Below are 121,896 nucleotides of genomic sequence, written 5' to 3' on the forward strand. Positions count from 1 at the left end.
AGAGAGAAGTCTAAAAACATGTCTCTGTTTCATCGTGGTGAAGAGTGACCTGATCGTAAAAGCGACTCTCGATTTACTGGTTGATCTACGTCCCCACCCTCACCTCTGGTCACGAGCTTTGGCTGGTGACCGAAAGAATGAGATTGTGGATGCAAGCAGCGGATATGAGCTCACTCTGAAGGGCGGTTGGCCTCTCCCTTAGTGATAGGGTGAAGAGGTCAGCCATCAGGATGGGTGGCTGGCTCCTTCACATTGAAAGGAGCCAGTTGTTGAGGTGATTCGGGCTTCTGACTAGGATGCCTACTGGGCACCTCCTAAGTCAGGTGGTCTGGGCATGTCCCACCAGGAGGAGGACATGCTGTAGAGATTATATCTCTCGACTGGCCTGGAAACACCTTGATGTTACCTGGGCAAGCTATAGGCGACTATAAAAAAAAAAAGCTATAAAAAACGATACGTAAATCGCTCCGTGTGCTCTGCTGAAATAAGAATCTGCCTCCTTGTTACCTGCTTTGACCTGTTTGTGACAATCATCTTGTGTTATGCCATCATCACACTGTTATCCACTGGACTTTTTTTTATTTTAGGCCAACTCATTACCACAGTGAGTAGTACCACGGGGTCAGGGGTGGAGGGGCGATTTTTGAATGTATACTGGTAAAAAACACATTTGTTGGGATGTTAGAGACTGGAACTCTCTACTGTGCAGTTTTTGTTGTTTGCTTTTCTAAAGTTGTGATCATGTAGTGTTAAAGTTTCATTAATGTTTGCTGGTTTTATTGTAAGTTGATGACATGAGAGTGGATATTAAATAGCATTAAATGAATAAAAATAAATGAACTGTTTTGTCTTTCATGTTATATTCCTTTAAGACAACAAACAAACATATTTTAAGAGACTGTGATAGTAACAATTTTTGCAAAAAAATGAGAGCTAACCGATATGGACAACAAATACAAGTCTTGTGCACATTACACCTACAGGAGCTGTTCAGCTACGGAAATACCACAAAGCTCCAGGTGCAGTTTTTTACTGATGGTGTTTGCTGATGATAATGAGAGAAGAGGTGTGGAAGTCTGCAGTCACTGAGTCAGTAATGTTAGTCGCTGTTATGCGCTGTGGCCTCAGCAAACTTCATGTGACCCGGGTGCGAGATGTACATTAAATGAAACGATGGTGGTCTGCCTCTCCCCACCGCAGGGAAAAGGGTAACACCACCTGGGTCTGGGTGCAGTTCCCCCCTCCAGGGGCAAGGGTACCTAGACCCGGTTTGTAGAGTACGCTTGGGGAGTGTGATCGTGTGTACAGCGTCTCTTTATGTCTGTCTCCACGTTGGTTGAGTGTGGAGTGAGTGCATATGACAGCATGGGGGAGGGGGGGAATGGATGTTTGTGTCTGTGTGTGCCTGTATGTCTGTGTCTATATGTCAGGTTGGGTATCAGACGCCACCTCTCTGGGGACACCTCAGGCCCTCCAAGGTTTGGAGGCCTATCTCCGCCCACCACCACTTCCCCTGCCAGTGGCGGACTCCCTCAGACATCGGTGCGTTGGTGGTTCTTTGTGTCTGGGGGTGGGCGTCCAGGTACACACCGGCTCACTCCTTGGCGGCCGCTTATCGGGGCCTGGAGCCTAGGGCTCGCTTGGGCCCCTTCGGAGGTGGGGTGCCCCCGGCCTGGGGCTCGGTCACTCAGGCACAGCTGGGGGCCGGCGGAGCTCATGGGCGCGTCACTGCAACTCCCCCTGACTTCTGCTCCGCGGCTGCTGAGTGAGCCCTCATCTGGGACTCTCCTCAGCTCTTACTGGAACAGTGGCGCGGCTGCCCCTCTGTTGGTCTTCCTTGGTCTCTTGTGTTCTGGGGGCCTCTGGATGTCTGGAGTTTTGATCTCCTCCATACCTGCTTCACACCCTGGAGGACGGGGCAGTGGCCCCCCCACACACTCCCTAGCAGATCATTACATGGAGAAACCTTTGGAATGCAAGCGCGCTGATCCACACAGGTATGCACACGGGTGTTCACTGCTCGTAGACCCAAATTACACCTTTCTTGGCTGCTACTTCGAAGCACATCTGTCCTGCGTGCTGCACAACAACATTGAATATTTAGTATTTACTGCTGTTTACACTTAGCTAGATTAATGCGATGGTGTTGTGTTTAGTATGTTGCTTTGTTTTTTTTCTGCTTGTTTTCTATTCTTCTCTCAACAGGTGATCCAGGAGATTTTTATTTTTTTTCTCCCCCCCTTTCTCACTGTCCCTCTCCCCTTCTGTTTTTCCTTTCCTTCCTCTTTCTTTCTCCCTTTCCTATCCCTCACTCATGTCTGTCCCGTCTGTAACATCTGAAAATAAAATATAATAAATAATAAAAACAAAGATCGACCAAATGGACCAATACGGCAATGCCACGATGATCCATTTGGCAAAGTAAATCCATTGGGTATCCTTGTTGGTCTTCAGACAACAATTCTGATGGCTAAAGAACCAAATGGGACAGGCAAAAAAAAAAAAAAAAAAAAAAAAAGAATCGATTAAGCTAGGTGGCTAATATGTATAGCCATGTAAATGTGTTAATAATGTCGGTTTAAATGCTTTCCCATGATTATTTTCATGTTGGCTGGAAATAAAATACTTTTATATAAAATAAAATACCCCTTGTTATTAGTGCAGATTACTGCAACTTCTGCATGACAGGCGTGTCTGTTACACGCTTTGTTGTGATATCGGGTGTAGGCAGTGATTAAGATGCTAGTTGTGTTCAATACATTCCAATTTTATTTATATAGTGCCAAATCACAACAATAGTTGCCTCAAGGTGCTTTTTATTTTAAAGTAAAGACCCTGCAACCCCGCTGTGAGCAAGCATTTGGCGACAGTGAGAGGGAAGAACTCCCTTTTAACAGGAAGAGCCAGAGATGAATAAAAACAAATGATTTCATGCAAATGTATTTGTGTGGTCACACTTTGTCCAGTCTGCAAACTAGACAGAAAACAGAACAAACGTATCAATATTGAAGAAGAAAAAAAAAAAAAAGAAAAAAAAATGAAACGATGGTGACCATGCACGTTTTATCTTTGCTTTTAACTTAATATGCTTTTAGCCATAGAACCAACAACCCTTGAACCTGTACGTGTAAAAGGAAACATTCTTGTAAACCACAGAAAACATCAGAGGAAGTGGTTTGATACTGAAGGGTGGTGGCTAATTTTGTGTGTTTGAGATGAATTACTACCTGCAAAGAGATTTTGAACTCTAATGAGACTACCTATTGTAATGAGATATATAAATAAAGTATATACGTACTGTGTAGTATAAACCACAGGAATAGTGAACTGACTAAAGGGATAAATTTCGTAACATAAAAAAGGGCAGATTTTTAGAGTAGAATACAAAAGAGTAGAATATGAGTAGAGTATAAATTATCTCAAAAAAGAAGTATTAAAAAAACTCTTGTCTTAGCCCCAGTGGGTCTGTGATATGAAGGGAAACTAAGCAGGTTTTTATTTTTGTACAAAATTATCTCTGAGATTACAGTTAGCTGAAGCTGTTGATGTAAGCTATCATTTCCCAATAAGCAAAACCAGCTACTCTTTTAGTTTAGTTAAAAACAGCTTTTAAAACTAGAGGTCTTAAATCTGCAAACCTGGATCACTAAAATGGTCCAAACCTGCAGTTTCTCTCTCTCTTTTTAAATCAAATGTGCAATCGAATGATCCCAGGAGTGACATTTTACAAAACATTAAGTGTCTGAATCATCCCAACACTGAATTCTTGTTTTGGTCATGAAAAAATATTCAATTTAGTTACATTTTTTGTAAATGCACTTTAAATTGTAATGCACACATAATAAGACACTGGAACTGATTTTAATGTATCTTTAAATGGCTCATTAGTTGTTTACAGAACATAATTGTACTTTTTTAGACACTGAAAGGATTTGCCAGTAATTGACAAAATCTTAAATATGTGAAATGATTTTTCATGCTGCCCATAAAAACATGTAAAACGTATCTAAAGTATGAAAAAGAAAGTCGATATAATAAATGCTACTGCCACAACTGTTGGACATGACTGCCAGGCTGTCACAGCTTTCCAGTTCAACCAGGGAAATTTTCACCAACTCATTCACCCTGACGCACACAGCATTTATTTCCTGTTTACTGGCAATCAAAAGAAGTAAGTTACACAGAGGGAGGAGCTGTGTTTAAGGAAAAAAATTAAAAAGGACAGACAGGAAGGTGGGGCAAGAAAGTTTAAAATCACATACGGGTGAAATTCAAGAAACAACCCTGGAGAGTCTCAGACAAACCAGTGAAAGCAAACAAGCCGAGGATACATCAGACTCTTAAAGAAGCATCAGCACGCAGCACGGTGATGTTACTGCTACTACTCATCTTCTCACTGACAGGTAAAAAGATAACTAACACTTGTTAATACAACAGACTACTGAATGTTACATTACAATACATATGCTGCTGGTGATTATGTGTTTTGGAATGGTTTAAGCTTTTTATTTTTATTTTTATTTTTTTTTCAATTTCTTACTTTTTAAGTCTGTTCATATATTTTAAAAATGGCAAAAAGGTTTTTACAACTCAATCAAACAATCACATTTTAATCATATATAATATATAAATAGAAAAACTAAAATTGTGCTCATGCACTTTAATAAAATATACCATCTTAAAAATGTTAACATTAATTATGTGCACCATTTTTTTTCTTTTACATAACACATCTTCACCTTGTTTATTAAAGCTTTTAGGAAGTAAAACGTCTGATTGGATAATCTCGGGTCGTACCATCTGAACATAGCACCCTGAGTCTATCGCTACAACAAACACTGAATTTAAATAGTTACATGGATGAGACATCATGAACCAGGCAACAAATCAAAAACAGGTCTTAGTGTACAAATATCTTTGTGGTATAAGAAGTGCTAAAAATTGTATTTCTCTCATACATTTCAAGAAAAAACATGCGTGCATGAAATTAATGTTGACTTTGACTACGTGGCTGCAGCTCCAGATTCTTACAAAGAGATTTTTTTCATTTTCAGGTTGTGAATCTGAAGTGAGAGCATGTCACCATCGATGGGCTGAAATCACCTGCAAATATCCTGAAACAAATAACATATATCAGTACACTGATGTAGTTCTTTCCAATGGAACACCTGTACAAACCTCTAAGAAGGACGTGTGGGAAGAAAATGGCAGATTTTGCCTCTACCATGATACAAAAAATAAAAATCTCAAGGTTGCAATAAAACATGTTAAAGAGCGAGAGTTTGGGAAGTACAGGTGCAGGTTTTTTCAAAGATCGAACTCATCTGACATACAGGAAGGAAAACTGGAGACTGGTAAGAAATATCATCATCATCACCATCATCCTTGTGTCAGACACCAGACGAGGCACACACAGGAAATCAGAATATTTGATTAAAAAAATCGATACAGAATAAAACAGGAGTTTCGGAAACACTGGGAACTTTTTTTCTGGCTCATGAGCAGTCCTGAGCTGCAGTACGAACTTTTCTAAAACATTTCCACAGTTAGTGAGTCCCCATCTATTCAAAGTAATGGAGCCAAGGACATTTCAAAAAGTCACCTGAACATAAAAGAAACTTGACAAGTCCTTAAAATAAACTGCTTTAATTCTCTGATTTGTTTACAGAGCATATAAACTGCCCGCGAACATATCTCAGCGTGTACAGAACAGCGAACAGCACCATCACATGTGATTATCCAGATGTTTACGAGTCCCACATAAAGTTCTTCTGTAAAAAGAACCGTTTTACCTGTGAGGACATTTTATCAACGTCAAAAGGGACGTTTACTCTCACAGGCAGCAGCCGTGCCTTTAACATTTCCATCAGTCATGTGACCTCACAGGATGCTGGTGATTACTGGTGTGGAGTGGAATCAAATGATGGAAGTTACAGATTATCACACACACAAATACACCTGAAAGTTATAGGTGAGTATTCCACATGTTCAGTATCACAGGTTTAAATGATAAAAGCTGGCTGATAAGCTGAAGGCAAATATTTGTCTTTTTGTCTTCAGATATTGAACCTTTGCCATCAACTATTGGGCAGAACTTCACTTACCAGTGTAAGTACAACCGGGATGCCTCCTCATGTATAAAATTCATCTGCAAAGGAGAAGATTCAACTGTATGCAAACAGCTAGTAACCACCACAGAGCCTGACGTGAACCAGAGATTTATAATGAAAGAGAACAACGGGAGTATCACCATTACAGTGAGAGAAGTAACAGCAAACGATAGTGGGATATACTGGTGTGGAGCAAGAGTCCCTCACAAACACAATCAAACACATGACGACTTCTTTGATGGGTTTAATTTGACTCTAGGTAAGTTGTGCTGTTTGTTGTGTGGGTGACTGTCAAGATCAACCTATCAAAGAAAATATATGTCACTTTTTAAGACATTTGCTCGTAGTCAGTCAGAAATCAAAAGGAAATGTGAGGTAACACAGACTGTTTTCTCCTGGACTATAAGTGGAATATTTGGGCTATGCTACAAACATAATTAACAGCAATAGCAGTGTAATATTTTGTGATATAACAACATCACGTCTTTAGTTTCCCTAGTGCACATAAGAATGGATAGAAATTAAGAAAGGCTTTAAGGTACTGGTTAAAAAACTTGACCCAGGATACAACATCATAAATAAAAGTTTCTTTTAAATTTTACTGTGTGACAGTCCTGTGCAGGCTTAACCTGTAGAGTTACAAGGTTTAGTAACAAAATACCAGCATTTTAAATGTTACACTTAAGCTAGGACACTTTTGTCTTTGCATTTGTCTTATGTTGCATCACCACATAAGTCCTCCTTTCCCAATATTGTGTCATCAGTGATAGCAAATCCTTGGGAAAAGTGAAAAATGCCCTAATTATATTTGCCCTAATATGCAGCCTGCAAGCTGCAAGCAGATGATGAAATTTCCCCTTTTCTCTAACATATCATCAGAAATATCCCAAATTTCCTTAAAATATGACATCATTTTAAAAGGTTGATCTCCCACCCCTACTAACTTATACTTAAAAGTGCAGTCAAGACCTCTAGTTAATTATTTAACATCAATATTATCGATAATGATCTACACCAGAAACTGTGTATTAAAAACATACATTGGTTTCTAGACTTTTGAAGTCTGACTGATAAGGTTTTGGGTGCCACCATGTTCCATACACTGTAACAATGAAACACACAGAAACACATCTGCTTATTAGACTGCTAATGCTAGCATTCTATTACCTGCATGGTGTGCACCACATAGCAGGCTGTACAAATCTGTTCAGTCACGCACACCTCAAATGCTACTGAAAGGTCTGGATCAGAACTACTGAAAGTCAGGTCAAGGGATTAATTAATAGGTGCATTATTTGCATCGGTTACAAAGTCTGCAAAAGTATATTCTGCAAAAGCACTTGACAAAGTTAACTCTATGAATGTAATAACCTCTGAGGCTGTTGCTATTTATGCTTCAGTCTTCCTGCACCACCTTCACCACCTGCAGAGGTGTGACGTGAATATTTACAGGTTTATCTTGATGAACATTCATTTTCCTATATATATTTAATATGAAGGGGAAATCTCAGAACACAATACTTTTTAGAAAAACTTTTCCCTCACAGTGCAGTCTTCTTCAAGGAAACCATATAACACGTTCACAGCGTCAGTGTTTTCACCTGGGAGGGCACTAGTCCTAGAGTCCATCAGCCTTAAACATCTTTACTTAGCACAGTTTAATCTGCACGATATCTGAAACTCTCTGTAACTAGCTTTACTGCAACAGAAGAATTTAGTTTAGAGATGTTATTATAATGTCTAGTGTCTGTACTGCTGAACCTTTGACGATATGTTGCTGTGCAGGATGTGAAAAATGATTTCAAAATATTTCTGTCTCAAAACAAACAAAAAACCCCAAACAGATTCTCATCGTTTGATCTTTTTCTTAAAGGAATAAGACTTAATATTCAAAATTGTGTGTTTTGCATATTAACGTCAGTTGTTTCAGTTATATAAGACATACGACTTTCTGAACACTCTCCTTTTCTTCAAGGTCTGAACCAAGGAAGTATTCTCCATCCACATGAGAATAAGAATTTTGGTGAGAGTGTACATTTACTATCTCGCAGAAAACAAACAGACATTTTCACGACATCCTCGGACAGTGTTGTGTGATGATTGCATGTGAATCAGTTTCCAGTCATCCTGACTCTATTTGTTTTTTCTGAGGCAGTCGTCGTGTTGACCGTCTGTATGGCTTTTCTGCTGCCAGTGCTGCTGATGGTTGTGATAGTTTTGATCCTTATTTACAAACGTAAGTTCATTTATCACTTACCTTCATTTTTACACCTATATCTAATCATACATCTGGCAGAAAGTTGCCGTGAGCAGGGGGGCAGACAGGTGAGATTTTCAGATCTAAGATGTCAAGACGGAGTGAGCAGCAGAAGGCGGTGGTTAGTTTCTAGCAGGTAAAAAGTTGGCGAGAAGGACCAGTGACAGAGGAGGCCGAACAGCACTACAGTGGTACTAACAATCTGGCGGAAAGTGAAGGTCTCAGCCGGTCCTTAAATACTGACAGGTTATTACTAGAGATGAGCCGTAGTTGAGGGAAGCTGGATGTGAGAATCGGAGCTTCCGGAGTGCATTGTGGAAAAATATGCCAAACAGCAACACACACACTGGATCCTGACAGATGTCAAATGAAGAGCTAGTTAAGTCTCAGTTCAGTCATGTGTCGAAATGAATCTACGTTGTTCTGTTTCTTTTCGATTTCTCAGGCCTTTCATCTTCAAAGGATACAGGAAGTGAAGCAACAGCACAGTATATCAAAGAGGTGAGTGAATGGTGCTCTATGTGTGACTGTGGCAGTGTGCTATGATCCATGCAATCACAGGGAGGTTTCTGATGCAGTACCATATACTTGGCTGCCAGCAACCACATGCCAACCAATCAGTCAATGCATATTTTTTTTCTAAAGACCTGTGGTTGCCAGGGGGGTCACTGACACCTCTCTAGTCCACTGTGTCCAGGGAATAAGCAGTTTCCTGGCAACTGCCAGCACCAACAGCAACCAGTCAGAGAATACACATGAAAGTAGAGTCACTGCCACATCATCACTCGCCAGTCTCTAGACCTGTGCGGCCGAGGCCTGACCTTATAGTACCTGCTAACACTGACTGATTGAAAGCTCTCCCAAGTAAAAAAAAATAGTGAACTGATTTAATGGATGCATGATTAATAATCCCTGGTTTAGCTTTTTTGGCCATTTTCATATCATTTTATTTGCCAGCGTTCTGAACTAAGCATTGCTTAACAGTTTTAGCAACACCAATTTGAATTTCAAGATGTACAGGTAATGATTGATGGTAAACCTCATCAGATCAAATATAAACAGTTCAAACTGTATTTTCTTCTCCTCTTTCTGGAAAGGACAATATCTATGAAGAAATAGAGGAGCATTTCCAGAGTCCAGGCTCAGAATATGCCACAAACACAGTTTATCTCACCGTCGATCATCCTACAAACCATCCTGCCTCACTCCATTACTCCACCATCAACTTTCCGATCAGCTCTGACATAGCTGCTGCTGAGACACTGATCCTCACACCCAGCTCATCGGCCTGCAAATATTCGACTGTGAAGCACAGCACGAGTCTGACTACGTCGACTGCCACACACCCACCCAGACCTCCACAGGAGCCTCTCTACTCAAAAGTCAACAAGTTGAAGCCAAGACAGAAATAAGGTCTGTGAAGAAATATGAAATACATTGACTGATTTATGTCAAATCGTATATAGTAATTAAAAAAAACAAAGAGGTGCAAAACAAGTGTATCAAAATGTTGGCAACATGCTCCCAAACTGAAAAGGAAGTGCGCTGACGTAGAGCTTGACATGTTTTGAAACCAGTCTGATAAGATGAAACTTGCGGTGTTCTGTTGCGTAGATAAATTCTGTCTACATTTCCTTCCTTGAGGTGTTTTTGGTTACAAAATATGAATTTGCTTGCATACGTTTCTTGTTTGTCCTTGTGCTTTCATGAATGCTGGTCTAGTGATAGGATTCACACAATACTGTAATATTTTTATGGTCACAGTTCCCACATTTCTTAGTGGAATCTTGTGATATTTGGAAATGATAAAAATAGGTTAAATCCAAGATTTGGAAGGAAATCTATTTTCAAATCAAACTGGAAATGTCTTTAATCTCTTGACGTGGTTATGTGAAGTCCATATTCAGCAAAAAAGCCTTGATCATGTTCATGTTGCAGTAAGTCAGAGTAAGCCTTTACCTCAAACTGAATTAAATAAAAATTACAGAAAAGTTTATTTAAATACACATAGCAGCATCATTTTTAATAAAATGACATCAGGATGCTGAGCCTCCACTGGTTTAAATCTGCACTCTCCATCATTCTCCCTTTTAGACTCTCAGTGATGCGATCCACCCCTGTCAACCTCAAACCCACCTCAGCTGGAGCCATCCAAACCTCAGTCTACATCCTCACCACCACCACCTGGACTCTGGTGGGTCCTGTCCTAAAACTGCTGGGATTGTGTTCTGCCATGATGAGCTGCTGGAGTCTGACTGCCAAATACAATCATTTCTCTATGTCAGTAAATCATGTTCTTTTAAGTGAACTCTCCTTATTGAAACACTTTTGAGACACATCCCTGGTGTCCTTTTAACAACCCCACAGACTGCAGTGATGGGAATAACGGCGTTACTTTTTTCAAGCAGCTGCGCGCGCTCCCGCGGACGGTAATCACGATCACTGTCTAACACAACACCTGGAGCTCAGGGGGCAAAACAATCACATGAGTGCTGCTGTTTGACTGAGGAAGAATAAAGTAGTCGTGGTAAGCCAATCACATGACCACTTCAAGACAAAGCAACAAGGTGACATATACCAGTTTATAAACTGTGTTGATAGGCCGCGTAAAACCAGAGTCGTGATAAAAAATATATACGCGGCGTTTTTTCCTCAATAGTTTCGTCACATTTACTGTCTAAGGACAGCGCAGCGAGACCTCTCTGCTTATGAGCAAAAAAACAAACAAAAAAACCCAAAGTTTTAGGAGTGACGCGAGAGAGAGAGAGAGAGAGAGAGAGTTTTGAGATGTGAGAGATTTGAGAGATTAGCGTGTTTGGAGTGTGTAGTTAATGTGTTGTCTTGTGTAGTTAGTGTGTAGTGTTGTGGATAGTTTTGTGTTGTGTGTCAGAACAATGAGGCGACTGCTGTCTCCAGGTAGAAACAGGAATGATAGATCTGCAGGTATCAGGCTGTGATGTTCTCCTTTATACTGGACAGAAATTATTTTTTTGGAGAGGCACAAATAATTTGTGTGACATCTTATTGAATGTAGAACAGCTGATTGTTGTGTAAATAGTTTGAAATGGTTATTTAAAAAATCAAGGTAAAAGGTAAATGGCTGCAAATAATTTTGTTGTTTGCAAAACTTGTACATAGGATTTTAAAATTGACCATTTATATTTGCATTTAAAGTTATGAAATATGATTCAATAAACATGTTTGTGGTTGTTACAGTAAAAAATATAAGTTTTTCTACTCTGTTTTTATGTTTTTTGTCTGACTTTAGATCAATTGTGTTAATACAGTCTGTCAAAATGAAAACATGACTGTAAATTCAGACACGTGAGGTTGTGCTGAGTAGAATGATACCAAACAAGACAAAGTAAATAGTTTTTAAAGGTGAAATGTGGAGGAAACATCAAAAGTAGTTAAAAATGGCCAATTATACCCTGGAACCCAGAGGGTTAAACATTTTTAAGTACCGCAATAGTTACTTTTCAGGGAATTAGTTACTTTTAGAATATTGTAACTCAGTTACTAACTCAGTTACTTTTTGAAGAAGTAACTAGTAACTATAATTAATTACTTTTTCAAAGTAACTTGCCCAACACTGACAGACTGTACATATGAACAATTCACAAACGATTTCAGCATTTGTCTTCTAAGTCACTTGTGCCAATGTTGAATGATTTGCATTTTACAGGGATCACAGAAAAACCTCAGCTAGAGGTTCAGATTACTTGGTATGTTTTACTGGGGAGAATGAGACAGATGTGCTGTGGGTGCTACTTTTTACAACATCTGAGGTTAGTTTAACACAACAAGATCACTGTTTAGAGCAAAAATTAATTACTTAAAAACACTGTCTTTGTTTAACTGGTGATATTTCCATGCATAAGGTTGATGGGGAAGTGGCAGCAGGCACGTTTAGACAAAGCAGTGAGAAAATGTTCTTGTCTCATTTTTCCCATCATATTGTTCTCACTCCAGTGTTATTTGAGGGTCGCCAACCTTGCAGCTAAAGCATACAGTGTACATTATCTGTACTGAGATGGAGTGAAGTCCAGTCCACTAATGCCACCTGCAGTAAAGAGCAATTATCTAGAACCAGATTAACTTCCGACACATCTTTACTTGGCTTACTGATCAGATTTTAAATCCCATTTCATGTACAATACATCTGAAACTTTGAACACTTTTCTGTTCCTGCTTCTTGTAAATAAACTATTACCTAAATAAAATGTTGTTGTGTATTTATATTGAGCTGACACCAATGAGAAAACGCATGTCTGTTTATACACCTTGAGCTTTAGAAATCATCACTCCTATCATTTGGTTCTTAGTTCTTACTTGGTGGTACAAGCAAGAACTAACCCAACTAACATCAACTGTACCAACCTGATTCAAACCTGTTTTTAATATCTATAATCAAACAAAATGATATATAAATGACATATATAAGTATGATGGGCTGTCTGGACCAAAAATGCCAGGGCTGGTTTGTTTTTTTGCCATGTCGGAGTTGCACAGCAGTTGCACAGCAGTTGCACAGCAATCAGCAGTTAAATTAACATGTCATTTGTCGATCTAGACGGAAAAAAGTTCTTCAAAATTAGTTTGAAAATTTCATGAACGATGCAAGCTGGTAGATTGGGAAACCAGCAGAACCATCATAGATACATTTATATTAATCATACGTACAATTCATCATAATATTAATATCACTACAGCTTTACTACTACTATATTTATAGTATAGTAGTATAGTTGCAGACTTTTATTCCCCCCATAAAGTTAGCTTAGTACTGTCAAACAGGAGCCGCCTTTATATGTTGAAATCCATGAAGCTCAGTTTATATTACTGAACTGTGCAAACAAAAGAAACCCGTCTCCTTCTAACTGATAAAAGCAGTTTTCTATAATACCTACAAACTGCTATTTTTGTCACGCAGTTTCAAGACTTCCTGTTAATCAAAGCGTGATATGATTCTCCACCACACACGCCATTTATTTCCTGTTTACCACCAATTAGAGGAAGCAACATACAAAGCGGAAGGAGCTGTTTAAGACAAAAAAAAATGGACAGATTGAAAAGTGGGGCAGGAAGATTTTAGGTAACTTAAAACCGAAATTAATGAAAGATCACTGTAGACCAACAGACTGAGGAGGGAAAAAGACATCAGGAAACAAACCGCAGATAAATAATTCAGACTTCAAGATCTTAAACAAACATCCAAAACCAGATAATGAAGTTTCTGCTGCTACTCGTCCTCTCAATAACAACAGGTACAAACATTCATTTGCTAACACATTAACACTCAGAGTGTATCTGAATGTATAATATTATATATAACAAACATATTTTTGATGTGGTGTAATCTTTTTTAAGACCGCTTAACACTAAAGGGATGCAAACTGTATGTAGAAACAGTCTGACAGTGAACCTGAAGGAAATCCAGCTGCAAATAATAAAATACTCAAACTCACAAACTGAACAATAATTTTGAAAAGACACTGTACAATATTTTAATTTACTTAAAAATTTGCTGTCACATACACACAGTTGTGATAATCATAAACACACAATTAATGATGAATTTAAACATTTACATGTGGTGCAGGGACAATTCTTAATATGTGCAAATTTTATAAAAATCATTATGTTAAACATATCACTGTGGTGCAAATATATTATTTCTGTGGGATAAGAAATACTAGATAATGCCTTTCATTCTTCTTCATCACTTCATCTACTATCTAGTAAAAATCTAGTAATTTCTGTGACACAAATGTCTATCTTTAGTTTTTTTTTATGTGAAAAAAATGGGTTCACAGTAAAAGAAAACAATCTCTGCATTAACAAACCATTTCTGATTTATAATTATAGGACGTACATTTTTCTGTCACTTTTTTATTATTATTATTAATTATTTCTTACAATATAAGCTCAAATATTTGTGCTGACAGCATTTCTTTATTAGGTCCAGAAAAACTGAGACGTGCTGGACTGGAAGGGCATTTTCACTTATGTCTGAACCATGAAATGATTACCAGAATATTTTTTTTAACTGGAGCATTTATTAAACTTTCTGACAATTGAAGAAATACTTTAATTTGTATATTTGCTAATTCTGGCATTTTTTTCTGTTTATTACTTAAAAATGTATTATGCACATTTTTTTGTTTTTGATTTTTCAAGAGGACTCACACTGATGATATAGAAGTCACAAAATCTCACATATCAAACGTGAGACACTATAGAGGTTAAGATCAAACCGGACTGCGTGTGGCTGACAGTGTAAAATGAGAATGAGATTCCTTTTGCAGAATATGATGTAATATAACTGTCTCTTTGATTTGCAGGTTGTGAGGTCAGCTTTGGAATGAAAGCATGTCACCAAGGATGGTTTCAAGACACCTGCAAATATCCTGAAATAAATAAATCACATCAAGACAATGACATAGTCGATTCCAATGAAACAACCATTCAAAGCTCTGAGAAAGATGTGTGGGAAACTGAAGGCAGATTTTACCATGATACAAATAGGAAAAATCACCAGGCAGCCATTAAAGACCTTAAAGATAAGTGTAAATTAAACCGAAGATCAAACTCGACTGACAGAAAAGACGAGGAACCAGAACCTGGTAAGAAATGTAGCACATCTATCATTATTATTATTATTAGTAGTAGTAGTATTAGTATTATTATTATAAAAATGAACTGGATCATGAGAGACCTAAGAGATCTATTCCCCATGTATTTCAAATCATTGCCAAAAGACTTAGGAAAATTAATTTGAACATGAAAGAAACATTCCAAGTCCTCATAAGATGACAAATATTTGATTTCACTGTTTTGTTTACAGAGCTTGAGAGCTGCCAACGAACACTGAATCTCATTTTGTACAAGAAAACATGTGACTCTCCTGGAGATGATTACATGTCTGGGTTCACGTTTTTCTGCAGAAAGAACAATTTCACCTGTGAAGATATTTTATTAAAAAATCATCCTCAAAAGTCGAAAGGATTAATTATTCTCACCAGCCATGGCTTTAGCGCCTCTATCAGTCATGTGTCCCGATGGGATACTGGTGTCTACTGGTGCGCAGTGGTATCAAATAAGGGAAGATTTTCACTCAAACAAGTAAAAATTAACCTCTTAACCCCAGCGCCCCTATGTGAGTATTACGCATTTTCAGCTTCTGAGTTTCAAATACACAAAAACAAGTCTCAAATATATCATGTTTTTCTTTTTTTCTATTTTCTACTCCTATAGATGCAATAAAGAAATCAGCCACTGTTGGACAGAACTTCACCTACTGGTGTAAATACAAACAGGATATCTCCTCACTTAAAAAATTTTTCTGTAAGGGAGACGAGCCATCTATATGTAAGCCTCTCATAAACAACATAAACAGGTTTTCTATGAATGATAACCATAGAAAGAATAACCTTACTATAACAATGAGAGAAATAACATTAGATGACAGTGGGACATACTGGTGTGGAGCAGAAAGACCCGACAACCAAACAAGCAACGTTTTCTTTGGCAGATTGTTCCTGACTGTAGGTGAGTCACGATTTTTATATTATTTCAAATTATAATAATTCCGTAAGGACTATCAACAAAATGAGTCACTTTGAGATGTACAGTAAACCACAAAAGGAGTTCCATGACAGGAATTCTTAAAACGTATTTAAACTTAGTTTCTAACGTAAAAAGCTAAAGTTTGCCCAAACATGAAAGATGGATGTCTCCACTGACCTGTCATCTGTTTCTTTCTAAACTTTTTAAAAGTCTGAATGTTTGGATTTTGGACACCGTCAGGTTGTTTTTTGGAACCAGAGGTGATCATACTTACATAATATGATGGAGTGCAAAATTATTAGTTAATTCTAGCAAGCTGCAATTTTGAACTATATGACTGCAACACACAAATATCTGTTCATCAATGCTGAGAAGGACTATAATGCTATAAATGTACTAATGAAATAGCGCAAATGTGGATGATCTGCACCACACAAAAGGTGCTGCAGTCACAGCAGCTGCTAACTGTGAGAAATCCAATTATTATTTTAAAAAGAGTTACCCGCATACAGCTGATGTGAAGAAAGGGATTTTTAGTAGCAGCCGTCCCTGTTTTAAGACCGGATGTACAGTTGTACATTTCCCGTAACTTTATTTTGCAGTCAGCTGCTACTGTGAAGACGGACTCCAAAATCATGTCCAAAATACAAAGAGCAGAAGGTGGGAACAATCACCATTGCTGTGTCATAAAAAATCTAATGATCAATTTTGATGTTTGAAGAGTGTGCAATCGATTGTTTGTTTACACCACTCAACAAAAGCAGAACTGCATTACAGAATCAGAAGACACATCGTCCACATTCAGAAGCACATCTCTGTATAGTGACAGTTATTATGATTTAAACAGGCAAATGTTCAGTATTCAAGCTAAAGGTGAACAATAGTCAAACCAGATGTTTCCCCCGTTATGTCGATATCAGCTAGTCAAGTACACACCTACACAGCATGTTAACAAACCGTGAAAAAAAGCCACACAAAAAATGAACGATTGCTGGTAAAGGGTTTTACACATTAGTATTTACAAAGGGTATGTTGTGACTTACCTTCAAAATTACAGCGGTCCTTCACTATAACATGGTTCACCTTTTGCGGCCTCGCTATTTCGCTGATTTTTATTAGTGCACTTTTGCATTTTTATTTTTTTTACAGTGCATTGTGTTCTGCTTCCTAATCAGTTGTAGATCATTGTCGATCTCCTCCGTGCCGTCTCTCCTGTACAGAATCGCTACATCGATCGCTAGCAGTGTGACTCTGAAGTGCAATACTGTATGTTTGTAAGTTTCCCCCCAATAAACACAATGCCGACGAAACGTTTTTCAAAGGCACCTGCGGTAGCATCCAAAAGGCAGAGGAAGCGCAAAAAGTTGGACTTCTGATTCATTAGTGTTGAATTCTCTCGCAGCTGCTCTATTCCCATGCTCTGGACCTGAAAACTGGGTTTGATCTTTGGTTTCATTCAATAATACTGGACTTATCTTTCTACAAAGGTTTGAACCTTGAGAGAAATGTAAATTGCTGTTGATTCATCCATTTGGTTGACTTGTTTTGGGAAACCTGACTGTAAACAAGGCATGAATATCGCACTGGAAACAAAGCGCTATACAGTTTTCCCACCGGAAGCAGCATATGCTAAGGTGCACATAGTCTATTAGAGGAACTATAGATTGTGTTAGTTCCACATTGGCATCATTTATTATCCCCAAAGTTTGCTGCTTGATCAACACACTTAGTCTTGATTTTAAACCACATGGTCGTTCTCTAAGTGGAGTGACTGAAATAAATAATTGTTTGTTCTCACTACGAACATGATAAACTGATTTCCAACCAAGACCCATTCCTGTAAAAAGTCAGTTCTGTTATCATAACTCTAACAGCAACACAGCTCAGCAGTAGCATGTACAGCTGCTGCTGTTTTTGTTTTCATTTCCTGCACCTCCTGTAACCCACAGAAATGCAATAGCAGGAAATTATCAGCCACAACTGAAATCGCTGACATCGCTTCAGTTTTGAAATTCTTTTTTTAAATCTTTGTCTTCTGTCATTTAAAATGTAGTTTAAATTAACCTCATCAAGTTCACATTTTTCAGGGTAATGCAACACTGACAACGACACTTCCTATTCATAAAACATTGTCTATTTTTTCAGCGACACTGGTTTGACACAGTGTAGTTTGCGGACTTCTTCAGTGGTTTTCATTACATTGTAGGCTCCCTGATAGTCAACAATTTCCAAGATATTGGGTTTTCTTTCTTTTGTTTTTAATTTAAGGTGATTCTTTAAGTGGCTCCATGGTGCAATACTTTACAAATGCATCTAAAACACAAAAGATTCTCAGTTCATGAGTGGGAGGAGACACAAACTGCAGGGTTACATCAGCAAGGGTGTCTGGTATAATAACTCAAGACATGCCAAATCAAATATCTGAAATGTATTTAAAAGTTGTTTTTTTAAAGTTTTAAAAGCAAAAAAAATGTTTAGCAGTAGAACTCAATGATATAGGTTTTTATTTCATATGTTTCACTTAAAGAAAAGAAAAGGCTTTAATGACGAGGACTGTCTCTTGTTGTTCAAGGCGAGTCTTTCATGCAAAATTTCAGGGTACAACATAAAAGCACACAAACTGTCACAAAGCATCTTTGTACTGAGTTGAGCAAAAGCTTTTTTAGCATTATAAATCACCGTGCGTTTTAATAGTCATTCATGTTGCTGTACCTAGAGTGCTGTGTGGAAGTCTGAGGTAACACACACACACACAACTTTTTTGTAACTATTGTGTAAACCTCAGAAAAAAGCAATCAGGATCATTAATCAAGCTGGATTTAGAGACCACACTAATGTTCTACTTTTAAAGACTAAAATCATGAAGTTCATGGAATTCATAAAATATAAAACTGCCAAATTATATACATGTATAATTATGATATGTTATGTTATGTTACTCTGTTATGTACAGAGGATGTTGTTTTCCACAGAGAATAACCTGGGGCGAAATCTGAAGACTTAATGTTAACAGTTAAAACCTGTTGTGTTTCCATTTGTGGAGTAAAACTGTGGAACATTGGGTTTTTTTTATTTTAAAACCTGCTTTTAGAAAAAGAAGAAATTAATGAAATTGATGACTGATAGTATACATTATTATGCAAATTCATATCAGATTCCTATCTAGCGTTATATTTATACATAGATTTTTCATTTCTTTTTCCTCTTATTTTGTGTGTGGGGTGAGTGTTCTACGGCTAAAATGTACACCGTACTGAGGGGAAGTGGGGGTAATGATGAATATCAAATCAAATTAAATCACTTTTAGTGTCACATCACATGTGCAGGTACACTGGTACAGTACATGTGAGTGAAATTCTTGTGTGCGAGCTTCACAAGCAACAGAGGTGTGCAAAAATACAATAACATAAGAACAAGCAAAATATAAGAATGGCTAAATCTGAGAGTTATATGAATAAATATATGTACAATATAAGACTGTATATGCCTTACTGAATGTGTATACTAAATATGTATATTTACGTGTCTGTATATGTGTGTGTGTGTGTGTGTGTGTGTGTGTGTGTGTGTGTGTGTGTGTGTGTGTGTGTGTGTGTGTGTGTGTGTGTGTGTTTAATTTTACAAATTAAATAGAGTAAACAATAAAATAAAATATACAAAATACACAGAGGTTGGTAGTAGGATATTGAGCAAAACAAGTGGCATTAATGTACAGTATGGAGTGCATAATGTTGAAGTTCCAGTAGTGAAGGCGAGGTGTCTATGAAGTGTTCAGCAGTCTGATTGCCTGATGGAAAAAGCTTTCTCTCAGTCTGCTGGTTCGGGATCGGATACTGAATATGGTGAATTGATAGCGTGTTCAACATCGGGTAGGAAGTATGTACATACATGTTGTCTGTGAAGGTTCTCAGTCATCCAGGTCATCGTAGTCAAAGGAGCTTGCAAAGAAAAGCGTCTGGACTTCTTTAAGTTACTTGAAGACGTTTCACCTCTCATCCGAGAAGCTTCTTCAGTTCTAAGGTCAAATGGTGGGGAGTCCCAGATTTAAACCTAGTGGGAGTAACCCCCCACAGAGGGACAAAAGGACCCCCTGATGATCCTCTAATCGCCTGAGCCAAGGTGTGGAATTGGGTGTGGGCCCCAATCAGCCAGAGTTTCGGGTGGGTTCATTGTGAAACCTGGCCCCACCTTATCATGCGAATTCCTGAGATCAGATGACCCAGGATGTGAGTGGGCGTTAAGGCGTCTGGGAAGGGATCTCAAAACTGGATTATAGATGGCAGAGAGTTGGTGTCGTAAACCCCGCCTCTGTTCAAAGATGGTCGCTCACAGTGGACATAGATGCTTCTTTCACTCCTCTTTCAAACCATCTGTCCTCTCTGTCCAAAATGTGAACATTGGCATCTTCGAAAGAGTGACCTTTATCCTTAAGATGCAGATGGACTGCTGAGTCTTGTCCTGTGGAGGTGGCTCTTCTATGTTGTGCCATGCGCTTGTGAAGTGGCTGTTTGGTCTCTCCAATGTAGAGGTCTGGGCATTCCTCGCTGCACTGTACAGCATACACCACATTGTTAAGTCTGTGTTTTGGCGTTTTATCTTTCGGGTGAACCAGTTTTTTTGCTGCTCAGACAAAAAACTGGTGAAGATGAAGTCCAGATGCTTTTCTTTGCAAGCTCCTTTGACTACATACATGTTCCTACTCCATAATTGAGTGGGTATTTGATGCCCTTTATATTTTGTTTATTTTGTGTTAGTAAGTGTATACATTTGTCATGAGCAAGATAGCCCCTGTTTGTTTACTTTTCATGTTGTGCTAGTGTCTTTGCTACACTTTTGTCCAGCGCACTTCGCATTTATGATCTCCATGCGTTATTGGCAATCAAATCTGCTATGGATAATTTTCAGAGTCAACGAAACAAGGTTGTTTTCCCACCGCCGCTTGAGCGCGGCGCAGCACCCGGTTTACCTCCATTCTTGCTGGTCAGCTCTTTTTTGCTTCCAAGGCCTCATCGGAGGAAGCAGAGAACTTGGTCTTCAGGGGCTTTACTCTTGGGCTGCTGCTGGTAAGATACGCCAGAAACTTGTTGGAGCTGGATTAATCCCCACGACTCCCTGTGTTTACCATCCGGGCTGTCACCTGAAAGCATGGAAAGCCACGGCTCATTGCAGTAGGAAACCTGATTTGCTGTGTGGCTTACCACATTGTGCGGACTCTACCCCTGTCCCGGTGGGATGCAAAAAGTGAATTGATGCCCGCTCAATTGCCAACAAGTCTTATATTTTAAATGACTTGTTCTGTGCAAAGAAGCTTGACTTCATGTTTATGAGACGTGGCAACGTGAGAATGAAGTCTCACGTCTTTTAGAGCTTTGTCCCGCAGACTGTTCATTTCTCTGTGCACCTCTGATATCTGGACGAGGAGGTGGAACAGCTGTAATTTTTAAAAAGACATTTTTATGCCAGATGATCTCTTTGAGCTGTTACAATTCTTTCGAGATGATCATGATAAAAATTGGAAGAGATTAGCCCCTCTACGGTATCTTAATTTATCGTCCACCTGGGTCTGCTGCAGCTTTTCTTTCAGACTTGCAAGAACTTTTAACTTCCACTATTAAACTGGTCATGGTCATCATTGTTTGAGACTTCAACATTCATGCAGAGGACTCATCAAATAGTACAACTAAGGAATTCCTGAGCATCATGCACTCTTTTAATTTTGTTCAGCATGTATCAGCCCCTACTCACACTGCATGGCATACTCTGGACTTGGTCTTCACTTATGGCATTTCCCTTGACCAGTTGGATTTAAATGACGTCGTTTTTAGCGATCATAAGACAGTCTCTTTTGATGTATCTGTCAACTCAGAGTCTCTTCCACAAGGGTTTATTAGGCGCAGGCGTTTTATTGATGACTTTTATTTCTAAATGTTCTTCCTTTTTTGATTTTAAGACTTCTTTTGACGATGTTGAGCTCCATATTAACTCTTTTAATGAACACTATCTTGCCATTCTCCATCAGGTTGCTCCTTTTGAAACTAGGCATTGTTCTGTTCGGTCCCGTACACCCTGGTTAAATAATCAATCTTGTGGTCTTCGACGCTCCTGTCAGAAAGCAGAGCGTCTCTGGAAGTTCACTGGTCTGGTTGTCCATCGTGAGCAATTCAAAGATCTTCTTCACTTATAAAACGAGTCTGTGAAAAAGGCTAGATCCTCTTATTTCAATAATCTTATAAATCGTCATAAGAATAACTCAAGAATTCTATTTGATACCATCAACAGTATTGTTTCTCCTCCAACTCAGCATGCTCAGTTACTTTCTGATTAAGATTGTAATACTTTTCTCCATCACTTTGTAAATAAGGTGATGGACTTGAGATCCAAAATCTCCTAAAGTGCCTCCCCTTATGAAGATGCCCCTCGGTGTCCTGGGTCATGTACTTCCTTTTCTCCAATCACACTTAATGATTTAATTACAGTGATAGGTAAAATGAAATCCTCACCATTACTTCCCTTTGTCCTGTCTGGGACTCTCAGCAGCATTGGTCCCACATTGCTATCCGTCATCAACAGCACACTGAGGCAAGGTTGTGTTCCATCCTATTTTAAACATGCTGAGGTAACTCCTCTATTGAAAAAACAGCTCTACTAGTAATTACCAGCCTATTTCAAAATTGCCATTTTTAAGCAAATTACTGTAAAGAAATGTAGAAAATCTGTTCAGGTCCTTAGTATGCAGATTATAGATTGCTGACCCTTTTCAGTCTGGCTTTCAAAAGCATCACTCCACTGAGACGGCTCTCTTAAGGGTCTATAATGATTTATTAATGGCTTCTGATGCAGGGGATTGTTCTGTGATCATTTTGCTTGACCTCAGTGCAGCCTTTGATACCATCCATCCATCCATTCGCTTCCACTTATCCTTGTCAGGGCGCTGGAGCCTATCCCAGCTGTCATAGGGCGAGAGGCGGGGTACACTCTGGACAGTTCGCATGTCTGTCGCAGTGCTAACACACAGGGATAGACAATCATTCGCACTCACATTCGCTCCTGCATTTTCACCTATAGGCAATTTAGATTTTTCAATTAACCTATCCCCACAAAGTGCATGTCTTTGGACTGTGGGAGGAAGCCGGAGTACCCGGGGAGAACCCACGCTGTGAGGTAACAGTGCTAACCACCATGCTGCCTTTGATACCATTGACCATAAAATTCTACTTAACAAGTTGAAGGTTTTGGCTGGCCTATCTGGATCTGCCTGGTTTTCTTCCTAATTATCAGATAGGACCTTTTCTGTTAGGACTGACAGGTTTACCTCTAACATCACCCCCCTAACCTGTGGGGTTCCACAGGGTTCAGTTTTGGGTCTATTATGATTTTCTTTTTATATTCTTCCTTTAGCTGGCATAATTCAATCTTATTATGTCTATGCCGATGACATTCAGCTGCATATGTCCTTTAAGCCTCACCAGCTGGGTAGGCTGTCCACCTTAGTCCAGTGTTTAACTCAAATCTCTGATTGGCTTTCTAACAATTACCTTATTTTAAACAAAAATAAAACAGAGACCATGACTGTAGCTCCTTAAGAACTACAGTCTAAAATCAGTCAAGTTATTGCCTCTTTCTTTCCTTCTGCCAAGTCAAATATTCGAAATCTTGGAGTAAGCTTTGATTCTTCTCTGGACCTCCTTCCTGCTTCTTTCATTTAAGGAACATTTCTAAACTCCAACATATGGGTTCCTCAGCTGAATTATAAAACATTGTTCATGTATTTGTGTCATCGTGTTTAGATTATTGTAGCGCCCTGTTTACCAGCTTGGACAAATCATCTCTTTCTCGCCTCTAAGCTATACAAAATGCAGCGGCCAGGCTACTACCATGCTCTAGCAAGCGTGCTCACATTACCCCCATTTTATATTATTTACATTGGCTCCAAATAGATTTTAGAATTCGTTTTAAAATTCTTGTTTTAACATAGAGCACTAAATGGCCATGCCCCAGATTATTTATCCAAGCTTCTTATAAAAGCACACAGCCCCACTCCCCCCCATCATCCTGACTGACACCCCCATCACCTCTGTGGACTCATTCCGCTTCCTGGGTACCACCATCACCCAGGACCTGAAGTGGGAGCCCACCATCACCTCCGTCATCAAGAAAGCCCAGCAGAGGATGTACTTCCTGAGGCAGCTGAAGAAATTCAACCTGCCAACACGGACGATGATGCAGTTCTACACTGCAATCATCGAGTCCATCCTCACCTCCTCCATCACCGTGTGGTACGCTGGAGCCACTATCAGGGACAAACAGAGACTGCAGCGTGTTGTGCGCTCTGCTGAGAAGGTGATTGGCTGCAGACTCCCATCTCTGCAGGACCTGTACACCTCCAGGACATTGCGGCGTGCAGCCCGGATCTCAGCTGACCCTTCTCACCCTGGACACAGTCTGTTTGACCTGCTCCCCTCAGGTAGGAGGCTCCGGTCCATTCGCACCAGAACCTCTCGCCATAAGAACAGTTTCTTCCCCTCTGCTGTTGGACACATGAACAATAACCATATGACTGTTCCCGCCACTAACACATGACCCTACGCTGTGTCACTGCATCATTCCATGTTTGGCACTGATCACCACCTGCACTCATGTATATATCTTTCTACGTAACACTCTTAATTCTTATTCTCATGTATATATCTCATGTATATCTCATGCATATATCTTTCTACGTAGCACTTTTAATTCTTATTCTTACTTTTATTTTTTCATGTCTATTTAAGCGCAACTTATGACACTATGTTTGCACTGAAGCACCGCAGCAATTTCCTGATGTTGTAAACCTGCTCAACATTTGGCAATAAACCCCTTTCTGATTCTGATTCTGATTCTGAAAATACACCACTGCCTGTTGTCTTTGGTTCCAGGCTCAGAGTTTGTTGGTTGTTCCCCGAACACGACTGAACATTGCATATGCATTTATATTTGATTTGTTTGTCTTATATGAAGAAAATAAAACGTTTTTCCTCATGAACAGATGCAAACACAGCACCTGATGCAGCTTCTAAAAGTCATGGTAAGAGATTACACTTAATGTTTTAATTCTTGGTTGTCACTACGAACATGATAAACTGAGTTCCAACCAAGACCCATTCCATGCATTTAATGTTTTAAAACTGTTGCTGAACACGAGTGAGGTGAAGATGTTCACGAGGTTTAAAAAGAACAGTTTCATTTAAATTTCTCTACAGTCTCAAATAAAATTACACAAGCGTCCACAGTCTGGGAGATAAAGCCATGCTGACTTTTTGTTTGCCTTCATTTCCTCAGATGTAGTGATTGTTGTGATCGTCTGTGTCACTTTGCTGCTGCTGCTGCTGCTGGTGTTTGTGATCGTCTTGATCCTTATCTACAAACGTAAGTACATTTTATTATTCATTTGTGGAGCACAGAACGACCATCACTTCCTTCCCTGTGTTTTGTACATATGATGTCTAAAATCCCACAGCAGACAGGATGATGTTAGCAGCTTCTATTCATTTTTATTTGCTTTTTGAAATTGATATTTTAATATGTAAATACTACATTATCAATGAAACTCTTACAGTTCTTTCTTTAAATGTCATGGAGCTGGTGGAAGAAATTGAATTTATTTTTATGAGATTTGTAGAAATTTGATCAATTTGCACTATTTCTTTTCTGTTTGGCAGGAATTTCAAAATTACAAAACACAGGAAATGAAGCAGCTGTGCAGAATATAAAAGAGGTGAGTAACTTAGGCTGTGTCATGTGTCATGTCTGTTCACTGTATTGCATTGTAATGTATTAGTATTATTAATGTAATGCCTCAGAAGTCAGATGGTTGAGCTGGGAGTGACTCCTCAGTTGAGCTTGTTACAGTAACAATAACTAAGCATTAAGTTGGAAAAGCAGAGATATGAAGGATTTTTCTCTCTTTAGAAAAGGTAGAACCTTTAATTCATCAGTGCTTGCTGTTTTTGTTTGAAAACACAGCTGCAGCGGACTCACATCCAGAGCCTGGATAAAGCTCTTAAACATGTCTTACAGTTTTACTACTATTTACATTCACAGCTGTGGAGTGTTAAGTCAGGCTTGGTGGGACTGCTATATCTTTATGAACTGGAAGTCTGACTTGAGCCAGTTCAAGATACCTGATTTAAAATGGAACACAAGTCAGAGTTGTCACAGATCTAACTATAAAATCTATATGGATGAATTGTAAAAAGTCAGAATCAGGATAACTATTCTTTTATTGTCATTAAACATCAGATGTTCAACGAAATTAGAAGCAACTCCCAGCTGCAGCATTTTGAATAGATAACAATAAAAACACAACCTATGGGTATTGCACTTGTCACACTTGTTGCTGGAGTGAGCAGGTCAGTCTGTAGCGTAGAGGGTGTAGAGCAGTGGGCTCAGCACACACACTCGTGGGGAGCCACTGCTCAGTGCACAACTGGAGGAGAGGCGGGGACCTCCATAGAGCTGTCATACTTGGAGAAACTATACAGTGAGACCAAAACCACTTTTTGTTCAGGCGTTTTAATCCTGTATTGTTGATCATTATAATGTGGTAGTTTATGGAGATTACCTTGCTTTTGGGTTAAGGTGCAGGTGGAGAGAAGCTCAAGTTTCTGGCACTTTTGGGTGGGGATTTTTCAGCTGGGTTGCTTCTTGCTTTCATGTGATGAAGCCCATTTTACCAATGAAAATGTGTTTGTTAGAGGAAACCAGTTTCTTAATGATCTTGTGTGAATATGCTCAAGAAATTATGACCTAACCATTGCCAGATCAGTGCATCAATGTTAAGTTGTAGCCAGCTGGCTAACTGGATCTTGCTTGATAATGTTATCACAAGAAAAGTCACAATTGAAATGAGTTGGCCAGGAATTTTATTTGCGCTTTGCATGGAAAAGGCTTCCTGTTAGATCAAATATAAACTGTTCAACGGTGTGTTTTCATTCTTTCCTGCAGGAGAATATCTATGAAGAGTTCCAGGAGCACCTTGAGTATCCAGACTCAGAAACTGCAACAAACACAGTTTATCTCACTGTGAATCCCCCAAACCAGCCTGACTCACTGCATTACTCTACCATCAACTTTCAAAGCAGGTCTAACAGAGCTGGTGGTGAGACACCGACTGTCAAACCCAGCTCCTCTGCCTACAAATATTCTGCTGTGATGTTCAGCAAACATCCGACCAACTCATCTGTTAATCAGCTACACAGACCTACAGAGGAGTCTTTGTACTCCAGAGTCAAAAGGACTGGAAAAAACTAAAACGGGAATTATAGTTCATTTCTCTTGTTAGAAATGTATAAATTACAGAACCTGCATGGCCAAGAATTCAGGTCATTACATCTGTGTTAAATCACTCAACTAATGTGAGGACTTGCGATCTTTTTACACTGATCCATACTGAGCTCTTAGATATCAACTGGTAGAGTCCCAGCGATACAAGGCACACTTGATGCTGCTTTGTTTGAACAGGCGTTCCCGCTGACCAGCCTGTTTGGACTTTGGGATTAGACTTGTTCAAGTTTAAACCCATCATGGGTTGGCTCAGGCAGCCTGGGCTGGGGTGTAGACGTGTGTTTCAGCTAACTAACATTAGCAAAAGTCAAATTCAGGTTACTGTAAATATTATTTAAGCAATGATTTAAAAAATCCTAAACAGTCCTGATTTTTATCTTTCGATCACTCAATGTCATCTATCTGGAAAAGTGCACACATTACTCTGCTGTACAACCACAGTGTAATTCTTGATATCAACAAAAATCAAAAATTATTTCTATAGCACATAATAATGCAACAAAGTTGATCAAAGTGCTTTGCAGTTGGTCAGACCAATAGTATAAGACAGTTAGAATAAAAACAGTCAAGAAGGAGGGCGAGAAAACAATATGGGTAAACAGCATAACTAGCCACGAAATTACCAACTAGTTTGAATTAAAAGCCAGACTAAAACAAGAAGTTTTAAGATGCAATTTAAATGACTGGATGGAGTCGAAGGAACAAATATAAGGAGCGAGGTTATTCTAGAGTCAGGGTGCTACGATAGCAAAGGCCTGATCACCTCTGGACTTCAGACGAGACCTCGGTTGCGTCAGGAGCATCTGATTGGAAGATCTTAGTGCTCTATTAGGAATATACAAATGGAGGAGTTCAGACAGATAGCTGGGAGCCAAATTGTTTAGAATTTAAAAGGTAAGCAAGATAATTTTGAAATTGATACGATCTTCAACAGGGAGCCAGTGTAAGTTGACTAAAACTAGTATGATTTGACAGCTGCGTTTTGAACTAACTGGAGCCGGTGAAGAGAAGAGAAGAATATGGGCGGCCCGAGTAGAGGGAATTTCTTCCCTACCTTCCCTTTTTCAATTAGAACTCTCAGTGGCTCCTTTCATGGAGGAGGAGTGGCTCTACTTCAAGCCCCTGCTGAGTGGTCCTCACTTTATCTCACTTATCTCATTTCTATCACTTTTATCCACAATCACATTCTTTCATTTAGTGACTGAAAAAAATTATAATCAGTTATTTCTGTACCTTAATAATAATCATATCCTCTCACAGCATAAACTTGGTTTTCAGATTGAAATACTTCCCAACTAATGCTCTCTTAAAATCCCGTGTTCTCTGCCGATCATGGTCATCTTAAAGTGGTGATAGTTGTAGGTCTGACAAAAGCTTTTGACTTGGTTCATTCTTCTTTCTTTCTTTTTTTTTTTTTTTGATCTTTAGCCATCAGAATTGTTGTTTGAAGGCCAAGAAAGATGCCAAGCGGCTTTACTTTACCAACTGGATCATCATGGCCTTGCCATATTGGTCCATTTGATTGACCTTTATTATAATCATGTATTTATTTTATTTGGTTTTCGGATGTTACAGACAGGACAGACATGACTGGGGGAAAGGACAGAGAGAAAGAATGAATGAAAGAGAGGGAGAGAAAGAAAAATAGAGCGGGGAGAAGAGACGGTGAGAAAGGGGGGAAGAAAAAAAAGGAAAAACAAACACAACACCTGGATCACCTGTATGGAGATTAAAAAAACAGAAGAGAAAACAAACAAGAAAGAGCAACATAATAAATACAAGTTCATTCTTCTTTCTTTAGATGAGCTTAGTGTTATTGGTCTTTCCCAGCATGCACTGATGTGGTTTCAGTCTTCTCTTTCTCTTATTGCGCTTCACCAGAGATGATCATTGTTTTCATTCAACATTAAATAAAGATTGTCTTCATTTTCTTAATATTGTATATATATATATATATATATATATATATATATATATATATATTGATATATATTGATATATATATATTGATATGCAGATTTCTGTTAGGCTGTTCTTTTTACTATGTTTTACAGACTCTGTCATCTTACAGACTTACATCTTCACCTTGGTTTAAGACATAAGTTTGTGATATACCACTCGTACCAATTCATCATTAAATGTAGTGACTTTGACTTGATTTTCTTAACTTGATTGTCTAAAACAATTTTTTTGTTCCTTCTGTTTCAAGTCGTGCTCTAAAATGTTCCGTTGAGATCCTCATTAAGGTCTCTTTTGTACTGACAGAAGTTTGTGAAAAACCTTTATGTTTTAGGTTCCTGCTGATTGGAATTTGTCACCTTTAATCTTTTTGTCTTTAGCAGCTGAATCAGTTGTTGTTGTTCTGAATTAGTTATATATGACCTGCCTTTGTTCTTTTATGTGTTCTGTATTGTTCTGTACAAATGTTTGTTTAGACGTTGAGGAGTTCATCCCATTAAAATGAATTTGAAGGAAAGAGCTTAAAAATTAATTCCTGGTTGCTTCAAAAGTTTCTGAGCAGAAATCTGCCCTTGATCATGACAGGGTTGAAGCTTCATCGATTGCTGTTTATTTTAAATCGTGTTTATATTTATGTCAAGCTCCATTTGTGTATTTTTTTAAAGACAAAAGAGATCATAATTTTTTTAAGATGTTCAAATTTTATTAGGCAGAGGAGGTGTCCTTAAAGAATGAATCTGTAGTTATATGTAGTTTTGTGGACTGTATAATAAAGCAAGTTTCAGGTAGCCGTGATATCTGTCCATCGTTCAGTTTCATTTAACATCAATCATCAGTTCAAGTAATCAAATGAAGTCCAGGAGTCAACTCTGAGCATGAAAGAGTGTCGTTGGCAGTACATGACAAACAATTATAAAACTTGGACAGGTGAGCTGTCAACAGAGTGATATATTTTAGAAAAAAAAATCTATATATACCAAGAGGTTAGACACATAAATGCAGACTTCACAACCAAAGCAGCAGTATGTAAGAGTAGTGCTGTGCAGTTATATAGCATTTATAATAGCTCCTTGAATAATTGTTAGGGTCTGCAGTGAGCAGTGTTGGGAAGGTTACTTTTAAAATGTATTCCGTTACAGATTACAGAATACATGCCCCAAAATGTATTCTGTAACGTATTCCGTTACGTTACTCAATGAGAGTAACGTATTCTGAATACTTTGGATTACTTAATATATTATCATGCTTTTTACAACAACGTGAATGTACTATTGCTGTGTGATTTATTACTGAAGGTCCGCGACTCCGAACTGTAGTAAAGGGACCTCTGTCTAATACGGCGGGGTCCCTGTCGGCTCGTAGCCAAAAACTAGCTTTACTTTGTTGTGTGGGTCAACTTTTCTTGCGAGAGACAGAGAGAGGCGTTGAAAGGCTGCTCCAACGGAACTTATTGTTTTCGGAGGAAAACACGAACACGGTGTACAGTCGAGTCTTAATAGCTTACTTATGTTACGAGATCGATCAACTTTAGACCAGACAACAAACGACAGAGGCTCCGGAAAAGTGCAATCAAACGATGAGTTTTATTGTCACAGGAGAACACATCAACATATGTCTTCTAATCAAAATACATGTTGTGAATACTTATAAAGCAGTGGGGTACACGCCCCCCCATGGCGTCAATGACAGATTAAAATAGGTTCCAGACATTAGTCACAGTTACTCGTACATCTTGTACATCTTTTAATAGCTATAAGCAGACATAGAACTTCTCTTTTCTATAACACCTTCCATACAAGGTAATAATCTTAAGCCCTCGGGGTCTCTGAGGCTAATTATTGACTCTGCTCATCTGTTACCAAGTAGAATAAAATGCAACAGGTTTGCAACAAGAAGCTGGAAACCTTGGGGCCTCTGCTCAGGCCTATTCCTAGATTATATGTATTATATGTACTGTAAGCATGCATTGCAGTTATCCTTCTATGTTCTAGTTTCCCCTCAGCATGTATCATCTGGACACTCTCACCAGTGAAGCTTAAAACCTTCTAGAATGGAACATCAACTCTTAACCAAGCACATTTATGCATTGTGTATAAAATGAACTCAACCTGTAAAAATAGAAAGGTCAATGTGATGACAGACATATTCAATGCAATATAAACCCCGTAGGAAATATTACTGATAAATGATACTGTAAAACAAGTTATTAATACATTCTTCATAAGGCAGATTATATGGTAGCAATAAAAGAATCTCTGAATCCCAACACTTACAACTGGGCTCGTCAGGCACTCTTCTTGGCTGCAGTGGTTATTATTATATTTACATGCTTCCAGCTCCCGTTTTTCCTCGATGAGGACTCGTACCTTTCCACTCCCCTTTTTCTCCCTCCTCGCGCTCACAGACCCATAACGTGTATGGCAGTCCATTCTCCCTGCAACACGGACTACAGTCAAAGGATCTTGCAAAGAAAAGCGTCTGGACTTCTTTAAGTTGCTTGAAGACGTTTCACCTCTCATCCGAGAAGCTTCTTCAGTTCTAAGGCCAAATGGTGGAGAATCCCAGATATAAACCTAGTGGGAGTATCCCCCCACAGAGGGACAAAAGGACCCCCTGATGATCCTCTAATCGCCTGAGCCAAGGTGTGAAACTGGGTGTGGGTCCCAATCAGCCAGAGTTTCGGGTGAGTTCGTTGTGAAACCTGGCCCCACCTTATCATGCGAATTCCTGAGGTCAGATGGCCCAGGATGTGAGTGGGCGATAAGGCGTCAGGGAAGGGATCTCAAAACTGGATTATAGATGGCAGAGAGTTGGTGTCGTAAACCACTGCCTCTGTTCAAAGATGGTCGCTCACAGTGGACATAGATGGCTTCTTTCACTCCTCTTTCAAACCATCTGTCCTCTCTGTCCAAAATGTGAACATTGGCATCCTCGAAAGAGTGTCCTTTATCCTTAAGATGCAGATGGACTGCTGAGTCTTGTCCTGTGGAGGTGGCTCTTCTGTGAAGTGGCTGTTTGGTCTCTCCAATGTAGAGGTCTGGGCATTCCTCGCTGCACTGTGCAGCATACACCACATTGTTAAGTCTGTGTTTTGGCATTTTGTCTTTCGGGTGAACCAGTTTTTGTCTGAGCATGTTGCTGGGTCTGAAATGCACCGGGATGTCATGCTTGGAGAAAACTCTCCTGAGTTTTTCTGATACACTGGCTACATAGGGGATGACATGTTGTTACGTCTGTCTTTCTTGACATCCCGGTGCATTTCAGTCTGTCTCGAGCAGCCCGCTGGAAAGGTGTATTTTCGAGCAGGCGTCAAATATGAAACAGGGGCGCCACCTGGTGGACAAATAAAAAAATTACAACTCTAAGGCCCCTAGTTCAAAATGAAACTGAAAGTGGAAACATGACGATTACATTAGCGGTAATTATTTTGCAGTGAAAAATAGCGTTTATAATGGGTTTCAATGGGACACACATCGACCACTTGGCACAATAGTGTAAGTTTATCTGTAGCTTAGCCACTGAAGCTAATTTAAGGAAGTCAGACTGAAATTTTAAAATTAAATGTAACCGAACTTTTTTTTGGAAAATCTGGCTATATTCCATTCAACACAGTGCAAATGGCTTGGATACGAAGAACACAAAAGCCACAAAAAGGTCCCAAGACAATCTACGGGTATTATCCTCACAAAAACATGAAAAAGATCTGGATACTTCATTATGTATTTAATGACACATTAAGCACAGAGTGTGGTTAAAAATGAACCGAGTCTCCTGCCCTTAAAACCTAAAATGTCAGAGTTTCAGTCTGCAGTGTAAAGAGATTCATTTACTTATAACTGATTCCATTCCTAGTTTTTATTATAGAACTATTAAGTTATTTCTGATGTTCAGTCACATGCTTCTACCAAACTGCCCTTTTCACACCCAAACGAGCCACTTATTTCCTGTTTAATGCAAAAAGTTGTGTTTGTGTTTGTCAGAGGGGGCGGTGGTGTATGGGCCATTAGAGGAAGAGGGAGGGGTGGTTAGAATGGTAGGAGTGAAAAATTTTTGGCCACAAAAACTGAAAATCAGCAAACAAAACTGCCGAGCAACAGACTGGAGACACAAACTGAAGACAAACAACGAAGACATAAAGCTTCAAAACCAGTATAATGAAGTTACTGCTCCTACTCATCCTCTCTCTGACCACAGGTAATACGATTACTAACAATTGCTTACAGTGATAACAGACTTGAATATTAATTATTATATTACTGATATATAACGTTTTTTTCAACACATTTTGTTCTAGTTTGTTTTAGTTCTAGTTTGACCTTTTTTAATCTGTTCGTATAAAAACTATGTGTAAAATTCTACGGTAATACAAAAATCATCTATGATTACACAAAGCTCGAGGCTCACAAACTCAAAAAAGGCTTGTAAGCATAGCAGCTTATTTTCTTTCATTTTCAGGTCGTGAATCTGAAGTGAGAGCATGTCACCATCGATGGGCTGAAATCACCTGCAAATATCCTGAAACAAATAACATATATCAGTACATTGATGTAGTTCTTTCCAGTGGAACACCTGTACAAAGCTTTAAGAAGGACGTGTGGGAAGAAAATGGTAGATTTTGCCTCTACCATGATACAAAAAATAAAAATCTCAAGGTTGCAATAAAACATGTTAAAGAGCAAGAGTTTGGGAAGTACAGGTGCAGGTTTTTCCAAAGATCGAACTCATCTGACATACAGGAAGGAAAACTGGAGACCGGTAAGAAATCTGACATCTGTTCAAATAATAATAATAATAATTATATATTAATCAATTTCCATAATCTGCAAGTCCTCATCGATTTAAAGTCACTGCCTATGGAGCTAAATTTTAAATACTTTAATTCTCTGATTTGTTTACAGAGCATGTAAACTGCCCGCGAACATTTCTCAGCGTGTACAGAACAGCTAACAGCACCATCACATGTGATTATCCAGATGTTTACGCGTCCCACATAAAGTTCTTCTGTAAAAAGAAACGTTTTACCTGTGAGGACATTTTATCAACGTCAAAAGGGAAGTTTACTCTCACAGGCAGCAGCCGTGCCTTGAACATTTCCATCAGTCATGCGACCTCACAGGATGCTGGTGATTACTGGTGTGGAGTGGAATCAAATGATGGAAGTTACAGATTATCACACACACAAGTAAACCTGAAAGTTATAGGTGAGTATTCCACATGTTCAGTATCTGAGGTTTAAATGATAAAAGCTGGCTGATAAGCTGAAGGCAAATATTTGTCTTTTTGTCTTCAGATATTGAACCTTTGACATCAACTATTGGACAGAACTTCACTTACCAGTGTAAGTACAACCGGGATGCCTCCTCATGTATAAAATTCATCTGCAAAGGAGAAGATTCAACTGTATGCAAACAGCTAGTAACCACCACAGAGCCTGACGTGAACCAGAGGTTTATAATGAAAGAGAACAGCGGGAGTATCACCATTACAGTGAGAGAAGTAACAGCAAACGATAGTGGGATATACTGGTGTGGAGCAAGAGTCCCTCACAAAGACAATCAAACACATGACGACTTCTTTGATGGATTTAATTTGACTCTAGGTAAGTTGCTTGTACAATTTATCACTAATTCTTAACATGTTTCTGTTCTATTGAGTTTCATAGAACTCTTACAAAATAATGTTAGCAATAATATTTGATTTATCTCTTGCATTAGGTAAACATCTTTTATGTTTCACTTGTGCAAGAGATGGTTTTAATTAGTATCTTAAAAATACAGAAAAGAAGTGACAAAGCTGGATGAAGACGTTCACACAGTTTATAAAAACATAAAGAAAAAGCTTTAACAGTGAGGACTGTGGTTTTTCTCAGAAACAGGTCCTCTTTTTTTTTTTTTATTTTTTTATTCTTTTTTACCAGGGACCAAATCACCTGCTCGAAGATCATCAGACAGAGATGAATGTGTTTAATGAGTCTTTATTTATTTGTGTTCACATTCAAATCACATACCAAAAAATACAAATTAGATTTTAAACCATGTTTGAACACATTAACAATGCATTTTCCATTTGTTATTATAGAGCTTTTGCCTGTAACAGAAACAGGTCTTCTAACCACAGCAACCACCCCAGCTCCTCAGAGTTCTGGTGAGAGACTTTATTTAATTTATTTAATATCTTAAATCTGCTATGAAGGCAAGTGCTGAAGCTGGATTAAGATGTTCACACTGTTTATGAAAACGTAGAAATAAACTGATGATGTGAAAGTCTTAAAACTTTCAAAAGGTTTATCTTTCCTATGTTCTTCAGCACCGGCAGTTGAACAATAATGTCATGCTGAATAATTTTCTGGTCTAAATTTCTGTGATGTAGTGATGACCTTGATCCTATGTGTGGCTGTGTTGCAGCTGATGTTTGCAATCATTTTATTCCTTATCTATAAACGTGAGTACATTCATTTTCATTTCTCAAAAATAAGACAATATTGAGATTCTTCCATATTTTGCAAAGATAACATCTAAAAATCCACAGCAGACAGAGTGACATTAGCAGAGTCCCCAAATTCTCCATCCTATGACTTATGAATACAAGTTATGATTATCTTTTCAAATTTCTTGTTAAATCAGATTAAATCAAAATAGAAAATGGTTCAGTGATAATGATCAGTGCAACTCTGGCAGTTCTTTGCTGGACAGTTTTTCAGAAGCAGCCAGTGGAGGCTGCTGCATATCAGTTTAGTGAAATGTGTTTATTTTTTTCTTTTCACTTTGCAGGAGTCTCACATTTAAAAAATGCTGAAAATGGAGCTGGAGCATCGTATGTCAAACAGGTAGGTGCATGTGTCTGATATGAAGTATAGTTAATGCAGCAATGTTTTGATACAACCATTAGTTAACTTTTTCATGTATTAGTCAATTTTTATACTGAGGAGAGAGCAGCAACATAGGTACAAAAAACAATGATGTGGTGGATTTGGATGAGAGGGGAGAGTTATCATAGTGAGTAAGCTGAATCCATGAAAGGATGCACTATATGGATTTCAGTCACCCAAATGAAACCACAAACTTTCTAGTCTTTTAGTAAAACCATATAATTTTTCAGACAATCAACAAAAAGCTCTCCAAAAGCACAAAAGAAATCAAGAAATCCAGTTCATTACCTCTTAACTAGTAGAGAATAAACCTCCTCATCAGCCTATCCAGTATGATAGGTATGAGTATTCATCCATCACCTCTGTGGATTTGTCATCCTGAGAGAAACCACTCAATGAGGGTTTATTATGGTGATGTTGCTAAGCCTCACTGTTTAATGAGTATTGTTGAGAGTAGAGGCAGCAATGTTGTACCAAGTGATCGAAAATAACTATGTAGCGCTATTTCACATAAAAGATTGCACTCATAAATGCAGCAATTTATAAACAACCAATTAGTTAAAACAAAAGTAGTTTCCACACAATGAGGAAGTAACGTTGATTACATTTTAGGGACATAATTTTATTATTGACTCTCCTCATCAGGCCAGCTATTAATCTTTAACTGCATGGACATTATTTAAGCTCGTATCCAAAAAACAGAAATAATGTTGACATATTGCTCAACATGTCTTGCAGCCTGTCTGAAGAGATTAAATTTGTAGCATTCTGTAGAAAACCACTGCCTATGTTTCCTCTGCTGAGAGGTTTGTGGCTTTGTAATCCATCAGATAAAACTCCAGCGACATTTTACATCAAGATGTTCTGAGTCTTGCTTTCATTTTGCTTGTCTGAACTAGATTCAAGGTACTTGGTTAGTACTGTTGTCTCACCAGTGGAGATTCTAGAGTCTGTTGTAGCTCAAGCAAATATTAACAGGGGGCACCTCGATCCAGTGTTTGTCACCATTATGTTTTAAATCCGACACCAACAACAAGCACAGACCAAATTCAAATTTTATTTGTCACATACACAGTACAACATGTAGTGAAATGCTTGTGTATGAGCTGTGGACAGGCAGCAGACGTAGCCACGCCATTCCAGGGCTTGGTTTTAGCATGGGGGGTGTCTAGCCAGGAGATCCTTACTGGATAACCAGTTGCTGGTTTTTTCTACTATCAGCTTGAAAAAACACAGCAATTAGTGCATGTAGTAGGTGTTAAAGGTACCACGCTGCAGTGTTTTGAATCACATCTATCTCAAAGACTCCAATTTGTGCATGTAAATGGAGAGTCCTCTTCACACACTAAGGTCAATTATGAAGTTCCGCAGGGTTTTGTTCTGGTACCATTTCTGCTACATTATACATGTGTCTGTTAGGCAGTATCATTAGAGGGCATAGTATACATTTTCACTGTATACACACCAATTAGTAACTGCAGGCATGTCTTAAAGTCCGGGATGGCCTCTAATTTTCTGCTTCTAAATTCAGATAAAACTGACGTTATTTTACTCGGCCCTGAAAATCTTAGAAATATGGTATCTAAGCAGATTCTTACCCTGGATGGCATTACCTTGGCCTCCAGTAACGCTGTGAGGAATCGTGCAGTTGGTCTTGACCAATAAATGTCCTTCAACGCACATATTAAACAAATATGTAAGACTGCTTTCTTCCATTTGTGCAACATCTCTACAGTTAGAAATATCCTGTCTCAGAGTGATGCTGAAAAACTAGTTCATGCATTTATTACTTCCAGGCTGGACGACTGTAATTCATTATTACCAGGATGTCCTGAAACCCTGAAAAGCCTTCAGCTAATCCAAAATGCTGCAGCAAAAGAGTCCTGACAGGGACTAGAAAGACAGAGCAGATTTCCTCTTCATTGGCTTCCTGTTAAATCCATAGTCAAATTCAAAATCCTGCTCCTCACATACAAGGTCTAGAGTAATCAGGCCCCATCTTATCTTAACGAAGTTATAGTACCATATCACCCCATTAGAGCACTTAGCTCTCTGACTGCGGGCTTGCTTGTTGTTCCCAATCCTTCAGTTTTCAGGCCCCTGTTCTGTGGAACCAGCTTTGGATTTGGGAGACAGACACCCGCTCTGTGTAGGCTTAAAACTTTCCTTTGTGCTAAAGCATATAGTTAGGGCTGGATCAGGCGATCCTGAATCCTCCTTAAGTCATGCTGAGGTAGGATTCACCCCCAGCATGTTGCAGCAGATGGCCCCGCCCCTCCCTGAGCCTGTTAAAAGGGAGTTTTTCCTTCTCACTGTTTCAAAAGCATTTGCTCATGTGATTGTTTAATTTTTTCTCTCTTTTCTTGTATTACAATATGCTTTTTATTCTGCTTTTTATTGTAGGATAATGGCAACAACAAATACCTTGAGGTAGCTGTTTTTACACACACACACACACACACACACACACACACACATACACACACAGACAGACAGACAGACAGACAGACAGACAGACAGACAGACAGATAGATAGATAGATAGATAGATAGATAGATAGATAGATAGATAGATAGATAGATAGATAGATAGATAGATAGATAGATAGATAGATAGATAGATAGATAGATAGATGCTATTCTACTACAGATGACAAAATTTAGGTACTGTTTCATCATAGAAGATTGAATGTCATGAACCTTTAGCCATGCTAAAAGAGGAATATGTTAAGTTAAATTCAAATTTCCTTTCTTTTTTATAAACTTAATGATGTAGTTTTAGTGCCAACAGCTAACAGTATGTTATAGTCGAAGTATAAAGGAAAAAAAATGAAAGGAATCACTGAGTGAAGAGCAAAACATTACTTCAGAATGCTGTGTGGCTGCCTGTGTGTATACCTTATTGTATGTATTCTCTATTGTCTCAAACACAGGTACCCAGTAGTAACAATTTGGTATAATTATTATTTTAGTTGTAATTTGTAGTGCAGTTTTTATCACAAGTGTTGTGACTGTGTCTAAACAATGTTTGTCGTTCTCTTACTGAAGGTCTGTGCTGGTGAGGATACACAGGAGCACCTTCAGGTGTCAGAGTCAGAAAATGCAGCAAACTCAATTTAAGTTAGAGCCAACCTTCACTCTGTGCTTTCTCGCCACATTATGCAAACATCAACTTTCAAAGCTGTTCTGTCAAAGCTGCTGGTGAGGTACTCAAACCCAGCTCCTCAGCCTGTGAATGTTCTACTGTGGAGTTCAGCAAATGTTCAACCAGCCCGACTTGCCTTTCTATCAGCTAAAACAACAAAGAGGAATGTTTTTCTGATTACTGCGCATTGCCAAAAAATGAGGTTTAAAGTTAACACAGCCAAACAAGAAATACTTTTTATTCTCAGAGTTCATAACAGAGTTGGGCAAAAATAAATATCATTTTTAAAAATACTGCCCTTTGTTCCTAGAATAGTCTGTAGAACAAAATAAAACTGTTAGAACTTGTTACTGTGACTTAATATACTTAATAGTTTAAGTCAATTTAAAGGATCAACAAAATAGATATGAGACAACGAGATTACTCTTAAAATTGATTTGAAATTCATTGTTTTGTGGTTGGGTATGGGCTGGTTGTATTCACTCACACATGTACTGTTTAGCAGCTGTATTTGTGTGACAGCTGATTTTTGTAATTGTTACAATTTCTCCTCCTCTCTTGGGCACATAAAATGTTACTAAATAAGGAGAAATAAAAAACACAAAGAATTTAACACCCTGCTTCTGGCTTGATAAGCAAAAGAAATTCCATAGAAATTCCTCGAACACGTTTTAAGACCAGAGGAGACGTTTTAGAGCGGTGGCCCCCAGGTTGTGGAATGCGCTCCCTCCATCATTACGTTGCCTTGATTGTATTTATTCTTTTAAAAAGCAGCTTAAGACTCATTTGTGCTGAACGTTTGACTGTGCTGTTTTTATGTATATCTGTTTTTATATTACTGCGAAGCACTTTGTGGTTTTTATCCTGTACAGAGTGCTATATAAATAAATTGAATTGAATTTTTCTGACTGTAATTATTAGGAATAATAGGATTTTCAGCTAAAGCGATATTCACAATAAACAATAAAAAGTCATACCATTCCCTGGTTCTTTCTCTAACGTCTTTATTGTTCTACTAAATCTCAACTTTAGCAATTTCTTGTAAATGTTTTATAAAACTATTCGTTGGTGCTTAGAAAGTAGTCAGCCTAGACCCAGTGCGAAATCTGGGTTGTAATACAGTGCTACAACCCTGCTACAGTTAGCTCTGGGATCACAGCCAGGTCCAGCTGCTGAAGACAATCATCAGCTTCCAGTCAGCAAAACTGTTGGGTCTGCGCTTCAGCAGGCCTGCTAGTTCAGACTTATTCCTGTGAACAAAGCAGGACAGAACACTTTAACCGTTTGATAAGCAAAAACTGGTGATCATCTCCCCTCACCCCTGGAAATGGCTTAGCTTCCTCCAAAGGTTTACCCTATACAAACACAGGTGAGGAGATAAAGAGCAGGAAGTAAATCATCCTCACTAAATAAGGACACGAGAACCTTACGTGAAATGTCTGCAGGTAAAAACTATCCGGTTGTTCAGTGATGACGCGACGAATCCTACTTCCGGGTCTAAAGTAGTCTGCGTTTAATATGGCTTTTGTGTTGTTAACATGTTTAATGTTATGTATTTTCTTCTATTTGATCTCAAAAAGCTCCTAAAACAGTCAGCGACCACTGTTGACCTCCCTCGGCTTTTATTACCGCTAATCATTTATTTAAGCTCAGTTTTTAAAACCTTACGATGTAACTACAGCCCAGCCCATGCAGCAGTATATGAATGACTAACCTCGTATTGTGGATGGATTATCTCAGTTGTTCTCCTGGCTGAAGTTTGGTCCTTTTACAGCATCCTGCCATGCGATTACATTTGTTCCTGACCACCGAGAACACTCACATTAACTTTTATCGAGTGGAAAAAAAGTTAGCTTGTTTATATTATGCTAACATAGCTATGTCGCTAGCGGTCACGTAGCACATCATTATATACCAGCTAGCCCAACTTCAGTAACCCTACAAACGTCACTGCTGTTTAGTTTTCTGTCTTCATTTATGCTGGAAGTGATAGCAGAGCTGTACGTTTTAATTTGTTTCCAAAACCCTGCAGTCAGGACATGCTATATTGTATTTAGATGGAAGCTAGCGAGCTAACTCCCTGCTAACTTCTAACTCCGTTAAATGTCATAAATTCCGTTTTCATGGATGCCTGGATGTTAAACTCAATTGTTACACCTGGTAGAGCAGAACGCTGATCATTTTATTAAAGATGAAAGACTTTAGACAGTTTTTCAACTCTCAGTAATGCCATAGTGATCGTTTGATATGTGAACCTGCAGCGGAGTTTAGACCCAGACACGGCTAGTGACGTCAGACTGAACAACCGGATAGCTAACTGTCTCCCCCACCATTCAGCAGGCCGGGGAGGGGAACAGAAACAGAGAATGTCTTTGATCACACAATTAAAGTAACACAATGACAAGATTTAACAATTTCAACCTAACAAAAACCTTTTTTACGCAAAACTACAAAATTAATTATGACAGGTTTTATAAAAGAGTTAAAGAAACCAGAATTTCAAGTTAACTTCCTGTTACTTGATGAGATTATGAACCAAAATTAGATTGTTATGATCTTAAAGATACATTCTTTAATAAAACATGCATTATAATATATCAGAAGGAATTTTTAGCATTTTGAAATACATACATACATACATACATAGTTGTCACATGTCTATCTGCTGGTCTTGCAGTGACCCGTGGACAGTATTTATTTTGGGCTTTCAGTCAGTGTGTTCAAAGGGTTCAACACAAACCACGGGACAGCAGAAATAAAAATGTCTGTAAGGCTTTTTTCTCTTCACAAGTTGAACTTCTTCAGTCTTTTAATCGTGGTGTTTAACAGAGGTGACAAAATAGACACGCTTCACTAAAGTAGAAGTACAAACACTTATCTTAAAAATACTCTGGTAAAAACTGAAATACTGAACCAGCTTCTTTATTCAAGTAACTGTGAAAAATTACACACCCTAAAAGTGCCCAAAATATTTTGAGTTTCGTGTTTTCAGAACTGTGTACATACATGGTGTATGTGTATACATTATAAACATATCTAATATAATTATATCTATTAAAATTATATTGTATGTCTTCTATTTCTTTTCATTGGGGTCTCGTGTCATGTGTAAAAACATGATTTACTGTTTATCCATCCATTCGCTTCCGCTTATTCTTTTTTGGGGGGCGCTGGAGCCTATCCCAGCTGTCATAGGGCGAGAGGTACAAAAAGTGTGTAACTGTGCAAAAAGGTGTGCCATTAAATGATCATCTGTTTTGCAAACAAGATTGCAAGAGATACACAAACTGTATTAAACCCAATTTAAAAAAAGATGGTTGATTCAGTGACTTTCCCTAGAAAATTGAGAATTTGATTCAGAGAATGAAAAGCAGTGTTTTAGCTGTATCATGTGAAGGCTGTGTGCAGGCAGGAGTGGTGAAATGGAGGACCTACAGTGCAGACTCCAGAGACAAAATGTGAACTCAAAAGTAACAAACTTCAAAATATAAACATGAACTCAGGCAGAACACACAGCATGAATGCGACACTGACACAGAGAAACACATGGCTAAAATACACAGAGGGAGCAATCAGGCAATGGGTAACAGGAGGGAAACACAGCTGGGGCAAATCAGGCCTAACGAGACAGGGGAAGCAAAAACCAGACACATTAACATAAGACATCACTTCAAAGTAAAACAGGAAACATAACACAGAGATGCGGACTTGACTCGGGGATACAGCAACTATGGATCACAGACAGAAAAGCAGAACACTAAAACTCTAACAAAACCCACATAGAGAACCTAAACTAAGAATAATCCTATGACCCATAAGACAAAGCTAGAATATAATGAAATAAACCAAATCAAAGAACCAAAAACACAAAACACTGGGTGGACGACCCAGGCACCCTAACAAGCTGTCCATCTTTCTCAAACTTACACATACCAATAACTTCCTCTTTACTAAAAATGAGAAGATGGCAGTGTGTGATGTTGAAAGGGGGCATTAAAAACAATTTAAAAATGGGAAGTACAAACAGGAAGGAGCAGCAAGAAAATGTAGGTTCCATAAACCATGAAGTTAAGAATAGACACTGGAGAGCAACTCAGCAGCCAACAAGCGAATGGGAACTAACTGCATTTGAATACTTAAGTCATAAAGATTTTAAAGAACAAAACAAACATAATGAAGTTACTTCTACTGCTCATCCTCTCACTAATGACAGGTAAAGAGATTACTAACCCTGATCTTATATAATAATGAGTGCTGTACTGTATATTACATCATATGTTCTTATTATGGTGTTAAATCATACACAGTAGGACGTTTGAGTTTGAGCTTTTTATTTTCTGCTTATGTACTGTCTTCATAACTTATAATAATTTACTTTGAAACAGGCCATCTTTTGGCAAAAATAACGAGTTTTCACAGAGTTAAATATGATTTGCAGACCTCATTTAATCCTCTAGTAAAACTAATGACATTATCACTCAGTAAAATACTTGTAATAAAAATGTTGACATTTACTTCTGATGATGCTGTTGCTACTACTATTGCTTTAAGCCAGTTTAGAGTGCAAAACCAAGCCAGGCTTAATTCAAAGTTGATACCAACCATGGGTGAAACAATGTGGGAGACAGAGGATTACAGAAGCAAATAGTCTGAGTTCATTTTTAGCTGTTTTACAGCTTTTTTTAACCTCATTTAGAAGAATTAGAAGACTAACACTTAATTTCACATCTGTGTTATTTTTGTGAAATTCCTCTTTGCCAAGATTTTAATTGTAGTGTGTAATGTCCTATGAAATGGGCACTCATTATATACACTAAAACACAGTGTCTTCAAACTAGAAGCGTTTAAGTTTCTATTTTTATTTAAAGTGTAAAGTTTTTTGTGTGTGTGTGTTTACGTCAGAGGTTTTGTGTCCAGGTTTAGGAAACGCCCCTGAGCAGATGTAAGAGGAAACCACAGATTTGGAAAGGCAGAGAGTGAAAAAAAAAACAATTTTAATGAACAATGTGCTTTAACAACAACATAACTCCAAGACAATAGAACAGGAACATGAGCTCAGTGGCATCAAACAGGAACAGAAGAACACAACCAGTAAAGGCAAAATGACACACAAAAGCAAAAGGCAAAGTAAAACGGGAAGTGACAAGAAAAAGGAAAACTATAATGAGCTCATGATGTAACAAGCCAATTGTGACAGATTACAAGTAACTTTTAAAAAAGAAAGAAAAAAAAAGGTCTCTATGCCCTCCTGTAGGCCCCCCACCCACAGGAAGCACTGTGGGCGTAGGGTGGGTTGTGTGTTGTGGCAGCCGAGGGCAGAGGCCCTGACGGACCGATCCCTGGCAACCGAGGCTGGCGGTGTGGATATGAAACATCAGCTCTCTGGTGGGGTAGGATCCTGGGTCAGTATGTGAGGTTGAGAGGTACCAGCCAGATATAATCAGGCTCACCTCTACACACGGTTTGAGCTCTGGAACCAGTGTCCTTGTTGAGAGGCGGCAGGCTGGGGTGTGTAGCCTGGTGTCCCCTTGGCTTCCTTGCCTGTATGTCGGGGCTTTTGAATGAGAGGGTTTGTTCTCTGTGCGTCCAGGTCAGGGAGCAGGTCCAGCCTGTCATCTGTGCAGAACAATAGATCAGAGACAATGCATTCGACCTTGTCGCTCAAAGTATTCTGTGGGACATGATCCACTATTATGGGGTATCTGGTCGGTTGTTGCAAGCTATTTGGTTCTTATACAACTGCTGCAAGAGCCTGGTTTGCATTGCCAGCAATAATTTGGACTATTTCCTGGTGGGTTTTGAACGCTGCTCTTTGTCATTGATTGTATTCTTAATTCTTGTAGACAGAATTTCTAGGCATAGCCAGATGGTGGAAGGTTGTTCAGTGACTTGTGCAGTCACAGGGTCTTGTTCAGAGGGAAGCGGGAGGTCGATAGATGGATTGGTACTGTGGCTGCAGAGATGTGGCTGCTGTACCACAGCTTCCATTGTGCAGAAAAGAGTGCTGTGAGAGCAGTGTTGGGGAGTAACAGAATACACGTACGAGCCCAGTTGTAAGTAAGCTGTTAAGACTTAGAAGTACACTGTGTTTGTGATTGTGGTTTGGGAACACGGTGTTGTATTCTGGTCTCGTGCACGACAGACTACAGAATACCCCAACGGGGCAGTTAGGTTTATTAACAAGTCATGTGACTCAGATTGACTCTCTGTCATGTACAACAACAACAACATACAGCCTAACGTTCCGGCCCAACACTCACTTACTTGTGTCACACTCTAAAACGTCCGTGTAGCAACACAACCTACTGTGGAACACAATGCATCCTGTAGACAATAATTCACATTATTACATCCCTTCTTTTTTTTTTTGAAAAAACAAAAGTTTGTTTTTGTTTTGTTTTTTCTTCTTCTTACTGAGGGAGAAAACAATATGAAATACTCAAAGAATACAAAAGCATTCCACTATTAAAACATGTACAGTTCTGCAAACTATAGTGAACATTCATTTCCAAAGAATACACAACTCTTCCCTTCAGACAATACAGGCTGCCAAGTCCTCGTTATGTAACACAGTCCTTGTGTCATGATTCTGCTGTGCGGCAGGCAGGAATTGGACCCAAATGCAAGCTCACGGAGGCAGGAATGAACTCAAAACAGCTTTATTGCTGGAGAGAAAAAACATACAAACTAAACTGGAGACTGTAACGTATTACACGGAGAAACACACGGCCATGAATGAGGGAGAACGCGACACTGAACTGAGGGACACGTGGACATAAATACAGAGGGTTAACGAGGGAAGTAGGAGCACACGGGGAACACAGCTGACACTGATAATCATAACGAGACACGGCAGGAGTAAACACAACACTGACGGGAGACTGTCAAAGTAAAACAGGAAGTACACAGAGGTGCAGACAGGAGGAGAGGGAGAGAGCACGGGGAGAACACAGACATAATGGGCTGGGGAAACATGGAATAAAACACAAGGAGGGGAGACGAGGACTCACCGATACACAGATGGGCACACAGGGGCTAAAGTCACATGGGGAAATCAAATAGGGAACATCTTAACAGAACCACCCAGGAACCAAGGCATAAATAAAGAACAAAATACAAAACACACGAAGAAAGCTGGGCCAACATGGCCCAGGATCATGACACCTTGTACCAAAGTGATGGAAGCACTCTGCAGCCTGGTCTCAACCTGACACCCCCTGAAACCTTGTCAGTCTTAATCTGCTGCTCATGAGTGTCTGACACTGAGTGGCTCAGCACCCCAGTGTCTGTCATGACGTTTTCTTAATGCCTGCACGCCTCAGGTGCCTCCTCATTCCCCCTCAGGACATTCCCAGAGTCCAACTGCACCTCATAGGACCTCAGGTGAATAGTCCACTCTCCCGCTCCAAGAGGAATGCCGGTCAAAATGCTGAACTCTGACACTGTTCCGCAGCTTCAAAGAGTTCATGTTTTGGTGCTTCAGTTTCATCGCAAACTCCTGCAGGGCTGGAATGACTTTCGGCCTCAGCAGGTTCATCCTGGTTGGCAAAAGGGTCTGTGTCCTTCTGCTGAGAAGCCTCTGAGCTGGCCTTGTGATGGTGTGCTGCGATGGTCAAGAATCGCAAGATACGGGTCATGCTCTGCCATTTTTGCCTTGAGCAGCAGCCTCTTTGCTGTCTTCACTGCCGATGCAGCTTTCCCATTTCTCTGAGGGTAACCTGATGAAGATGTTTTGTGCTGGAAGTCCCACAGTCGACTAAATCTCTCAAATTCACCAGGCGTATACTGTGAACCATTATCTGAATCTGAAATTACTGAATGCACATAAGCATTCTTTGCAACCGTTTGGGTTTCTTACAATGGTCTCTGAGGGTTTGTGATCACTGTGTACTACCATTTTACGACCATATGTGTACTGATGAAACTTCTCCATACAGAAAACTACAGTTTTCTGGGCATAACCTTGCTCTGTACGTGTAAGTGCTCTACTCACAAAAGCCAGGGGCTTACGCTTCTGCACGAGTGCTGCACCGAACCCTTTGTCCAAAGCGTCACATTATACGGTCAGCCCAGAGGCAGTAGTATCTCAGGACTGGAGCCTCTGCTATACTCTCTTTCTGTCTCTGGAATGCGTCCTCGTGTCGAGGTGTCCAGTTCCACTCACTGTATTTGTGTGTCAGTTGCCTCAGTATGTCACAGTGGTCAGACAGATGTGGGCAAAACTTTGCTAAGTAGTTCACCATACCTGACAGTCTCTGTACTGCCTTCGTGAATGTAGGTCTGGACATTTGCTCTATAGCCCTAACCTTCTCTGGGTCTATTTTCAGACTGTTGCTTGTCAGCTGATGTCCAATGTACGTAGTCTCCTTCTGTTCAAGTTTAAACTTTTCTGCGTTCAACGTAATGTTTTTCTGCCTGCAATGAGTCAAAAACTTTCTCAGCTTCCCGTCATGGTCACGTACTGCTTCAGCATCTGTGTCTCTGGGGTCAGTAATCAGCACATCATCTGCAATGATGTAGATCCCTGCCAGTCCATCCAAAGCTTGGGTGAGCTTTCTCTGGAACACTTCTGGAGCTGGACTTATCCCCATCGGCATCCTCAGCCATCTGTAGCTTCCAAACGGAGTCGAAAATGTTGTCAGGTAGCTTCACTCCTCCTCCAATTTCACGTGCCAGAATCTACTCTTCATGTCGCAGACAGTGAACACTTTAGCCTTTGATAGATCAGGCAGGGCTTTGTTTAAGAGTTTTGGATCAATGCACACCGTTAAGTTCCCAGTCTGCTTTTGGACCACAACCATCCCACTGATCCAGTCTGTGCTGCATTCTACTGGTGTGATGATCCCTCTGCGCTGAAGATCTTAAAGCTCCTTCTTTAATGGAATATCTATTTCCTACCCAGCAGAGTAGTAAGGTTTATTAGCAAGTCATGTGACAACAACAACATACAGCCTAACGTTCCGGCCCAACACTCACTTACTTGTGTCACACTGTCACCCTTGTGTACACATGGAGCCCGACTTATTAGACAGATGTCTCTTTACTACGGTTCGGAGCTGTAAATTCCGACACCACTTCACATTTAAAGTGAATCTGACCTGCCAGCAAACAAGCTGCTCTCAGCTGGAAGTAAGTTCTTTTTAAAAAACTAGCGTTAGCCTAATGCAACTAACTTATTTTAGTTGTGGTAGTTACCTGGGTTATGTGCCACTAAAGTATCTTTGATGTACTATTGCTGTCTGATTTATTACTATTAATGAATGTTGCATTAACAACCTGCTAGCTGCAAATAATCATGTGCAGTTATGAAAGCAGACAAAAAGAAAACATCACTGATACAGGAATAGTTTTCTACGAGATCGCTGCAAAAGTGCAGCCTTACCTAATGTCCACCTACTGTTACTCATTTTAAATAAAGATTTAAAAATCTAGTTGGTGTTGGTATGGCGAATAATCTTCAGTAATAGTAATAAATCACACAGCAATAGTGTATTCATGTAGTTGTAAAAAGCATGATCATATATTAGTAATCCAAAGTATTCAGAATACGTTACTCTCATTGAGTAACAGAATACGTTGCAAAATACATTTTGAGGCATGTATTCTTTAATCTGTAGTGGAATACATTTTAAAAGTAACCTTCCCTAAATACCATCTTCGGACCCCCCTCTGGGATTTTATTTCAGTGGCCTTTATCATGTGAATGTTTGCTTTAGGTTGTGAGCTGCTGTCAGAAGAGAAGATTTGCACAAAAGGATGGGTTGAATTCACCTGCAACCAAAACACAACTAGAAAATGTCAAATGACTAAGGCTTCAACAACTGAGCAAAACACTCTCAGAGTGATCATTAAGCAACATCAGACGAAGAATTCATCACCTGACAGAGAGGAATTAGAATTTAAAATTGGTAAGAAGGAATAATTTCTTATTCACATTCATATATGCTGTGGCTGATTTTAATTCACATTGGTCAACACATTCATAGTTTGGATTACTGTATCTAAATAAATGGATCATGTGAGCCTTTCCTTTCCAGTGAAAAAGACATTTGTGAGTAATACTTTTTTTTTTCCCAGCAAAACAATGCCCAAAAGCATTTCATCAAATTGCATACAGAACAGCTAAAACCACCATCAGATGTGATTATCCAGAAGACAAATACAAGTCGTGGATCAAGTTTTTCTGCAAAGGGGAAGGTTTCACCTGCGAGGACAATTTATCAACAAAATCTTATCCAAAGTCAAACAGGACATTCACTCCCTCAAACATCAACCATAGCTTCAATATGTCCATCAGTAATGTGTCCTCTCAGGATGATGGTATTTACTGGTGCGGCATAAGATCACCTGAGGGGATTCATCATGCTGCACTCACAAAAATAAAACTAAGTATTAAAAGTAAATAACTTATCTTTTCCACTTTAAAGGTTTACGTTTTATATTTAGGAACTACTAACGTATGTTTGCCTCTGTTTTCCACAGATATTAAGAGCTTCACAAGATCACCAGCTGTTGGAGAGAACTTCACGTACTGGTGTAAATATAACCAGACTCTCTCAAATTGTACAAAATTTATCTGTAAGGGAGAAGATCCATCTATATGTAAACCTTTAGTAAGCACCAGAGATCCTAATAGGAACAAGAGGTTTTGGATGAATGACAATAAAGAGAAGAAAAATATCACCATGACAGTGAGAGAAGTGACAGCGGACGACAGTGGGACATACTGGTGTGGAGCAGAAAGCACCAATGAACACCGAAGTAACAGGTTCTTCAACAGATTGTCCCTGACTGTAGGTGAGCCGTGCTATTTTATTATCTGACCCTGGGTCATAATGCACAGCATATTAAAGCAGGCTCATTTTGCACATATATTTTACTTTTAATTCATTATTTATAATGTTTTATTTTTTGCAGTTTTAATAAAATCATTTTAAAAATAAAAAATATTAAAAAATAAAGACTTTTAATCGTAACTGTTAGCAAGAAAATGACTTTAAAAGAATTTAAAAGAAACGAACTTGCCAAAAAGGTTTGACACAGAACGAGCTTTAAGAAAAGAGGATGTGCTTATACTCGGCACTAAAAATGTGTGTTTTCTGATTATGAGGTATTACTACATTAGGTTAATAAATGGTAAATGGACTGGTTCTTGTATTGCACTTTTCTACTCTGAGCACTCAAAGCACTTTATACAACTTGTTCATTCAACAAATCACATCCATTCACACAAGCACTTTTCTAGGTTTTCAGTGCAACCTAACTTACATTCTATTACACATTCACACTCTGATGGATGCATCGGAGAGCAACCAGCGGTTAGTATCTTGCACAAGGATATTTGATATGCAGATTTTGTAATGCCACTTTAAAAATTGGAGAGGAAAACGAGATGGTAACCTCTAAGCTGGTGTCTAAAAATTATAAATATTCTTTTTTTCCAAATTGATGATATTATTTTATCCTTTAATTAAACTCTGTTAATCTAATGCCTCAAAGTAGAGTCTGAATGCACATTTGTTTCCTTCGGTTTCCACCAATCATTTACGTCTGCTGTTTTTTCAACTACAGGACCCACTGCATCTGCTGAGAGTCATGGTGAGAGAGTACATGTGGTATCCTAAAACTTCTGCAGCTTATGAGAAGTGGGAAAGTTTGTCGATGTTCACATAACATTTTTTATTTTTTAAATTTCTTAAAAACTGCTCCTTTCACATTTTCCAACAAAGACAGTTTGGGATGTCAATGCTGGGATGATGAATAATGCTGGAAAATTGTTGTTTGGTTTACGCTGCAGGCATTTCTGACGTTGGAATAGTTGTAATCATAATAACTGGGTTGGTGTTTCTGGTCGTTTTCATCCTTGTCTACAGACGTAAGAACTTTCACTAAATCCTTTGTACATCATCAGTCACACAAACATGTTTGCTGCTTTTATCCAAAAAAAGAAAAAACACATCCCTGTACTTTTGTACAAATGCTATCTAACAATCTGCAGTATACATGATGCATGACATTAGCTGACGTAGATTTTTTAAAGTTATGAAAGATATAATCTTTGCTGAGTTCTCATCATATCAGACATTTAAAAACAATCAAACTAGAAAAAATGTAAATCTTTAACAGATAATTTTGCTTATTTCTTGATTTTCTGCTTCGTCTCTGCCAGGAATCTCCTTTTCAAAATGCAGAGGAGCTAATGCAGCATTGCAACATGCCAAAGAGGTTAGTGTGGAATTTTAGTTTGTTTATTTATTTATTTTCATGTATAACTGGTGACAATCCAGGAAACATAGTTGAAATGTCTCCCCAGTTAAAACCTCCTGGACTGAACTGCAGACACACAGATGTTGGCTCATAAAAGCTTTTCAGGCAGACGTCTGTTATAAAGGATGAAATATATTTCACATTACGGCAATAATGAAAGAAAATATACATTCCTTTAAAATATATTTTACTGGCAACTAATGATTACAACTAATCAGCACATTGCAACATAACCTGCCGCAATGTTTTTTTAATCATTTTGAAAATGATTGTAGGGTGTATTTATGATAAAACATGACAGCAATAAATCATACAGATGAATAAACATCCAAAAGTTTTATGTGATTTTATATGAAGTTTTTAAACTATATTTTTTTATTTTGTAGTTGAAGGACTGTACGTATGAGGAGATACAGGAGCGCCCCCAGCAACCAGACCAGCCAGAAAATGCACTGACCTCGATTTATGTCACTGCTAGCGTCCCCACAGATGTAGCTGCCTCACCACTTTACGATTGTATCAACTTTGAAAGCTGCTCTGACAAAGCGGGTGGTGAGGCGCTGAAACGCAGCTCCTCTGCCTGTGAATATTCTACTTTGACATTAAGCAAATGTCCAACCAACCCGACAATCACTCAACCATCCAGACCTGCAGAGGAGACTCTCTGCTCAGTAATCAATGAGCCTGAGCCAAAATGAAATGTGCTTTTTAAAGCGTGTTATATTCTGTGGAGCTGGGCAGGTGTAGGTGTGTGGTGCTGCTCTTTCTTCCACTCTCTCTCTCTTTTCTCTCCAGGGCCCACATGCCGCTCTTTTCCCCAGTCGGCACCTGGACCCACTCGGCCATTAACCCCGACATTATAAAATCCAGGTGTTGTTTTCTAGTGTATGAAACCGAGGTTGAGCAAAAGAAGAGCCCGGTAATGTATTTTGGAGTTGTGTTTGTGGGAGCAGTGTTGAAATCTAGTGATGGGCAAATTAAGCTTGTTTTGAAAAAGTGTTTGTTACCCAGTTTTTCAACACGGTGCTATTTGGCGGCATCTGGTGGCCAAGAATATGAAGAGCAGCTTGGAAAAGGAAAAATGAACTGCTAATGATGCTCACACTCAGCTCGCGCAATCGGACTACTGTTGTGGTCCTCTTAATATGTCTTTGGGGAGTTTTTTCTCTTTCTTTTTTTTGTGCGTGCATATTTCTTATGTATGTTTTTGGTTTGGCTTTTGACTTAAGATAACACAACGTTATTATATTTGCTTTTTTATTTAGTAATAGCAGAATGTCCTTCTTTCCTGGTGAATTGTGTCATGTTTTTCTTTTTGTTTTGATATTGATATAACAGCACTGCTGTCTCTTTGTGTCGATAAGAATAAAGTTTATAATTTAAAAGTTTCTGTATTATTTTGCTTGTTTCTTTCTCTCCCAGCTCTACTTTGGTTGCTCCCCACACCCTCCTCGGGCCTCCGTCTTGGGGACATAACAAAGAGTTTAGATGAAATCTGCAAATGATGTCATAATTGGTGGAAAGTATTTCCCAGAAGGATGACTGGCTCAGTGATTTTATTTAGCACAATGACTGGTTCATAAAATGTGAGCTGGTCACACAGACTGTAAATAACACATTGTGTGGAAGAAAGAAAGGGTCATAGATTCCTTTATCAATTCATCTATCAGTAATCGATCAGGGAATTTAAAAAAAAGAAAAGAAACTAATAACCAGAACTTATCTAAACTAAGAACAAATCAGTCTGTGTGTGCTGTCGACTCAACCACTCAATTAACTTTTACCAGGCCATTCTTTGACATCTTACTGTCAGTGACAAGTTAACAGGTCCGTGTATCACAGTGATGTAGTTAGCATCACTTCCTGCTTTCAAGATAAGTGTTTTTCTGCATGTCTGTGGTCATGCAGCAGTTTATTTGTGCCACTTCTTGATCCCACAGGTTTTTAGTTGGAAGTTAACTCATCGTTATTTTTGCTGCATTGCCAACACCAACCTCTCTCAGGGTTAGAACAGTTCCTGTTCCTGGCTCTGCTTCTGCAGAAATGATGCAGGCTCATTTGAGCTTACAGGGTTTACAGATTACATCAATTTACAGATGAAACTGGGCCTTAAACATCTGGTTTGCAGGATGAAAACGACAGATTTTGTGACGTGAAACTAAAGATTTGATTAAATTGGCTTGGTTAGTGATTCACATTTACATTACTACTATAAATATTCTAAAACGATTTTAGAGTTCAGCAAACTACCTGACGTTGTGAATGAATGTGGTGGGAAACATGTCGCTTTCCCATCATTCGACATGTTGTCTTCGAGGTGTTTTCAGTCGAGGTTTAAGAGACTAAAATATTTTCTTTCATCTCCAGTTCAGACAGTGTTCAAATTTTCTGGAATCAGTGTCATTCGACACCATGTGGTCACATACAAATAAACGTTGCTTTGCTTTTGTGAAATATTCTTCATAGCCTAACCTTGACGTGATGGTGCAGTAAAAACTAAAAGTATGAAGCTATTTCTGTCGTGCTGTCTGATCATTTCCTTTGTCCCACGCAACACTTACCTCATCTTTACTGCCAATGATAAGATCGTAACCTATGACAAAATAACATTAAACAGAAAAGTTAGTGTGAGGAAACTTTAGGTATTATGTGACAGAAATTTAAGCGACCAACAGAAGAGCCAGCGTGACAAAAGGAAGCTAACTGCAGATCTGAAACCAACATAATGAACTTACTGCTACTACTCATCCTCTCACTGACGACAGGTAAAAACATTACTAACACATACTTACAAATATCTCACACTAAGCAACACTACATATACATATGTGACACAGATGTCTGATTATCTATAGTGTTAACTGTATGAGAAGGGGTCCTACCTACTAAACACAGAAAATTCAATAACAGGACATAACAAGATACTAACATTTCTCTTTGATCTGCAGGTTGTGCTGCCTATGGTGATGATGAAGATGTTTTGATGGCATGCAAACAAGGATGGGTTCAATTCATCTGCAAATATCCTGAAGCAAATAAAAAATATGACCACGTCAATGTAGTTTTTCCCAATAGAACAAGCTTACGAAGCTCTCTGAAGGATGTTTGGGACAATAAAGGCAGATTTTCTCTGTACCATGATACAAAACATAAAACTCTCACGGTGGGCATCAGAGATCTTAAACAAAGAGACATTGGGACGTACAGATGTGAATTTGATCAAGGCTCAAAAAGATCTCCTGTCAAAAAGAAATTGGATTGTGGTAAGAAATGTGATTATTATTGTTGTTGTTGATGTTATTAGTACAACACAAGAAATTAATAACTAAAATCAGATTTCCTCACCTGTATTTTGGTATTATATAGTTTGTTTCTATCACACAACATAAATCATAGTTTGGAAATGTAAAGATTTATTACAGATTACAGGTTAAACGCATGTTTACATTACTTTGTTTGTTTTTTAATCTCAGAAGTTACTTTACATGTCAGACTTTTGAAAGGAAATTTCACAGTTTGCTCGTGTCTTCATCTGTTTCACACCTTTGTCAGCACACGAGGAAGTTAAAAATGTTAAAGTAGTGTGTGACAACGCTGGTGACAAAGTACAAGTTACATGTTGTGATATAATGAAGCACATTCAAATACTTTATTGTCCTTGTTTGGGGGGGTTTGTCTTTATTTTTATACAGAAAACTGCCAGCAGCCATTTACTCAAACTGTGACCAGAGCAGCTAACATCAAGTGTGATTATCCAGATGATGATTTCAAGTCCGGGGTCCAGTTTTTCTGCAGAGGGGAGAATTTCACCTGTAACGATATTTTGTCAACAAAAGGTCAGAGGTTAAACGGGAAATTCAGACTCACAAACACCAACAGAGGCTTCAACGTGTCCATCAGTGGTGTTTCCTCACAGGACGCTGGTGTCTACTGGTGTGGAGTGGAATCAAAGGATGGAAGCTACAGAGTTTCAGTCAGACAAATAAAACTGGAGGTTGAAGGTGCTGTAGGTTTATTATTAATCATGTATCATATATTTAAGTCCATATATCAAACCAATTAAAAAGTCCAGGAAACATTTTTTCAGGATCTAAGAGTCAAAACATTCTGGTGTGTTTCTGTGAAGGACCAGTGTTACTTTTGCTACCTGATGCACGTTTGATGTATGTCTTAATCTTTTGTTGGACAAATACAGTTAAATATAATTCTCACTGTTTGTTTATAGAGCCATCAAGAGCATCACCAACTTTCACACAGTCAGCTGTTGTTCCTCACGAGAGCTCTGGTAAGAATCTGTGTTTGTCCACAAAGGGAGTGATGACTTTGAAGTCTCTAACATGGTCATGCGGGCCCTGTGTGAGAGCACTTTGGGGAGACATATGTCCAGCAGAGGAAGTCTGTAGTCAGAGAAACCCACACTGGGCACGTGGTCATGAAATGTAGCAGCCTATACCACAGGCTGACATTTTAGTCCTCCAGTCAGATACTGCTGCTGCAAAGTGGTCTGCTATATTTATTTAAGGGTTTAGGCATGCCTAGATTTAGGAGAGCATATGCCCACACTCTAGGTGTAGACTGCCCTACTCGGGCCCAGATATGGCCCAAATTACACACAAGTGCTGGGACCCACAGTGCAGGTCACACATGTGTCTCTTGGTGCATTACCACCAGTGAATGGTATGGAGCGAGGACCACAATGCTGCTCTAAGGGTTTCACCAAATTCAACTGGTGTATTTATCTAAATTATATCTATGATAGGTCAGTGTTACTTTTGCTACCTGATGTATATTTGATGTATGTCTTAATCTTTTGTTGGACAAATACATTTAATTATAATTCTCACTTTTTTTTACAGAGCCATCAACAGCATCACCAACTTTCACACAGTCAGCTGTTGTTCCTCATGTGAGCTCTGGTAAGAATCTGTGTTTGTCCACAAAGGGTGTGACCACTTTGAAGCCTCTAAGCCAGCAGACATGGTCCTGTGGGTCTGATGTAAGAGTATGTCCAGCAGAGGTAGTCTGTAGTCAGAGAAGCCCACACTGGACTATGTCACAATGAAATGCAGCAGCGTATACCATTGGCTGCACATTTTAGTCCTTCAATTAAATATCGTTGCTGAAAAGTTCAAGGTGGTCTGGTACATTTATTTAAAATGGCCATAATCTCTCCTTTGTTTAGGCATCCCTGCATTTAGGAAGGCATATACCCACACTCTAGATGTAGACTGCTCCACTTAGGCCCAGATATGCCCCAAATCACACACAAGTACTGGGACTGGGCACATGTGTGACCACAGTGCAGGTCACACATGAGCCTCATGGTACCTTACCACCAGTGAATGGCATGGAGCGTGAGCTGAATTTAGATTAATTACAGCTCGATTCCTAAAAATGTTGTTTTGATTGAGCATCAAAGGGCTGTACAGCGGTTCCTCGTTTATCGCGGGAGTTCTAAAAATAACCCAGGACAGGTTAAATCCAGAAAGTAGCCAACTTCATTTTTTACAATTAATATAGATGTTTTAAGGCTGTAAAACCCCTCACGACACACTTTATACACTTTTCTATGACAGGCGTGAACATTTTCACACTTTTCTGTCTTGTTTAAACTCTCAAAGTTCAAACCTTAGTAGAAAAATAAGTCCAGTATTATAGAACGAAACCAAAGATCAAACCCTGTGTTCAGGTCCAGAACATGGGAACAGAGCAGCTGCCAGAGAATTCAGCATTAATGAATCAATGGTACAGATGTAGAGGAAGCAAGAAGAATGAGTTGAGTAAAGTTTGACTTATCTGACTGTTTTGTTTCGCTTAATGTGCCTTATAATCCGGTGCGCCTAATGGTCTGAAAAATACGGTAATTTCTACTTTCCTTTAGCACGTCCAGAAGTCAGACTTTTTGTCTGATAGTTATCATCTTCCTCTGCTTTCAGCAGACAAAACGGTGCGAAAAGTTTCATCGACATTGTTGTGTTTGTTGGGGAGAAAACTTACAAACATACAGCACTGTACTTCAGAGTCACACTGCTAGCGATGGAAGAATTATGTAAATTTGACAAGCTGAACGCATTTTGTACTGAACAGGAGACACAGCACGGAGGAGATGCAGAACACAACGTGTTGTAAAAAAACAACAACAACAACCCATGCAAAATTGCACAAGAAAATCCGCAAAACAGCGAGGCCTCAAAAAGTGAACCGCTTTATAGTGAAGGACCACTGTATTGCCCAAAAATATGTTTAACAAAGTGAATATGAACTTAGTTGAACTCTAAACTGAGCTGATTCAATCTCACATAGAAAACGGAGTTTTAAGTTCCAGAACATTACAATTACAATGACTTTAATGTCTGTGTTGTTAATTAACACTTGGGAATCTACCAGGGATCAGTCCATTGTTTAGTCCACCTCAGCAGGTTAGCACAGAAAGAACTGGTGCAGATGCAAAAAGAGGTCATGCAAAGTCCACACAGAAAGATGGTCCAGTCCTGCTGTGAGACAACAGTGCCAGCTACTGCATCGAGTTTTTGAATTTTAAACATTATAAAGTGTCGCCTGAAATTAGAGCAAATGCAATAAGACAGTTGATTTATGAGATTAGCTAGACTCAGTAAGACTGTTTTGGTGATTGGTTGCGGAAAAGATGTTGACATTTTTATTTTATTTTGTTTCAACATGTGAACATATTATAAAAGTAAATGCTGAGTTTGAATCAGTAACTCTCTAAAGACAATTAAAAACTATATTTAGTCCCGTTAAGAATCTTAAAGTGATTTCAGACTCATCTTCACATAGTTTGAAACATGATGCCAGCTGGAACAGACATTTTTCCATCGGTGTCTAAAGTTTACACCCTTTTGTTTATTTTGCAGGTGTCTTCGAGCTGCTCATTACTGTAATGAAGTGCATAACTGTGCTGGTGCTTCTGGGAGTTTCAATCCTTATCTTCAAACGTGAGAATGTTCATTAATCTCTGTCAAATTGTAATTGTGTGACAGCAATAATGTGTGTGATGGTTATTATGTGTTGTTGAGCTAGAAATTCAGTAGTAAAAGTTTTAGGTAAAAATGTTTTACCTTATTTGCAGTTTTAAGTCCAATTTGTCTGAATAGCATTTATTATTAGGATTATGAATCAACTATTTCAACAACATTTTTCGTTCTCTTGTTGAAGGACTGTGTGTCCAAGGAGATACAGGAGCGCCTCCAGCAGCCAGAAGATGCAGCAAACTCAATTTGTGTCATTCCCAGCATTCCCACAGGTGTTGCTGCCTCACCACATTATGCTAGCATCAACTTTCAAAGCTGCTCTGGTAGTGAGCACTGAAACCCGGCTCCTCTGCCTGTAAATATATATTACAATCTTAAATTAAGCAAATTTCCAACCAACCAACTGTCTCTCAACCATCCAGACCAACAGAGCAGAAACACCACTCAGCAGTCAATGAGCCTGAGCAATAATAGACATAAGGACAGCTCTGCCACTTAGTCATTTTTGAGGTTATTTAATGTAAACAAATGTTGTACTCATTAATATCCATAGATTAACATGAAATTACAAACAAATCTGGGCAGTTTATAATGTGCCAGCTGGTTAACTGCTGCTGAATATAAGCAAAGATGATGGCAAAGCGATACTCGCCATGGAAGGATTTCTTGCTCCTGATAACGCTCCAGTGCTCTGCAGAAAAACCCCGCTCAAAAGCCTTACACACCTTGGCTAACTCCTTAACTCCAACATCCCTGCTCTCCTCCCTCTGGTGTTCATTGACCTGTCGCTCATTCAGTCTTAACTTAAATCCGACCTCGCATTTTAAAGAGCTGTACAAATTATTCGGACTAGTGTGTACCACCTCCAGGAGCACCGAAATTAGACTTTAAAGTCCACGATTTATAAGTTCATCCACCAGGATTAATGTAATTGGGCCTCCACTGAATCTTTCTTACTTTGAATTGTTGTTTGGCAGGAGACTGTGTGTTGGACCTACTTAAGGAAAACTTAGAGTAAGACCCAAGCTCAAGGAAAAGTTGCTTGGCCTGAATACTTTGCCCGAGGCCAGGAATTTCAGCAGCTTATGTTCAACCTGCAGAACTGTGCAGGTGGACAGAGGGAGGGACAGTATCTGGAGTGGGCAGTTAAATGGTAATGATAAATGGTCTGGTTCTTATATAGCACCTACTCTTTCTGAATACTCAAAGCGTTTTCTGTCTAACATTCATATACAATCATCATCTAAGTGTACGTTTGTGTCACAGAGGCCAAGATTTGCTACAAAAAATATTTTATAATAATGCATGTTTTAAATGGTCATGAAAGCCATTGTTCATATTTACATTTCATGTTGTGTTTTCCTTTTTCTTTGCTTCTGTGTATTGTGCTGGGTTTAATGTCACATCCTACTTTCTTATGTAGCCTAAATGTGAAGTTGCTTTAAAAAGAAAAAACAGGAATACATCATGTAGTTCACGTGCCTGTGTATTGTCACCACTGCTGTTGCCATGTTCCACAGTAATTAGAAAAACTCGTAGCTTCCTGCCGTTACCACTGATCAGCATTTAAGATCTGTGCAGGGCAGCTGAAACCCATTCAGTAATTATGCTGTCACCAGAGTTACTGAACTTCATTTTGGGGGGTGGTAATATTGGATGATGAATTAAGATGGAAATGTCATATTGAACATGTTAGAAAAAAGATGGTTAAAAATATTTATATTTCGAGTAATGTCAGAGATACTAGATTATAAGGCAATGCGTATTTTATATTTCTCACTAATTTCCCCCAATCTCAATTATTGTGTTGAAGTGTGGGGGAATACATATATAAGTAATATAAAACCTTTATACTTGTTTCAGAAGAAAGCGGTACGAATGGTTCATAATGTTAAATACAGAGATCATACAAATGAACTGTTTATAAAATTGAAATTGCTGAAATTAGAAGATTTGGTGAAATTACAGACATTATTAATTATGTTCAAGGCAAATAATAATACATTACCTCTTAAGTTACAAAGTTTGTTTGTATTGTGTTTAGGAAGTGGGGACAGTGAAGGAAGTTTTATTTTAAGCATTAGTCTACCAGGAACACAAATCACAGCAGCAGTCACCTCAAGGCACTTTATATTGCACAGTAGATACAATATTGTATTGTACAATAGTCCTTCTATTATTGTACAATTATAGATACAGAGAAAAACCCAACAATCATGTGACCCCCTATGAGCAAGCACTTTGGCGACAGTGGGAAGGAAAAACTCCCTTTTAACTCATTCACTGCCAGCCATTTTCAAATCAGGCAACTCCCCACTGCCAGGCTTTTTGAGCATTTTTACTCATTTTTGAAGAGCCACAGAAAACTGTGTGTTATGATCATATAAACGCTGAACCTACCAAAATGAAGAACAGACTCTCTTCTTTCATCCAAAAAAAAAGCTTGTTTCTACCATTTTCCATTCTTTAGTAATCAGCTGTAGAAGAGAGGTGGGTTCCACCAAAAATGCCTGTTTTGACCAAAAAAAGGGAGAAAACGAGCTTTTTGTGAAAAATACATTTCAAGCAGAAAAGTGCCTTTGACACTAATATTTCTTGCTTTGTGACACCTCTAACATATAAAATAGTTTTTCACTTCTATAAAACAGAAATAACACTGAGAAAGGTTATGTTTTATCAAAACAATTTATTTACAAATATATGAAAAAATAAAATTCACTGACAAGCTGCCCGAGGTTGTATTCTGGCCCCTCCCATTGAAAAACTTAATTGACGTCTATAGACGTCAATGGCAGTCAACGTAAGTTTTTCAATTGACGTCTATAGACGTCAATGGCAGTGAATGAGTTAACAGGAAGAAACCTCCAGCAGAACCAGGCTCAGGGAGGGGCGGGGCCATCTGCTATGACCAGTTGGGGTGAGAGAAGGAAAACAGGATAAAGACATGCTGTGGAAGAGAAACAGAGATTAATAACTCTTGGTGGTGCTGTCACTTGTTGTTTGCTCGCTCTGCGGTAGAGTATCACTTCCTGTTCCTGCTCAAACACAGTGGTGTTTCTGAGTAGCTTATTTGCTTAGCAATTTAATTAACAACTTTTAAATACATTCTTTTTCATAGTATAATCTTCACGTGCTTCATCCGAAGCACACTTTCTGTGTACTCACTACCTAATTTATAGCCAAAGTATTCACTCACTTTCTCTGTACTGTTTCGCTAGCTTAGCCTAGCTCGTAGCCAACTCGTTAGCACCATGGCTACTTCACCTGTCCTTTCTGCACTTTCCTGCTCATTGTGTCAGATGTTTAGTTACTCCTCGGCCTCCTTTAGCAATAATGATATCTGTAACAAATGTAGCATATTTGCAGCTCTGGAGGCCAGGATTACTGAATTGGAGACTCGGCTTCGCACTCTTCATTCACCCATAGCTAGCCAGGCCCCTGTAGCTGGTGCAGCCGAAGATAGCATAGGCCCCGCTAGCTGTTCCCCGGCAGACGCCAAGCAGCTGGGGAAAGAGGGTGGGTGACGGTGAGGAGGAAGCATAGTCCTAAACAGAAGCCCCAGGTACACCACCAACCCGTTCATGTGTCTAACCGTTTTTCCCCACTCGGCGACACACCCGCCGGGGGTCAAACTCTGGTAATTGGTGATTCTGTTCTCAGACATGTGAAGCTAGAGACACCAGCAACCATAGTCAATTGTCTTCCAGGGGCCAGAGCAGGCGACATTGAAGGAAATTTAAAACTGCTGGCTAAGGGTAAACGTAAATTCAGTAAAATCATAATTCACGTCGGCAGTAATGACACCCGGTTACGCCAATCGGAGGTCACTAAAATCAATATTGAATCGGTGTGCAACTTTGCCAAAACAATGTTGGACTCTGTAGTTTTCTCTGGTCCCCTCCCCAATCAGACCAGGAGTGACATGTTAGACGGATATTCTTCTTAAATTGCTGGCTGTCTGAGTGGTGTCCCAGAAACGATGTGGGCTTCATAGATAATTGGCAAACCTTCTGGAGGGAACCTGGTCTTGTTAGGAGAGACCGCATCCATCCCACTTTGGATGGAGCAGCTCTCATTTCTAGAAAAATGGACAAATTTATTAAACCCCCCAAAATATGACTATCCAGAGTTGGGACCAGGAAGCAGAGTTGCAGTCTTACACGCCTCTCTGCAGCATCTCTCCTCCTGCTACCCCCCCAAAAACCCATCTCCATAGATACTGTGTCAGCTCCCAAACAGACAAAAAACAAACTAAAAACCAGCAACAAACAACTTAAACATAAACAATTACAAAGAAAGAACAATACAGTATCCACATCTGAACCAAAGAATAAAAAAACAGTTAAATGTGGATTATTAAATATTAGGTCTCTCTCCTCCAAGTCTCTGTTAGTACATGACTTAATAATTGATCAACAAATCGATTTACTCTGCCTTACAGAAACCTGGTTGCAGCAGGATGATTATGTTAGTTTAAATGAATCAACACCCCCGAGTCATTCTAACTACCAGAAACCTCGAAGCACAGGCCGAGGGGGAGGTGTGGCAGCAATTTTTCACACCAGCCTATTAATTAATGAAAGACCAAGACAGACTTTTAATTCACTTGAAAGCCTGAAAGCTTAGCCTCAGAAACCAGTCTTACTTGTTATCATCTATCGTCCACCTGGGCCTTACACAGAGTTTCTGTCTGATGTCTCAGACTTTATATCTGATTTAGTTCTGAGCTCAGATAAAATAATTATTGTGGGTGATTTTAACATCCATGTAGATGCTAAAAATGACAGCCTCAACATGGCCTTTAATATGTTATTAGACTCAATTGGTTCCTCTCAAAATGTAAAAGAACCCACCCACCACTTTAATCACACTCTAGATCTTGTTTTAACATATGGCATAGAAACTGAACATTTAACAGTGTTTCCTGAAAACCCTCTCCTGTCTGATCATTTCCTGATAACATTTACTTTTACAATAATTGATTACACAGCGGTGGAGAGTAGACTTTATCACAGTAGATGTCTTTCTGAAAGCGCTGTAAGTAAGTTTAAGAATATAATCCACCCACTGTTATCATCTTCAATGCCCTGTACCAACACAGAGCAGAGCAGCTATCTGAACGCTACCCCAACAGAGGTCGATTATCTTGTTAATAATTTCACCTCCTCACTACGTACGACTCTGGATACTGTAGCTCCTGTGAAAACTAAGGTCTCTAATCAGAAGTACATGACTCTGTGGTATAATTCTGAAACACGTACCCTAAAGCAGATGATCGTAATCTGGAGAGGAAATGGCGTGTCACAAATTTAGAGGATCATCATTTAGCCTGGAGAAATAGTTTGCTGCTTTATAAGAAAGCCCTCCGCAAAGCCAGAACATCTTACTATTCATCACTGATTGAAGAAAATAAGAACCACCCCAGGTTTCTCTTCAGCACTGTAGCCAGGCTGACAAAAAGTCAGAGCTCTTTTGAGCCAACCATCCCTTTAACGTTAACTAGTAATGACTTCATGAACTTCTTCGGTTTCTAACAAATGGTCAGCAGCCAGCTGGAGCTTAAGCAATCATAACACACAGTGGCGGTCCTAGCCTGTTTGGCTCCCTGGATTGTACATTAACATAAAACTGTTGTCGGAACCACACACACACATGAAGTACATATGTGTATGCATTGTATGCAAACGGCTACCAAACAGCCATCATAATACATCATAGAATGAGAACAGGACAAATCAACAATTGACAAGGACTAATTAATATTAAAATCATAATGTTTGGAGTTTAGTCTGTTACTGTTGCTATATTTACCATTTCTTCTTGGCGCAACTGTAACGCACATTATTTAGGGATTAATATTAAAGTATTCTGATTCTGATTGTTTCAGGATGAGCTGCCATTATCCATTGACACATCTGCTTGCATCTTTTGCTCGTTTCTCCTCCTCTTCTTTTCTCTTTTTTCTAAACTGAGCACCTGATGACTTTGAACTTGTCTTGTCCATCTTCCATTGGTTTTAATTTCGCACTCCAGTATGAACACAAGTCCCCCAACTCCAGTTTCACCACAACATAACCTAATAGACCTACTGTCATGGACCCGGGCCATGTGGGCCCGGTATTCTCGGTTTTTGTATGTTTTGTATTTCATCCCCTAGTCATGCCTTGGTTCCTAGGTTCTTCTGTTAAGATGTTCCTTATTTGGTTACCTCCTGTGTGCCCCTGTGTAACTGTGAGCCCTCGTGTTTTATTCCATGTCTTCCTCAGCCCGTTATGTCTGTGTTTTTCCCCGTGCTCTCTCTCCTCCTGTTTGAACCTCTGTACTTCCTGTTTGACTCTGCCTGTCTCCCGTCAGTGTTATGTTCACCCCGCCCTGTCTCGTTATGGTTATCTGTGTCAGCTGTGTTCCCCGTGTGTTCCCACTTTCCTCGTTAACCCTCTGTGTATTTCTGTCTGCGTCTCCCTCTGTTCGGCGTCGCGTTCTCCCTCATGTTGTGTGGATCTTCCTGTGTCTACCTGCGAGTGTTAGTTTACTTTTCCCCAGTTTAGTTTTGTATTTCCTGTGTTCTGCCGTGCCAGCATTAAAGCTGTGTTTCTCGAGTTCATCCCCGTGTCTGTGAGTTATGCATTTGGGTCCTCCTCCTGCTTGCCACACAGCGATCCATGACACCTACAGCTTAGTTCACAGATTCACTTTGTCTAAGGTGTATTTCTGGGAGTTCACACAACCCAGGATTCAAATCATGAATACATAATGGGCTTGGATTTACATCATTATAAATGAAATTTGCTCTATTTGGAAGCAGCCGCCCCCCCTCCCCTGTGTGAGACTTTAAATCATCAAACTGTAAATTATAAATTTTAAATTGTTATTGATGCCTTTACCCCGAGTCCTAAAGTGTATATTTATTTTCTTACGCTTCTTATATTTATTGTTTGTTTACTTGCACTGCTGTAACTGGAGCCTCGTCGTCTCGTCTCTCTATATACTGGATTGTATGTAGCAGAGATGACAATAAAGTTTACTGTGACTTCAGCAGCGAGCACGCGCACCGAGGGCTCTTGCGCTCACTTTTCGTGTATAGAATTTCGAGAAAACATCGGTGCAAATTATAAGTCTGTATCATGATGTCTGGTGTTTTCGTGTTTGTTGTTTTGTTTTTATTTTTGTTTTATTTGGCGAGTTGGTTATTAGACGCTGCCCCCGCCGCCCCGCCCTCTCCTCTCTGTGCAGCAAGCCGCAGGCGCACCTCACAAACGGAGGGCGCCCTTACTCCCAGCAAATGGGCGACAGAAAACCGATCGGTGCCTATGCCATTCCCAATATGCGCTGGCTGATGTTGGAGCAGCATAAGTACGAGCAATTTTTTATTTTGCCGATGACCATGATGCCGCCCCCCGCCACGATGCCGCCCCGGGCAACCGCCCGTGTCGCCCGTATCAAAAACCGCTACTGATAACACAGAAGAACAAATGAACACCACCACCCTGAGGTGTGGAGCAGTGAAAGAAATGCACAAAATTATAACCTGGGTCATAAAACTGTCTTGCAAATCCAAACTGGGAGCTGGTTCCAAAGAAGAGGGGCTTTTTGTGCTCCTGCCTTACTTCTGCCTTCTGTCTTTAGAATTATTCACCACATGTAAATCATTGGGGAAAATATGCTTCACTGTGGGAGAGTGGTTAGAGTTTTGCAAAAAGATTCAATAATATTTGCAAATTGTGTCTAACTATTGGAAAACTATTGCATGTCAAGAGTGGTTCTGTTTCACAGACCACTTATTTCCTGTTTGGTGCTAAAAGATGTAATGTATAAGAGGAGGAGTGTATGCTTAGAAAGTGCAAAGGGGAAGTACAGACAGAAAGTCAGAAGACTAAATTTTGACCAACAGACCGGAGAGACAAACTAACTGCAGATAAATAAGCCTTCAAACCCAAACCAACACGATGAAGTTACTGCTAATGCTCATCCTCCTACTTATATCAGGTGAGGAGATCAGAATACATATGATGCAATAATAATAACTATGTTGTAAATTGTTATGTTATGCATTTTTAATCTCTTTTACATCATTGCCTCGAACAATTACCATTAATATACGATCCTCCTTCTGTGGAATTTGCCTGCAGGCCAAGCCTCTTCTGCTTCGACTCTGTTTTTATCTTTAGTCTTTACTCTCAGAGCTTTAAACACCACAAGACTGCAGCAGAAACTGATGAAATACTCGAGTATAATCAATCAGATTCTCCAGTTTCGTAATGATTGAGTTTTGATATTGATAAATATTTTAATTCACGCAGCAGCTTTCTGTTCTGGATTTAAATGCACTAAGTTTATTACTATAATTTAGAAGCTATTTTCAGTTCTTTTAAATTATAGTAACAAACCAAAGTAACCAAATTGTTACTTTAAGCTGTTAAACAGCTTTGTGTCACTGCTTGTCTTGATTGCCAATGTAGGGTCAATAATTCTAAATAAAGAAAGATACTTTGGGTGTGATCAACTCGCGTAACAGTGCACGGCCCAGAACTCACGCAACTCATATGACCAGAAATAGAAGAAACGTTTAGTATTTATATTCTGGATTTTTTTTTTGTTACATTTATATAAAAAAAAGATGATTGATGATGATGATGTCTTTAAGATGATTGCATCAACCCCTGTGATTATCTTACAATGACTGACATGATGTGAGTGTTTGTCTTTAGATTGTGAGTCAGAAACGAAGAGATTCACATCAGAATGGACCGAATTCACCTGCAACTGTCAAAAAACACCTGGAAAATGTCAAATGGTCCATGTAGCTGATCGTAGCTCAAAAACTGAAAAAAAGACTCTCAGAGTAATCCTCAAACAAGATGAGAACAAGGACCCCAAAAAGAATGATGACAAAAAAAAACTGCAATTTAAACTTGGTAAGAGACTCGCTTTAAAATTCAAGTGTTTTTATTTGTTGTTTGTTTGTTTTTACTGTATAAAACAATATTTTTATAAGAACCATCAACAATGAAAAAGACAAACAAAAAAGCTTCCAAAAGTAAAAATTTTATCTGCCAATTCAAGAAATTACACTTATTATTAATGCACTATTTATTTTTTTAGAGACATTTTATTTACTTACTTACTCATTTCCTACAACCATTTTGTTAGAATTGTTTACGTTTTTCTTTGTTGTTTTCTTTGCAGAAGAAAATGGCTGTCCAAAGCAATTCAATCAAACTGCATACAAAACAGCTAAAACCACCATCAGATGCGATCATCCTGAAAATAAACCTGAGTTGTGGTTTTTCTGCAAAGAGAAATCTTCTGTCTGTAACAACATTTTATCAGACAGAATATCCTTTCACACAAACACATACAGTGTCTCCATCAGTAATGTGTCCAGTGAGGACAAGGGTGCCTACTGGTGTGGAGTAAAGTTCACTGAGAACAATCATCATGTCGCACTAACAAAAGTAAAATTGAAAGTCGAAGGTGAGTAAATTCACATGTTCAGCCCCCGAGGTCTAAATTTTAGGAAATGGCACAACTAAAATACTGTCTGCTGGCAAATTCTTTCTTTAGAGATTAAAAATTTCAAAAGAAGCCCAGTTGTTGGACAGAACTTCACTTACTGGTGTAAATACGACCAGACTGTCTCCTCAACAACAAAGTTCATCTGTAAGGGAGAAGATCCATCCATATGTCAAGCTCTCATAAACACCAGCCAGCCTGGTATGAACAACAGGTTTTTCATGACTGATAACATAAAAGAGAAAAACATCACGATAACAGTGAGAGAAGTAACATCAGCAGACAGTGGGACGTACTGGTGTGGAGCGGAAACAAAACAACAACGCAGCAACAAGTTCTTCAACAGACTGTCCCTGACAGGTGAGACGTGCTGTTTTATTCTGTGGCTGTCATCTGACCCGTGGTCATTAAGCACAAGACAGACATATGTTTTTTTTACCTATTTTATTATACATTATTCATAATAACTAGAAATAAACTGTATGAACCCTTAAACTGCTTACTTACACAAACATAGTAACATACAAAAGTTTTATATGACAGGAAGCTGTTTGAGCTTTAAGATAGGAAAATAATAATAATAACTGTTTTTTACTCTCAGCAACAAAGCACAACGTTTTAAAAAATTACCAAGATGAATTTTTAAAAAGCTGTGACATTTAAGCAAGAGTGTCAATTTATTAACAAAACCATCCCACCAGAGATCACAACACAAGAAGAAATCAAAATAACAAACACAAGAAAAAACACTTTTAATTTGCAAACTTCAACAGATATTTTTTATTTTTTGCTTTCAGTACAACCAGCACCACCTTCATCCGCTACCCCTTTAACTACAACAACCACCACAACTGCTGAGAGTCATGGTGTGACAGTAGAGCTGGAGACAGATGGTAAGTCTGAAGATGTCCACGTTGTTTAGTTTTACCTTTTAACATCTGTAAAACTCATTTATTTCCTCAGGACATAAAGTTATGATACATGTGCGTGTTTTACATTTAATTTATGAATTCTATCATATGTAACATGAACCAAAGGCTCTGCTGCGAGTCGTTGTGAGATGTGTGATACACCCTGAAAATTCTGCTGTTCATAAGAAATGGGGAAGTTTCAAGATGGTCACACGTATAAAACATTCACATTGTTTTTATACTATTTTCTTTCAATTGTTCAACAAAGACAGTTTGAGACGTTTATGATGGAAATGTTTATTCTGGTTTTGTGTTGCAGTCATCTTTGGGATTACCACTGCTGTGATCATTGGCGTGGCTGTGTTTCTGATCGGTTTCTTCCTTATTTACAAACGTGAGAACATGCATTATTGCACATCATGAAACACAACTATATACAGGCTATTTTTACCCACATAAACACACCCATGTACTTCTCTATTTGTAATGTCTACTGCTAAAATTTCAAGTTAATAATGGTTTGAAAATTTCTATTTAAATCACACTGAACAAAACCAAATTACTAGAAAATACTCAACATGTGATTTTGCTTGTTCCCTAATTTTTCTTACTTGTTTCTGCCAGGAGTTTCATGTACAAAAAACAAAGGAATTAGTGCATCGCTGCAGCACGTCAAAGAGGTTAGTGTGAAAATGTCTTTAATATAACTGGTGCACAGAGTCTGACCCAGCAATCATGGATAATTGAACAGAGCTGCACACACGCAGATGTCGGCTTACAAAAGTGTTCTAGTCAGGCGTCTCTTGTAAAGCTTCAAATGTTTTTCACATTATTGCAAGAAAGAAAAAAATGCTTTAATACATCTGAATGACAATTAAATTAATAACAGCAACTCAACACATCACAACTGAACTTCTTTGAGAATAATTTCAGAAAATATTTAAACTACAGTTTGAATTTGCTAAATGACATAATAATTTTTAATATATATATATATATATTCTGAGTATAATTTGCATGTATATTGTTAATTTTTCGGATGCTATGTGTTGTTTTTTAACTTAATTTTTCATCGCATTCAATTGCAGGACTCTGCCTATGAGGAAATCCAGGAGCGCCTCCAGACGCCAGGAAATGCAGTGGATTCGATTTATGTCACTGCCGGCATGCACACAGATGTCACCTCAGTACATTACTCTACCATCAACTTTCAGAGCCACTCTCGGGAAGCTGGTGGTGAGGAAGTGAATCCCAGCACGTCTGCCTGTGAATATTCTACTGTGGATTTCAGAAAACGTCCAGATAACTCAACCATCACTCAAGCATCCAGACCAGCAGAGGAGAATCTCTACTCAGCAGTCAATGAGCTAGAGCAAATACGAAAATAAGATCAGCTCTGTCAGAAATTTCTAGATGATTTCAGCATTATACATCCAACTTGTAGAATTAGTTTTAGTGAAAATGTGTTAATGTGATGTTATGATTAAATAACGTTAAATATGACTCAGGGGTTCAGCAACTTGTCTTAGGATGTTGAAAATTTGGTTCAGAATGAAGAGTTAGTAAAACAAACTGTAAAACTATGTAGCTGCAAAAACCGCGTATAACCACGAGGAGATAGATAGATAGATAGATAGATAGATAGATAGATAGATAGATAGATAGATAGATAGATAGATAGATAGATAGATAGATAGATAGATAGATAGATAGTAGGGGTGCAACAATACACAAAATTCATGGTTCGGTTCGATACTTTGGTGTCACGGTTCGATATTTTTTTGATACAAAAAAATGTTCATGACTTTTTAATTATTATTTTGATTAGTCAGTCTAGACTCAATGCTTGAGGTAGTTAAGCTGAGTGATAATGTTGTGTGTGTGTATTTGTGTATGAGTGTGTGTGTGTGTGTGTGTGTGTGTGTGTGTGTGTGTTTATCAGTCCAGTCCCTTTTTGTTGAGGAGACGGATGGCTTGTGGAAAAAAGCTGTTGCACAGTCTGGATGTGTGTGCCCGAATGCTTCGGTACCTTTTTCCAGATTTTTAGGTTTTGTATTGTTGATTGTAATTTATGCTTAGAAATATTTAACCATATATGCTTAGAGGTGTATAATCAATTGTGTAGTGATAGGATGTGTGATCTTTAGCAGGCTGCAAAGGCTTGGTGTGTATTCCACACTGGAATGCACACCTACATCCTGGGAGCATGGGAAGAGGTCGTACCTTGTTTTATTGTTTTATGGTAGGATTAACGTAGTTGAGTCTAAGTGCCTTTTACATATAGATGAACTGTTGGATTTTCCAGACCAGCAGGTTAAGGGAAGTTGTTTATGGGGTCACACTCTGACCCCCCCCACACCCCCCCCCACACACACACACACACACACACACACAGTATTCTTTGTTCACATGTATACCTATGTAAGATGTTATATGTTAATGACCCTATGCATATTCATGTAACCACAATAAAAGGAGTGCTATGGGGAACCTGGCTGAGAGTCTGACGGAGGTCAAGTGGTGGAACGACACTTGGCTCCAGGCAGGTCTCCCTCATGCATGAGTAACAAGAAGAACTTTGCCTACTTGGTGTTCAATGCTTTTGCTGTGTTTTTTAATTGTCTCGTTCCAGCGGTGGGCCTGTGCTAGACGGACCCAACACAGATGGCAGGAGTGTGAAGAGTGTGTGAGAGGGGTGTGTCCGATCAGCCACAATGCTGGTGGCTTTGCGAATACAGCGTGTAGTGTAGATGTCCTCAATAGAGGGGAGAGAGACCCCGATGATCTTCTCTACTGTTCCCACTATCCGCTGTAGGGTCTTGCGGCACAGTTCCCAAACCAGACATTGATACAGCCACTCAGGATACTCTCGATAGTTCCTCTATAGAAGGTTGTCAGGATTGGTGGTGGAAGCTGGGCCCTTCTCAGTCTTCTCAGAAAGAAGAGACGCTGTTGGGCTTTCTTGTGCAGGGAGCTGGTGTTGAGGGACCAGCCGAGGTCCTTCTCCAGGTGGACACCCAGGAATTTGTTGCTGTCGACGATCTTCACAGAGGAGCCGTTGATGCTCAGCGGTGAGTGGTCGCCTCGTGTCTTCCTAAAGTCAACAACCATCTCTTTTGTCTTGTCAACATTCAGAGACAGATTGTTGTCTTTACACCAGTCCGTTAGTCTCTGCACTTCCTCTCTGTACGCTGACTCGTCGTTCTTGCTAATGAGACCCACCACGGCCGTGTCATCAGCGAACTTAATGATGTAATTCGAACTGTGTGTTGCTACACAGTCATGAGTCAGCAGTGTGAACAGCAGAGGACTGAGCACACAGCCTTGTGGGGCCCCAGTGCTCAGTGTGGTGGTGCTGGAGGTGCAGTTCCCGATCCGTACTGACTGAGGCCTTCCGGTCAGAAAGTCCAGGATCCAGTTGCAGAGGGAGGTGTTCAGGCCCAACAGGCTCAGCTTTCCGATCAGTTGTTGGGGGATGATCGTGTTGAATGCTGAGCTGAAATCTATGTACAGCATTCGAACATGTGTATCCTTCTTTTCCAAGTGTGTGAGGGCAAGATGGAGTGCAGTAGAGATGGCGTCGTCCATTGAGTGGTTATGGCAGTATGCAAATTGCAGTGGGTCCAGTGAGGGGGGCAGCAGGGTCTTGATGTGTCTCATGACGAGCCGCTCGAAGCACTTTATGATGGTGGGTGTAAGTGCAACAGGACGGTAGTCGTTGAGACAGGACACAGAAGACTTCTTGGGCACGGGGACGATGGTGGTGGCCTTGAAGCACGTGGGAACGACAGCACTGCTCAGAGAGATGTTGAAGATGTCGGTGAGAACATCTGCCAGCTGTTCAGCACATTCTCTGAGCACTCTGCCTGGGATGTTGTCTGGTCCAGCAGCTTTACCTGGTCGTTCGGAGGAGAGGTGGACTTCCTCGCCGCCACGTCGTTCTGCCTGTCGAACCGAGCGTAGAAGCTGTTCAGTGCATCTGGGAGGGAGCCGTCACCGTCACAGGCAGGTGATGTCATCCTGTAGTTAGTGATGACTTGTAAGCCCTGCCACATGCACCGTGTGTCGCCGCTGTCCTTGAAGTGGTTGTGGATTCTCTGGACGTATACACGCTTCGCCTCTCTGATGGCCCGAGAAAGTTCGGCCCTAGCTCTTCTAAGCGCCACCTTATCTCCCGCTTTGAAGGCAGAGTCTCGGGTCCTCAGAAGTGCACGCACTTCCGCAGTAATCGACGGTTTCTGGTTGGGTCGTGAGATGATGGTCTGTCTTGCTAGTTTGCGCTGCGCTCAGTGGATCTGCACTTGACAGTGCAGCCTAGGCGAAGTAGTCGAACGCAGATCCACTGAGCGCTCAACACAGACAGCATTGTCAGAAGAAAAGTTGATAAAATAAATAAAAAAAATTGCATTGTTCGATACATATGCGTACCGAACCGAAAGCACTGTATCGAACGGTTCAATATCGATACGAGTATTGTTGCACCCCTAATAGATAGATAGATAGATAGATAGATAGATAGATAGATAGATAGATAGATTGATTGATTGATTGATTGATTGATTGATTGATTTTAGTTGGACAGGGTGGGATTAAGTGAGCGTATGCTTCTTCATATTTCTTTTTGACACCTCTGCTTTACATAATAGATTTTTTAAGATGAATGTCATTTGGTTTTTTGCTTTTGAACCACAAATTCATGACAGGGTCATTCCTGCTGTGGCTCCCTGTTTGTATGTGATGGTGTTGTTACTGTTTCAAGTCACTTCAAACAAATCGTGCTACAACAAGTCAGCTAAGCTGTTATTAAACTGTTATTGAGTTGACATCTTTATTTACTCTTACTGACTGGGGGAAAAGGAGCAATGGATCATGAAGAAAAATCTGTTTTGTTGTTATGTGTTATGTTAGTATGTCGCTGTGCATTCATAAAATCTGAATGCATGACTACTCATATTCATCTATGTCATGCAACATTCAAATCACATTTGCTCTACGCTGCATAAATTCAAGCCAGTGATGAAGAACCAAAAACTGCAGTTCCTCTAATGACCACCTGACGTTGTCTAGATAGAGATTGGTCACCAAAGACGTCTGTGTTAAAACACTCAACTTTACAGAAGAAATAAAGATGTTTTGTTTGCTAATGTCACATTGAGAATGATACTCAAGGAAGATTAATACAACTGAAATATTTAATATACTATAACAGTATTTCTGATGATAATTAGCACGGCCCACAGCAGGCGTTTTGTGTTCTGCTGAAGCTCCTCGAAGACAAACTGTCAGCTTTTGCGTTTTTTTCAACAAAACATTTTATTTTAAGCTTGTTGTTCATCATCAGCATCTTGGTAGCAAGCTAACCACCCAGCTCTAGGTATAAGTAATCACTTATGCCAACTTATACACAACTGGCTGCATGTGGATTTATAAAAAAAGTGTGCGTGTGTGTGTGTGTGTGTGTGTGTGTGTGTGTGTGTGTGTGTGTGTGTGTGTGTGTGTGTGTGTGAGTGAGGCTGAAAAGTTAAGCCAACACAAGTACCAAAAGCTGCAGCTCCTCTAATGACTAATTCAGGTTTTCTCCAAATAGACTCCTGTGTTAAACCTCTCAACTTTATGGCAGAAGATAGAGACCATGGTCATGGTCTCCACAGCTTAATGTTACCTTTAACACATTTTTTTCTATTCCCTTTTTACTTGTACGTTGCCTTTAAGCATGTTCAGTATGTGTTTATGTATTGCTCTGGCCCTGATTATATGAAACTAGCATTTACATAAATCATTTCATTAGTTAAAAAGCAGAGAGATGCCAGTTAACACAACTTTCATCTGAGAGAAAGATGTCGCTGCTACTAGTACTGTTCAAAGAGGCAGACGAACATCTTAGATCCAACATTTAACTGCTGAAGATTAATAACATTTAAATTAGAAATATGTTTGACAAGTATTTCTGTGGATAGTTAGCGAGGCCTGCAGCACAGGTGGTCCTTCTGTTGTCTCGAAAACTTGCTAAACAGTTTTTACATTTAATTGACAAGTTTTATTTAAAACCTGTAATTTACTTCAGAGCAACACACTTTACACCTTAATAAGAAGTGAAAAGCCAACAGATCTAAAACATGTAGTAAATATAGGCTTTTGTCAGCAACACTTGCTGTTTTAAAAAATGAATATTATAAAATGTGAACACACATTTATTTTAGTCTGTGAGTCACTGGCTTTAGTTTCTTCTTAAATATTGTTTTTCTGTGTGACATTATTTCACACATCATGGAGCAATTCATTTGTGCGTCCTTTCATAATGTACAAAATGGATTTTTATTAATAAATTAACTCCTCTTTTTTTCATTACATTGGAGCTTTTATTTGTGTGTGTGTTTTGGGTTTTTTAGGGCCTCATTTAACCATCTGAGGTGGGATTACATCAGATTGACTTCAGTTTGTGGAGAGCTCAAAGTGGCTAACACTTCACTTTTCTGAGTGAAATTCTAGCAGTCGTAGCGTACAGCCTGGACAGACTTCTACAAGTCTCAAAGTACACAAGCTTTTTTGCGCCACAGACCGGAATTTACGGAGAATTACTGGCAGCTGTGGTTGCCAGAATTTCACGGTGAAAGATGAACTGTAAATGTAGAACACAAAACGGTATCCTATTTTGGTAAAAATTAAAAGCACGGTATGTTTCGAGTAATTAACATACAGTTGTAACTTGTAAATTCAAATGAAAAAAGCAGCAAAGATTGTCATTCATACAGAGTTATTATGTAAATTGTAGGGTGATTAATTGTAGATAATGTTACAGATTTTTCCTGTTGTTTTCTAAGACAGTGTGCCATATTACTGTAAATTAATATATTTTCAAGTAGTGTGAAAATAAAAGCAAATCACCGTTTGTCAATCATCATCATTTACTCTTTTTGATTTAATGGTAATTTACCGTTGCCATTTTACAGTTTTCTAGGGTAATTTTTACATACATTTCTTACAGTGCAGTTGCAAAAAAAAAGAAATTTAGAAAACCATAAATTTCACACCCAAGGCTCAACTCTCGCGGCCTGGTTGCAAATGACTCACAGACGGGTCCGTGGCCTGGTGGTTGAGGACCGCTGCCTTATAGGACAATTAATTACTAGTTCTTTTCTAATAATGTGTCACTGAAGTATAGATCATGAATGTTGCTGGTTATTTCCTGTCATGTTTAAAAGCTGAGGCTCACATTACTCTGTTGAAACCATTCAGTCCTCAGCTCCATTGAAAACAAATCCTTCATGTTTTTTTCACAATTTTATTGTCCTATAACGTAAAAAATACAAAAAAAAAGATTCTATATATTTCTACACTTTTCCATTGATATTACATTAATCCAGACAATGTTATAACAATGCAAAATGCAAACAATGCATTAGTTGTATGACGTCCTTATACGCTCTGTTGTTTGTGCTACGTGTTACCCCAGAACTCTAAATACAAACATAATATAAATATAATAAAAACATAATACAAATTTGATTTGTCACAGTTGTTTATTTATGTGAAAAATACAAATTTTGTTTATAAACATCTAAAAGAACCAGCTCGAATAACCTGTAAAGGATGTAATCATGCTCAGTTTTACTTTAATATACCAATTTATTTATAAATCTTACAAAACTAGGGAAAAGTCTGCACTTCACACAGACAGCTGACTGAAAAGCACGTCACACTTAGTGAACAAATTTCCTTCGTGAGTGAAACACAGATGTCTGCTGTGGTGTTGTGATGTCCCATTTTCATATAGCATAAAACCAAATGTATGTTTTTTTAGATCCTGAACAAATCCATGAGAAAATCTGAAAGACCCAGGAGGCTGCTGCTACAACTTTAATTCATGTGAACTAATTTAAACCGAACTCCTGCTGGAAGGAACAAAATATGAAGAACAAAATAACTGAAAATGAAACCTGACACTGTACAAACACAGATCAGTTTAATGTGCTGTGCCTAAAGCTCATCGATAAAAACATTCTCATGAACATCTCCAGCATGTTTCTAGCTCATATCCATGCTCTCTGTGGCTCCTATACCCCCACCCTCCCCTCCCTTGATGCTCTGGTAGATAGACGCCATGTCAGTGCTGGTTTTGATTTGATTGGCAAATTCGGCCATGCTGGGGCTTCTTTCCACCTCAGGTACAGCCAGCAGGGCGGCGACAGCACGCATGGCCGAGCGCCGCAGCTCCTCCTGCTTTTCAAACTCCTGCTTCACAGAACCGGCCTTCACCTGCAGGTGGAGGAAGGAGACGGAGACTTCATTTCAAGGCAGAGGGAAACTCAAGGTTACAACTCCAGGTTTGTAAAGATCTCTGTGTATTTTACCTTTAAACTATAAAAAAAGGTTCATAGAGAGTAAGGATGCGGTTTTTATAAATAATTTCTGGTAAGTTGTGTTTAAGAGACCATCAACTCCAATCCATGCAGTTTTTTTTTATTTTCTGAATCATAATGTTTTAATGAAGTGTTGATTTCTAAGACTGTGTGTCTGTTTGAGTACTTTGGTGGTGACGGTCGCTTTAAGTGGTTCCACCAGCCTGTCCAGTCTCTGGAGAACAGCAGCAGGACACAGAGAGACCAGTCTGGCCAGCATCAGGAAGGTCAACATCTGCACAGTGATATTAAAAACAAGGAGAAAATGATCAAAAATAAATCATTATTTTCTGATTGCTGGTGCTACTGAACACCCCAGAAATCATTCCACAGGACAGAAGGTAAAGAGGTGGATCATTTTTACTTTAACTATTTTTCCACCCACTCTGATATCATAGTGGTCTTTGAGTCCTTCCTCTACATGATCCAGGAACTGCAGGATGTCCAGCCCCTCCAGGCAGCTGTCCAGAAGACTGTACATACACTCAAATGCAGCTTTACGCACATCCAACCCATCATCAACAGTGTGCTTGAACGGACCCATCTCCACCTGCAGCACACAAACAGTAAAACGTCTGCACAGAGCATGAACAGAAACGCCTGCTGCTTCTAAATCAGCTAACTCACTTCTCTGATGAGGTCCTTCCTGATCTGGGTCTCCTTGTAGAGGTGAGGCAGCACTCTTCCCAGGAGACCGCGGATCAGAGACGGTTTGTTATGAGCTGCTGAGTTAAACATTACCAAGGCGATACGTCGCACATTGATGTCCTCATCCTGCAGGGTCTTCAGGAAGTCACCTGTCACACAGAGATGACATCACAGCTTTTTATTTTTCAGAGCCTCATCTGGGTTTTTATATTTGAGTCAGCATTAGACTTCAGTTTATATTTAAGATTAAATGAACATTTGTTTTGGTTTTTAAGTGGGATCATATGAGGAACTTATCTGTAGTCAGTGTATCACTTATCTGTCAACACATCCAAGCATCAATCTGTGGGGCTGAAAAATGCTACCAACAAAGAAGGGGGAAAACTGCAGTTTCTATAATGGCCACACAGGTTTGAGACAAATGAGAAGACTCCACTCAGGCAAGTCTGCTGGACCAGACAGGGTGAGTCCTCGTGTTCTCAAGGCCTGTGTATAAACTGTTCCTGATGAGTTTGAGTTTGCAGACAGTCCTGGTGCTGTGGAAGACATCTGTCCCAGTGGCCCCCAGGACTACAGACCCTTGGAAAGTCTCATCCTTGACCTGCTATGAGCTACAGTCAGGCCACATCAGGATCCCCTTCATTTCGCTTACCAGCCCTGCGTCGGAGCAGAGGACCCTATTCATCTACCTGCTCAATTGTGCAGAATCCTCTGCAGCTCAACGTGACAAAAACCAAAGAATTGATTGTGGACTTTATGGGGATCAGGAAACCTGTTTCAATCCAGGAGGACAAAGTGGAGGACTATAAATACCTCAGAATAAACGTTGATAATAAGCTGGACTGGGTTAAAAACACCACTACACTCTACCAGAGTGGCCAGCGCCATCCTCTATGCCGTTGCATGCTGGGACAGCAGGCTGAGGAACAACTTATTCTATGCTGTTCTTATTGTCTTGGGGACACTGTAACCACATAATTTCCTCAGGGATTAATAAAGTATTCTGATTCTGCTTGAAAGGCGAGTCAATCTGATTATGAGACATGTTATACTATGTGTAATGATACTACCGGTACAAGCCTGTATTTCAATGCAGTGTGATTCTTCAGGAATTGAAAGGGAGAGCATACATCTACAATGAGTGATGTTACATCTGACAGCATTGACAAAATGAGGCTTGTTTCTCTGACATGAGATCACTGCTTCGTGATGTGCCTCGAGCTGTTGAAAAGATGCAGGAATTTTAATTTTCTGTGTGAACTGGATCTGGCGTGACTCTGAGGATCATCACAAGCTTGCAAGGAGATTATAAGAACATTATGGAGCCAACAAGGTGAAAAATATCCGCAGTTAGGGAGCATTTAGACATGATATCTCCTAATAATGACACACATCTTCTCAAATCAATCTCAGAGAGGATGGTTGGTTAGAGGTGTCTGTGTGTATAGCAAAAATAAAATACAGAACCTGATATCCGCTGGTATGCACCCCACATGTATTATCACAGCTGGGCTGCTGTACATCGAATGAACAGTAGATGTCATTACTTCAAAATGAGCAATTGTTCGGAAAGATTCGACACATTCATGGAGCTTCATCGCACCATCACCATCTACAAGTGTTCCAGTCTACCCGTTGGACCAGGTCAGCAATTAAAGTTTTAGGTTTAGAACTTGCTTTCACACAGCCTTTTCCAAAGGGAAACACCAGAATTGCTCGGCTACCTCTGCAAATCTGCATATGTGAGCCATTAACGTTTCACCATGAAACTGAATCTTAGAAAAATGTTCCCACTTTACTGTAAAAAGATGAAGAGTAATGATGTAACATGGGATGCAAACATTTACCTATGCAGTCTTTCAGCAGTGAATCTATAGGTGCCGGGTGGTCAACAATAGTGAACTTGATGGCTGTTACCACGGTGCTGCGAGCTAAAGGAGAACCTGTGGAGACAATGTAACAAAAATAAAGATTTTTGTATATATTTTTTTCTCATTCATATTGAAGCCATATTAATACAAAATGTCAAGACCATGTACAGAAACAGAGATTGACCATGAAGATGTTAATTCTGCATTATTTGTTGCATCTGACATAAAAAACAAAAATATAAAACAGTTCTTAAATATCATCCTACCAGTTTTAAGTTGTTGTTTAAGTCGAGGCAGAAGTGCTGCCGGATTGACTAAAGTGAGTTTTCCCAAACATTCAGCCACCAGGTTCCTGGTGCCCTCCTCCTGACACTCGCAGTTCTGAAACAGCAAGGCCCACACAGACTCTACATGGGGCGAGAGACTGGAGGCTGGACAGACACTGAACAAAGAGAGAGAGGAGGAAGGAAACTTTAAGAAAACTTTAAACTTATTTTATTCAACATATGTCATGCAAATTTTGTTGCAAAGCTTTGCAAAGTTTTTTGGCAAAATCTATCATTTTTATCAGCTTAAATATTAAACTGTTACTGCAAAATTCACACTTAAACTGCAGTGAACTCATAAATGATGCTTTTCAATGATCACCTGCTTCAGAGAACAACAACAGATTATGGTGAATTAAATGCACACACACACATTTAGCCAAACATTCAACAGAACACACACCTGATGACTTCTTTGAGGGAGTGAAGGAGCAGGTACTGTCTCCGTGGCTGGGCTGAGATCTCCTTCAGGAGGAAGGGCAGGTAATCGCTCAGGCAGCCGACGGCCATGCTGCCTAAAGCGCAGGAGGCTGCCGTCTTCACCTGAAATCACAAACAAGATGTCCACACAGTCGGCTGTCTGAGCTTATTTAACCTTTGTCGCATTAATTCATCGACTGAACTAACCCACTCTACTCTCCACACAGTTTGCTCCACAGAGCTAAAGCAACATCTCATTCTGAAGGATCTTTTTTACTGATTGTCAGATCTCTAAATCTTCTTTAAGCTCTGTTTTCACACCTCCTGTTTCTGGCCGTTGTGAAACAACTATCAGACACTGAAGAAGCACTTACCTAATAAGTAGTAAAACAAACAACTGGCACTGATATCAAAGCAGTAAAAGGGTAAAAAACAAAACGGACTTTTTGACTAATTAGGTTTCAATATCAAGGAAATGTAACTGTGATGTGGGGGAAACAATCAGTTTTCCTTTGTGGAAAATAAACAATCGGATTTGGAGAAGCTCTTCTTTTAACTAAAAGATAAATTTATTCATTGTGAATGAAAAATTTAAATATTCAGATGTGGATAGTGTGTCCTACCTCTTCACTGGTGGAAGAGAAAGCCTCCAAGATGACTCCCTGCACCTCCTTACTTCCTCCCAGACTGCCCTTCCTCCCCACCTCCCCCAGACACAACAGGGCGAGGACACGAGCAGCCTCTGGAGAGCCGGGATTCTTCACCTGAGGAGAGGAGAGGGCAGAATTTCAATGAGGTAAGTGTTAAAGTAATAACAGCAAAGAAAACAAAGGTGGCTTCTAAGAGGACAGTTTCAGATCAAATTTTATAAAACAAACAAACACGAAATTTGTCTAACAAATTTATATCTCATGTCTGTTTGTGTCACATTCTTAGAGGAAACCTCCATTGAAGCTAAAGCAGAGTACAAATGCCAGACTCTCACACCTGCTGTATGAAGCCGGCCACAGTGCCAGGAGTCTCTTTGGGAGAAGCAGAGGACAGAGCAGCCACACAGTGAGCGACTGAGTGGTAGGACTGCCTATGGACGATGCTGCCATCTGCAGAAGACTGAGATCTGTGAAACGGCTCCATGAGAGACTTCAGCAACTGACTGAGAGGAGAGGAGAGGAGAGGAGAGGAGAGGAGAGGAGAGGAGAGGAGAGGAGAGGAGAGGAGAGGAGAGGAGAGGAGAGGAGAGGAGAGGAGAGGATTATAATCCCGGGTGTAGTATTTGTGTTGATATGTTGCTAACACTAAATGGACTGATCTGATTAAATCTTCCAGTTATAGTTTAACAAAGGTGCTGGGAAAAATGTTCTGATTCATATCAAACAATATAATTAAAGATCTTTAAGAAAAATTACAGATAGAAATAAAAAATCTTGAGCAAACAGGAAGAGTGCAGACGGAAAACGTAGACCTGTCAGAGTAGAATCCAACCAAGCATTTGCGCTGACCATTATTATATTATTCTGTAAAAAATATATCATACACGAAAATAAGTGTACTGCAGTGATTGAGGCATTTCACCCCAACTGAATGTTCGTCTGGTCTGGATCCAAGATCAAGCTTTGCCTGAACAAAAAGCATTTTCAGGTATATGGACAGTATGTACACAAATGATAGAATATAATTAATCTGATGAAGGTCACATGGACTGAAATATACACACAGTCGGAGGAAGACACACTATACATCTTGCTCATATGTTAATCGGCAGTACAGGAACATCAACATGACTTGCTGATGCAATGTTGGGTTAGTTGAGGCTAACCAGGTCACTTGTGGTCATGATTAACATGTTTTAAACAAGACTTTAGCAGCTTGTGAGTGCAGAGTCTGACTCTTATCTGACAAACCTTCAGGGGAAAGACTTGCTTTACTGCCACTTTAAATAGAAGATGTTATCAGGTTGTGTCATTCTCCTGGTTTGGTTTAATTATCTCAAAGTCAACACAGAACAAACTGACTCATGCTTATTTTCTCAGACCAGACAAACTTCTCCAAAGCCAGAGAAGACATTACACAACAGACTGAGTATTCCTCCCTCCGAATACTGAACTGATATTTATCTGTAAAAACTTTGGAGTTCCCCTGCAGATGGTAATTACATGAATATTCATTTCTTGGAGATAACACTCACACTGACGTCTACACCCAGGGGATGTGATTTAATGTGGACTCCTGGGAATCTGATGGTGTTTCAATGCGCTGTTTCATATTCTTGCTGTCTAATAATATAAAATAATGACTTCTAATCACTTAAACACATTTGAACTGTGGCTTTTGGAAGGTTTTCATGGCATTTGATGAGATAACTACTGTTTACATGCCTGAGGGAAACACTGGAATGATGCACTGCTGCTCTTTTAAAAATGTGGGCTAAATTAGAGGCTTTCCAACAACTATTTAAAAACATTTGATTCATATCAGTGATTAAAATTCATTATAGTTTAACGAAAACATTATAAATAAGCCATTAGCAATAATCCTCAGCACTAAACAGCTTTCCCACTCCAAAACTGTTGATCTGTCCAGTGTTATTAGGATAAATGACCCAAAGAGATTCACAACCACATCCTATCTCACCTGTAGCTCAGATTACTGGTTTTGGACAGCACCAGTGCTTGCAAGTACTCGAGTATTGCTTCCAGAGTGCTACCCTGCAGGAGCGGTGAATGGATGAGTCTGAAGACTCCCGGCAGAACAGACGAGCTGATCTTAGCCAGAGTCGAGGGGTAGGCTTTGGCCATACCGGTGAGCAAGGTGATGGACACCTAAACAAAGGCAAACTACAGGTAGATTCAACCACAACATGTTTCATGTGTCCAACAATGTCTGCAGGCAACATCCTGTTTTAAGGAAAGCTGACTCAGCGGCCTGTGAACTTTTGAGTCATGCAGCTACGCTAACAGAGAACAAGGAGAAAAAATCTAAATAAAAATCAAAATGAGCAGAATAAGATCCCCGCTTTCCACCAACACATGTAATCTGAGCCCTAAACTTTATGTTTGATATTCCTTAACCCACTTCCTAAATGTATATGTTTTTCTTGGTGTGAACTATATGATGGAACAAAAAGAACCACCTCCAAAAATCTGCAATTACACATTTTTTACCATAATACGACATAAAATAGGCACATTACTGCTTTCTAAAAGGCAATCTCAAAAAGTAAAACTTCCTGTCACTGTCTGTCTAAGTTCAAATGTCATGCACATGCACGTTGATTCATTTATGAAAAAAAATTATATTCTATAGATTTAATTCTTGACCTGATTCATGTGCATGTTCGGTTCAGTGCCTGTACCTGTGAAACATGCATGTCACTCTCATCCACCAGAGTAGGAAGTTCGCTCAGCACGGGCTCCAGGGCTGCAGGTTTAATGCTGGCAGCGTGATGAGTGACCAGCGCCGTCAGACACGCCAGCGTCCCGAGCTTCAACGCCCGCTGATTCTTCCTCAAGAAAGATCCCAGCACAGAGAGCGCTTCTGGCAGGATGGGTGACATGTCGATCTGTAGAAAAGGACAGGAAGTTACTAAAATCTTTCAAATTAAATAATGTGTTCATTAAATTAAAAAAACAAAACGAAAGTCATAATAAACCTTTAACGGAGAGGCAGCGATGAGGGTGATGGTCCTAACTGCTGTTAGTCTTGTGATCTCATTCTTTAATCTCTCCAGAAAGATCGCCAAGACTGCCTGAACTTCTGCCCTCAGGTGGTCACCAAGGTGACAAACAATGTGACCCATACAGGAAATCGCTCGTTCTTTTACTTCCTGGTCGATGTCTGTTGCTTTGAGCCGCTTCATCGTTACAGAAAACACCTTTGGGAAAAATAAATAAATTAAAATTATAAAGAAAAGGTAGAACCTGTTCCACACATCAGGAAAGCCTTGTGAAGGCACCAGCACAGCAGCACAAAATTCCTGGTGCCAAAGTATGAACCAGCGATGTCAGAGACCATGAAGAGGGAGCAGTCACAGAACCTTTTGATCACAGTTTGTTTCAGATGTTTTTAAAATCTATAATTCTGTAGAAATACTTTGATTCAGGCAAGCAGGAAAGCACCGGCAAAGTCATGTTTGTTCATTTTCCTTAGACAAATCACAGTATTTAACCTGCCATTCACAGTCGTTTTTCATTAATTCTTTGCTCCCACAACACATGAAAAATGATAAATAGACAGGATGCTATGGAGCACAATTAAATTAAACCGCCTCAGACCAGAAAGCAAAACAGTCCTGAGCTATTTCACCTCTTTAACGAACGGTTTAGGGTCAAATCCTCCTGCTTGTCCCTGCGGTCTCATCACTTTGACCAGGTGCTGGATGACCAGCAGAGCCTCTGAGGTGATTTTATAGAACGTGTCTTCAATGCATGCAATCACTGGGGGCAGCAGCACCTGCAGGGGTCACAGCACAAGTTAGTCTTTACATTCTCATTATTGTTGAAAAATTTAGTGATTCAACTTTTTAAAGCTGCAGATCCCCCGAGTCATTATGAGAGACAGTGTACAGGTTTCAAGACAAAGCCTTAAAAGAAGTTTTTGAAACCTGCATGTGTGGCTGAAAGGCCTGAGGAGGGTGGGAGAGGAGCAGGACGTTGAAGAAGGAGAGCGCATCGATCCTCATGGTGGACAGGGTGGATTTGTCTGTCAGGGAGAAGACGATGCCTGCAGGAAGGAGGGGACAGGAACAGAAAGAAAAAAAGAAAGAAAGAGTGGGAGTAAGGAGCCAAAATACAGCAGCTGAAGTGAAAGAGAAAAGCTACTGGGAGACTTAGGAACAGCCGGTTGTAGGAAATGTGTGAGTTTTAGATCTTAAAGATCTTAAAGATCTCCCTTAAAGTCTATGTGACTTTGCTGAAAAGAGAGTGAAAGTTTCTGACCAGTTTGACGGTTAAGAATTAATTTGTAATGCATGTGTGTGTGTGTGTGTTCCTGTCTAGCTATCTTTGTGAGGACCGAAATCTGCATTCTACTATACTTGTGAGAACCAACAGTCATTTGTGAGGACACGCAACCCGGTCCTCACAAATTTGAAGGCATTTAAAGGCATTTTTGGGGCTCAAAATGTGGTTTTAGTGTCAGGGTTACAATTAGGTTATGGTTAGGTTTAGGGTAAGGGTTAGGCAATCATTTTTAATGGTTAGGGTAAGGGGCTAGGGAAAGCATTATGTCACTGAAGGACCTCACTAAGATAGTTGAATGGGGTTGTGTGTGTGTGTAGGTGTGTGCCTACCAGGTATCAGGGCAGGTATATGCTCTTCCAGGGCTCCCGGTACAGTGTGAGCCAGCTCAGTGAGGAGACAGAAGCAACCCTGTCGGAATTTGATGCTCTTCTCCTTCAGCTGTCTGTGGAGGGCCTTTACAGTCGCCGGCACCTGGACACACAAATCGCCGCACAATTTATTTCTGCAATTCATATTTACGAGACGCTCAGCAGAACTGGAAGACTGCAACATCTTAGATATGGACACGTTTGTTTAAAGGCGAAGAAGCTCAAGCAGGTTTTTTCAGACAGAAAGTGAAGGGTCTGTTTAGGCTCATATATGGGATAAGCATGCAGGCATTTGGAATTGTAAATCATAGAGAGCTACTCTGATGGAGTCCAAGAATAAAAAGATGATGCTAGAAATGAGCAAAGATCAGCTGATTTGCCTGGACTGTTAGGTAGTCTCGACTCTGTAGCCTGCCTTTTAAATTTAAATACCAAACATCTTTGAATTTTAGGTAAGTCAATGACACCTTTAAAAATGTAATTTAAATTTATCTACTTTTCAGCTCTACTTGTGAAACTCAATTAAACTCCATCCAAAAACTTCTCAGCACCTGTTTTTTCAGCAAGGCGACTGCCGGCTCCTCCTCTCTTCTCACCCCGGGATCTGAACCAGACACGATGAGGCTGTGGCGACTCGATGCTACCCGTGTTTGTCTCAGCAACGTTGAAAAAGCAGTGAAGACGTCGGCCCTGACGTTCTCCTCGCGCTCCTTGAATCGTGCCAGCAGAGCGGGGCAGATGGAGGAGTAGAAGGAGAGCAGGAGGTCCAGACGCGTGCTGATCAACGCCTCCAGACACTTGATGGAAGAGCGCCGCACCTTCCAGCTCATGTCATCGTCATCACTGTACTCGTCGTCTGACTCTGAGTGAAGTCGTGAAACGAGAATAAACTCGATTTGCTTCATACAGGTGACGGATGGAAGACAGCAAAACTCAAAAGATCTCACATTTTGTTGTGTGAAGTTTGTAATAGTTTTAAGAATCGACAGACTCAATCTGAACAAAAACAGCCGCTTTTGTTGAAAAGTTCTTTCTAAATCAGATAAACTCACTTAAAGAATACAGGTACAAAAATCATCCATATGCAGCCTAAATGTCTTTGACTTCAGTGTTTTTAATGTAGTCTGTGTTCATACGAACATTTCATGCTTCAATGTCAGTTATAAAGACCTGCTTTAAAGACTGATATTTATGTTTTAAAATACATATGAAAATGTAAACACCAACAACATAGAGGCCTATTTGGGAACCAAGAAAACAGCATTAAAGAATAAAGGTTGTCCTGCTGTGGTGTCAGCTGCAGGTAAGGACTGTTGTTCTCTCTGAGCTCTCATTTGTTCACATTTTCACGCCACTGAAAATGGACAAATGATCAGTTATCATTTGGCCATTTGGAATGTAACCATGGATGTACAGATCGTAATTGCTGGATTAATTCAAAACGAGACACCTAAAACATGATGATTGATTACCATCATGTTCTGTATGTTCCTGTTATTTGCTTCCTGTTAATAGTTTTTCTGCTAAATTTCTATTCACAGACACACAGATCTCACACACCTTCCTCAAGCTCATCATCTATGTCCATTCTATCTTCATCTTCCTCCTCGTTGTCATCATAGTTGTAGTTGGGGTCAAAGGTCATATACTTAAGACAAAGCTGAGTCACTGTGGCAATGTGAGGCGACATCTCCTTTGGACACCTGCCAATCAGGAAGTAACAGAAAGAGCCACAGTAAGGACACGGAGTGTGGGTATGTACACCTGTGGGTCATGCTGAGGGGACAATGACCTGTTTACAACATGGACTGAACAGAGGTCCCAATAGTGCAGACCTTACCAAAGTGTGGGGCCCGCCCCCCTATGGGGGGGGGGGGGGGGGGGTGCAGAGCCATTACAGGGGGGGGCGTATGAAAAGGGGGGGAAAAAAACAAAACGCTTGGACACTGCTAGCACGGGGCGCCTCCACAAACGCAAAGCAGGAGATGAAGCATCGCTGAATATGTTTCCAAACCAACTTCATTCTAAGCCAAAGACTTGAAAATATGGTGAAGCATATCTGCTCTTTGGCTTCACCTGCACAAGTGCTGAGGTAGGTCTCCCTGCAGGGTTGGTTTTCCCTGCGTCGGGAGCAGCGCTGGGCTGTTCAAATCACGGACTAACAGTATCCCACAGCTGTTTATGCTTTTAAATCCATTTTGCACAGAGAGGCATTTTTTGAAAAATGTATTGATAGCAATGTTGAATATTATTACACATGAAAAAAAAAACAACTACACGTAAAATAATCACACGGTGACGCCTCTGCCTTTCTAAATAGAGAGACAGTAACTGCGTGTGTGTGTGTATGTAAGTGTGTAAAAAGTGCAGACAGTCAGATTAACAGTATTTTGTCTCTATCTGCCATTCTGCAATTCATCTCATGTAAACAATAACGTGGCGCACAGCGTGACGTGAAAAAAGGCTCATACCTTTGACATTGCGTGACGAAGTCTGTATTCCTCGTCCACACGTAAACGCAAAAAAGGAGTTTTAAAAAATCTCCGTTTTAGGTGATTCCAAACGCCGTTTACGTGTGGACGAAACAGCTGCGTGTTCAAAAATACCCGTGTAGGTGTGGATGTAGTGTAAAAGAGTTAGTAGTTTATTTTATTACTACCTGTAATTTATTGCAGTTTACTTGTATTTGCTTAATTGTTTACTAAATGTTTGAGGTGTGAAAGGGAGCAAAATATGGGCGTGTGTGGTTGGAGGATGTGTTTGTGCGTGTGCATGAGAAGGGGGGGGGCATTTTTCTTGTAAAGCAAAGGGGGGCTTAGCAAAAAAAGTTTGGGAAACACTGCTATAGTGAATGTATATAAAGACTTGCTTCAAGGTAACAATTAGAACAGGGTTAGGTCTGTAGAGCTTCTGGTTATAGTCAGTGTAACTCTGTGGGAAATCAGCGTGAAAATATTGTCCCCTAAAGTGATGGAAACATGACTTTGTTTGTACCTGCGTATAAAAGCTTCAAAGGCCTGGAAACAATACTCTCTCAGCTCATCATCTTCTACTCCGGTGAACTTTACCACCATTGGGATCAACTTCTCTAAATGTTCACCTACAAACCACAAAGAATGGGAAAAGAATCTACACTTTAGATGTTTTTCTTCACTAAATGACACAAAAAATGCATGAAGAACCAAATTTTAAAAAGATCCACGAGTCTGCAGCCATGTGGGGGCTTCATACAGTGCAAGGGCACCAGATGAAGGGCCAAGAGCCGACTTCCCCCTACAGGGAAAGTTGGAGGAAAGTCATCATCTTAGCTATCAGTGCTAAATTGAATTCTAGATCATCTGAAAGGCATTTACATGTCTGAGTGTGGAACATTTGCTACATTAGTGAAACTAAGAAGATGTATTCTATAAAAAACAGTCAGAATACAGGAGCGCTGGACTATCAACATCTGAAACCTTTCAGAAGACCGGTCACTGTCCTACTAGTTTGTTTCCCCATTCAGCACTGAAGGCGGCATAAACACAGCATCAGCTCACCGACTCGATGGCCGCCCTGACGACTAATGGTTGCCAGGCACTGGATGTATGTTCTTGTCATTGATGTGGGCGGACCCTTGGCCAGCTCTTTCATCAGGTGTTCTGTCAGCTGGGAGAAGAGGGCAGGGCTGCAGCAGGGCACCAGGTGACCGAGAGCTAAGATGGAGCGCTTCCTGACCGCCATTCTGGGGCTGGTTAACTGCAGCATCCAAATGACGAATGAATGAAGAAACATTAACGAGCAGATAAAGGGACAAATGAGTAAAAATACAATCAAATAAACTGTACAACAAAATGAATGAAAGTCATCATAAAGCTGTTAAAGCATACAGTAAATATACTGAAAGCAACGTGAAATGAGAGAAAGTGATGTGCACGATTCTTATAAAAACGGGTTTCTTATAATAATATGAAAAATATCCTGCTATCTTAAGTATACTAATAATTATGTCTAAAAACAGATGACAGTGATTTTTTGGGTTGTCATGGTAGCACTACACTGTAAAACCACAGTTAACATTTGAGCGGCTGAGTGTTTCTCACCTGAGGCAGCAGGCTGGAGAGCAGAGAGCTGTGGAAACTGACCAGTGCACCACTCAGCCTGTGGAAAAAATGCAAACAGTGAAAAGCTTAAAAGTTCAGCAACGTGTACCGTGTGTGTGTGTGTGTGTCTGTGTGTGTGTGTGTGTGTGTGTGTGTGTGTGTGTGTGTGTGTGTGTGTGTGTGTGTGTGTGTTTGAGCTGGTACTTTTCTAATGTGGGACAGTCATCACGTTTGGACCGAGATCTTGTTTTTACCTTCCCAACATGTCCGACAGGATGTCCAGGGCCTCTAACTGCACAGACACATCATCGTGTTTCCCCATGGCACCAATCAGCTGGGAGGTAATCTTCTTACACACGCTGCCTGTCAGAGTCAAACCTGTGGATCCAACCCAAAACAAGGATGTTTAAAGAACTTTGAGCTTTCACTGCCTTCAAATGATCAGACATCCTGATTTCAGCTCACATTAAGGACTGTAGTTGCTGAATAATTGTGACAATTAAGCCCAGATGGCAGCGAAAGTGTGCAAAAATTAATGGTGAAAAAGTGACAATTTACAATTATTGGTTATTATTTAGTGAAAACACAAATATGGCATGTTGTAGCTGTGTAGGTAATTTCAGACACTTTTACATGCAGTCCCAGGAAAATTACAAACTTATTAAAGTAAAATATGAATGACTGTCTACAATGTAAGCTTTGCTTCTATGCCATGTATTATTGATGCTCTTCATACTCTCGAAGTTGCCCCTTTAACATGAGATGGAAATCCACCATTAAAAGCTGATCATCACGACGAGGAGACAGGTGGGAGGACAGTGAGCGCTCACCTGAGGATGTGAGTGGCAGCTCTGCGATCACGGTCTTCAGTCCCATGCTGGAAATGTCCCTCAGCTGCTCTTTGTCCGACGTCATGTTTGAACACAGCACGTCCACCATCGTCTCCACCTGGGGCTCCTTCACTTTGCTCACCAGAGGCGCCAGGCTTAAAAACAAACACACCAAGTTAAAAAATGTCATAATTTTGTTTCAAACCACTATTTGTTTAAATAATTATGTGATAGAAATATGACCTGTAGTATCTAACCAAGCACTTTGCAAAAACAAAAAGGTGGCTATCTAACACACAGCCTGCTACACAGACACCATCAATACTTTAAGTCCAGCAGAAATGAAGGTACCACTCTCATTTTAGTGCATTAACACTCTTATAGCTTGCCTTCAAGACCTTGAAAGGGACAAAATCATTGACCGCCTTACATATCACCGCCTTTACCCAGGGGATGCCATACCCTGCATTTACGGACTTCCTAAGATCCAAAAGGAAGCTGTCCCACTCAGACCCATTGTCAGTAGCATAAACTCAGCCACTTACAACATCTCGAAACACCTTGCTACTGTCCTAGCACCTCTTGTGGGGAACACCCCACATCACATCAAGAACTCCACCGACTTCACCGACAAGGTCCAGAAACCTACCCTGGACCCAGATGAAACCATGGTGTCCTTTGATGTAGTCTCCCTCTTCACTTGCATACCCACCATGGAGGCAGTGGAGACTGTCAGAAAACAACTACAAGAAGACAGCTCCTTGGAGGACAGGACCAACTTCACACCCGATCAGATTTGCACACTGTTAGACCTCTGCCTCACCACTACATATTTCAAATATAACGAGGGTTTCTACAGACAAAAACATGGCTGCGCCATGGGCTCCCCCGTGTCACCTTTTGTAGCCAACCTTTACATGGAGGAAGTGGGCCATCTGACCTCAGGAAATCACATGATAGGGTGGGGCCAGGTTTCAGAATGAGCTCACCCGAAACCCTGGCTGATTGGGACCTACACCCGCTTTCACACCTTGGCTCATGTGATTAGGTAGAGGCTCGTCAGGGGGTCCTTTGTCCCTCTTTGGGGGGAAACTCCCACTGGGTTTAAATCTGGGACTCTCCACCATTTGACCTTAGAACTGAAGAAGCTTCTCGGATGAGAGGTGAAACGTCTTCAAGCAACTTAAACAAGTCCAGACGCTTTTCTTTCCAAGCTCCTTAGCCTACGATGACCTGGATGACTGAGAACCTTCACAGACATATTAACACTCTTATCCTTATTTAATTCAATTCAGGTCAATTCTGTTTTATTTATACAGCGCCAAATCACAACAACAGTCACCTCAAGGTGCTTTATAGTGTAAGGTAGACCCTACAATAATACTTACAGAGAAAAACCCAACAATCATATGACCCCCTATGAGCAAGCACTTTGGTAACAGTGGGAGGCTCCCCGCTGAACTCTGATATAATGCTGTCACTTTCCATTACCTTTATTCAAAAGACAAAAGTTTCCAGAAACAGACTTTCGAGTAAATGGGAGTAGATGATACAGTAAAACTTAAAATAGTCTATAACTCAAGGGTTGGGGATAATGCAGCCCTCTGGTGGTTAAACCTAGTTAACCCTTCCAAAGAGGATAGTTACAAAGAGCACCTTTCTAGGAATCCAAAAATAAATCTGGATAAATAAAATACAGTTTACATGAACTAAAGGGCCCGTGGTTGAAGCTAACCTTTGACCCCTGACCAGACTGTGGAGTTAAGGAAAAGAAAACACACCAGGACACTGACTTCTGGCACCGGTTCACACTGTGCGTACGAGTGAGATTTTTTACCATTTCACAGCCAGGTTCTGCACCTCCCCATTCTTGTCTTCCAGCAGTTTGAGCAGCATGGTCACAACTCTTCTCTCGCTGTCCTCGTCCAGCTTAATGCTGTCCTTCTGCAACTCCAGCATCAGGTCATTGGTGGCCATGAACCTGCACACACACACACACACACACACACACACACACACATAGAGACCAAAGTTAATAAACTGATCTGTGAATCCTTTCAGTAATCCTTCTTTTCATTACTGCCTCAAAAAAGGGTCAAATAATGAATTAAGTGTCTAGATTTGTTTAGATGTCTATTTATTCTTTAATTAGATGCTTTTTCGACACTTCTGTTACAATTGTGGTCTTTCAGTAAAGATGTGCACATTACTTGTCCAATAAATATTTAGCTCATCAATTCAATGACAACAAAGAGAGAGGTAGAGGTTGGTATTATTAAGTAATTCAAATCTATACTTGTGTTGTTGTTGGCTTATAGATGTGTTTATAACACTCAAAGAGTTATCAAAACATGTAAAACAGTTGCAGAATATACTTTTCTTGGTCATACATGGCAGTAAACCCAATATGTGTTCTCCAGTGTTAAAAACATCTCCAAAGATATTTTGCAATGTATTAAAAGATTTTTAAGACAAAATAAAATAACAAAAATCTCCAACATTCTTGAACCTACTGCTATCTACCTGGACAACAACGACTCACTTTATCAAAATATAAAACTATTTAGATCATGAATTTATCATGTTAGCAAAAAATCCCTACTTCCAATTTCTGTAATTGAGTACTTTAAAAAAAATCACAGCCGACACAGATATTTACAAACATATTTTGATAATGATTAAATTAGTCAATAATATTAATATAATATTTGGAGTTTTTTATGAAAACGTAACCTTGGTTAGGTAAAATTGTTACATCTATTTTTTGTTTTCAGGTAGAGAAAACTAATAAATGATGTGTCGATTAAATAAAAGTAATTAAGACTGTATAGAGGGCACTATTGTCTCCTCTGTGGTAAAATGGCACACACAAGTGGGGGTTTTAAAAAAGTGTCATCTCACTGTGAGAGCTGCTCACTGTTTCTTACCTGAAGTCTTTGTCAGTGGAGGTCATTTTCTCCAACAGGTTGGAGATGTGGTAGGACACACTCGACATCTTTCCACTGTTTAGGCTGTCACTCAGGCTGAGAAAAAGTTTTTTTCCAACGGTAAACTCAGAAAACTGGCCACCAGATTTAAGCCGACAACATGGCGAGGCTAGGGGGGGCAGAGAGGAGAGCTGACGGCCTGATGGAACCCGACACTCGGCGTGCCCGGCCAAAAATAGACGGCAAGGGAAAGTGGTTCAGCTTTGTGGCGCCGCCGTGTGGACACACGGAGTCCAACCGGCCATACGGAGGCGGTAATGTGCCGATAAACCGAGTTTCAAGTCTTATTTTTACGCTAATTTGCCGAAAAAAATGCCGACGGTTATCGGTTAGCATTAACCGTTTGGAGTTTTATCCCAACTTTATTGATAAACAAATTCAACAACAATTACAGTAGCCGTTTAGATTTTTTTCTCCTCAACTTTATTGATAACTCACACATGCAGCACAGTTTGGGTTAACTGTGTTCTTCATGTAACCACGTAATAATAACAATAACAACAATAATAATTATTATTATATAATAATAATAATAATAATAATAATAATAATAATAATAATAATAATAATAATAATAATAATAATAATTAACAAATTATTATTATTATATCGAAGTTTGGGTGAGGTCACTTGACAAAAAAAGACAAAATTATGACAAGAAACTGCCCATATATGTAATGAAAGAGATATTTGTATGTTTAAAAATCAGTTCAAAAAGAGAAAATGTAGCTTTTTTAAATATTTTCACTAATCTGGGAGGGATCGGATTTTAATTTATTTAGAATGTGTTCATATTTAGCTTCTAAACAAGGTTAAGGTGATCTCGTCTAAACGCTTATGCGGAACACTTGTTTACTGGTTGTTGTTTCCGCCGGTATGAAGTGCAGTTGGACTCTGTGGGAAGCGGTTATCTTACTTGTTGCCACGTCGGAGTAGTCGGTGAAGCCGGTTTCTTTTAAAAAAGGAGGATTACTCGTGTTGTTCGGGGTTTCTGTGTCAGTCACGGTCATGGTGAGTTTGATAACTTTGCATTTAGGCCACCGGTGAAGCTGTTCGCTGACATTTGTGGCATTTTCCCGGTTACCGTTAGCTGCTGACGTGCCCAAGTCCAAGTAGCTCCTTAGCAAAATGGCTAGTAGTAGCAGGAAAATCAATGAACATTTTAATTCATGTGCAGTATTTGTGATTATATAATGTTTGCTCATTTCAGGTTTCTGTTATTAATACCGTGGACACCTCTCACGAGGACATGATTGTAAGTTTTCCATTTTTTTCCCTTTTTCATTTAACCGAAACTAGCTGCTAATCACAGCTGATGTTAGCCTTCTTGTTTTAAGTACCTGTAAGCGAGCTTTTACGCGTGATAACTAGAGATAGAAACATGTGTACAATGAAACGTCAGTAAACATTATCACTGTAACGTGTTATCCATTGTCCTTAAACCCAGTTGTAACAAACTGATATTGCTGCGATCTGACACTGCTAGCTGATCATCAGAGACTGATACTGTTCTGTTAGGATCATTGTCCTAATTCATGACCCTGTTTCAGTCAAGTTTTAGCTGTCGGACTGATGACTTCACATTTGACTCCAGAATAAAAAATATCTGGGGGTTTTCTTGGATAACAAAATTAGATTTGAGAAACAAATTAATTCAGTTGTTCAGCTGAAGTTGTTGTTGTTTTAAATTAAGGCTCATATCCAAGGTGAGATTATTTTTATCCTTTAAAAACTTGGAACGAGCAATCCATGCGTTTGCCTTATTTCAGCTGGATTACTGTAATTCACTTTATGTTGGTGTCAGTCAGTCCAGTTTGGCAGGACACTTGTACAAAATGCTGCAGCCGTCTTTTGACTCCTGTGAAGAGACACCAACATTTTACCCTGGTGCTTGCTTCCCTTCATTGGCTTCCAGTGCAAAATTAAAATAAAATTTAAAATCTTACTTTTGACTTAATAATCGCTAAATTGTCAGGCACCAGACTATTTGTCTGACCTTTTGCAGCTTTATATGTCCTCTAGAGGCCTTTGATCAAGTGATCATTTACTCTTTACCTTACACAAGTCTAGGATGGTTCATAGAGGGAATTGGGCATTTGCGGTTGTGGCACCGAAAACGTGGAACGATCTACCTCTCCACATTACAAAAGCCCCAACTGTCAATCCTTTTAAATCCCATTTTGAAACATATATTTTCGCTTTGGCTTTTTATACTGCACGAGAGTTACCAATTCTTTTTATCCTAATTTTCTTTTAATTTTCTTACCTGTTGTTGCTGTTAATGCCACTGTTTAATTATTACGTTGTGCAGCGCTTTGGTCAACTCTCTGTTGTTATTAAATGTGCTTTATAAATAAATAAATAATAAATAGAATACTTTGGTATACAGAGGAGTTTATGGTCGACTTGTAACTGCAGGGTTTCCATGTGCAGTGGCTGCACAGCAAGCCCAAATCAGCACCTCTTAACCATTGTGCTGACAGTTGGTCAGAGATGTTTGTGCTAGTACGCTGAGTTTGGTTTTCACTAGACTTCTACACCTGATCTTGTCTGTCCAAAGAACATTATTCCAGAAGTGCTACCATGTTCTTTAGGGAGAGACGAGGCTTTCTCCAAACAAACCAGACTTGTTCAGTTGTACTCTCTTGTGCATTTCACATACTGACCAATACATGTAGCGTTTCATAGAAACAATAGGGTGTACTAAGTTTATTTCAAAGATCTACTTAAAGTTTTTTTTAAACTGACTTTTTTCACATGTCTATATGTCACTATGTTTCATAAAGTCCAGACTACTAAACTAAATTACATATAAAAGAACATTTGAGTTGATTAAATTAACAATAACACCAGGATTGTCAGTGGGTGACGACACACAGCAGAACATCATCAGCCCACTCTGAACCTGTTTTGTGTTAATTCACACAAACAGTGATTTTCACTGTTGATTGTGATCATTAAGTCATACATGATGAAGCACATTGAGCTGAGCTCCATCTTTGGCAAAGGCTATTAAAATAATAATTTCAGAAACAAATCATTAACAACTTGCCACTGATACCCTGTGACTGTTGCCACAGATACATTTGAACTTGACTTAGCTGTACGTTTGTTATAAACTGTAACCTGTACGTCTGCTGTAGGACTTTTGTGTTTTACACGTTTATCTGAAGTAACCCCTCAAAAACATGAAAGGGACACAATAACATTAACTAACTTAAGAGGGCAGTGGTAGACCAACATGTTCAATGAGGTAACGACAATGTTTGTGTCAAAGCCGGTTTTGAATACAGTGCATTCATAGATATGGCTTCATTTCCCTGTTGGAAAGAACAGTCTGATGGCAGCTGTGAAAATACTCTTAATGTTGCAAACTGATTTATTGTGTTTACTTTTGGCTGCTGACTACAGCCACAGAAAGCACATTATATAGATTTAAGGCTGATTCTCCAGCAAAGGAAGATGTGCAAAAGCTCCTCAGTATCCGAACTATCCCTTTTAAGAGAATAAAGTATTTTCTTTTGACTAAATCATTGTTGCAGCATTTATCCTTTTTATTTTCAGTTAGATGATGTTTAAACTATCACAGAACAATCACCATGAGCATTTTTAAGTTCATTTTACTTTTGACTTTGACTTGTTGCTGAAAATGTATAAAATATTCTTTAAATTGAAAGGTAGAGGTGGAGGTTCTCACTCAGGTTTTTACATTTTGCTCTGTCTGTTTCAGCACGATGCCCAGATGGACTACTACGGGACTCGGCTCGCCACCTGTTCTTCTGACCGCACCGTCAAGATCTTTGACGTCAGAAACGGAGGGCAGATCCTTGTGGCAGACCTCAGAGGGTAAGAAGTAGGGCTGGCCCATATCATACCATTCACGGTAATACCGGTATAATGTTGGGCAACAATAAGAAAATGAAATATTGTTATAGACTATGGATAACTGCATTTCGTTGCCCTGTACCTGTGCATGTGCAATGACAATAAAGTTGAATTCTATTCTATTCTATAAACGTGCGTGCCTTTGTTTTCATATTCACATGGTGGAAAAAGCATGGCGGCGGCAGAGAATGAGAAGGGCGAAAGCGGATCGTTGAATGAAACAGATGAACCAGAACTAGTTTGTAAAAATGCTGCAGCTTCACTGGTGTGTAACTGGTTTGGCTTTTGTCCCTCAGATACACAACAAAGCACTATTTTTGGCAGAGCATGCTAGCGGGTCGTCGTTATTACCGTGTTTTTTGGAAAATACGGCACACTTAAAATCAATTCTTTGATTTTTCTGACAATCAACAGTGCCCCTTATAATCCCGTGTGCCTTATGTATGAACTCTGGTTGTGTTTACTGACCTCAAAACGATTTTATGTACACGGCGCTCGAAAATCTGTTAAATGTTTTAGTACGACTTTGCTAAGCTACGAAGCCGCACCGCTTGATGGATTGTCGGAGCATTACGGCTATCGTAGGCAGGAGCCTCGCGGAGTGATACGTGCTGAGCTTCAACATAATGTTACCATACTGTGTGTGTTTAACCTCTGTTTAAGTTTTGTGGATATTATACATGGTTATGCTGAGGATATGTCGGCCAGTTTCCACTAGAAATGCCTTTTGGTTAAACTGTCAGCGAGGAATTTGCATTTGCACGGTAAAATTTTTTATATCGCTTTAATATTTTGTCTAGTGTCAATTATATCGTCAGTTATATCGTTATCGAAATTTTCGAATGTATATCGTAATAAATATTTTTGGTCATATCGCCCTGCTCTACTATGAAGCCTCAGTTTGTTGAGCAAACCAAGAGTCTAAAGCTAAAAAATGAACTTGTATCACTTGTGGTGATGAAATATAACTAGTTGGCACTTTTGTCTGCTGTAATTTAATTGCCAGGTGACAAATCCAGGTACTCAGTGAAAAACAGAACTAATTTGCATCTCTTGTGTTTTGTAGCCACGAGGGTCCCGTGTGGCAGGTAGCGTGGGCTCATCCAATGTTCGGCAACATCCTGGCTTCCTGTTCCTACGACCGAAAAGTCATTATTTGGAAAGAAGAGAACGGATCCTGGGACAAGATGTACGAGTACACCGGACACGAGTCGTCAGGTGGGTTTGATACAAGTTTAATCTCAATTCTTGTCTTATACATGCAGGTGGCTTCACACAAGAAAAGATCAGATCCTCACAGATTATTTAATTCATGTTCTTTGTATTTACAATTACAACACTATACATTTAATATCTTTTATTGAACACTTAGGACATTTACTGGATCTCCACGGATACAAGAATAAATCCAGGGTGCTCAGTCCAAGGCTTTTCAGAAATTAACCAAAAAGGCTTCTGATTCATTTTCCTTATTCAACCTGCCACATTTTTGTGTCGGTATAACAGGGCTGGGCCATATCATACCATTCATGGTAATACCGGTATAATGTTGGGCAACGATAAATAAAATGAAATCTATACATGGTTATGCTGAGGATATGTCGGCCAGTTTCCACTGGAAATGCCTTTTGGTTAAACTGTCAGCAAGGAATTTGCATTTGCACGGTAAAATTTTTATATAACTTTAATGCACATAAAAAAAAACAGCTGCCACCTGCCCTCAGAGGTTGATAACAGTCTTTCTAAATGGTAGAAGGAAAAAATCTGAATCTCAAACTTTAGGTTTTTAACCAACCTCATAGCAAAATGCCACCAAAGTTGAAGTATATGTAATAATTTTACTAACTTGTCGAATATATATGAAATATATTTAAATATTTTTAACTTTTAGTGGATTTTCCTGTATTCACATTATTGTTCTCACCACAAAGAAAATCACTTTGCTTTAGGTGTAAACACAAAATCTGGGTTGGGCAATGTGTTTTCACAGAAGATCCAGCCATCACTGTCTGTGTATTGACTGACCTTTTTTGTTATTTGTGGTGTATCAGTGTTATGGTTTTTAACCATCATTTTCTAGTTCCTCATTTCTGTAGCTCCACTTTGTAATTGCCCTTCACCACAGTGTCTTTTATCAGATGCCTCACTGTGGGTTTTGGGGGGGGGTGTGGCTCTACCTGTCAGCCACTTTACCTTATAGTGGCATCTTGCATGTTATGTTTCCTTTTTAATTGCTCAATTTTATTGTAGTGATTATGAGAATTTTTCTCAGTAGGTTAGTGTGTTTTGATCTGGAGTCCCTCTGGCTGTTTTTTCCCCTCCTTGTACTCTTTTATTTGTTTCTTTTTGTCCCTTCCTCAGAAATCCGGTGTTGTAGATTGTGTCCTCGGTAGAATTAGAAGTTTAACAGATCAGTTTGGTGTGTCAGCTCACAAAATAATGAAGCACAATTTATTGCATTAAGATTTGATAGACTCCTCAGGCCTCTGTCTCATTGAGCCTCCTCCTGTGTTTCCACAGTGAACTCAGTCTGCTGGGGTCCATATGAGTTTGGTCTAATCCTGGCCTGTGGCAGTTCAGACGGAGCAATTTCCCTTCTCACATTCACTGGAGATCAGCAGTGGGATGTCAAGAAGATCAGCAATGCTCACACTGTGAGACTTACAAACTGCTCTGAATGTTTGAAATGTCACTTTAGCAGCATCCTGCATTGGATGTAACACACTGTTGTGATTCTGCTGCAGATTGGCTGCAACGCTGTAAGCTGGGCTCCCGCTATAGTTCCAGGCAGCTTGATTGATCAGCCATCGGGACAGAAGCCAAACTACGTCAAGCGCTTCGTCTCCGGAGGCTGCGACAACCTGGTCAAACTCTGGAAGTAAGTGCTCATGTTTTCTGAAAATCTCTGAAGGAAATTACAGTTCATACCATAGGTGCATCTACTAAAACTTTTGGACACGTTCTAATCTCAGTAAAAAGGTCAAAGGTCAACTTTTCTGAAACCCACAAAGGATTTTCAAATTTATACTATAGGTGCATACCAGGAGGTTGATGGGTAGCACTGGCAGTGTTCCTGCAACACACTCAAAGTTTCAGAAGCATTTAAGAAATTATTATTATTATTATAACATAGCTGTGTAAGACATGAACACTTGACCAATCAGAAGCATTGAACACTACAAAAGAAACCTGAGGAGTACAAACATATTTCAGTGGAACATAAATCAGATGTTCGCTCTTCAGAAAGTTTCGGTTCTCTGGGGAAAGTTCACTGATCTTGATATTTAATGTCACCACAGCACAAACACGGTGATCCTTGTGTGACAAGTGTGGTAGTGGTGAGTGGAACCTCGCAGCAGAAAGGCTTCTGGTTTAAAAACGTGGCTAGAGCCTTCCTGTGCCTAGTTTGCATGTTCTTTCAGTACCCTTGTGGGTACTCCTCCTTCCTCCCACATACCACAAGACACACTGGGTTAGTTGGTTATCCTAATTGGCTGAATCCAAGGAAGATACATTTCTTGCTTGAAGTATAGACAATAAAGCTCTGCATGAGTGTGTGGTTCAGGGTGGCTTGTGGTCTGAAGCATTTTCTTGTTTTGTTTTTGGTTTTTTTCTTAAACCTAATTGTCACTGATTGATATTTCCTGCCTGCAGAGAGGAGGATGGGCAGTGGAAGGAGGATCAGAAGCTGGAGGCTCACAGTGATTGGGTGAGAGATGTTGGCTGGGCTCCATCTATTGGTCTTCCCACCAGCACCATTGCCAGCTGTTCTCAGGTGAGATTTGATGTGATTACACATGCAGAACATGCAATTTATTCTGCTTTCCAGCACCTAAAACATAAAGTGTTCATTCAGACATTATAAATAAAGTTTTGATAATTTAGGTACAAGTTTTTCACCACTAGATGGAGCCAGAGTGTGCCTCCGGTTCAGTCAAGTGTGAGATTAAAGATCCACCAGTTCATAAGCGGGTTACATTAATCTGTAGTGCTTCATAAAATGTGGTATCATATAAAAGCAAGTGTTATTGGCAGCTTGCAAAAAAGTATTTGAATAAAATCAAACCATTCCTGTTTTTCTTCCACTGGGGTTATGTGGGAAATTGTTTTCCATTCTTCCAGGATGGACGAGTATTTATCTGGACGTGTGACGACCCTGCAGGCAACACCTGGACGGCCAAACTGCTCCACAAGTTCAACGATGTGGTGTGGCACGTCAGCTGGTCGATCACTGGAAATATACTGGCCGTTTCAGGAGGAGACAACAAGGTAGAAAATACACATTTACACCAAATCCACATAAAATTATAGATATCATTTGATTTCCTTCTGTCTGACTTGGTTATATGCAAACTAAACATGCCACAGTCTGGAAGAATATATTTTATTGATATGGTTTTATCAACCTGCAGTGAGCTCTGCCCTTATTTTTTTTTAACCTTATTGATTCAGGATATTATGGCTGTTTCTCAAAGCTAATATTTAACTCTAAAGAATAAGTTGAATTAGATTTGAGCGCTGACTCTGATTTTATTTATAGTTTATTTATTAAACTATTTATGAACTTTTCAGGTAACGCTGTGGAAGGAGTCGATGGATGGTCAGTGGGCGTGTATCAGTGATGTCAGCAAAGGCCAGGGCGCAGTCTCCACCATCACAGACACACAGCAGAATGAGCAGTGACCCTCGAATTAAAACACACACACCCATTCCGTGACCCCTGACCCTTCGATGATGACCCTCAGCCTTCAGAGATGAAAGAATAAACATGCTGGACATTTGGACTGAAAACAAGACGCCCACAGTGATGAAGCCTGGTCTATAATCTGAGTTTTAGGCTTCAGCATGAGTTGGGTGCCTGCTGAAAATCAACAAGGAGAATTTATTAGAGGGAAAGAAACCATTACAACTCAAAGAATCATCGCTCTCTGTATTTTTACTTTAACGTTTAGAAATCCGGACACAACTTTGTTTGTTTAGTCTTTAGCTTCATCAAAGTTTAGTTCTTCCTGCTCTGCTCCAGAAATATTCCACCTCCACTGCTGGAGAACAAAATTACCATCACCCTTAATGCTCCCAGCATCCTCAGGGGCAGTCGTCCTGACTTTCAACACTTTATTCTAATTACTAGTTCACTCAAATTGGCTTTGGGTGAACCAAGAAAACTATAAAAACAAAGCAGGTGAGCCCACCTTCACACCTAAAACAAACTCTCATGTTCTCATAGTGAAACAAAACATGACTTGACTGCCTGGTTTGGATTTACATTTAATGATAAGTGGATAAATGTTTTATTTGGTAAAATGTTTGCAGACTCTTTTCAGCTGTTAAATGAATAATCTGCCTTAACAACCATGAATGGAGCGATCGTTTTTCTCCAGGTGTATAATCAGAATCCATTGATTTTTTTTTTCATGTTTGATGTAATTAAATAACTGTTTAATATTAAAACAATTTTAATGTCTTTTTTTCATTTATATAATAACCATGGCTGGGCAAAAGAGTCCTTTTCTACTAACATACTCTTACTACAGGTCTCATTCATTAACACACATTCATAAATAGCTTTTTTGCTAAACATTCACACCCTTTGATGTATCTGGGTCAACTTGTAGTTTAGTATCTTGATCAAGAACACTCGGTAATGCTGAGTCAGGGATCGAACTCCTGGCCTTCTTGTTAATGCAATGACCCTAAGCCACAGCTGAGGGGTCACCAATGGAGGTAGATCAGCATGTTCGATTTGGCTCAGATTTTAGTCCGGATATTTTTCCCAGATGCCTTAAAAATGCACGGCGTCAACGTTAGCGCCGTCCAGCCCCACGCACGGGGCGATCCACGTTAATGCGTGTGTGTGTGTGCGTGCGTGCGTGTGTGTGTATCCAGTAAAAAGAAACAGTTTGTTTCCACCTACAGAATGGTAAATGGACTTGTTCTTATATGGCGCTTTTCTACTCTTATATGAGCACTCAAAGCGCTTCATACAACTAATTCATTCACCGTTTCCAAGTTGTTAAATGCTTGCTATCTATCATTCAAACTCCGATGGATGCATCGGAGACTAACATGAGGTTAGTATCTTGCCCAAGGATATTTGGCAAGCACACCAGAGGAGTCTGGGATCGAACCAGGAACCTTCCAGTTAGTAGCTGACCTGCGCTACCACCTGAGCTACAGCCAAGAACTCTTATTCTCTTCCAGCTCTGTTTGTTTTTACCGATCCTGGGGGAAATATGTAGATATTTATCTGCTAAATGCTCCACCGTGCGCACCGCTGTTTAGCAGAAGTTTCCTGTTGGGATGCAGAGACTCTCCCGTCAGTCACAGTTTACCTGCCGACCTGTTCTCTGCTTTTTCCGTGTGGCAGACAGTCCATGTCTTTTCTTTTTTTTTAACCTGGGCGTTTCCTTTAACTGCCTGATTGGTAGCCAATCGCATTCTCGGCTAACAAAAACATTCTCCTCCTTGCGCATAGCTGTTACAGGTATGTCTCGTTTGATACGCTGTTCCTTTTGTATAAGCCGCCTGTTGCAGAGACTGCCTCCTCTGTGAAGACGCCGGACCGGTATGTAACTTCTGAACTCATCATTTTTGGTTTGAACATCGTTTTATAACTGGCCTAACTGGTGGTCAAACAGCTGTATAGAAATAAACGCGCTCAATATTTGATATCTTTAAAATGCATTTCTTTGCTCTTGCTTGCTTTGGTAAATATTTACAGATGATTTAGGGATGGTCAGCCCTACAAATAATTCATACACTTTATATCTGCTGGACTGTTGGAGTAGACGTTAGTCTGTTGTTACTCTTTGACACGGTGACAGTCCAACCAGTTTATCCTGTGGCACACCTGCGCCTGAGACCTCTACCAGGAACCAGGATTTCGTCGGATCCGGGTAACTTCGAAATTTTCAGCTAAAGTGTTTCATTTCTTGCCGCGGTCCATCCCACAGTATCTTATGCACATTAAAGATCAACAGGCATGAAGTCACCGCCCACTGTTCTGTCAGTTCTCCGAAAAAACCCCATCACAATTCCTGGAAAAACCCTCCAGCTCTTTGTGCAGACAGAAGGAGCGTCTGAAGTTTTTCCACTAGCGTGAAAATACTTTGCGTTTTCCAGGGGGTTAATATGAAATTCTTAGAGGCAACGTTATCATCTGAGTAACAATTTTATATTTTTAAATAAGCAGCACAGCACCCATTTGTACTTTCTGGCCTACATACTAGAGAGTATTCAGGGAATTTAAAATAGAAAGTAGCTCGTCCACAGAAGGACTGGTAGCTCCCCTTACGATAAGGGTTCAGATCACGCGAACAGGTGTGAAATGTGTGTGTTTAGTTAGTTTGTTTGCTTGCTTGTTTTAATCAATTTTAAATCATGCTTTTTATTTGTTTTTGTTTCTAATGTCTCTGTAAAGCACTTTGAATCACCTTGTTGTTGAATTGTGCTATACAAATACATTTGCCTTGCCTTGCCTTACATACAGGGCTGAACTGGTAATCTGTCATTTGCCTGATATGCTGATACACTTGTTTCCCCACGATTCAACACATACTTCCACCAACAGAGCAAGAAAAAGACGGAAAGTGTAATTAGAGAGAATAAAGCATTAAGTGACTATTAGTTAATTAGGTTTAACTAGTTTTTCTTTTGTTTTTCAGGGAATAAAACATTTAATTGACATCAGTCCTGTTTCTTTCTGTCTAATCGAGCCAGGTTTTCGAAGTAGAATTTGAATATTATATGACAGTTTTTTTTAAATTCTATTTCAATTTTTTGCTTGTACTATTCAGCTTTACCACTGCTTTGTGGAACTGTACAAATATTTACACTGTGTGCTGCTTTGAATGAGCACAGTGGGCCGCCTGGACCAAAAATGCTGATGATTTTTGTTTTTTTGTCCCAGTGCAGATCTGCTAGTAATGATCCTAAATATTACTGGGGGTGTCTGCTACTGACTCTGTGTGTGTGTGTGTGTGTGTGTGTGTGTGTGTGTGTGTGTGTGTTTTATGCAGGTTTGAATTGCACTGCTATACAGCCAGTAATTTAAAAATTCTTCTTATGTAATTCTTAAGATTCTTGTTATGATAAATGCCTCAGGAGGGTTTTTTTTTTTTTTAAATCATCTTCATATGGGTACTGAGAGGAAACACCCATAATGGTGTGGCACGTGGAAACCAAGTAAACTGGTTTCCAACACAAATGATTGCTTACTTACTCAAGAGAGAATGCTTGCCCTCAGGATTAATGATGGAGGTGAACATTGTCTTCCACTGGAAGATATTATAATGCAAGAAGAAACTAAAAGGAAAAAAGCAAGGCTCTCGATGAAGTATCAGACACCGGCTAAGGAGATGAGGAAGAGGGCATCCGCTTCCAATAATCACTCTATCAAATGTGAGCTCTCAAGAGTTAAATTAATGAGCCAATACTACACATCAAATGCGAACAGGATTATAGTTGCAACAACGTGATCTGCTTCACTGAAATGTGGCTAAACTGTAATCAGACTTTGGAACTGTGTGCATTTAATCTGAGCTGTCAGAGATGAAATATAAACAGGAAAGTCAGCAACGAGCAGACCTGTACAAAAAATCTTCAGACAGTGGATTTAGACAGCTTGCAGTCATGGTGGTGTATGCCTCAGGTCCCTACAGTAAGTTCATATATTGGACACATACAATTCTGTGCAGGCACAATCAACTGATCACCCAGGATTTTTTTTTTTTGAGACTTCAACATACTGTTTGTACTTTCTGATCTTACAACAATATGTTGACTGTCCAACTCGTTCTACAAGGATTCTTGGCTGATATTATGGCAACATTTAAAACAGTTATAATGTGGTATGCAACCCACATTTGTTAGTCTGGAGCCTCTCGAGCGTGTGTTCTTTCATCATTGTTATTTTGTTTATGTAAAGGACATGTAGCTACATGATACAGCATACTAAATAATAAGATACAATAGTTCTATTGATGTTTTTCATATGCATGTTTTTGTAAGAATGTGGGATAATAACTACCAGTATTTTATTATGACTTAATTTGTGATTTGGTGAAGTTAAGACAATGATCCACTATTTTAGAATATAAAGTAATTCAATTCTAATCAATTCCAATTCCATTCTTAGGCTGCTGGCCCAGATAAGCATAAGAAAATGGATGGAGGAATGTAAACACCTGATGCATAGTTGTGTAGTTTTTGTAAGCGAGTAGTAGGCTACATAAGAACAGCGGCAGTTCCAGAGGTCATGTCTGAACACGAAAAAGGAATTGTCAAGCTAAAACCTGTCAAATGAATCCAGGACCCTATACACAGTTCAACAAAGCCAGGGTATTTTTTCCTTTATCTGCATCACCCTAACATGCAGGTAACATCTGACCAATCGCACTGACTGATGTACCAGCAGTTACTGGATGAGTAAGGATGGAAGAGTAAACTATAATTATAGAAATAATACAAAGATGTTACACGCATAATACAGAATGAATGCAACACAGCTGCTCCAGTTAAATTAATGAGGTTTCAACAGTTACCCACAACACTGAATTTAAACGCTTTGATCTATAAGACCGTGAAAGAGCTACTATATCATACTATATTTAAAAAACTGTCGCTTAGAGTTCACAGAAAACAAACTAAAGTGGCCGCTAACAATTTCCTACTAATCCTCACGGAAAACTACTGGAGCACTTTAAATGCTGTCTGCACAAACAGCTCCGAGGGATCTTCCAGGAATAGTGATGTTTTGTTTTGTTTTTTCAAAGACCTGACAGGAGAGTGGGCGGTGATTTCACGCCTGTTGATCTCTAGTGTGCACACCTGCCTAACATCAGTGCTGTGCTGATTGGTCCAACAAACTGGATTCAACAGTGCGCGGGACTCCAGCAGCTGTGCTATAAAACAGGTGGATCTGGTTGGGATTAAGTTACCTAAAACACTTCTATAATGCATGTAAGAAGCCTTTTCAAAAAAAAGAACTGAGAAGGACGCAGGTGAGGTGAGAGAAGGCGGAGAAGGATCTGCCTCCTGTTGCTGCTGCAGAGAGATGCACAGAGACAGAGATGGCCACTGGCTTAGATACGAACTCTGGTCGGAGAATCGGAGCGTCTAAAGTGCGGTCAGTGATGTCAGGCAGGACGGTCGCTCTCCTTTTCTTCTCTCCTGTCATTGGGCACTCTGAAGACCGTGCAATATTAAATAAACATAGCCTTATAAAATAAACATACAAATAATCTCACACAGTCAATAGGCAAAGGCAAAAAAGTAATAAATAAAATTATATACTAAATCTAAACTAAGGCATAAAAATTGAGCTTCACTCTGCCTCTGAGGTTTACTGGTCCATGTACATGTCTATTGGTTTGTGAAAAAAGTGTTTCTTTGAAATATTAATATAATTGAATTAACACAGTATTTTATTTTATTTCTTTTAATCTGAAAAATGTTAAGATTCACCAGTTTGCTGCAATCGCCTCCATGTGAAATGGGATGGCAGCATTTGATTAACTTCAGCAGGCTTAAACATGGTATCAGACTAAGTTGACAGTTTATCTGTATATTTTAATACAACGTCTGATTACTGCTGATTTTGTTTTCTGTGTAAAACAAACAGTGGTGGATGGAGCAGCTACAAATTTTGCTTTTCTTCACGTTGGAGTCTGTTGATTAGGGGCTCTGATGAAGGGCTCCCTGTAACTTGTTCCCCAGTAATGGTTTAAAGGATGATCGCAAGAACAGCAGTGCTATATTCTGTCTCGTTTTGCATAGTGCATTAAATGTTAATGGACTCGTCACTGCCCCCAAATGCAGAAGAGCAGTCAGTACTGACAGGAAGTTGATTAAGAAAAAATGCAATTGCAACCAATTTAGATAAGTTCAAAAACATTTTGAAAATAGAGAGAGTAAGCCCCTCAGGAGAACATTGTAACAGAAATACAAGAAACTTCTAACACAGGTTAGGCAAAGAACAATACCAAAGAACTAGAAATCACCAAAATCTAACTGAAACAAAAAATTCACATAATTAAAAACATAAGCACTCGGTCACGAGACTCAGGACAAAGACTATAAACCCCTCAGCTGTATGCAAACACAGGAAACACAGCTGCTGATAAAAGACAGACGGGCGTGGTGTGGTTTCCATATGCTGTATGTATGTGTGTGCGTGTGTGTTTGTGTGTGTGTGTGGTTGAGAACTTCCTGCTGCTTAGACAGTTTGTCTCTGCAGAAGTCAGCGTCAGTGTGTTTGCTGGCAGATTAGCCGCTTCTTTCATTTTTCATTCTGCTGTTTTAGCCACACTCGTGAGTATTATTTTAAAATTTTTCGTTTTACTACTTTTATAAAGTGAATACGTATCTGCATTAGTTAGAATTACTCGCTTTTAAAATCAGTAACAGCGTTTTTGCTTTCATTATAAGGGGAGTCAAAATGAAACCTGAGTACTGCTGTTTGTGCCGCTGTAATGCTCGAACACCCACAGTGTCTGTGACTGAACAAAGAGCTGAAGATGTTACATCCTGCCAGTTAATTAATGTGCATTCAGGGAATCCCTCAGTTAAAAAGTTTTTATTCAAGTGAAATAAAAGGCACTAAATAACTTTTAAGTATTTGATCTTACTCATAAGATATCCATTATTTGAAAGTAGTATAAGCTGCACTTCTGAAAGTGTTTAGAGTAGTTCAGAATACTGCATATGCATTATTGATACGAAACTATTTCTGTCATTCAAAACCATTAAAATGTTCCACGCTGCATAAGCAATATTTTTACTTTTGCTACATTGAGCTAACTCGAGCCGGGCCTTTCAGTGTGAGGTTTGAATGTTCTCCATTTGCCTTTGAGTGTGACTTGTAGTTAAAAGCACTTTGAGAGATCAGTAACACTAGTAAGGTGAAAAAAGCAATACATCAAAGTAACAACATTATAGTTGCACCCATGAGCTAATAAATAATGTACAGAAAGACCAACTAGAATCCATTTATTCTGAGCAGGACCCAACCACACACGACCTCCTCACACTGCTTTGAAGGCCCAGACTAGTTTGGAATAAGTGATTTTATGTTTTAGTTAATGTTGTAGTTTGAAAACGGTAGTTCAGATGAAGTTTTTTAGATATAGCAGTGAGAATACAGTTTAACAGTCATCACATATTATATAATAATAATAGGCTTTCATGTTTTAGCTACATTGGACACGATACTGTGTGATAGTAGAATTTCTTTTTCAAAAACAAGTGTAAAACCTAAAAATATATTATCCCTGCTCTCTGAATTTAATTACTTTTAAAAATGTTACTGTAATGAGAAACCGCATTAGAGGAACTGGAGTGCCAGGAACTTCTCCATTTTCAATTCCAAATGTTGCTCCTGTGCTGTTAAGTAGAGGCCTTCACCTGGGAAGTTGTAGCTTGAAAGTCATCAGTGACTTATTTTAGTATATTCATGATGCAAAATAACCAACCACAGTTTTTTCAGTGTTTAAGTTTTAGTTTCTCTTTCTTCCCTTTGCTTTGGTTTCTTCTTTTTTCTGCCACGCTTCTCCATTTTCTTCCTCTGTTTTGATTCAGCAGACGTTTGAACAATACGTCACACACTGTGTGTTGGTCGTCTAAAACAGAGTTGATCTCTTGCAGAATCAAGTCAGAATGAAGATAGCAGCCTTTAATGGCAAGAACCTGGGACATAAGAAAGTCCATGACAAGTCTGTCGTCAAACACCTCACCAAGGTGATAATAATTTTACCTTTACAACAGAAAGCTTTAAATACAACATCAATGACAAAATGTGTAACACTTAAATGATGTGTTTCCTCCAGATCATATCTCGGTACAGTGTGATTGTCCTGCTGGAGGTGGTGGATAAGAGCGGCAAAGCCATGGAAACGTTACTTCAAGAACTCAACAAAACTGAGTGAGTTCCCTGCAGTGATAGTGTGTGTATTTAATTATTTTATTTACAACATTTTTATGTAGAAAACTGCATGTTTAAGTTGCTTCTGTTTTCCTCAGCACTAACAGAAAACGCCCCTACAAAAAAACTGCCAGCAAACAACTGGGACGAGACACCTACAAGGAGCAGTATGTCTGTTTCTACAGGTGTGTGAGTCTAAGTTCACTCGAATACAACATCTCAGTGGTTATTAATCAGACTTTAATTTGTGAGATTCATGGCCAGACACACTGATGTCTGACTATTTGTGTTTATCTCTCAGACCAGATGAAGTGACGCTGAAGGACTCACACCAGTATGAAGATAATCAGGCTGGAGATGAAGATGCCTTTGCCAGAGAGCCCTTCATCCTGCGGTTTGATTGTCCAACTACAGGTTTGTGCTTTTTACTGTGTTTCAGTAACGCTTTAAGTTACAAAACAAAACAAGTGGAAGTGCCAAACACCCTGAGATCTGTGTATTGGCTCAGCAAAGGGGAAAGAATCACAGCTCACAATCATTTCTAATTTTCTTAGTGTATTTGCTGTGATCAGCTGACCTGCTGCTCTTTGTGGATTTACAGAACTGAATTCAATAAGATGTACACAGTTTGACAAGCTATAATGGCTGATGTCTATCCCCTGCATTGACACTACACTGTTTATTATCTTTACACTAGACAGAATACAGCTGGTATAAAGTCAGAATTTAGTGAATGGATCTAAACATCATCAGTTTAAGTTTCACCTAAATCTGACCACGAGCACTACAGTCACTGTGCACCAGTCCAACACAGAGCTTTGCTGTGAATCCACATTAACTCAACCTAACCTTATTATCCTGGACAAAGCTGCTGTTACGACCCGGCCTCGGGGCGACGTTCCATCTAAGCTGCACGCGTGCGCAATTGTTGTGCACAAAAAAATCTAACCGGAACTAAAATGTAAATAAATAAGTTAAAATTCATGTTGTTTCGCAGTGTGAGTCAGTGAGTGACCGGTGACTGCTCCATGATGCGATTCACATTCGTATATATGCAGCTAAGCAACGTCGACAGGCTATGACAGCGTCCTTGTGTGCCGACGCCGGTGTTTTAGCTGGCAAAGCGGCGTGGCTCATGTGGAGTGAATGACAACGTGTACAACCATTGGAGATGTGAGCAGGACAGACGGAACAACTGACGGGAAAAGTGTGGACTTTATACCAGTTTTTAAATTGTGTTGATAGGTCACGTAAAACCAGAGTTATGATAAAAATTTTTGCAATGTTTGGTTTTCTTCCTGAATACTATCGTTGTTTATATTTACTGCAGGAAGAAACAGTAAAATCAGCGTTTTATACGTTTTATTGGGGGGGGGGGGGGGTTAAAAGGGAGAGTGCAGTTTTACTTAGTCCAAGTACAAAACATAAAGCTGATGTAACGCACATAGGTTTATAGCTATTGCTACTTTTCACCAATTGTCCCTTAGTTTTAGGAGTGACAGCGGTGTTTTGAGATGTGAGAGATTCGCGACGTTTTGTGTTTGGAGTCTAAAGTTAGTGTGTTGTCTTGTGTAGTTAGTGTGTAGTGTAGTCAGTAGTTTTGTTGTGTGTGTCAGAACAATGAGGCGACTGCTGAATGTTACAGGTGTTACAGCAGTGATACATCTCCTCTTGTCAGGCCTGCAGGTATCAGACTGTTGTTCTCCTTCATCTCATAGTGGACAGAAATTATTTTTTGGAGCGGCACAAATAATCTGTGTGGCATCAGATTTGATGCAGAACAGCTGATTGTTCTGTAAATAGTTTGAAATGTTTATTTAAAACTGCCTTAGCTGCATTTTTAGGTAAACAGCTGAAAAAAACTTTGTTGTTTGCAAAACTCAGTAACTTTTAAGTAACTATATAAATAATTGCCCAGCATTGGTCATTATTTACTGTATTTTGCAGACAGAGAGTTACAGGACTCTCTCCTAGACCACAGACTCATAATACAAGTCAGAGCTTTATAAAAAAAACTATTTTACTTTTACTTTATTTTTACTTCCAATGGTGTTAACATACTACACAGGTCGTGAACAAGATTCTTTCACATTTTCATTGTAAGTGGGCTAAAGCAGTTAATTAAAAGTAATCTAACATAAATGCAAACGCTGTAATTTGATTATTTTAATAAACATGTCATACAGAAATGAAAGAGAACATTTTGTTCATTTGTTTGTTTCTACACGAGCTTTGTGTGATTTGTAAGTATCTGAGGCTGAGACCACAGAACTGTAAAACATGATTGTTGTGTAATCATGTTTTACACAACAATCATTGTGTATTATGTAATTTAATTATCCATAAAATCGTCACATTCTCTGTAAGAACTATTGAACAGCGTATATTTTAAAGGCTTTAAAACCAAGTAAGTAGAACTTGCTCATAGGGGGTCATATGATTGTTGGGTTTTTCTCTGTATCTACAATATAAAGCGCCTTGAGGCGACTTTTGTTGTGATTTGGCGCCATATGAATAAAATTGAATTGAATTGAAACATCGCTAATGTCACAAAACTTTGCCGACATGTGGCCAACAGTAATGTTTTAATGTTCTTCATTATTAAACATTTGCACATAAATAAGTTACATAATATTCAGTACTTACATTTGAAAGTTTACTCCTTGGCTGCCCCGCTTCCGCCGTTTTTTTTGGCAAAATTATCCACACCCACCGCCGCACTAGGAAGTCTGGGATATGTTGGGCCATGAAGGATACGCCGACCCATCCTTAAAATTCAGGGAAATGAAGGACACATTTGAGGCTGCATTTTGAGCAGCCTTTGAATTGGGACAGCCTTCGTCGCGTTGATGTGACGTAATCGGCCTTAAAATGCGGCCTTTAAGGCTGCAGACCCTGAATTGGGATACAGCCAAAAACACACACACCAATGGGAGGAGCCACACATCAAAACAGGTGGCATGCAATCACAAACCACAACATTTCTTGGAATCAAAGCACTACCTAATATTTTCATGTAACATTTGAATAACACAATATTAGTATAGCTTAGTTTGTTTTGCTGGATGTTTCCCAGTATCAAAATACACTAATCCAATATTTGATTAAAATGATATTACATGGGGCGACCGTGGCTCAGGGGGTTGGGAAGCGTATCTGTAACCGGAAGGTCGCCGGTTCCATCCCCAGGCTCTCTGTCCTGGTCGTTGTGTCCTTGAGCAAGACACTTTACCCTACTTGCCTACTGGTGTTGGCCAGAGGGGCCGATGGCGCGATATGGCAGCCTCGCTTCTGTCAGTCTGCCCCAGGGCAGCTGTGGCTACAACCGTAGCTTGCCTCCACCAGTGTGTGAATGTGAGAGTGAATGAATAGTGGCGTTGTAAAGCGCTTTGGGTGCCTTGAAAAGCGCTATATAAATCCAATCCATTATTATTACACGCAAGCTTTAAATTTGCAGTTTATCAAGCACCACTGAACATCATTACCTTTAAATCTAAGCTCTCTTCTTCCTCTCCTGTCTTGTCTTTCTTACCTTTCTCCATCTCTGAGTGAAGTTAGCTCTCTTTCTTTTCTCTCCCTTTGAAACAGAGCTGCTGGATCTTTAACTAGCGACACAGTGCACACAAACAGTTTGTGTACGTGCTGATGTGTTGAGCAGATAGAAGCGCTGCATTTAAAATTACCTGCCACTAGGGCTGCCACAAACGATTATTTTGATAGTCGACTAGTCACCGATTATTTTTGCGATTAGTCGACTAATCAGATCATCATCCATTGGACGTAAAACGTACTGCTTATTGCACCAGCAGCATCTGCTCTTATATAACTATCATTAGCTTACAGCTTGAAGTGTTTCAGGTCTGTGCTAACTAAAAATAAAGACAAGATGATAGTTTATTAAAGTTTAATGAAATCTGCAGATTGTTTCGGTGAAGTTTAATAAACTCCTTGCTATCTAAAATATAACAGGACAGTAAATTCTCGAGCATCTCACACTTCTGATAATCAGTTGTCTGCTTGATGTTTGTTCAGCTGTAAAAACTATAACTTTATTTAGTGCCCAATAAACACAGGTTATACCCTGTATTAGCCATTTCTGTCCTTTAGATTCTTACTTCATATTTTTCACACTAACAACCTTGGCAGTGTAGTCAAACAGAGGGAGCCTGTTACCTGAGCCTGACAGTGATGCCTGATAGTGTAGCACTCCACCTTCTCATCTAAATATAAAAAACTGTATTTCAGTTATGGACGATCTGGTCCTGATCCCAGTCCACACAAAGCCAGAGGACTCTCTGAAGGAGCTGGACGAGCTGCATGATGTAGTTGAAGACATCAGGAAGAAATGGAAAACTGATGTAAGTTTTATGTTTTGGTTAAAAAATTCAGACCAATTCAGTTGTATTTGTATAGAGCCAATTCAACACAACAGTTGTTTCAAGGGGCGTTATAGTAAATAAAAAAAAAATGCATGATGACCCACTCCACCCTGCCTTTCCCCCAGCCTGCTTGTGTCACAGTTTGTTTCTGCAATAAAGAGAGGGTTTGGCTTATTTCAAATAAGCAACACTGCACCTGGTCAGGTGTTGCTAGTGATTATACTGACTACATACCTTATAGCAAGGTTAAGTTCTTGACTATGCAGCCTGGTGTGTGACACGTATGACCATGAAATTACCTGGGATTTGTTGCCTTTTAGAATATTTGTAGAATATAGCTGAATATTTTCTCTTACAGCAGAAATCTTCAAGCTGAAATACTACAATATCTTTCTAAAACTAAACAATTACTTTTAGTTTCTAAACCTAACCAAGCAGCGAATAAACAACAAACTGTGAACTAAGCTCCAAAACAGGACACAGATCAAACTCCCTTCATTCAGAATCTTAATAAATAATGTTATCTGACCTTTGTTTTAAAGAAGATCCTGAATATCTCACCTTGTTAATCCATATAGTGACTCAGATTATAATATATTTTTAACTACTTGATTTTGTCATCCTTTAGACAGACCGATAAGGAAGGAAGTCTTCAAGCTGCTTTGCTCATTAACAAATGAAAAGAAAACTTTAAAAACACAAGTGCATAAATCTTTGTATCCTACAGTGAAGTGATGCTCAATAAATGACAGCTCTTCACGGGATCGCATAATAACGAATATATCCTACCATATAAATCTCTGTGCTGTTATTTAAAGAATACATTAATACCATTAGACATTAGAGTGTCACATACTGGCTGTAACAAACATCTGTCATTGTACTAAGTGAGTTCTGCTCTCTTTTGGCATTTTTTGGCAGAATATAATGCTTTTGGGGGACTTTAATGCTGATGGACGATATCTCTCCAAGAAGAAGAAGGAAAAGATTCGCATCTGCTCTTCTTCCTACAACTGGCTCATTGATGACAATGTCGACACCACAGCTAGCAACAAAAATGATAACACCTACGACAGGTGACACACATATAGCACTTTCTATGCCCGAGTTTAAAAAACTTTTTATATAATCACTATATAATGGCACGACCTTTTGGGATATTTCTAATTTCTATTTCTTTGCTTCTGGTGTTTTGAAAAATTGTGCATAATGACCAAAAGGAAATAAGAGTTAGTTGTTATTTGTTTGTTAGAGTTTGTCTGTTTTGTCTGTATTGGGAACGTGCACATGAGGCTGGATGACTCACGAATTCTGATTAAATCTACCTGTGTGTACATTAAATTTGTGTGAAAAAAGTGCAGGAATTCAGGAAATAAATCAGTATAGCTGTAGTGGAGGCATGTAGTCCCAGACTCTTAATGTTTTAAAGATTTTTTTCTCAGAGTGCCTCTCACATAAGAAATAATATTGGCATCAGTGACTTTCAATTTGAGACAGAAAATGGAGAAATAAAACTATTGGCGCTTCACGCTATAAAGTAGACAGACAGAAATGAAGTTCTTAACTGTTTGAAAGAAATGCGTCTCCTCTTTGTCAAACAGAATTGTTGTGTATGGACAGACCATGCTGAACGCCATCGTACCCAACTCGGCCAAGTCCTTCAACTTCCAGCAGGAGTTTGACCTGACCGATGAGGAGGTGAGTTTTTTCTAAGCTCAAAGATAGAAATGATTTGACAGGTTTTAGTATTTTAAAGGACACCATGAGTGTTGTCATTCAACTCTTTAAGGCCCTGGGCATCAGTGACCATTACCCTGTGGAGGTGGAGCTGAAGACCAAAGATGCGTCTGGGGAAGGACAATCTAAGAAAAAAGGTTATTATTTTTCATCTCTGACTCTTACTGTATTTATATTTGACAGCAGGAATGGAGATTGATAAGAATTTAGTGATTCTGATGCCATTATCGATATCATTGAGTTCTCATTGGCTCTGCTTTAAGGGTCACCACCGTCTCTAAATGAATATATTTGTGCAAATTAATTACACGCTGTGTGGTCAAAGGTTACATGCTGACCTCAATGCTATGATCAGCATTGAGGTCATAACTCAAAAGAGTAACATATTACACATATTACACAGAACACTCTTATTAAAAGTAATGCAGTACATTACTACCATTACTTCCAGGAGAAACTAAGTACTTATACTACACATTACATTTCTTTTTCTCTATAAAATTACCTTAAAAAAAATGTCTCATAAATACCATATACAGTGGGATGCAAAAGTTTGGCAACCTTGTTAATAGTCATTATTTTCCTTTATAAATCGTTGGTTGTTACAATAAAAAATGTCAGTTAAATATATCATATAGGAGACACACAGTGATATTTGAGAAGTGGTAAGCTCAATGTAACAGGATAAACCTGAGGCTACAATCCCACGAACCAGCATAAATCCCTATCCTAATGAGGACACACATACAGTGCTGGTATTTGGTTTTTAGGTATGAACACAAGGCCTGCAACACAAAGCAAAGATGAAAACCAGACCAAAGACACTTTAAAACAATTGCAACGTGAGTCTACTGTAGAAACATGAACCAGGAGAAGTGGAAGCTACATCCTGACTACTCATCACTGCTTTTGTTACCTGTGGCAGATCAGGGACTGGCTATTGGGCTGGGATCGGCATTGAGTCAGCTTTAACATCACTCTATTGAACACTTTTTATGATTTTCAAACTACCCCAACCGCTCGCAGCAGATGGCCCCGCCCCTCCCTGAGCCTGGTTCTGTCTGAGGTTTCTTCCTGTTAAAAGGGAGTTTTTCCTTCCCACTGTCGCCAAACTGCTTGCTCATAAGGGGTCCTATGATTGTTGGGTTTTTCTCTGCATGTACCCTACAGGGTCTACCTTGCAATATAAAGCACCTTGAAGTGACTGCTGTTGTGGTTTGACCCTGTATAAATAAAACTGAATTAAGGAAATAAATTTCTAAAGGTGCTATTGACATAAAATTCTCACCAGATGTCAGTAACAGCCCATCCAATGCACACATTCAATGAAATCAAAGTATACATGTCCATAATTTATGTCTAATAATGACACAGGAAAATGTTTTCAACATGCTCACTGAATTTTATTTCATACTTTGAACAAAACCCTTTGTTGGTGATGACGGCATCAAGATGCCTACAGCACGGAGAAACTTGTCACATGCATTGGGTGCAGGTGTGATTTTGTCCCATTCTTTCATACACCCAGGCCCTATTTCAGGAAGCCGGTTTAGTGCAAACTCTGAGTAAGTAAACCCTGAGTTAATGAAAACTCTGGGTTTTCGGTTTCACAAAGCGAGTTTAGATTAATCCTGAGTGAGTTACTATGACGACACACTCCGTGAAGCTAACCTGCCCCCTAGCAGGTTTACTTCAACTAACCCTGACTTTCTCCGCCTCTTTGTCGGAAACCTGACTGTAGGAAGTGTCAGACATGGCGTGCCCCTTCCTTGAAGAGCCAGTAGATGTTGAAGCCCAAATTCTCCGCAGAGCTCTCCGCCGGGAGAGAGTGATTAGAGCGCGTTCGGACATTTTATCATTTCCTGATGAGTGTCTGTGTGAACGTTACCGTTTTTCAGCACAATCTATAATTTATTTGAATAACATCCTCAGGCCATATATTGCTCATGTGACACATCGTGGACATTCTCTCAGTTCTGTACATATTATTTGTATCGCACTTCGGTTTTTTGCAAACGGGAGCTTTCTGTATAATATTGGTGACGCTGAGCACGTTTCCAAGGCTACCGTCTGTCGGGCAGTCAGGAATGTTACAGTTGCACTGAAACGTCTCCTGTACTCGTTTGTGGTGTTCCCCGGTCATAGACCCACAAGATTTATCAAAGAGGGATGCCACAAAATTGCAGGTATCAGGATGAACAAAACTTAATTCATGATGTGGTGATACTTGGACTACTACTTAAATTTTACATTTATTTTCAGGGTTCCCAGGCGTGATTGGCTGTATAGATGGCACTCACATTCCAATCATTGCTCCTTCAGTAAATGAAGGATGTGAACAGGAAGTCTTTCCACAGCATTAATGTACAGGTACATAGTTCCCTGTAGCATTTCAAACTAACAAATTATTTCATTATAGTAATGGATGCTAATTTGTGTTCTCTGCACTGTGAAGATCATATGTGATGCTGCCAACATTATCACAAATGTGGAAGCCAAGTGGCCAGGCTCTGTGAGTGGTGGTGGTGGAGGACCCCCACCTGTTTTTCGGGCCTCCGCTTTTTTTCTGTTGGCTATAACGGGTCACATTTGAGCATACAGAGTAAGCAAATACGTACTTGTAATGTGCTCAGATAATTTCAATAAGTGCTTACAGAGGGGAAATTAATGTAGCCTCTAACTGCAATTGATTGACATCGGACAAACAGACCAAGCACTATGGCTCATAATACAATTACACCTTACCTGTTTGGACTATATTTTTATATTTCATTTTTACTTGCTGCCAGGAACGTTTGGGGCCTGTTGGGTTGCACCTGCGCTCAAATCACATCACAAAATAAAATGTATAACATAAAAAATAAAATCAAATATAATAAAATAACGTGTTAAATGGGTGTAAATCCCTCGATCAATGTTTAAATTAACACTCACGCATTGACTCTGTCGGCTATGTTTTGCCATGCATGCTCCCTTTCTTTTGCAGCTGTGGCTGTGTTACTTTTTTCCCGCGGAATTTGCATGTTATCGGCATATGCTGCCATCAGAATTTCGGCCTCAAGCGCTGTGAAATACATTGACCGCGCCTTCTTTCCCTCCGTCTCCATGGTGACTCGCTTAATCTGTGCTCCACTAATCAGGGCTTTATGCATCCTCGTGCGCGCGCTTAACTTGGGGTTAAAGCAACTCCGCGTTGACTGAACTAATTGTTATCAGCCTTTCTTTCGAATATTCCGAGTTGGACAGTTCGGGGTTACTCAACCCTGAGTATCGTTTTTCACTCTGAGTTTTCTAAACCGGCTTCCTGAAATAGGGCCCCAGTCTTCAAATCCTGAACTGGAACCTTCAGTGGTTTAGAAATTCTTCGGTAACCAGTGTTATCAGTATGTTTTGCAACAACAAGGCTGCAAAGGTGTAGAATTTGCTCATTGGCTTCATCCTTCATGAGATGTTTCCTGTGTGACACCTTAGTAATGAAACATGGTTCTATAAGCCGTCAGTTGAGACTAAACCAGCTGATTTTAATTTGCACTAAATGGCTTTTTTTTCTCATTCCTGTCCCGTTTGGCGCTGCAGTAATCAAAATTATTGTCTGAAGGCCAATTAAAATGCAAAACAAGTGGATCATTGTGGCTTTGCCATACTGGTCCACTTGATTGAGCTTTATTATTTAGTTATTTTTTTACTTTTCAGTTATTACAATTGGAACAGACAGGGCTAGGGGATAGAAAAGGGAAAGACGTAGACAAGTTCAAGAAAAGGGGAGGGAAAGAAAAACAGCAGGGAAGAAGGACAGTAAGAAAACTAAAAGCGTCTTTTTGCCTGTTCCTTTGTTCATGTGTTCAATACCTTTTCGTTTGTCATTTCTCTTTATTACACATAACTTTAATGGGTTGTTACTGACATCTGGTGAGAATTTCATGACAACAGCACGTTTAGAAATATATTAACTTAGAAAATTGTTGACATGTGCAATACTTATTTTACCCAATGTATTTCCTCTTTCTAATATTAACAACAGGACAACAGGAGCAAAAAAGAAAGCAAGGACAAGCATCCAACATGCCAACCAAGAGAGGACGTCGGGCTGTTTAGTGTTAAACTTTAACAATCTTGCTATTAATTTTTAAAATTTGGGTTACTCCAGTTAATTTTTAAACTCAGTTTTTCTTCGGATTTAACAGAAAACCACATCAGGTGGTTCAACGTGATAAAAAAATAACTCTGTTTGTCTGCTTTACTGAATTTACTGTGGAAAAGACAAATGAGTGTAAAGATATTAGTACTACATGGAAATTAGGTTAGACTATGTAAGAAATGTTGTTTTATATGTTTTCCAGACACCTTCCATGGTAAACATGAACTTATTTTGGTTTCTCTTGGTCACTGTATAGATAGCATACCCCACAGGGTCTACCTTGGGCTATTTTGCTATTTAGAGTGGGAACGTATGTATAAATATTTTACTTCTGAGCTAAGGGCATTAGTAGGAAATAAAATGTATTAACATTTTTAATAATGGAAATGACCATAAATTGTTGAAGAGCATGCTGATAAGTGAATAAATGTTTTGTTTGGGAAAATATTTGCAGATTCATTTCAGCTGTTAAATTGAGAATTTGCCTAAATAACCAGGAATGGACAGATTGAAGCATATTTTGTTCCACCAGTTGAATAATAATGGACGGTTTTTTCATATTTGATGCAATTAAATGACTGTTTATATTAAACCAATTCTTGCTGTTTTTATTTATTTATTTTTTACAATAACCATGGGCAGGCTGGGGTACTCGAGAAAACAGATGTATGTGTCACGGAGTTGGAGGAAGAAGGATCCAAGATGCAAGCAGTGGATGAAATGCTAGTGAAGTTTATTTACAAACAGGGTAAGTGGCAAAACTGGGGCCCCTTCTTCGTACCTCGCTAAGTAAGTTAGCCGGATTTGACTGTTGACTGATTTCGCGTGATCCTGGATCGTTCGGTTCTTCGAAGCCCATCCGGGACTTGCTGTCATAGCAACAGAGCCGTAAGCGTAAACCTGCTCGGGAGCAGGTTTACTTTATGTAAACAGGATTAGATCGCGGCCACTCAGGTATGTCCGCTTCATGTATACGAAAGCAACAGCGATATTTTACCACTGTCTTACCATAAATAAATATTATCAATGTAACTAAAGAT

The 121,896-nt window shown here is 39.5% G+C and overlaps 6 protein-coding genes across 12 annotated transcripts; 5 read left to right on the forward strand and 1 right to left on the reverse strand.

The window, feature by feature from the left end:
• Positions 1-4,314: 4,314 nt before the first annotated feature.
• LOC113021632 (uncharacterized) lies at positions 4,315-10,770 on the forward strand. The gene is made up of 9 exons (XM_026166333.1): positions 4,315-4,403; positions 5,055-5,354; positions 5,669-5,971; positions 6,061-6,369; positions 8,086-8,133; positions 8,266-8,346; positions 8,813-8,868; positions 9,465-9,780; positions 10,462-10,770. Exons 1-8 carry the CDS (start codon positions 4,370-4,372, stop codon positions 9,777-9,779), a joined length of 1,446 nt encoding a protein of 481 aa, XP_026022118.1. The 5' UTR covers positions 4,315-4,369; the 3' UTR covers position 9,780; positions 10,462-10,770.
• Positions 10,771-38,498: 27,728 nt separating this feature from the next.
• LOC113021867 (uncharacterized) lies at positions 38,499-52,881 on the forward strand. Of its 5 annotated transcripts, none has more exons than XM_026166684.1 (9): positions 38,499-38,515; positions 39,133-39,142; positions 48,946-49,137; positions 49,307-49,627; positions 49,712-50,026; positions 50,801-50,827; positions 51,027-51,104; positions 51,399-51,454; positions 51,883-52,881. In XM_026166684.1, the coding sequence occupies exons 3-9, from the start codon at positions 49,032-49,034 to the stop codon at positions 52,192-52,194; spliced, it is 1,215 nt and encodes a 404-aa protein (XP_026022469.1). In that variant the 5' UTR covers positions 38,499-38,515; positions 39,133-39,142; positions 48,946-49,031; the 3' UTR covers positions 52,195-52,881. The 5 variants fall into 5 exon arrangements, with proteins under 5 accessions (XP_026022469.1, XP_026022467.1, XP_026022465.1 ...); XM_026166682.1 differs by lacking the exons at positions 38,499-38,515; positions 39,133-39,142 and adding an exon at positions 42,973-43,442 and having other exon boundaries at positions 49,712-49,765; positions 49,922-50,026; XM_026166680.1 differs by lacking the exons at positions 38,499-38,515; positions 39,133-39,142 and adding an exon at positions 42,973-43,442.
• A 15,195-nt stretch (positions 52,882-68,076) lies between these two features.
• On the forward strand, positions 68,077-70,524 carry LOC113021633 (CMRF35-like molecule 8). Its single transcript, XM_026166334.1, has 5 exons — positions 68,077-68,361; positions 68,799-68,894; positions 69,232-69,306; positions 69,537-69,592; positions 70,001-70,524. The coding sequence occupies exons 1-5, from the start codon at positions 68,205-68,207 to the stop codon at positions 70,298-70,300; spliced, it is 684 nt and encodes a 227-aa protein (XP_026022119.1). The 5' UTR covers positions 68,077-68,204; the 3' UTR covers positions 70,301-70,524.
• A 5,972-nt stretch (positions 70,525-76,496) lies between these two features.
• On the reverse strand, positions 76,497-94,178 carry cand2 (cullin-associated and neddylation-dissociated 2 (putative)). Its single transcript, XM_026166685.1, has 24 exons — positions 93,739-94,178; positions 92,649-92,792; positions 90,812-90,966; positions 90,236-90,359; positions 89,982-90,039; positions 89,439-89,637; positions 88,897-89,002; positions 87,463-87,605; positions 86,454-86,764; positions 85,864-86,005; positions 85,177-85,295; positions 84,879-85,025; positions 84,226-84,447; positions 83,929-84,135; positions 83,208-83,395; positions 81,564-81,729; positions 81,200-81,340; positions 80,560-80,699; positions 80,097-80,272; positions 79,807-79,902; positions 77,939-78,108; positions 77,697-77,861; positions 77,439-77,546; positions 76,497-77,168 (listed from the first exon to the last, which is right to left on the reverse strand). The coding sequence occupies exons 1-24, from the start codon at positions 93,804-93,806 to the stop codon at positions 76,938-76,940; spliced, it is 3,726 nt and encodes a 1,241-aa protein (XP_026022470.1). The 5' UTR covers positions 93,807-94,178; the 3' UTR covers positions 76,497-76,937.
• Positions 94,179-94,636: 458 nt separating this feature from the next.
• On the forward strand, positions 94,637-102,474 carry sec13 (SEC13 homolog, nuclear pore and COPII coat complex component). The gene is made up of 9 exons (XM_026166686.1): positions 94,637-94,809; positions 95,009-95,053; positions 97,529-97,644; positions 98,750-98,901; positions 100,204-100,337; positions 100,428-100,561; positions 101,338-101,458; positions 101,806-101,952; positions 102,256-102,474. Exons 1-9 carry the CDS (start codon positions 94,807-94,809, stop codon positions 102,364-102,366), a joined length of 963 nt encoding a protein of 320 aa, XP_026022471.1. The 5' UTR covers positions 94,637-94,806; the 3' UTR covers positions 102,367-102,474.
• A 1,651-nt stretch (positions 102,475-104,125) lies between these two features.
• On the forward strand, positions 104,126-121,452 carry LOC113021872 (deoxyribonuclease-1-like). Of its 3 annotated transcripts, XM_026166693.1 has the most exons (11): positions 104,126-104,248; positions 104,414-104,579; positions 110,326-110,418; positions 110,508-110,602; positions 110,701-110,787; positions 110,904-111,016; positions 114,848-114,960; positions 115,903-116,057; positions 116,583-116,679; positions 116,771-116,855; positions 120,740-121,452. In XM_026166693.1, the coding sequence occupies exons 3-11, from the start codon at positions 110,338-110,340 to the stop codon at positions 120,811-120,813; spliced, it is 900 nt and encodes a 299-aa protein (XP_026022478.1). In that variant the 5' UTR covers positions 104,126-104,248; positions 104,414-104,579; positions 110,326-110,337; the 3' UTR covers positions 120,814-121,452. The 3 variants fall into 3 exon arrangements, with proteins under 3 accessions (XP_026022478.1, XP_026022476.1, XP_026022475.1); XM_026166691.1 differs by lacking the exon at positions 104,414-104,579; XM_026166690.1 differs by lacking the exons at positions 104,126-104,248; positions 104,414-104,579 and adding an exon at positions 108,832-108,993.
• The last annotated feature ends 444 nt before the right edge of the window (positions 121,453-121,896 follow it).

This window comes from Astatotilapia calliptera, chromosome 5 (assembly GCF_900246225.1).
Source record: "Astatotilapia calliptera chromosome 5, fAstCal1.2, whole genome shotgun sequence".
In the NCBI taxonomy this organism is placed as follows: Eukaryota; Metazoa; Chordata; class Actinopteri; order Cichliformes; family Cichlidae; genus Astatotilapia; species Astatotilapia calliptera.

Coding starts and splice junctions, on each gene's coding strand:
- LOC113021632 (XM_026166333.1), top strand. CDS start 4,370: ATGTTACTGCTACTACTCATCTTCTCACTGACAG. Junction 6,370..8,085: donor TGGGTTTAATTTGACTCTAG/GTAAGTTGTGCT, acceptor CTTTTCTTCAAG/GTCTGAACCAAGGAAGTATT. Junction 8,134..8,265: donor ACATGAGAATAAGAATTTTG/GTGAGAGTGTAC, acceptor TTTCTGAGGCAG/TCGTCGTGTTGACCGTCTGT.
- LOC113021867 (XM_026166680.1), top strand. CDS start 43,403: ATGAAGTTACTTCTACTGCTCATCCTCTCACTAATGACAG. Junction 43,443..48,945: donor CATCCTCTCACTAATGACAG/GTAAAGAGATTA, acceptor TGTTTGCTTTAG/GTTGTGAGCTGCTGTCAGAA. Junction 51,455..51,882: donor CATTGCAACATGCCAAAGAG/GTTAGTGTGGAA, acceptor TTTATTTTGTAG/TTGAAGGACTGTACGTATGA.
- LOC113021633 (XM_026166334.1), top strand. CDS start 68,205: ATGAACAACAGGTTTTTCATGACTGATAACATAAAAGAGAAAAACATC. Junction 68,362..68,798: donor CAACAGACTGTCCCTGACAG/GTGAGACGTGCT, acceptor TTTTGCTTTCAG/TACAACCAGCACCACCTTCA. Junction 69,593..70,000: donor CGCTGCAGCACGTCAAAGAG/GTTAGTGTGAAA, acceptor ATTCAATTGCAG/GACTCTGCCTATGAGGAAAT.
- cand2 (XM_026166685.1), bottom strand. CDS start 93,806: ATGTCGAGTGTGTCCTACCACATCTCCAACCTGTTGGAGAAAATGACC. Junction 85,026..85,176: donor CCTTTCAGCCACACATGCAG/GTTTCAAAAACT, acceptor TGACCCCTGCAG/GTGCTGCTGCCCCCAGTGAT. Junction 80,273..80,559: donor TCCCTCAAAGAAGTCATCAG/GTGTGTGTTCTG, acceptor CTCTTTGTTCAG/TGTCTGTCCAGCCTCCAGTC.
- sec13 (XM_026166686.1), top strand. Junction 97,645..98,749: donor CTTGTGGCAGACCTCAGAGG/GTAAGAAGTAGG, acceptor TGTGTTTTGTAG/CCACGAGGGTCCCGTGTGGC. Junction 100,562..101,337: donor AACCTGGTCAAACTCTGGAA/GTAAGTGCTCAT, acceptor TCCTGCCTGCAG/AGAGGAGGATGGGCAGTGGA.
- LOC113021872 (XM_026166690.1), top strand. CDS start 108,847: ATGTGTGTGCGTGTGTGTTTGTGTGTGTGTGTGGTTGAGAACTTCCTG. Junction 110,603..110,700: donor CAAGAACTCAACAAAACTGA/GTGAGTTCCCTG, acceptor TGTTTTCCTCAG/CACTAACAGAAAACGCCCCT. Junction 110,788..110,903: donor CAGTATGTCTGTTTCTACAG/GTGTGTGAGTCT, acceptor TTTATCTCTCAG/ACCAGATGAAGTGACGCTGA.